Source organism: Emydura macquarii, unplaced genomic scaffold (assembly GCF_026122565.2).
Source record: "Emydura macquarii macquarii isolate MOO-44397 ecotype Brisbane River unplaced genomic scaffold, CSIRO-AGI_Emac_v2 contig_1483, whole genome shotgun sequence".
Classification (NCBI taxonomy): Eukaryota; Metazoa; Chordata; order Testudines; family Chelidae; genus Emydura; species Emydura macquarii.
Window position 1 is genome coordinate 12,059,155 of NW_027131620.1, and position 144,179 is coordinate 12,203,333.

At 40.1% G+C, this 144,179-nt stretch overlaps 1 protein-coding gene across 6 annotated transcripts; it reads left to right on the forward strand.

Moving 5' to 3' along the window:
- Positions 1-47,056: 47,056 nt before the first annotated feature.
- BCAS1 (brain enriched myelin associated protein 1) lies at positions 47,057-117,491 on the forward strand. 6 transcript variants are annotated; one of them, XM_067554206.1, is made up of 12 exons: positions 47,057-47,138; positions 47,720-47,807; positions 62,248-62,837; positions 73,587-73,730; positions 74,561-74,605; positions 80,789-80,929; positions 84,503-84,538; positions 84,879-85,097; positions 96,872-97,039; positions 106,531-106,596; positions 110,256-110,507; positions 116,520-117,491. In XM_067554206.1, the coding sequence occupies exons 1-12, from the start codon at positions 47,067-47,069 to the stop codon at positions 116,592-116,594; spliced, it is 1,896 nt and encodes a 631-aa protein (XP_067410307.1). In that variant the 5' UTR covers positions 47,057-47,066; the 3' UTR covers positions 116,595-117,491. The 6 variants fall into 6 exon arrangements, with proteins under 6 accessions (XP_067410307.1, XP_067410308.1, XP_067410309.1 ...); XM_067554207.1 differs by lacking the exon at positions 106,531-106,596; XM_067554208.1 differs by lacking the exon at positions 96,872-97,039.
- Positions 117,492-144,179: the final 26,688 nt, after the last annotated feature.

Below are 144,179 nucleotides of genomic sequence, written 5' to 3' on the forward strand. Positions count from 1 at the left end.
TTAAATCATTATTGGCAGCCTCAAGAGCAGCCTCTCCCGGATAATTAATTTACAAGTGGTTGGAATGTCACTGGGATATTTGTAATCGTTAAAGGCTAAACCAAAGAGCATCCTGGATTTTCCACCCAATTGAAAAACGTTGCACAACTTGCAAAATTGTGAAATCTCTGATTGCCTTCAAAGAATGCAAAAAAGCACATTTCTTTTTAATAGCCAGCATTAGCAGACCAAACATGTTATTTAACTCCTTTGCACATCTACTGTATGTGAAGCACCATTAAAGGGCATGTGTGTTTTACTGGTGCTAACTATAAGTTCTAACTTTGAAAAAGGAGCAGATGTTTTCTTCTTTAAAAATAGAAGGTGACAGATGTTCAGTGCGAATTCTTGCTTTTGGATTTTGATATGATTCACTCGGACTCTGTCTACACTTACCTCCGAGATTCGGTGGCAGTCGACAGGAGTTACGCAAGCTACACAAAAAACTTGAGTAACTCCCGTCGACTTCTCTGCTCCTCTTCTGCGCGCCATCTTCACTGCACTGCGCCACTTGTGAAGATGGTCTTAATACGTCAATTTCTGGATCGACTGAGCAGGTCTTCACTGACCACTCAGTTGATCCAGAGAAATCGATCTGATGGTGGCGACTGTGCCGCTGTCAGTGTAGCTGTACCCTGAGTCAGTGAAGAATGAGATTTTTCATAATATGCTAAATAAATTAAGTAGATTTTTTGCAGGAGACATACAGGAGAAGTTTTCATTTGAATGGAAAAAAAATGCATGGAAAAACCTTGGAGTTGCAAGTTGTTAAACTAGAATCATTGTCGGGTTGATGATTTAAGATTTAAAAAAAAAAAAAAAAAGCACACTCAGCAGTCTTAGAGATAAGAGGTAATATCTTTTTCTGTTGGTGAGAGGGAAAAGCTCTTCAACCCAAATAAGTGTTGTTATTGGTTTGAAAGTTTGACCCTCTCACCAACAGAAGTTATAAAAGATATAAGCTCACCTACCTGGTCTCTAATATTTCAGGAGTTCAAAAGTATACTTCCTTGAAGAAAAGCCTTAAGCTAAACATCTGATTTTTATAATAGAAAAAATATATAGAAAATGCAAATCTTCCCTGAATAAATTACTGCCAGTGTGTCAGAGAAGGGAATTTTGTACTATTTGATAACAAAATCCCAGGTGTATCCTAAAGGGCAAGCAACCCAATTATATATGGGGCTTGCAGTGAAAAAAGTCATGAAAGCTGATATGATTCTTATTCAACTCTGTAGTCGCTAAAAGAATGAGAAAAAGAGAAGAGAACTTGACTGAGAATATCAGCCCTGTTTTTCTCAGACATTTTAGCAAGGAGAGAAGTGGAAAGGTGTCGTGTGCTTGTTTGTTTGCCACTGCCATCCCCTTTCCCCTATAATAGAAGCGCACTCAGGGGGAATTTGGCCCCTGCTCAGTTTGCAATTCTCCAGGAGAACTGAACCTTTCAAAGTTCAAGTTGTGTTTAAGTGTTATCTCTTGAAGGCTGTGTAAGAGCTGATATGAGGGGGAGCTAGAGGAAGCTGTTGGCAGTGCAGAGCATGCTTTTTATTGGTTCTAATAAATCCAGGGACTATGCTACACATTCAGGGGTGTCATCTACTTCCACCTCATCTATTAAACACACACACACCTCATGTAACAAAAGCTTTCTGAGGGGGCGAGAGTTTAAGAGGGAAGAAAAATACTTAGGCCCAGATGTTTCAAGGTACTTAAGCATTGCTGAGCTCAGCATTGAAATGACTGACTGACTTAGAAGCCTAAATCTCAGTTTCAAAAGATGGGATTTAGGCACTTAAGAGGCTAAATTCCATCAACTGTGAATGGTCTAAATGCCTTTTGGAAAATGAGATTTTGAGTTTTAAATCTGTTAAAGCGTTGCAATGCCGAGCACAGCAATGCTTAAATACTTTTAAAAAGCTAGGACTTAGTCTCCTAAATCCCATTGACTTCTGGAATTTAGCCACCTAAGTTACTTAGATTGTTTTGCAATACTGAATGTAGCAACACCTAAATACCTTTCAATATCCTGGCCATAGATTGTATTAGATGGACTCAGCAGTTCAAGAAGAGACCAAAACAGTGGAGAGAAGGATAGGCAAGTGGTAGGGCATTAGAAGCTTTGTGGTCTAGAGAGATCAAATACTGAGATGATATTTTGTCTTCAGGAGCAAAGATGGATGGTGGTGAAGACTGCAAAAGCAGAAAGTGTGAAAGCTTCACACATCTACAGACAGAGGGTGGTGCCAGAAGCTCAGATGGATGGGTAAAGGTCCTGGGGGTAGCAAGTGAGAGAAGAGAAAATGGGAGGGGGGAAGAGGACAAAGGGAAGGGAAGGGACATGGGCTGGGAAGCCAAGATTGACCTCCCTCACCTTTTCATGCCACACAAGCCATTTGACTAACCAACCCTTTCATGCCCTTACCTTACTCTCTGCCTAGGCCTTTTTTCATGTGGCCTCCGACACCTGGGCCTTCTCCCTTTCCTGGTTATTAATGCTTCCATTATCCCTTCCTTCAAGTACCTGCATATAGCCTATGAACCCTAGACTTCTTATCAAATAAGTGTGAGCTAAACAGTGAAAACACTAATGAAAACTATCCCCCGAATTCCATAAAAGAAATATACAGAAACATCTAATGTGCTGATCTCATGCTAATCCCTTGCTTTCTGTTTCTGTTTTGCCTTTATATGTTATGAACGAAGCAGCTGTCTTGCACTGTGCCCTTTGTAAATAATAAATATGCTAGTATTTGTACAGGGCTTTGAAGACATGAATAGCAGCAATAGCACTGGTAGAAGAATTCAGATTTCCCAGGAAGCAGCCTACTCCCACAGACCTTCTCTCCTGATCAGGAGACTCAGTGGCCCAGTTACTCTTCAAGAAGTGCTAAAGCATCTTTTTTTAAAGTCTCCCACACAACCTCAGTATCATGTCATCCTTATCAGACACAATTCAGCAACACCACAAAGTTGTTCTGACAGTGGTAACTGTCCAGGAAAACTGTTCATTCCTCCATTAAAACACTCCCTTCATTCTTAAGACTTGAAACCCACTCATTTACTCCTTCTTAATTAATGCTCACTGAAAACACTATCTTACAGAAATCTTACAGCTGCTTGGTTAAAAGATACTAATAACATGTCTCAGTTTGAAAAGCCCTAATGACTTACACATCTAAAACACAGTAACCTCCTAGATCTATTTAATGCCTCCTACAGCAAACTTTTGATTGACCTAATTAGCTATCTTGCCCAGCAAGACTACTTTGTCAATGTAACTTAGATGTGAATTAGAACCTTATTTAGTACAGACTTGATCATGGAAGGGGACATTTTTATAGCTTTCCCTGATTTAGTATCTAAATTTAGGATTTACAAAGATATATAAAAATAAAATATCAGGCACACTATTCCTACACATGTATGGTCTGATCCTAAATCCACTGCAGACCATACAAAGATGTCCAATGACTTTGGGCTGGACTTACAGCCCCAGAGAGGGCCTTAAACTGGATTTCTATCTAGAGTTATATCTTGCATCAATAGATAGACATCTGAAGCCTCAGAAAAGACAGCTCTCTCCCCCCTCCTCTCTCTCTCTCTCTCTCTCTCTCTCTCACACACACACACACACACACACACACACAGCATGTAACCAAGGGCCTTGTCCTGCAGTCCTCAGCCATATGAGCAGTTCTTACTAATATGAGTGGTGGAGGATTTGTGTAGGTTTGCAGAATCAGACCTCAGTTGTATAGTGTCATTCATGGAGGAAAACGTGCTTTCTTGAGCCATGTTTAGTTGGAAACCAGCTGTATGAGTATGATGACAGCCCTTGTATAGAAGCTACAAATATTATTAATGGTTATTAAAGCTGGGAGTCCTTTTTAAAATCCAGCAACAGCATTTGACTCTACGTTGCAAAAAGAAGCATTTTCTTTTATGAGCTATGAATGTATTGCCCTTTCATTTCATGGTGTCCTCTTGCTATCATTTTAGGTGAAAATCAAGGATTGATTACTTCTTACTACAATTCTTAGTTGTTCTCAGTCAATCAAGTTCCTTCTAGCTCTTCTCCTTTCCATGCTAAATAATCCAAGTCTTTGCTATGCTTTCAGAGAGCACATGCCAATCCAGCCACAGCCCTACCCATGTTTGCCATCACTCTCTGGATCTTTTCAGTCTCTGCCATAAAAAAATGTCATGATGTGAGGTGAGCAAAATTGGAGAGAGTAATCAAGATGGGACAAGCACTGCATGTATACAGGCACACAGCTGAATTGTCACATTGTGACTATAATGCCTAGGTTTGTGCAAAGGTGTACAGCCCAGTGTGCGGGAAGGTGAGGGACATACGTGAACCTCTTACCCACAGCGCACTGCAGGTTAGGAATCATACAGGAGGAAACATGCCAAGTCTCCTGAATCTTCCTCAAGGAGCTACTTAACAAGCACTATGCCTTGTGTGTCTAGACAAAATGATGATTCATGACCCCTGCAACTGCTTGCCGCTGCAGCTAGCAGGGGAAAGGTGGTATATAGTCACTAATGCCTGTGCTCTCCAAAGTACTTTCTGCTCTTCATTTATTCATCCCTGCTTTTTCTCCAGGAGATAATGGGGAGAAGTTAGCAAAACATCCATTCTGAAGTATCTGGATCAGTGCTTAGATGTGATGCTTGTGAAGCAACCAGAGTACATCTAGTTCAACACAGTCTTGGAGACAGAAGCTCTGGTTTCTTTACTGCATTAAACTTATCTGCAGTTTAATGATAAGAGATAAGAATGAAGAGAACTAGAAAAGTCATGGCATATTGTCATGGCATAAATTACTTGTGACTATTCTTTATCACAGCTATAGTTAAACAGCTTGGCTTACATTAGACTGTACACAGAGACTGTACGTGTATCTGAGCATTGAAAGAAGATATTTTGGTTGGCCTCTGATTAAACAAACACAAAAGGTGCTGTAGTGAGATTAAATAAGAACATAAGAACAACCATATTAGATGAGACCAATGGTCCATCTAGCCCAGTATCCTGTCTTCTGACATTGGCCAATGCCAGGTGCTTCAGAGGGAACAAATAGAACAGGTAATCATCAAGTAATCTATCCTGTCATCTATTCCCAGACTCTGGCAAACAGGAATCCCTGCCTATTCTGGCTAATAGTTATTGATGTACCTATCCTGCATGAACTTATCTAGTTCTTTTTTGAACCCCGTTATAGTCTTGGCCTTCACAACATCCTCTGGCAAGGAGTTCCACAGGTTGACTGTACGTTGTGTGAAGAAATACTTCCTTTTGTTTGTTTTAAACCTGCTGCCTATTAATTTCATTTGGTGACCCCTAGTTTTTGTGTTATGAGGAGTAAATAACACTTCCTTATTTACTTTCTCCACACCAGTCATGATTTTATAGACCTCTATCATATCCCCCTTAGTCGTCTCTTTAAACTTAAAGTCCCAGTCTTACTAATATCTCCTTATATGGAAACTTTTCCATACTTTTAATCATTTTAATTGCCTTTTTCTGTACCTTTTCCAATTCCAAGAGACTTTCTTTGAGATGGGGTGATCAGATCTGCATGCAGTATTCAAGATGTGGGCATACCATGGATTTATAAAGACACAATATGATATTTTCTGTCTTATTATCTATTCCTTTCCTAAAGATTCCCAACATTCCAAATAGATGGGTGAAAGTCTCCTTAACTATCATAATCTTTATAGAGATAAGCACTGACAGTAAGAGATAGCTCATGACCGTTTCATCTCAGTTGCATAGGAAATATATGAGGCTTTACACTGTGATATCAACTTTATTTTAATTTCAGCCTTACTCTTCTTTTAGTGCTGGTTATAGACACAAGAGATCACTCTGACACTGAAAGGTTTAGTGGGTTCACAGACTTGTCAATAACATAGGGTCGGATATCCTACGTCCCCTTCTGCACAAGTAGTTCCTGGAGCACATGAGGTAATGTTCTAGACACATTTAATATAACTGTTTCTTCAATCTGGTTTGACTTTGTAAAAAGTAACTGAGTGAGTATAACCTGAATGTATCCTCCAAAAGTGTCACCTGCAGAGTTTTCTTGCAGTTGTTTCAATGCCCATTGTAGTCAATCCTAACGGAAAACCCTGAGGTAGCTATTGTATTTGTGGAACATCCATCACTGTAATTTTATCGGCAGTTGTCCTGTGTTCCACAGAGACTGATTTCATGATTTCACCATCCTTCGACCTTATTCTTTGCCACTAACCCTATGCATTTGACTCCTACAGCTCATTCATGTCTGATGTCACACCCCTCTGCATCTCTGGATATCAGTTTTCCACACTTGGCAAAGATCTTGCTGTTGCTCAAAGAATTTGTATACTTAAGAGCTCGATCCTGCATGCCCAAAACACTCAATTTCACGGGGAGTTTGAAGTGTGCAGGGAATGCAAGTCTAGGTTTTCAATGGGCAATTTCTAACTGGACAGCAGAAAATATATTGGGCTGGATTTTGATCTCAGCTACTCTGGCATATCTCTATAGGACATCCATTGACACCCCTGGACTAACAAAGCTGTAGCTGAGATCAGAATCTGCTTTAATGAACATTTTTTATCCTAGTTTTGACTAAATGGAAAGTCAGTTGCATTGAAATATTCACTACTCATATATTTAATCACATCAAAATCTTGTGACCCTGTTCTTAAGCCACATATCAGTCCACTGGCAAAAATACTAAAACTTCACAGTAGAAGAACTGTAGCAAACAAGTCACATGTTAAGCTATTTTGGTTTGGGGAAAAACACCAAAAGAAAGGCTAAAAACAGAAAAGAATGCACCAAAAATAATCATAATTTATTCCGCAGTTTAAAAAGGGAGCTGAAGTGTGAATCGCCTTGAGCAAAGCTTTTTAGCATGGCAGAGTTATATAGTTAGTATAGTACATATTATTAACTCAGAAACTAAAGTTCTACCAGGACTGGACTTTAGTCGTTCTATTTTTATCTCATTTTAATAGAAAATGACACAAGGTGAATTTGCACGCTTGACAGTGTAATGCTGTTTTACTATTAATAGAAAAAGTCTTTAATGAGTGACCAGGATCACAGAACATGATAAAACACAAACCCATTTCTTCACAACATCTTTTTGTGAACTTTATGACTTGGTAACTAGTTTTAAAAAAAATAGACAGTTCTGCTTTGATCCTTAAGCATGAAGCAATAGGTGGTTGCACTGCCCCGGCGGTGACTGGAAGGCAGACCGGGACTCTGAGACACAGTCAGTTTACCTCGTTCCCCTTCGCTCTGCGGGGAAGTACCTTTTTCTAGGCTTATAGCTGGCATAGCTTACGTTCCTAGGTGTGGTAGCTACCATACCCTTCGTGTTGCAGGGTGTGCATCCAAAGCTCTGCTCACTCCCTGCCCCCTCCCGTCTGCTTATGTGAAAGGAAGGGGTGGAACATAGCACTTTGTGGAAGCTACTATTGTCCCTACACTGTTTCCTGTGATCCAGGCTGTGCCATGACCAGAGGAACTGGAATTAGCAGGCCACTGTTGCCTGGAGTGGAAGGTCTCCTACTGAGTCCATGTTAGTGGAACAGGGAATATGGGGAGTTAGGCCGGAAGCAATTCAACCACATGGACAACAAAGCACAGGGCTTAATGAAGTTTCATTTTTTCAACTTAAATTGCTTTTTGGCTTCACACGTCTATAAAGTTAACAGGGTAGCAGCGTTTGAGCTGTGAATTCTCTGCATTGCAGTAGCTAGCACTGTGAGCCATGGAAATCGATCTGAAATCCTGCCCCCCACCAGAGCCTTGAATTTTGCAGGCACAAACCTAGCCCAGGGATAGACCTGGTGGAGAGAAGAGTTCAAGCTATACACAGACCTGGTCATGCAGGAAGACAGCAAATGCCAGGAAAGTAAAACTATTATTTGACCTTGGTGGGGAACAAGACTGGGAGATCTGGAGCACTCCAAAGTTCCCCACTGCCTCAAGCCTCACAGCAATCCCAGGAGCCCTGGGGAACTGTTGCTCCCCAAAGCAGAATGAAACTGTGGAGTGACACACAGAGACCAATCTGAAGCATAGGGACTAGCCCCCCATGTTACTGCCTTATACACTTTGGCTGCTTCATGCAATTTTGGAGGACTTGTCAAGACTCCATGATTTGGGACAAGGATAATCTGCAGCACTTTGGATCACCCCCTTTTGGAATGGCTGCTCCCATTATTGTGAGAATTGACAATTCACATTAGACAGATTCTCAGACATGGGGTGTGTACTGGAAACCTCAAGAGAAAGGGTGAAAGCCCTAGGAGGCACAGCTGCCCTAGAAGTACGTCCCATGAGACAACAGGAAAGAGCAGGTAGCCAGGGTTCCCTACCCATAATGAGATGCATGTACTATGTGAGAAAGCATGAGTGGGTAAAGGAGAAGTGCCCTGCACTAGGACAGCATTGCAAGGAATGTGGCAGTGTGTGCAAAAGCAGAGGAAGGTCTCAGAAAGATTCAGTCAGACATATATAAAAGGAGGAGGCCATATCAGACAGCAGTGATGACATCTTCATTCTCACCTCGAGTCCAAGAGCATATCAGGTTCAGGCTCTCAGGACAGGAAAGCAACAATGGACAATACCAACCTCTGTGTATGCAACAGTGTTAATAGGGAAATCACCCTGTGCAATTTCTGCTGGATAGCAGGGCCTCTTGCAATAAGATTCCTTGGGGAGAATTGGACTTGAATGCACCCATTACAAAGACCAGCACTATCTAAGGCTGCACTAGTTGAATCCATACATCAGCTCACAAGGTAGGATGTTGAGGGGTACTGGGCAGGACCCCAACAGCAAGCATTTGACACTCCGAAACAAACAACAGGTACCCCTGTCCTGAAGTAATATGAGGTAGGAGAGCAATTGACACTCTGGCCCAATGAATCAGAGAAAGGATTGGGTGTAGCTCTTTTGCCGGAGCAGTCAGTCGCGTGTGCCAGCAGAATCCTGTCAGAGACTGAACAGGGATACACCCAAATAGTAAAAGAGCTTCTGGCTTTGTTATTTGGAGTGGAGCAAATCCATCAGTATACCTCTGGTCACCCAGTAACAGTGTGATCAGACCTCAACCCCGAGAGACAGTCATGGTAGTCCTTAGTGCTCCAGAGTCTTCCACCCACATTGATATACCTCCAGCACTACCAGGCAGCACTGAGATATTGTCCAGGACAATAATTGGTGTTAACTGATACTGGATATATGTGCCCTGCTCAAGGTATCAGTGAGTTAAGGGAAGGGGTCAGGAGCCTGAATCTATTAACACCATCTCCCAGATTCAACAATGAAGCTGATGGAAATCAAGGAGGCTATGGAAAAGGACATCCAACCACAGGCTGTCAAGAAAGCAATGCTAGCAGGATGCTCAAAAGACAACAAGCCAGGAGGAGCAGAATCATATCTTCAAATTAAAGATGAGCTGAATATGCAGGAAGGAATCATATGTCGACGACAGATAAATGCTGATTATGCTTCATGACATCCTTAGGTAATGCACCAAAACAAAAAACAAAACAAAACCACAAACATGCCTCTTCCCTGGCATGCAACATTGACAGCTGCCTTAGGTGGGCTCAGGAATGTGTTTACTGGCCAGGAATGAATACACAACTCTACTTCTTGAGAAAAGAGTGTGGCACCTGCCAGTCACGTGATAACCACCAGCACAAAGATTCTTACCATGTGAGTTGCCAACCTGACCGTGGCAAAAGATGGGAGTAGACTTATTTATTTTCAAGGAAAAGCAGTACTTGATTACACAGAAATACTATTTGAATTTTGGGAGGTCGATGCCCTGCCTGATATCAAAAGCAAATCAGTGAATTACAGACCAAAGGTTCACTGCAAGATGTAACATTCCAGATACTGCATTCACCAACAACAAACCCGTTTGCCTTGGAAGAATTCAAGGTATTTGCATGCAAATAGGCATTTACACCACTTCACCACCACCCCACAGAGTAGAATCAGCTGTGGAAATAGCTAAGAGACTGTTACACAAGGCTGTTTCTTCTGGTTCAGACCCCTTGTTAGCAATTTTGAAATACAGGAATACTCCATCATAGGGGGTGCCAGAATTATTCCATCAATTTCTTTGGTTGACTGAGGACCAAAACCCTGCTACCAATGAGAGGACTCCCGTTGCAGCCAGAATGATGGCGTCATTGCTGAGAGAAGATGGCCAGTCATCAGAGAAAGCAGGCACTAAAGTACAAGAGATCAGTCAAGTACCTACCAGCCCTGGAGACAGGCACTCCAGTGAGGATCCCACCATTAGAGAGACATCAGAAAGGAGGAGTGGCCTTATGAGAGATTCAGTGGCACCCAGTTCATATGAGGTGACGTCTCAAAAGGGACAAGTGAGACAAAGGAATGGGTGGCACTTTTGAGCCAGCAGACAACATGCAGCCTGAGATCACCACAGAATAGAGAGGCAGAGGACAGGGAGGGAGGAGACCTGACAGAGAGATAGTTTGCTAGACTCAAAGATGAAACAGGGAGAGAAAGAAAAGGGGAAGAGAGGTCATCCCAGGTGTAGTCACCTGTTGAGATCTAACTACCTCAAAGGACTACATAACCAGCTGGGTCTGTGGTAAAGATGAAACTCCAACTCAGCTGTGTGTTAACAACCTCTGGCCAAAGGGATACAGGTTGGAGGCATAGATGTCAATTATTTGTTTTAATGTTTATATTAAAATGTTCGTAAAATAGGGAAGATGTATCATGGTCAGTGAAACTGGAGGCAGAGTGCCAATGTTTCCTGGAGGGACTGATATTGAGGGGACACCAGTGGAACAGGGAAGGGAACATGGGAAGTTAAAGCTAGGAGCAACTCAGACGTATGGACAGACAGTCCACAGGGCTTAATAAAGTTCCACTTATTGCACTTACCCTGCATTCCGCTTCAGGATTTTTGTTTCAGTTTGCAGGCCAAAGCAGTGATAGGTGACCTCTTATTTCCTTGAGCAGGCTACCTGAGTTTCATTCACAATCTGGCCTAGAGTGGCTACACAAACATTATAGAGATAATAATCCAACATAGATCTATTTAAAAAAAAATAGAAATAGGCCCAAATTGCATAGCTGGGATCTAGTTCTGTACTTTCCTGCAATTCGGGTTTTTGATTTGGGTCCTTGGGGCCCAGTGCATCTGGGAAGTCGGGAAGGACAGTGATTCAATAAGCAAGCAATAAATAAGATGCCAGTCATTTAAAAGCAGCTTGTCCTAGATCCATCTGTTGTTTTAGTGTTCCACAACGATGACATGGTTAGTGTAATAAACAAGAATGCCACTATTCACCATGCAAGCAGCCTGCAGTGGGCATAGTCCCTGTCTGGATAAACAGCACATGCCAGCCATCCTAAACCATAGGAAATGAGCTGAACAGTAGCTCTATGTGGTACGAGACAGTGAGGAAAAATTAGGATAAGAGAACAGGAAAATATGTATAAAAGGCTGCATGTTTGATTGACATGTTTACTTCAAAAGTGAAATGAGAAAAAAGCAAATGAGGATTTGCCTCATGATCCATTTCCAAAGGTAAAGTTCTGACCTGATTCAGCAAGTCTGGTCATTCTACTTTAATTAATAATTTGTAGGACAGTTTTTCTACATCTCTGCTGTGCCTCTGCTTTCACTTATGCTAGCTTTACACAGGTGTAACTCCTTTGATGGGAATGGAGTTATTCCTGAATTATGCTGATATGGGGACAGAATCACATATCTGTGAAAGCTTTTCCAAACTGGACTGAGACACAGGTCATAAGTAGCTAAATGGGGGAAAGGCATTGCCTGCTCTAACAAATTAAACACCTTTTCCCATTATTAGGAAAATATAGGCCAATGCTTGTTCCCACTACACTGAGAATTTCCCCAATGAGCTTTACACCACCCCCTTGAGGTCCTCCACATAGGAAGCATGGCTTTGGCAAAGGGCCATGCAACAACTATCATAGCTGACATCATGTGCTCTTGAGGGATATGGTAGCTTGCTCAAGTGGCTCTCTTGACTAACTAAGATGTAGAGGAGCGTTATTACAATGTGTTAGCTAATGCAGTATCAAACGTCAGTGTAGATTTTACCATGTACTAAGATGGTTGAAGTGAAGCCCAAGGCTTGTGCATGTTGGAACACGTTAGCTAACTCCACACCTTAAACTGTAGTCAAGACAAATCCACAAAGCTGGCTTCGAGCCACCTTTCCCCTCCCTCACCCCGAGGTATAATTTGCCATAAGAAAACACTGAACCCTAGAGTCTTGAATCCTTCTATCTTTGCATGTTCAATTTTTCTATCAATTTCACCTAAAGTTCGCTGAGATAGTTACCTGAGGATTCTTTCATTATGGCAGCACACAGCTTGCAGAGTACTACTACTACTCCACCCCCCTGATGTAGGTGACCTGGCAGAGGGAAAGAAGGGAGGCTCACAACATCATTGTGCTCTGGCAATTCCTGGCTGATGGAATGGGGCTTTGGGGCTATAAGGAGCCATATGCAGATTACAGTAGCCCACATGGGAGATGAAGTTTCGTGGGCAGCCCAGCCTATAGAGGAGAATGGGGACAAGACGTAGGTGAACAACAACTCACAAGAGGCACATGTGCAGTATTTACAAATGGAAATATTTTAGGTTTTGGCCAAAATACTTCAATTTATGGGTGTGAAATTTTTTTGATGAAAAATCGATAAAATGAAGTTTGTTCTTGAAAATTGTCTGCTTCCTGTGGAAAATTTCAAAGCTCCAATCTTCTGAAAAACAGTTTCGACAAAATTTTTGACCAGCCCTATTTAAGCAAAAACCTGTGCTCCCTTCACCCCCAAATATAATCCTAGTAGAGAGAGCAAAATTATCTTTTTATACACACATGCACGTGCACACACACAGGCATGCACCTTTAACTCGTTTTATTTATTTTTGTAGTAACACTTGTGGAAAACCACTTACTAGAATTATTTGCAAACTGGCTCCAAATTGTGACTAACAAACTTCCAGGCTAGGTACTCAACTAAAAGGTCACATTGTCCAAACAGAAAACTCAAGTGTCACTCAATGATTGTCACTACACTCTATTGCCCAAAAGTTTCATTACATAGTCACCTGGTTTACATACTGCACAAACAAGTGGTGTATTTATTCCAGGGGTCCCCAAACTTTCAGCTGCCAGGGTCAGATTCCTCTCTCTTGCTTATGGTGGGCTGGAGCGCTGGACCCAGGTCACATGAGAGAGGGGCGGGGCCGGGAGGTGGGATTGGCCGCCATGGGGCACTGCTTGGGGCTGGGAGTGGTGCGCTGGGCCCACGTGGGAGAGGGGCAGGACCAGGAGGGGGGAGTGGGCGGGTCAAAATGGGTCGGCTGGCTGGATGCAGCCAGCAGGCTGTAGTTTGGGGACCCCTGATGTATTTGCTTTCCACTGGTGGTTGTTTCCTAGGAAGCAGGCAGCTATAAATAACTCCTGAAAGGTCAGGAAAATACAAGACCAATGTTCCAGAATGTATTACTATACAATAGCAAGACCCATTAATGCTTGCATGCTAAAGGAGCTGTCTGTATTTCCAGCCTAGACTTGACTGCAAACATTCAGCCCCCAACTGAAGTGTGGCCGAATTACTCTCTCACATATAACAAGGAACTGCATTTGTATGCAACTATGTTTAGGCTATTACTAATGTTTGCTAAGGAAGTCTCCCTAAGATGTTAATGGTTACCTCCAAGTCATTACAGCTTCTTTACCCACACTGCCCACACATTGCCTGTCCCTGTGGGATAGCTCTTATGACTCAGAATTGCTACCTCACTTTTCTCTATAAACCAGAAACCCAGCAGTCACTCACACTAACAAGTTGGCAGGGGTAGTGTTCTGTGGGAGAGAGTGTCCTGCATAACCTGTACGGGGTGTGAATTCTGGACTGCAAGTTTTTGGTGGTTTCTTAAACAAATTTGCTTTTTTAATGGCAAGAAAAAAATAAAAGTGTTACATATCTAGCAGCAACATTCAGCAGCCTCTGTCCATCTGAGGGCTCTAGTCCATGATCTTACTTACAAAAACAAGAAAGGAAAATACTATTTAAGGCATTCTATAAAATACAAATGACTTCAGTGGAACTATTTGTACTGTCTGTCTCTTCTTGTCAGCATAGGTCTGATATTAGGTATTAGGCAGGCTTCTTCACATGCAAAATGTGTATATAGTTCTATGATATTCTTATTTAAAATGGCTACACTTCTGCATGCAGAGTAAAGGCCTTTTTCCAAAGTTCACTGAAGTCAATGGGATGCTTTCTATTGATTTCAAAGGAGGTAGGATCAGGCCTAAAATGGTTCCATCATTTGCACTTGGTGACACTTGTCCTATGGTACACAGGCCCATTCTCTTATCATTCATTACACACACTCTCCCTCTGGTTGAAGTCATTTTAACTATAAATACAGTAATTACTCTGCCCTCTTTAAACCGAGGCTACAAACTAGAGTATACAGGGCAATGCAGTATTTTTCTGATAAGTGATATCTAATCATTTTACACAATTGGCAACAACAGTCAATACAATTAGAAAAGATACTATGAAAAATGCACTGCTTCTCTTTTCAACCTTTTTTTGTACACCGTTCTAATGCACTGATAAGAAGCTTGTGTGAGTCATCTGTCAGAACCGCTATGACATTGCGATGAGTTAACACTGACATATGAGTCGTATTAAATAATTAACCCCAGCTGAGAACTCCAGCATGCACCGTATGACCCCATAGCTGGAACTCCTAGAAAACAAGTTTTAACAGCAATAAACTTTTTTTTGTTTTTAAAGGCAGCTTATCATCAAATGAGTCTTGTTAAAAGAGTAACTTTCTGGTGCACAAGACCAAATCTTACTACTAAAACAACAATGATAAAAAGGGGGTCAGCTTCTGATCTTGTATACATTGGTGTAGTTCTACTAAAGTTAATGGAGTGGCACCACTTTACACCAAGTCAAGATCTGGTCCTTTATCTGTAGTAAAAAATTACAGCCAAGATTCTATAGTGTGTGGTGACTATTGCCAGGGGATCAGTTTAACTGGCAAGGGAAGAATTCCCCCAGCAAAGGGGAATAACTAGCTGTATGCCTCCATTCCCTAACTCTTTAACTGTTTAACATAAAATAGTTAAGAATGTACCTAATAGAAGTAGAAGTTGGCATGAAGCTGCCTTCAAGCTAAAAAAAGTATTTAATAAGGTGACCGTTTGTCCATAGCCTGAAAACTACTAAACAACAAAAATGCCACTTTTGATTTGATTTTTCTATTTGTAGCACGTTTTACTATCTCCCCCCCACACACACACACACAATTTCGTTTTTCAGCTTAGACAGCACAGTTGTTCCTAGTTGAACCCAGCTAAAGGAACAGAAAACTCTTTACCAAGAGGGCTGAAGACATCCTTGGAGTGATCTGAGAACATACTCAGTGGCTAGCTATGGAGAGTATTCCATTTCCAATGACAAGAAAGCTAAAAATAAGGCCTCTTACTTACTGCAGGCTGCCCCAGGTGAGAAAAGGCCCAAATATTTTTGTAGTAGGGTAGAGGCTTGCTTGTTGTCTGGTAATGGTGGCTGTAGGATAGGAATGTTAGAAATAGAATTGTATGCCACTTGTCCTGAGCCTCAAATCCTTGCCTGCTTCTTGGATTCTTTACAAGCCTAAATTAGGGCCAGGTTAGATGAGCTTCAGGTGAGTGTAGGCCGAGTGTCAAGTGAGCATAGGCCAAGCTTCCAGGTAACACCAGCCAATTTTCCAGAAGCTCTGGATTGTGTTTCAGGCAACCTGGGGCCAAGTGTGAAGCCAGCCTGCAGATGACTGATGGCTTCAGGTAGAAAACTATGCAAAACTCTGTGGTTTTGGACTGATTCCAGGAAGAACTCAGCAGTTTTGGCTGAATTTCATTTGAGGTTATGAGTTCTTTCTAATCTGAAATTCATAAGCTAACTCTCCAAAAAATTATACAAAGGTCAACATAGTGAATTCCTGCAAATGAGACTAAACATGTTTTTGATGGCTCTTTGAAAAAGCCTTTCCTGTGGGGTCAGATGCATTGGCCAACTACAGGTGGAAAGTTCATATGCACAGAATAAAGTCAGTTTACTCCACTGTTTGCAGTTTAACGGGTTTATAGTTACTAAAACTGAGTGAATAGTAAAAAATAAAACAGATTCCAAAGTGAGAGAATAGCATTTTCTCTGGATACTATGCTATACATTCAATGGAAATACGGTGGAAGCAAATTTGGAATGTTAATGTGTCCCTTTGTCTGTCAATATCTGGAATGTTCTTCCAGGTCAATAATCAAGGATGCAGCCTGAATTCTCAGAACAACCAAAACATGGGAACATAAGTATTACCATAGTGATCTGACCTGTGGTTTGTCTAGTCCAGAGTCTGTCAGAAATAGATTCTTCAGAGGAAGGTTCAAGAAACCTTGCATTAGGCAGACATGGGATAATGTGCTCCCCACATTGTCTCCTCTTAGTCCCCAGCTGAAAATTGTTGTAAACTCTGAAGCATGAGGTTTAATAGCCATTCCAAAATTTGTTAACAAGAATATCCAGAGTTCTAATAGTTCGTTATCCACGTAGATGTCCAATGCCTATTGGAATATTGCTAAATTATTGGCCTCAATGACATCATGGTCCAGACTATGTTTGTGTCATGGGTGCCATCTTGACCAATGGGGTTTGAACCAGGAAACCTCTAGAACTAAAAGCAGTTTGAGCTAAAACACCCTAACAGACCATATGGGGCCATAACAGACCGACAGCATCTATGGATTGGGCACTCCCTGACCAGTGGGTTACACTGGCTTTAAATGTGATTGCAGGTTAGGTAGACATATCTGCACTAGCTGCACCCATGACTAAGATGCAGCAGTGTGGGCTTTGGTATGGGCTATACAAGCCAATTGGGGACCCTGGGTATGTATGAGTGTTGCCAGCTTGTGCTGAAACCTATGCCTCCCCTTCTATTTTTAGCAGCTGGCATAGGCAAATCTACCCATATTGCAGTCACACCTTGTATTGCAAAGAAGACATACACTTTGTCAAAACTTATAACATGGCACTTCATTTGGTCTGTACCACAAAGTTGTTTCCTTAATTCTACTGCTATGTTTTCTCCATACACAAAGAGCAAACGTTTTCAGTCCAACCTATTTTTTTGGTTGATTTGTTGATTAAGGGAAGCAACAAAATAAAGCGGCTGAGGGGGTGGGGGGCATAGTCTCAGTAAGAGCATGGTATATCTCCTTTGTAAATATGCCACTTCAGCACTGCCTCACAAAATGGCAGCTGCCTTTGCAGATTGGCAGATTCCTTAGAAAAGTAAAGGTGTGGTGCTGAGAAAACAAACTGATAGCGACAGACACCTAAAGTGCTGCTCCAACTTCTTTAATCCAAAGACCTCAGAGCAGTTCACAAACATTAGTTATGAAGCCTCACATATTACTAAATCCAGTTTACATATGGAAAGCAAGGAGCAGGAAGAATAATAATTGACTTGCCCAGAATCATACACTGAGTCAGCGCTAGAAGACGGAATAGTCCCAAGAAATCTAGATTCATCGTTATGTTCCTCTTGCCAGTAGACACACACACTTCCTTAAAATCATTGTTAATGGAAGTCAGGCATAACTTGCTCTTTACACTCTTTGTCAACAGCTCTGACTTGCCTTCACCTTTATGTTTACAAAAAACAAATACAGAAGAGTCAGACTGTAGCTGAGAATTGCAGTTAGCCCATGGGGACTCCTTCTGAGTCTGTATCTATGATACTTAGTTAAAGCTAAGATAGAGTTTTCTCTTTCTAGCCATCTACGCCATTTATTTTGTTGCCAATGAGGCAGACATTTTCCCAGTTCCATCTGCAGAATTCTCAGTAGTGACTGTTAATAAAGGGGCTGCCAAATGAAAGGCCTCTGTGATTTATTAGTGCACTTACTATAAGTATGAACAAATGCAAGAGATATGGGAAAATGTTATCACAAAAATGGTATATCTGGAAGAAGGGCCCTTGTGGTCATATACAAGGTGTCCCCTCCTCCCTCAAAATGTTTGCTTAGCATCTGTGTTGTAGGGCATGGACCCAGCCACGAATATGAGCAGAAACAGCTAAGATTATATGTGTATATACACAGAGCGTAAGTGTCCTGTTACTGTGTCCAAACAGCACTCCATCCTGAGCCTGTGTGCCTGAAGCCTGGGGGAGGGACTGGGGAACATGTACACACTATCATTAACCTAGTTTCAGTGAAATTTTCAAAAAACGGAGAACACCTTACTTGGATGCATGTGGAAGATTGTCTCTATTCATAGATGGGGAAACTGAGATGCTGAGTGTTTAAGTGACTTGACAAAGGTCCCATAGTGAGTGTCTCAGAGCTGTAAAAGAATCCAGGGTTCCTGATGGTCCTTATCTACTGGACCATGATGCTTGAGGACATGTTGTGCATCTTCTAGAACTAGGAGATATAGCTGACTTTCCAAAGAAGTAGACAGGGACCTGAGCTCCCAAATTCAGACATATATTGGGGTTTGAATTCTGAACCCCATAGTTAACGGGTGTTTGGATCAGTGGTTTAGGTACAACCCATTATACAGATCGGGGGCAGCACTGAAATTCAAATTTGAGTTCAGACACCAACCTTCCTAAGTGTCAGGGTGTTCAAATCCAGAGTTTCAGTTCAGGCCTGTCTCTACAACACTATTTTTGCTTCAGAAATTCTTACTGTGCTAGCAGTGCACATAAGATTAATGGTTCAGCACTGCCATCTACTGACTGATTGCATGGTGACAACAATTCTGAATGCTCTCCTGTGACACAGAACAATAATCAGCTCACTAGAATCTCCTTTGCTTCACTATCTTCTCTCACAATCATATTAAAGAAGAACATTTCCACTGGGGTGCTTCAGTCCCCATTTTCACTTCTTAAGTGGTAAGGCTTGAAACTCTTATTTAACTCACTCATATTTTTTTCAGATTCGTGGTCACTTATTCATTCACTTACTTAAAATACTACAAAGGTGCAGCAGATCCAGATATAACTTTTGATTATAGGCCTTCCAAATAAAACCTATTGGGTTAACTAACCTTTGTCTACAAGCTCAAAAATGGCTGTAGTTACAGAAACATGATCTCTATTTTCACCATCTAATCACAAGGATGCTCCTCAAATCTATTTTTAAAAATGCTGTTTATAATTTGTAATGAACTAGTGCCTAAATGGACAGGACTCATGGTGTTAGGCACTGTACAAACAGAACCAAAGCACTGTCTTTGCTCCAAAGAGTTTATAATCCAGGTATAAAACAAAAGACAGGTGGATGTGATAGACAGGGAAGCACAAGGTATCAACGTGACCATAGGTATGCTGTCAATATAGAATATGACACATATAGGTGTAACAGGATGTATCAATCTTGTGAAGTGGTTAGTAGTGAGAAGGTTAACATTCTCATTATTGCTGTCCCTAAATGGAAGTATTGCTAGAGTACAGAGTGCTTAGTGAAATGGAGTTGGATGCAGCTCAACTGAGCTACCTAACACCTTAATGAGGTAGATGTTCTTGAGTGTTTGGTAGCTAACATGTTCTTTTCTAGAAGCTAAAATCTCCATAGTAATAGAGACTGTATTTCTTCTGGCCTATTTGTTAGGGTGAATTTTGGATGAAGGGAGTTCTTCCTGGGACATATTTAACTGTGTAAAGTTTCCCTGAGACTTCAATTAGGGCATTGGTACAAGAAGCCTATTTTCTATTAATTGATCATGATAAGACTGGAGGAAGCCTGGTTCTATTACTAATTCTGTTCTCTGTGTTATTATCCACCTGGTACTGACTCACCTGAGGTCTCTTTGGTTTCCTGGGGCAATTGAAAAAGCTAACGGTAAACTTAAATGTAATTGAACTAACAGGGGAAAGTGTGAAAACAAGGCTCAGAATAGTGGCTACTGTACCATCTGCACTGCTGCAAATAGACCATAGAGAAATGGTTTAGAGGATGGACGAATAATACATGTTAGAAATAATAAGCCTCAACATGGAAAAAAAAACAAAACAAGCTCAGTTATAAAGTCTTAGTGAGAGAAAGAAAGTTGGATAACAGTAATGCTGAAACTGACCTAAGGGTAGTAACATCTAACAAATTAGACATGAATTCACAATGCAAATATGGCTTTTAACATATATTCTGGGCTTCATTAGCAAAGATGCTGCAGCACAAAGCAGGGAGATAACAGGGCTGTACTTCAGGACTGGATGACTGAGGTTTTGTGGCCTGCCATGCACAGGAGGTCAAACTAGATGATCACGATGATCCCTTCTGAACTTAAAGTCTATGAGTAAGACTCTGTCTGTTTAGATGTCCTGAGATGTTGTATTTAGTCTGGATGCTTGTTTCCAGAAAGATATTGACAAATTGGTGAGGTCAGAGAAGAGCAATCAGAGTGAAGAGGGGTTCATGAAAGTTTATGAGGAAAGATTAAAGGAACTCAGCATGTAGCTTGACTATGGGAGGAAAGGTTAGGATAGCCTGAAGGATGATAACAAACTGAGGAGTGAGTGGCATTATTTGGGGTCAAAAACAGAGGCATTACTAGGAGTAATGGGATGTAATTATGAGGGATAACTTCAAATAAATGTACCAAAAAAAAATTCTTACAAGTCTGTTAGGCTGTGAAATAGCCTCCCAGAGGAAGTGGTAGAAGCCCCATTACTGGGATATTTAAGTCTAGAGTTGGTAAATCAGGTAATATTATTACTAGAGGTCCTATGAGTAATGAAAGATCCACTGTGCTGAATGCTGTACATCAGAAAAGAGGCAGTCCCTGCCCCCCAAGAAGGACTCTGAGTGTATCTAACAATAGGAGGGAAGATGAGAATAATGGTAATAAGATTAAACCACATCACGTTGTGATAGTTAGGTGTGATTTACTTTTCTACTGAGGTACAGAAGTTAGATGACCTTTTCAAGGCCATGCAGGGAGTCAGTGGCGGAGGTAGGTTAGAACTCAGACTCCTCATTCCCAGTGTTGATCCCAACCCTACAAACATTTATGCATGGGAGCAGTCTCATTGACTTCAGTGGGAATACTCTAATGTTAAAACACAGTCAGACATTTTCGTATGATTGGGGCCATTGTCCTCAGTTTTCCTCCAGCACATGCTGACTGAAATGTGTCTGGTATTTTAGAATGTCCATCATGGTATCATTACTCTTGTACTGAAGTTTGCTGGAATAGGGTGTCTGACTATAACACTGAGGCCATCCCATAACAAGGGGTAAAATCCTTGCCCCACTGATGTCAGTGGAGATAGAATTTTACCCAAGATGTAAATCTTCAGGGTCAGAAGTTTAAACTAAAAGTGGAGGTGCAAAACCTGCCTAATTACATTCAGAAAATGGTAACAGAAAAATTATCTTCCTCTAAGCAAGTAGTTATAAAGATAAAAGAAACTTTTTTTCCTTTTAAAAAATGAACAATATTATTGTTTCTAAGCAGTTAAATCTTTGCCTGTCCTCAATTTACTGATACAAGCATTGAAGGTCAGGTTGTGATCTACATGCCCACCAGTGAGTGGAGGGATATGCACTCCTAAACATAACCTTGCTGATTCATTAGCTTTTCTAGAATAAATGGTGTTTGCTGGTCCAGGTATTCAAGCCACTTCCTATTATTATAAGGGTCTATTACCAAGGGAGCTTGGATTTGGGTGGATCTCATTACAATATTTATAAACCTGTTTCACGCTTGTAACCTTTATGTGAATGTAACAGTGTGCCTCATTTTCAATCTAATGCAGCCAATGTGTGTCTAGAAGGAAGTAGCTGTGACTTCTTTGCAAATGGTTTTCTATAATTTGGGATCTGTCAGTGTTTCAGTTACACCTAATTGCTGCGGTTTAAATTCACTTGGTACTAAAATATTTGGGGGTATCTACAGAACCCTCTCATGATTGCAATTAGCTGTGTAATGTGCTTTTCCACCTCCAGGCAGTGATTCCATAATGCACTCAGTTTGTGGCATTCCTGAAGGCAGAATGCACCTAAGAAGGCTAATGTGAGCCCATAACTCACATGTCCTCTGCTCTTTACCCAGTCCACATTTGCTTCTGTGTGCTATTCAAGGTGTTGATTACCTAGCTGGTTTGCAACCCAGTTTTTGCTAAAAGCACCTCTCCTAGGCTCTAGCTCAGCAGGCATAATCAGCTGGATTGCTTTTGCTATATGTCCCCAAAGTTGAACTCTTGGGGAAATCTGCAGCACTGGGATGTGTGTCAGTTTTGGGGCTGGGCCTCAGGGTCTGGGAGCTGTACTACACTGAGCAGGGCTCTGGCATGGGAGAGAATTTTGCTCTTAATCTCTCAGCTAGATTTTCAAAGGTATTTAGGAACCTAACAATTGATTTCCCTATGGATGAAAATCCCACTAGGCATCTATCTGCATCTTTAGGTGCCTACATACCTTTAAAAATCTGGCCCTCATTTCCTCAATAGTAGATAACAGTGCTCCTTTCTCCCACCCTTTTCTATTCATGTTGTTCTTAGCAGACAGATTCTTTCTTACTACGTGCATGTACAGGTCCTAGTACATGGGGGGAAGGGTTGATACTGAATCATTTCTGTAGATGCCACGGTAACACAGACAGTTTTGCTGAAATGGGAAAGTGTACGTCTCTCTCCAGCACCCATGTCTTTAGCGGAGGACAGCGTTGCAGCAGGCCCTTGTTACGGCACTGGCAACACACTATTGAGGTAGATGGTGAGGAAAAAATGACTGGGGCCCGGCTCCTCAAAGGCACTTTGGTGTTGCTCTGCTCAGTGTTGCCTGCCCCTTAGCGGAATCCTCAGGCCTAAGCTAGATATATATATCCTCATATAATTCATGGGGAGAGTCAGATGCCAGCAAGCTGAGTGGGAAGTCACCTAAGCAAGCCAGGAATGAACAAGCTGAGCACAGGGGCTTAGGTGCCTAAGCTGCTGAACTGGTGTGCCTAGCTGATGGGCCAGAGATAGGCACCTCTTGCTACTGAGGCTCCTCAGCCACAAACCTCCCTTCCCTCCCCCGGGTGGTGGCTCACAGTAACCCTCCACCCCCACCCCCCAAATATGTACCCAGCAGGTTGGGAGGGTTTGTACTTAGATGGCTACCTGAGCCGCCACCAATGCTGCCATGGCCACACGGCTATTTTGAGTGCGAGAGCTCAAGCCGAGCTGGTACACCTGTGCTGGCAAGCACGGGCCCAGCTGCTGTGTCGATAGACCCTGTCTCCTGCTCACGCTCAATACCTCTCTCACCCTTGGCCTATGTTTCTTTCTGCCCCTGGCTGTCTTTTGGACAGGTGCTGTGGCCTGCATCCAGCCCTCCTGCTGGGGGGCGGGGGGGAGGGGAGAGAGTCTGACAGCTATCAGGACTTAAGCACGTTTGGAGCAGGTCTACCAGGTCATGCTCAGCTGGCAAGATCACATTCCCCGATCGAGGCTGAGAATTCCACTATAGGGCCACCCACGCTTTGGTTTGAGCTACAGCTCTGAGTTGCTTGTTAGCTGAGGGGTGGTGTCAGGGCTTAGGTGCTATGCACATACCTGCAAACAGAAATATAGGCACCTAAGGGACTTGGGTGCCTACAGGGCGAGGTGGCCCCTGACCTGAGAGCTAGTTTTGAAAATGTTAGTGGTGCCTAAATGGTGGACATAAGGGCCTAGAGAGACCCCCTTATAGATAGGCACCTAAATACCTTTGGAGATCTAGGCTTGAATCTCTGAGGCATATCATCAGCCCATGGGTGGGGCTTGAACAAAATTTATCTTTACTTCAGCTATGATTCATCCAGTTGGTTTTGTGGGAGTGGAAGGAAAGTTTTGCTGTCAGTAAAGAAGAGGCTTTTCAGGTGAGATGTTACCTCCCTTAATACTATCTAGCCTACAAGGAAATGGGACTGGAGGCTCTTCCTGTGCTAGTTTAAGTAAAAGGATCCAGGATATAATAGTAGATGGTAATAGGTGGGATCTAAGTGGGTTTAGGAGCCTCTTGGGTTGTGAAGATTTCTTGCTGTTAGTGTTGCTGCTTCAACACAATCACCACAAGAAATAGGCACAAAACATATGGAATCTAAGGTAATTCCCTCTCACTCAGGCTTCAGTTCAATACATGAAAAGGTCAGGCTCCTACAGACAGGTTGCCAAAAGGATAATGAATAAAATGAAAAATTAAATTAGCTCCTTTTCAAATCAGAAACCTCAGCTGCTCATTTGTGGCATAGTAACCCAGTAAGTACAGAGAAGCTGAGGTTCAGACAATCCCGGCAAAATGAAGGAAAGGGAAAAGCTATGAGGTTCTTAGTTTTCAGAAAATACTACTGGCTGTGCTGCATTAGAAAAGATTTTGTGAACAGCATTGCAGCCTCAAATCCAGTAGCAAGTCTCCCTTGGACTATATTGAGATTCAATCCGCATTTGAATTCAAACAACTGCTTTTATGCTATAGGAGGTTGGTGAATAGGGCAAGAAGGAATTGCACATTGTTTAAACTAGGGGAAACTCAGGGGGATTGTGGGGAATGGGCTTCCAGCCATCAGTCTGAGGGCTATCCCTGACATCTAAAGCTCTTGCTTTGATCAGAGAATCAGATGCTTGTACATGAGGTAGGAAACAGGAATGACAGCAGCTTGGCTCTGTCTTAGTATGCACATCATACAATTTTCAGCTGAAGAAAACCTTCCCTGTTTGCAGGTTAAACTGTGAGGGGCAAAGGATTGAAATAGCCGTATGAGAATGAACAGCCAACAATGTTTACAGACTGCATATTTGAAGTAGAAAAGGAACAGAGTTATTTTCTCCTTCTCTATCACCCCCATTCTACCCGTGCCAGAGCCTACAAGATATCTTGAGCATCTCCTAGTACCCTCAACTGCCCTTTATGTCCAAAAGCAAAGAGTTGAGCGCACTCAGCACCATTGGACTCTATCTGGATACCATTCCAATAGGATGAGTGCCTCAAAGTATTCGTGGTTTTATGCTCACCTTACCCTGTGAGGTAGGGAAATATTATTATTCCTGGTTTTCAAATGGGAAACTGAAGCATAGAGAGATGAAGAGGCTTGATCAGGGTCACGCAGGAAGTCTGCAGCAGAGCAAGAAACTGAAACCAGATTTCCAGAGGCTCCATCACACAAGACCATCCTTATTCTAGCAGTACAGTTATCTTGTCTTGGGTGTTGAATACCATGGTGTGGTTGATTAGCCATTTTTTGGAGACCTCTATTTAAATGAGATGTGACCCCCCTAGTCAAAAAGTTGATCAAATTTAGTTTAGATATGTAAATAAATATTTAAATATCAAAAAACAAGCCCCTTTCTCAATGAAAAAGGGTCATTCTGAGTGAGATTCAGCTTTGAAGCACATTTAATACTTGACTTTTCACCTCAATGAAAAAAGTCATTTCACTGAATTTCATGTAAAAGTTAAATCTGTAGGCCAGAAGACTCTCCATTTTTTTGTTTTTGTTTTGTTTTTCTGCTAGCTTTGCAAAACTCTAGTTCAAATGTCAGTTTAGGTCACAAGTGAAAATTGGTTTAGTAGCTTTTCTCTCTTCCCCTACTGGAAATTGGTCCATATTGCATGACTATCAGTGCACTATTTAGCACAGCTCTGAGTACTTAGGGCACAGAAATGCTGCACTGGCAGATTAGAGCTGAGCTGTAACTGTCAGCGCTATATATGTGAAGCCATGCCAGAACGGTCTCTATTATACCTGGCAGTAGCCAATGTTATTACCTCACAGCCTTAAATACTAAACTCATGTATAAAATGTACATTAAAAAGCAATTGTATCCCCTATGAAAATGACATTTATGTCAAATGCTGGTGAATGTATAGTAAACTATTGCCCTTCTGCTCTTAATTGCAGTATAATCTTGGATTAATGTGATGTGAGAATCTTATGGTTCCTTTTTATGTCACTTTTCTACATTGGCAAGCTTTCCCCTCTCCTTTTTAATTTTTTTTTTTTTTTTTTTTTTTAGTTAGAAAACTTTAGAGCTAAAAAACTAAATACAAATGTATCTATGATGCATTTAAAACCTCAGAAGGGTAGAATAAGCCCAGCCAACTACATGTATCCTGGATTTCATACAATACTTGTGTTATGTCCCTTTGGGTGTGAAAGCAACAGTTTCTGGAACTGGGAAGACTTTACCAGAAAACTCTCTCATCCCAGCTGTAACTCCTTTCTTGTTACTCCCAGTTCACTATTTATGATATCTAAATGTTGGGTCAAATCCTCAGATGGAATAATTCCATATCGCTCCGTTAACATCAAAGGGGTGGTAGAAATAGACAAACCAAAATCCCAGATCCTAACAATAATAGTAAAATAACGTTAGTACTTATAAAGCACTTTGTATTCATTAACTGAAAAAATATTCAAATAATCAGTAATAAAGCTTTCATCTGGCCAATGCACTACAACTACCAGTGTCTGTTTTGTATATACGGTGTTGTATTTTTCTTTATCTTTAACTTACTAAACCAAAATGTTTGAAGGGAAAAAATGGTTCCAGCAGCCCTAGCCCTGCAGTGACTTAGTGGAAGAGAGACCCATTAATTCAGTAGCTATAGTATCATTTCACTGTATTTCACTTTGCTCACTCTCCAAAGTTTTCTGTGATAGTTTGTGCACACTGCTTTCATGGAGATTTTCAAAGCCTTTTGTAAGGATGAACCATTCCTCACTAGATCTTTCAGAGGCAGGTAAGTATTATCCCTTTGTGTAAAATGGGGATAATGTTACAGAAGGGGAAACAAACTGACCTGCTGAAAGCCATTTAAGGAGTTGGTAACAAAGCCCAGGTTAGAAGTCAGGACCTTGATGCTGATAGTCTAGTGATACCTATATGCATAGAGTTCTCTTAGGCATGATATGCTCATAGGGAGAAGACCCAAGTTGAGGATTTGAGAAAATAATGTTGCACCAGTGACACCGTACTTCTACAGTCTTGTACATCCCATGCTGTACCTACACACCCTAAACTTCACAGACTAAACTTCTCAATGTTTCTTTAGTGCCTGTGCACATGATCCATGCGCACCTACACAGTCATGCTCTTTATAATGACTCACCCCTCATGTTAATATTGCTGCTGAACTGCAAGTAGGAACTGTTTGCCAACAAGCTAGTTTCTCAGCAACGTGCAGATTGATATACTGCAGCCTAGACATGAGTAAGCCATTTTTGGGAAATCAGGTCTTTCATGTGTCAAGCATGATATTAAGATATTAAAGAGAACTCTGTAACCGTGAAGCCTCAAAAGCACTGACAGCTGGTGAAAATAATAATTTGGGCTTTCCAGAAGCTGTTTTAATGAAGTGAAATATTTAACATAGTATTGTTATCGTCAGTGCATATTTGGTGGCAACATAAAATGTTCATACAGGAGAATGATTGTGGATACAAATGCCTGTTCCACCCACTAAGCAACTGTACATACAATAACTCTCTGTTTCGGTTCTGACACAGTAACCTTTTATCTGTTCTGGAAGCTCCCACATGAAGAAATAGCTGGTTTATATTTTGTAACGCTCTTTTAAAGACAGAAGAAACCTTTTTCTCCTGGGGAGGAAAGGAAAAACAACCTATTTCCCTTTCTACATTCACAATGTGAATCAGAAACCACTTGGAGAGACTATAAATTATTATATGAATTTGTAACATCACATTCCAAACTGTCTATTAAAGAACATTAGCAAATGCTTTTTATTTTCAGCCATGTTTCAACTGAAATATCTAGGCCAAATTCTGCTCTTACCTCAGGGTAGACCTGGAAGAACTTCCTTGCGGTCTTGGGAGTCACTCCAGATCTAAGCAGAGTCTGGCTCTCAGTTCCCACAGGGAAATATTGGCAGTATAGCAATAATTACTGATGATTCTGCTTTCCTAGAGCTTCCTGTGCTGAAGCAAAAACAACGAGAGTCCTGTAGCACTTTAAACAACTCTCGGTTTTTTGTATACAGACTAACACAGCTACCCCTCTGGAACTTTTCACCATGGAATGTGCTGAAGCAATTATTCTCTGTTTTTCATTACCTATTTAAATGGCAGCAGCCAAATATAATACAGCATTAGCAATTATTATGGACTCTATTAAAAAAAATCAGCTGATTGCTGAAAGTTTAATTCCTCCAGTTATCAGGAATCACTAAGCATAAAAGCTGTAGGAATTTCATCCATTGCATTTCATTTGGGTATCTACAAAACTATCCCATGGTGGATTAAATAAAAAGCAAGTGACTTATGTTCAACTGACAAAATTGTCTGAACCTGAGAGTTCCCAGTCTCACTCTTCTAGAAACAACGTTACAGCTGGAGGGGGAAAGACAGGCCATAGTTTCTTATAATGTAATTTATAGGGCTTTATCAAGTCTAGCTTTAAATGTAAGCAAAGAAAGAACCTTTACCATTTCCACTGCAAGACTAGGCAACATACTTCAAAGTGAAAGTGTTTTTTCTGATGTTCATTATAAAATCTCCTAGCTTTCTTAATCCTATTGGGCCAAATCCTAATGGCAAAATAAAATGCTCATACAGGAGAATGATTGTGGTTACAAATACCTGTTCCACCCATTAAGACATGGTGGACTTAGTGAGACACTCAAATATCTTGCTGTTAAATGTGGTGTAGAAAGGTTACAGAGAAGTCAGTGGGATGTTGCTGAGTGAGTTCTACAAGCTTTAGCTCATTATCACTAATGACACCTGCTTATTTACCCCTTGCTTTCCTACAGCCTACCCTCCCTTCAAAAACTTGTAGATAGCTATATGGACCACAGGAATCACCTAATATGTAACTAAACTACTCAGGAATTTTTTGATGTTTTTTTTGATGTTTTTGGAAAATGCAGATTTGTCAAGACCAAAACTTAACGAAACATATGTTTCCAAGAAAAGATTTCTCAGGTTCAAGATAGAATTTCTGGTCTGAGAGAGTGACCCACTCCCAGAATAAACAAGAGCCCAGTGGCTAGGGTATTCAACTGAAACCTGACTCTCCCACATCCCAGCCCTGTGTGCTAATCACTGGACCAGAGAGTCACTCTCTGTATAAATAATTGAATATTCCGTGGTCCAGGGAGACTGGCTTCATATCTCTGTGGTTAGGGCACTCACCTGGGAAGTAGGATATCCAGCTTCAAGTTGAGTGCTCTAACCACAGGGCTATTAATTATTCCGGGGGAGTCTTTTGCATGTCTTCTCATGGTAAAATTCCAAAAGGTCTTGGTTTCATTCCAATAGGAAAGAGAACAAATTTTGAAACCTCAACTTTTTGCATAACAGAATTCTTGATTTCTTGCCAGCCTATTTGTAACTATATCAGATTCATCCCAGTTAAGTTATTCAGTGAATTTTAACTGGTTTTCTAGAGATGCACCTGAAGGTGTCAGAAATGCACTCAGGCATGTTGGGTGATAATGCCCTTGAACTCAGTTAAGCTAGAATTTTTTATTGTGGAAGATATTTTAAAATGGCCATTAGTAATTGTGAATTACACAACCACCAGTAGGCAGTTAACTCAGACTTCACAGCTGAACTCATGAGTTATGCCCTAATGAACTTAAAGACCTATTAAGGGGCCAATGAATGTTGACTCTTCTCTCACTGCATGGTCAATGACTTTGTTTAGAGAAGATCAAAGGCTTTAGGCACTCAGGATCCTCTCCTTTGCAGTCCTTGTGCAGGCTGGAAATCACAAGGACTGATTCAGTTTTAGCTCTATTAAGGGGGAGGAAATGAGATGCTCTGCCAATTGGATTGAAGGAGGAAGGACAATTTATAGCCTGTGTTGTGTTTTGGATGAAATAAACAATCACTATCAATCCCTAGGATTATACTGAATCACAGCCCCATCTTTTTTTTCTCCACCATTCTCCCCTAGATTCCCTACTTAGCTCCCTCTAGTGTTGGTATGTATGTATTGTTACCTACTTACTCCTGTTCCTTTCAATCAGTTTTAAATAACAATTAACAATCTCTACCCCCCCAAAGCAAATCAATGGGTTAGAGGATTGCGGATAATTCAGGGGACAAAATGGGTGTGGAAATGAACTAACTTTTTAAATGTCTCTTCAATTGTAATTTGAGTTGTGCTGGCATCAGTTTTGGACATTAATAAATGAAAATGATTAGCCAGTTAATTAATGGTCCAGAGCCCTTTACTAATTTAACAGGGAGGCTTATGAAACTCTCAGATGCACAAGTTTGAGCTGCTCCGGAAAGCACCTCTTGGACAAGATTTCCATAGTGACAGTCTCATTAAAAATTCTTCATAAAAAAAGCAGCATTTTTGGTTGCTGGGAAATAATTGAAGCCATTAAGCCAGGACAGCACCTAGTTTGCTTTCCTTGAGGAGGAATTCTCCCTGGCACCCACATCTCCCCCCTCAACCTCCATGGTGGGTAAATAACTACACAATTAGGATCATTGTGCAGGAGTTACTATCAAAGCCAGGAGTCTAGGCTAGATGGGCCATTGGTCTGTGCTGGATGTCAGCTCCTATCTCTTTCCAGTGTATAGATATTTGGAATGTCTTTGAATAGGATGCAAAAGGGACAATTAAAGCAGAACTGAAATATTTCTCAGAAGAAACTATGGTCTGGCACTTAGTAATTGTACATAAAGAATAGGCTGTGAAAAATAAAATCCTTTTAACAGGAATAAGACCAGGCTCTACTCTCCATTATGCTAGTATGAATTCCACTAATTTTAGCGAAATTGCCTTGAATGTACACCAGTGTAATGGAAAAATGAATTTGGGCCCTCGATAAGGCAGATTCATTCCTCATGTAACTAACACTGACTTCAGTGTATATAGAACTACAATGGATTATTTTTACTGTCACAAATATTTCTTACCAAATCAGGTAAGAGAAAATGAGTTATAAAGGGAGTGGGGGGTTTTGACTTCAGACTCCTATTGAGCTACAAGGGAACTCAGGGTCCTCAGCACCTTGTAGTATCAGCCTATTTGTGAACATGCTGGGAATCTGAGGGCTGGTCTACATTACCAATTTTTGTCAACCAAGTCAGCTTTTTGCATTAAAACAGGGGTGGAATACACTCTGCAATCCCACCCACTCCACTGACCCAAATCCCCTGATTTGGTGACAAAATAAAATTACCTCAACAAGAGGCATAAAGCTTTTTGCACCAAACTTTTAGTGAAAAAGTGTCAGTGTAGACACTGCGCTTGGTTATGTCATGGTAAATGGCCTACAGAAGTGTCCCACAGTGCCCATCTTGACTGCTCTGGCCATCAGTTTGAACTCTTTTGTACTGCAGCCATCTGCCCCTTACCCTTTAAAGTCCCAGGAATTTTTTAAATTCTACTTCCTGCTTGGTTGGCGTGGAGAGCTCACATCTCATCTTACCAGCTGACCATGGCAGCTCTACACACCAAATGCTCTCCTCCTTGGAGCACAGAAGAGCTTCTGGATCTGATCAGCATTTGGGGAGAGAAGGCTGTGCAGTCCCAGTTCTGCTCCAGCTGAAGGAACTTTGATACTTATGGTCAGACTTCTCATGGCATGGCAGAGAAGGGCTATGAATGAGACCCACTGCAGTGCCATGCGAAAATCAAAGAGCTGCGGCAGGGGTACCAAAAGGCTAGGGAGTCAAACCATTGCAAACTATTGCAGAGCCAAAGACCTGCTGCTTCTATAAGGAGCTGGAAGACATCCTGGGTGGTGACCCCACCTCCACTGCCAAGAGACCCTTGGATAGTGGACACCAGACTCAACGCTGATGAAGAAGTTGTGGATGAGGCAGTCAAATTGGAGGACAATGCGGAGCTGGGAACTTGGTCATTTGGTGATGGTGGGGGGTCAGGACCTCTTCTCAACCCCAAAGGGTTCAAGCCAGTCCCAGCCCTCCAGCTCTGGTGTGCAGGATGCAGTAGAGGGGAGCTCTGGTAAGTGGGGTTTTTTTTTTTTTTTTGAGGTGATGCTGCTCAGTTACATGAGGTACAGCTGTCCTTTGCTTTGTTACATTATATAGCTGGTGGAAGGGATAGAAATGCATAAGAGTAGCTGTGTTTGCATGTGCTTCCCATTCTCCTGTTCAGCTAGGCAGATCAGCAGAAAAGTGTTTTAATGCACACCGAGATTGCACGGGAATCCTCCAGAGAGATCTCTAGGAAACTTTCCTGGTATTCATCAAACCTTTGCCAGAGATTCCTCAGCAGAGCTGCTTTGTTTCTTCCCCCATTGTAGGAAACTTGCCCATGCCAATCAGCAATCACTTGTGCAGGGATGAAAGCTGCACATAGGCGAGCAGCAGAGACCCGTTCTGAAAATGCTTGCATGGAGAAGATGCATCCTAGCATCCCTGCTTACTCTCAGGAGTGAGATATTGGCTTCTATGGCCCCCATCTGTGGAAAATGGTGGCACAATCTGAAATTTTGTCCCTATCTACCTGCATCAATACCCCCAAACAATCACCCAGAACCCTTTTCCCAGCTTGAGTGCCCCCTCTACCTGGCCACTACTTACCATGCCCTGGGTGATCACTGAGCTGTGCACTTGCCAGGGGACAGTGAAAAAGAGGTGTATTTTACATTAATGAATCAATGCTGTTAGTGCACTGGCAATCATGCTTCTGTTCATTATTTATTATGCATCTACAGATGTGTCCTTGATGGGAAACCCACTCACACACACCTGCCGAGTGCCTGCAGCTGATAATAAAATGATCACGGAGAAGCAAAGAGGAGCTGTTCCAAGAACTCTTCCAGTCCTCTGGGGTGGGGGGGAAAAAAAAAGAAAAAAGGGTATAGAAACACAGTGTGACTGAAAATCAAAAAATGGATAGGCAGAAGAGGAGGGAAAGCAAGGAGCAAGTGATAGCGGTTCACAAGCACATGATAAAATCTATAAAGGAGCAAACGGAGCTGCTAAAGTCACTCAAACGCTGCAGACTGAATTCATGCATTCTCTACCCTCTTCCCCATCCCCACCCCCACCCTTGCAGCCAATATAGAACTGCTTTCCATTCCCTCCTCAGATGCCACCCACACTTTCCTACCAAACTCCTGGCCCATCATAGTACCCTGTTCACTCCACCCCTTCAGCCAGCTTTCAGAATAACTGGACTTACACCCAGCTGTCATAGCTAACACTGCCCCTCACTGCTTTCTCCCCTCCCAGCCCAGCTATTTGTGTGTGTTGTGAACAATTGTTACTTAATAAAGACATACTGTGTGAAGGATAAGCAATCTTTATTTGTCTCTTGCACACGATGGTTGCAGCTTACATGGACACACAGTGCAAACTGGCTAGTAGTCATAGCATGGCACTGTACTGTTCACAAAAATACCTTATTGGTGCTCAAAATGGTTCTTCAAGGCCTCCCTGATTTGCATGTCCCCCTGTTGTGCCCATCCAACAGTCCTGACATCTGGTTGTTCATAGTCATCCACAAGGCAATCCACCTCTGTATTCCACCTAGGGGGAAACTTTTCACCCTTAGCTTCACAAATATTATGGAGCACACAGTAGGCATCTATAACTATGGGAATATTTTCCTAATTTAGATCTAACCTGACATAAAGGCATCACCAACGAGCTTTTAATCTGCCAAACGCACATGCAACCTTCATTCAGCACCTGCTCAACCAGTTATTGAAGCACTCCTTGCTGCTATCCAGGTTGCCCATATAAGGCTTCGTGAGTCATGGCAGTAAGGAGTAGGCTGGGTCTCCCAGGATCACTAGGGACATTTCAACATCCCCCATTGGAATCTTTTGGTCTGGAAAAAAAGTCCCTGCTTGCAGCTTTCTGTATAGGCCAGTGCTCCTGAAGGTGCGTGCATCGTGCAACATCCCTGACCAACCCACACTGATATCAGTGAAATGCCCATGGTGATCCACAAGCACTTGCAGTACCATAGAGAAGTACCCCTTTCTATTGATGTACTTCATCACAAGGTGGTCTGGGGCCAAAATTGGGACATGCGTGCCATCTATTGCACTGGCATAGTTAGGGAATCCCATCACCACAAAGCCATCCACCATTTCAAACACATTTCCAAGACTCACAGTCCTTTGTAGCAGAATGTGATCAATGGCCCTGAACACTTGTGATACACAGCGGCAACAGTGGACTTCCCGACTCCAGACTGATTAGTGACCAACCATTAGCAGTCTGGTGTTGCCAGCTTCCATAAAGCATTCACCACGCACTTCTCCACCAAGAGAGCAGCTCTCATTCTGGTGTCCTTGCACCGCAGGGTAGAGAGAGGCAAGCCCTGCAGAGTTCCATGAAGGTGACTTTGTGCATCTGAAAGTTCTGCAGCCACTACTCATCATCCCAGACCTGTATAATGATGAAATCTCACCACTCAGTGCTTGTTTCACGCACTCAAAACTGACGGTGCACCGTGTGCAGATGCTCCATGAATGCAAACAGTAATCTGGCACTGTTTGTTTGCATGGCACACAGCAGGTCAGGCGCCTTGGATTCCTGTTCCTATTGGGAGCTCATGATATACTGCATGAGCAGCCATGATGTGTTCAGAACACTGACAACATCACTGGAGAGCGGTGCCTTCAGCTAGAGATGGCAGGTGCACAAGAAACTGGGTCCATTGAAAAATGCCATGAAACGCAGTTGGAAACCCATGGAATGATGGGATAGAAATCACTGCATCATGGGACATTGCACCTGCCCGCATGTACTGTGATCCTCTCCACCTTCCCACAACTCCTAGCCACACAAGGTGGCAAGTTGCACAGGGGTATAGCTGCCCACAATGCACTGCTCTCACTGTTGATGCTAGAGCACCAACTGTGAATGCGCTTCAGCGATAAAATGAGTGCTGTGTGAATAGACACAAGCGTAATTATACTGCTTTTTGATCATCGCTGTAGCTTGCATCAACAACACTGTCTAGTGTGGACAAGGCCTGAGAGAGATCCAGACCTGTCTTTTGCTTCCATGGTGGGAGAAATTGGAATTAGTTTGCTAAGGGAAGCAGATTTAACTCTGCCTCATGCCACTAATATCTGAAGAGAAGCAGAAAGTGAACAAACATTTAGATTAAGTGAGTTCCATCCAGATCAAACCAAATCCAGTGACACAGTGAAGGAAAAATGCCTGGGTAAGTAATGGTGAAAAGAAAATCTTTTGATAAATAAAAGAAAGCAAACAGTGTACAGTATAAATGCCAAGGGTTAGAGGCTGAATACTAAGAATGTTCTGCTTATGTACAGAGAGACAGCGACTGGTTTTGTTTCAGTGTCATCATGATGGTGATGAAGATGACAGTCAACATTATTTTCTGGATAATGTATAGCGAATTCTGAAAAGGACTGGGGAGTAGAAATCCAGGGTTCTTGCTCTGCTTCACCTCAGTCCTTACTCAGACAATCTATTAACTCTGACTGAGAGCCTCAAGGAAAATAAGGCTATTGAGAAGAAACTAAATAAATTTTTGCATCAGTCTTCACAGCTGAGGATGTGAGGGAGATTCCCAAACCTGAGCCATTCTTTTTAGGTGACAAATCTGAGGAACTGTCCCAGATTGAGGTGTCATTAGAGAAGGTTTTGGAACAAACTGATAAATTAAACAGTAATATGCCACCAGGACCAAATGGTATCCGCTCAAGAGTTCTGAAGAAATTCAAATGTGAAATTGCAGAACTACTAACTGTGCTATGTAACCTATCATTTAAATCAGCTCTCTACCATTTTACTGGAGGATAGCTAATGTGACGCTGATTTTTTAAAAAGGCTTCAGAGGTGATCCTGGCAACTACAGGCCAGTAAGCCTAACTTCAGTACCAGGCAAATTGGGTGAAACTATAGTAAATAATAGAATTATCAGATGTTTGAAGCCCAGTACAATTTGAGTTGCTTGACCACTGTCCTACAGGCCTAGCATAGCTTCAGTTGCTTGCTTGGCTATTCTGACCCCTGTAGCATGACATCTTCCAGTTGGCAGAGATGAATAGGACTACTGAGTAAGCTTGCAGATGTCTCAGCTTCTGCATAGCACAGCACATAACAAGACAAAATACACAACATGTATGCTTCCAGCTGCACATAGATAACAGTGATGGGAACAAGAAGTTATCCTTGAACGTCTGGGGGTACACTGTTTCATTGCCAAAGGACATATTTTTACACTGCCCCTCTTATCACCAGATGTTGTTTTGACAACCCCAATTATCATGGTGAGAATGGAATGTAGTTAAGGGTGAAAACCTAATACAGGTAATTAGCATATATGATAATGAGTAGAGAGGTAATTAGGTGAAAGCTGTTTATGGAAGGGTAGAAGAAGTCACTACTTAGACAAAGGGGCGTGCTCCATCAACACCTGACTCCGCGGGAGGTGCTTCCGGTCAGACCAGAGGCCACTGACTCCCTGGTTGGGGTCCCTGAAGAAAGCTGTTCCTGTATACAGCCTTCTGAGTAGCGGTTTAGCTCTCTAGGCTTAGTGAGTACGATATATTGTAGTTAATTTTAGGTTTTGTATTAAACTAGTATATCTATAGAAAACCTTGCACTTCAAATCTTATTGATCTGAAAATTGGGCGTACCGCGTCTCACTGGTATTCACACTGATCACTAAGTGTCCAGTATCAACATCAGACAGATAGATGAATACAATTTGTTGGTTTTTGCAACGGGATATCATGCCTCATCAATCTATTAGAATTCTTTGAGGGGGTCAACAAGCATGTGGACAAAGGTGATCCAGTGGATATGGTGTACTTAGATTTTCAAAAAGCCTTTGACAAAGTTCCCCACCAAAGGCTCTTAAGCAAAGTAAGTGGTCATGGGATAAGAGGGAAGGTCCTCTCCTGAATCAGTAACTGCTTAAAAGATAGGAAACAAAGAGTAGGAATATATGGTCAGTTTTCATAATGGAGAGAGGTAAACAGTGATGTTCCCCAGGGGCCTGTACTGAGACCATTATTATTCAACATATTCATAAATGAGCTGGAAAAAGGGGTAAACAGTGAGGTGGCAAAATTTGCAGATGATACAAAAGTACTCAAAATAGTTAAGTCCAAAGCAGACTGTAAAGAGTTACAAAGGAAAACTGGGTGACTAGGCAATAAAATGGCAGATGAAATTCAATGTTGATAAATGCAACGTAATGCACATTGGAAAACATAATCCCAACAATACATATAAAATGATGGGTTCTAAATTAGCAGTTATCAGTCAAGAAAGAGATTTTGGAGTCATTGTGGATAGTTCTGTGAAAACATCCACTCAACGTGCAGCAGCAGACAAAAAAGCTAACAGAATGTTGGGACTCATTAGGAAACGGATATATAATAAGACAGAAAATATCATATTGCCTCTTTATAAATCCATGGTATGGCCACATCTTGAATACTGTATGCAGATCTGGTCATCCCTTCTCAAAAAAGATCTATTGGAATTGGAAAAGGTACAGAAAAGGGCAACTAAAATGATTAGGGGTATGGAAAAGCTTCCATATGAGGAGAGATTAATAAAACTGGGACTTTTCATCTTAAAAAAGAGATGACTAAGGGGGGATATGATAAAGGTCTATACAATCATGACTGGTGTGGACAAAGTAAATAAGGAAGTGTTATTTACTCCTTCTCATAACACAAGAATAAGGGTCATCAAATGAAATTAATAGGCAGCAAGTTTAAAACAAACGAAAGGAAGTATTTCTTCACACAATGCATGGTCAACCTGTGGAACTCCTTGACAGAGGATGTTGTGAAGGCCAAGACTATAACGGGGTTCAAAAAAGAACTAGATAAGCAGGGATTGCTGTTTGCCAGAGGTTGGAAATGGGTGACAGGATGGATCACTTGACAATTACTTGTTCTATTTATTCCCTCTGAAGCATTGGACACTGTCAGGAGACAGGATACTGGGCTAGATGGACCATTGGTCTGACCCAGTATGGCTTGACTTATGTTCTTATGAAGATGGAGTAAAAAATAGATTTAAATACTAAGAAAATTATTTCAAGGTATGACCCTAGATTTGAAATCGGAGAATAAATGCTAGTGCTGCTGAGAAATCCTGATGAAACATTTTTCTATCAAACTGCCAATTTGTCAAAAGCAAAACACTTTATAGAAATGTGTCAATTTTGATGTGTGTCTCTCCCAATTTTGGAAAAAATCATGAAGTGTTTTAATGTCAAAACATTCAGTTAACACTTTTGGAACAGAAGCTTTGTTTTTCATTTCCAAACAGCTTTTCATTTCAAAATTTTATATTATAAAAATGACAAATGTCAAAGTGGAGCAAAGCGTTTTTATTTTATTGGAAGAAAACATTTCAGTTTTGTTCCCAGAATTGTTTTATGGGAAATGTCGAATTGTTTGTCTTCATTTTGTTTCAGAACAAGGAAAACAACTCCAACTTGTGAAATTGCCCCTAGAATGGAAAATCCACTTCCTGCCCAAGTTAATAAATTTTAAGCTATACCTAGTGGCTCTTTAATAACCTTTGGCAAGTACCGTGGGCTGTACACAGGGCTGCCAACAGGAATTCCAGGCCCCAGGAAAGAACAGTCCCAGCCTGGTCCTTCGGCCCAGGCCTCATGCCCCAATCTGCCCCAGGCCCTGCCCCTTCTCCACCCGCTTGCCACCACATCCCTCCCCTCCCATCGCTGGGTCCCTCTCCTCTCTTCCACACTCCACCTTCTCCCAAGCAGTGAATGAGAGCAGGAGGGGCTGAGCAGGGAGATGGGAGGAAGGACGCATAACGCGGGGTGGGGAGGGGGGGGGCTGAGCAGATAAGGGGGATGCAGCTGCAGGGAGGCCAAGAGGAGAAAGAAGAGCGTGGAAGAGAGGAGGGAGACCAAGTAGGGAGAGAGGCTGGTGGGGAGGGACGCAGCAACGAGCGCGGTCTGGGGTGGAGCAGGGGTGGACTATGGGCAGGGGCCACCGGCGAAAGAGGCAGGATGGGGAGGTTTAGCCTCCCTGAGGGGAAGTTTTCACCCTGCCACCTATGGCCAGGCCACTTTTAAGATTGCCAGGCCCCCTTAAAATCGCCAGGCCCCTGGGTAATTGTCCCCTTTGCTTTCCCCCTTCCCCCCATCGGCAGGCCTGGCCATACAGCACATGCTAACTGACATTTTTCAGTTGATCCCTACTAGTTCTAGGTTTCATAAATAGCCAGGTTCCTGGGGCTACTGGCCATCCCGCCGAAACCAACAAAGACCAAGGAAAGCAAACAGAGACTGAGAGGTTCTAATGAAGGCTAGTAGAATTTGGCACTTAGTTTACACTGTAACTCTGTATTCAATTTACTATTCACCACTGCATAAGCAGTTTTCCAAATTGCTGTCCAGCGAAAACCTCTCTTTTGACAGTTGGCTGTGGCTACTGCAATCAAAGTTTGCTCCCTGTGAGCTCAGAATGTACAGTGTTATTTGGGGAAATAGCTTAGTAAAGTTATCAAAGGCTAAAAAGATTGTTGTTTTTGGACAAAAACAGGACCTTAAATGACATTAACTAGGGAGAAATGACAAGGGCTATCAATCCTCATGCGTCAGGGTATAAGCTGATCATCACCAGGGATCAGATTATGCCCCTATCTATTCCAATAGACCGGGACCAATGGTATATTACAGAGTTATGTGGGGGTTTTTATTTGTGTGCTTGTATGGTGGCTGAAGCCTCTGACATTGTTGGGCTGTTTGACATGCCAGTTAAACTATTGGTCTGTTCCCACCTCAGGAATAATGATAAAAGGCACCAACCAAAGGGAAATGAGAGGACGGGATGTGGAAAGAAATGAATGGAATGCATCAGCTTTCTAATTTAGCTGAGTTCTGAGAGCAGGTATTGCACAGATAATGCAGTGCTAGAAGCAAACTGATTAACAAAGTTAATCTGTCAATTTCAAGTGTTCACCTGTACCACCCTGACAGGGCTGCAGAGGAAGTATGGGAGAGAACCTCTGGGAACCCTCCCACAGGACACTATTGTAATAATTCAAGATCATTTTCACACTGTACATCACACCACTACAGCTTGAAGAAGGATGCTGCTGTTACACTGTTGCTTAAGGGGAGCGGCATGGTCTAATGGTTTGTGTGTGGGGCCGAGAAACTGAAACTTCTGAGTTCTAATCCAAGCTCTGAAGCTATTTTGCTTGAGTCTGTGTGTGAATCTTTTCACTCCTCCGTGCTCCGCCTTCCCCATCTGTAAAACAGGAAATACTTATTTTTGTATTGTGGTTGCATTGTGCATGCCCCAGTCATGCCCCTGGACCCCATTGTGCACGGCCCTGTACAAACGGAACAAAAAGGCAGTCTCTGCCCCAGAGAGTTTACAGTCTATATATACCTACAGTAATACCTATGTAAGAGCATCATGAGGATTAAATAGTTAATATGTTACAATGCTCTGGAAATAGAAATTGCTAACTATGATTGTGCTTTCCAGATGGTAATTTTAGATCCATTGTACACTGAACAAAAAACCACTGAATGATTTTCACTGAGTCTATTTTGCCAATGTGGAGAATTGTGCTTTTTAAACAGTGTTCAGCAAACAGTTGTCCTTCCCAGGAAGATAGAGAACTTATTGGTGTTGGAACAGCCTCATGTAAGAACGCACCAGGAAAGAAAACGAAGCAAATGGATGTAACTGAACAGGTTTGAGTGGCCCTAGAGTCCAGGAACAGAACATAGTTTGATAGGGCTGGTAGAGTAGCACACTCCACCCCTCTGTATATATGCAACTAGGGCTAGTGAGTGTTCTGACAGCAGATTACTGAAGGCATAACAAGCCACAGCAGGTAGCTGTTTGGTAAGGGACTGCAGCATCTTTGCTTAAACAGCTCCAGGTTGGTTCAGTGGTCCTGGGAATCTTTGGCGAGAGCCTCTACGAGGTAACTTACACTGTTATAATTTCTCCTGTATCTTGGGCTGTGCTGTTGTTTTAATTGTGTGCTATTTCTATTGCACAATTCAGCCTAGATCTGTGTGTTCTCCTGTGAACTTCTGCCAAGTACGCAGCTGCAAAGCCGTATGTTGGTTTGTTTATCCTTCAGCATGGCTGGTGTATGTTGTCTCTTGCTGTGCATCAGCATTTTCTACCCGATTCTTAATACAAATTAACAGAAAGACAAAAGGAAACAGACTTTCCAAGAGAGAATCTTACCAAATTGTGCAGGATTATTAAAGCCTTCTTGGTACTTGTTGAACTGTCATTTCTCTGGTAAGATTTCCCAGGAGAGCTTGGGTTGTGACTGTAAATGCTAGTCTTAGCTGGTTTACCCTTTCCATTTGATTAATGTACGTCTTGCAATACAATCACGTCTTGCAAAGATTTAATGTGAAACCTTAAGGACTTTAATTTTGCATTTTCTGAATGGGTAGTCACAGCTTTGTTACTGTTTGAATTGTTCTAGGGTGGTTCTTGTTTGCTCAGAGTGAGTAATTTCACTCCTCCCTTTTCCCTTCCCTTCCGTTTAAGGTGGATAAACTCTCCTTCCTTAGCTGAAGTTTGAGTCCCATTTCTCATCCCTCCCCCTTCCAATTTCTTAGAGTCCAACTCCTGTCCCAGCTATCTTCTGCAAAGGGTGACTGAGCGCTGGATGGACTTCTGTGAAGGTAGGAAAGGGATTTTCTGAAGGCCCAGCCCTAATCCTTTCTTGGTTGCGTATGAGTCAAATCAAAAGCTTCTTGCTCAAGCTGGATATTTACTTAGTGACAGGTCCTCCTACACAGCTGTTCTGCATTTATTTTATTTTCTTCACTACAGCAGCATATAAAGCAGATCCAATGGGATGTACTTATGGGTTTAGGATGCACTCCTAGTCCCACTGAAATCAACAGCGAAGCTCCCTTTTCCTTAGGTCTGGAACATAGTGAGACGAGAACTAAGCCTGATTGATTGTAAAGGGACTTTAAGGAAAGCATATGGGATGCTTCAGTGCTGAATTAAGTGAATGCCTGAGCTCCATGTGTATTTCCTTGTATTACTGAATGTTATATGACACAGCTTGCTGTAACAATCTTAGACTGGTCAATAAATAGCATTTAAAATATCCATTTCAGTCTGGTTTCATACAGCATGGGGAAGAGATTACTTTTTATTTATTACTCTCCCAGTTAGTCTTTACTCTGCAAAACCATTTAGACACACAGTGGAACCAAATCTATTATTTTTGAGGGGTGGCAGAGGGGAGGATGAAATTCACTCTTGTATTTCTATCTTGTAGATAATGCTATGATTCCAAAAACAAACAAAAAAACCCCAGGAAGTTGGAAAAAGATGCCATCTCTTTTGGTGTTTCTTTTCTCAATTCACAACAGAAGAGGTGAAACATAGTTAGGAAGAAGAACTGTTCATGGGTTGTGCCTGACTTAGATGTTAGTAGCATGCTTTCCTTTTAAATCCAGTTAACCTACATTCCTATCTTCTAGGGCTAGTACATGGTGCTTAGCTGACAGGCTGGGCCTGTCACACTAGAAGGAAGGAGGAATTCATAATGCTGTACAGTGGCTCATGATGCCCGTTGTGAGGTTTTTCCTCCTGGGCACACGTCAAATCATGTGACCATATTCATGCCTCTATTTGCAGACGTTTACTGAAACTGCATGCACAAATGACTGCTTGGACCGCTTACCAGCCAAGTAGGCCATCATAGTCATGGTTTGCTTGTGCACACATTGTGCACTCACATTTGTTAATGGAGCTGAACTTCAGCTCTTTTTGCTAAGCAGCTTTACAAATGAGAGGGGCTGCCTTTGTCATCTCAGCTGGAATAGCCTACTGGAAAGAGGTTATCATTTACTCTGACTAGATGTGTGCAAAAAGATTCTGCTAAACAAGAGCTTTCCTTGGGAAATAGCTTAGGAGAATTGAAATGGTCCCAAAATAGAGCCCTGATCCTGATCACCCTGCACTTGAGAAATTCAGCTCTGGTTTAAATTGGATAGCTGGCCCTTAGCTATTGCATGCAATAATAGACCTAACCAACCCCCTGGAGGTAACCTACCCTGGAAATATTCGGATATTTGAAAAATACAGCAGCACTTTGTGAAACCTTGAATTTGACGGCATGCATCTCAGGGCTGTGGCATCTTCTGGAACTGGCAGCTTAGTGGTGCCCCGCTGTTTGGCAATCTAGAGTGAAGTTAGTGCGTAGCGTGTATGCTTGAAAAGGCTTTGAAGGCAGAGAAGTGGGTTTATTACTATGAACAAGAGTCCTCCACCCAATGGGAGCTGCTGGATACTGAGCACTTCTGAAGGGGGGCCTTGGCCATTTCATTTAAGTGCCTAAATAAGAGCTCAGCCCTTTTGAAAATTTGACTCCAAATGTGGGTGTTGAAAATTTGTCATGACAATCTTTGCTACAGTGATACCTAAACATAATGGCAGGAGTAAAGGAGAGAGGCAACCACAAGTCTGTACCAGCCTGTTGTGGCAGATGAAAGTGACACTGGTTTAGCATAGTTATGTGCATATGTGTCGTTAATATCATTTGTGCTGATGCTTAGATTTGTCTAGAGATGGCATTGACCTTTCACTTTTTTCTTGAAGATCAGCAACATGTATGTATTTAAAAAAAAAAAAAAAAAAGCAATATTAGAGAATAAGAATCATGACTTGACTCCTGGCAAAGTCATCTTGTACCCAAATAGTAAGGGCAAGAGACTTGTTACTTAATTCTTTTCAGTAACCGCATTTCCCTTTATTTTGTGGGGCAGCCAGCAGATATCCCTAGACCATTTCTTGCATCAGATGGTCACAGAGGTCGGGACATCTGGGGCAGAGCTGGAGCAGCTGCCAGCCAGCAATGCAGCACACAACTGATCAGCTGTTAGGCTGCTGGGCAAGGTTCAATAGCTGATCAGCTGTTAAGCAGGGGGGCGGGGCTGATCAAATGTAAGGGAGGGGCAGTTAGGAGGACTCATCAACTATTAGGGTCTGGCAGGGCTGAACAGCTGATCAGCTGTTTGGGATGGCAGGGGCTCAACAGCTGATGGAGAGCTGCTGGCTCCAAAACAGCTGATGTGGGGATGCAGATAAATGCAAAAAAGAGGGAGGGTGGATTGCTGGTTTGGTAAAAGTTTCTTCTTGTGGATGCGGATCCACATAGTTGTACCCACCCAGGCTCTAGAGATAAGTCTGAATGGATAATATCGCAAACACTCACATGATAGCATTTTCTCTGGCTTTTTGTGAGTATTTTCAACATTATCCAAGCCACTGAGGTAATGAGTTAACCCAGCCTTTTATCAAAAGCAGTTTTCAAATTAGCTTTTATCTCTTTTGGGATTCCATGAGATAGGCAGCTCTGACGATGGAGGATTTCTTGAATTTCAGTTTAAATGTTATTTTGAATGTCTGCTATTCTGTACGGTGCCTGCCACAGCAGGCCTCATCTTTGGTTCACCCTGAGGCACTATAGTAATAAACATGATTAATAACAATACATGTTTTATTTCAGATGGAATTACATTTTTTCAATCTAATTTATAAATGTAATTCTGTGTAGGAATGTAAAGCTTGGACCAGATTCTGATCTCGGTAATACACCACTCAGATACAATTGACATCATTAGAGTTGTACTGATATCAAACTGGTGCAAATGAGATTAGTCAGGCCCCAAATCCTTGTGGAAATAACTAAATACGGTGCTCTTTTTCTTTCAAATTCACATATATTACATCTCATGCATAAGGGAAGAGTGAAGGAAATTGTTTGCAAAGATTGCATACACTGTGTAAGTTGTATAGTCTGCTTGTGTAAGCAGGTAAACCTGATTATATTGTGCATGGAAAACAAAAATTAATTCTCCAGATTCAACTAGACACTGAATTTCCCCATTGAGACAAAGCAGTAGGATTTGAACTCCTTTTTTTATCTCCAAATAGGATGACACTTAATGTTGCTAGGCAACAGAACTACCCACCAAGGACAAGAGGCCATTATACATCCATGGGGAAATGTTGGCTGTTTTCCACAATAAGTCAAAAGTTCTGAAGTACAGTGGAAATATCAGCTGAAAAAATAAATCTCTTGTAAAACTTCTTTGCAGTCTGAAGTCAGGGCTCAATTCTACACTCTGTACTCTCACAGGTTCTCTTATTGAGGTCAATATATCAGCTGTGTTTCTGTACTGAAGTCAATGGCATTATTTCAATGTTCACATCCGTCCAGTATCAGACCCTTAACAGAGCACAGTAATCAAGGGTGCTAAAGAGGGCCCCAGCTATGATCTCACCAAATCTGGGAGTTTGCATGCAACAGGAACTATCCCTGTAGAAAAGGGGGTAGGAGGGGGGAACTACTTGATGAGGTTTAGCAAAACTACCCCAGGTTTTGGCCCATATAAGCAGAATTTGGGCCCTACCTGTAACTGATTATTTAAACCTCCAACCTTGGCGGCTTCAGCTACAGGGAGACATTGTTCTGAACAAGTTTTGCAGAACCAAAGTCTGACCAAGGAGGTTTAAGAACCCTTGGATTTCCTCCATCTCCAATATTTAAGGGCTGTCTAATTAAATCACTTAGAAAAAAACCTCTGCTCTGAGCTACATCTGTGCAACATGACCGGGGCCACATGGGTTTAAGTGAGAGCACAACTTGGTACTTACTGCCTAACTAAAATAATGACCTGGATCCCACATTTTCAAAGAAGGAAACACAAAATTGCCTACACTATTTGACAAATTGGACCTAAGATTACTTTGTTTATTTGTGTGTGGCATGCAGACGCCATCATTTAAATGGCGGAACAGGATGAAGTAGAATGAACTACTAAGTTGGCTAATGACTGTAGAACTAATATTTAAGAGTTTTCTGTTTTAAGGTCAGGTTCAGGCTCTTCTCTTTTTACTATTGTTTATTTAGCCATAACAGTATATAGGCCTTCATCCCAAACCCATGAAAGTTAATAGGAACCTTTCTATAGACTTCAGTGGGCTTTGCATGAGTCCCATTGTGCTAAGCAAGCTGCAGTTCCTTGCCCTGAATAGCTTACAGTCTAAAGGCCTGGAGAGTTCAGGTGATACAATGCAGTCAATTTACCTTACTGATTAACTAAAACTTATTGGCTATGCGTAACCCAGTCACATGAGGCCTGAACTATAGCCCAATGAAGTCAATAGGAATCTCTTCATTGACTTCCATAGGTATTGGATCAGGTCCTTAATGAATTAAGAGTTAGGTAATAACTAAAATATCCCACTTGGACATGGCCTCTCCCCATATCTGAGCTGTAACTGGATCTACACTGCACTTGTGCCAGGACAACTCTCTCCCTGACAGTTTCTGATATCTGTATGCTTTCTATATGCCACTGGCAAGGCATGCGAGGATGTTGGGGAGGAATGGGAGAAGAATGTCTCCTATAGGATTTGCCATACCGCACACGCCATTCCTGACAAGAGCCAGATTTTCAAAAGGCGTAGGTGCACACTTTTTTCCTTGTGATTGCCCTTTGTGTGAAACCTGATGGGATAATCCTTCCTCCCTCCTCCCAGGTTGTTTCACTACTAGTGTATTCATGGTGTTTTGCCTCCCATCTTAATAGTGGGCAATTCCCTGCATACCCTATGCCTTTTTTCCAGCACAGAGCCAGGGTCTGCTAGCTCGTTTCACACATCTTAACAGTTCAGACAGTCTTCACAAGCAACCCATGTGTCTGCTGCAACTCAACTTCTTGAAGAAGCCAGAAACGTTTCTGAAACTGCATCTTTTTTGGTGAGCAGTTGTCAATAGGTGAGGCTGTATCCAAGTAATGAGGGTTGTAGTATCAAAGAGACAGTGATCTAATAAGAAGTAACTTTCTGCAAAGCAGATGGGACTTTCCTGGAATTCTAAGGTGCCTGTCAAAACCTGTGGCCATTTGCTTTCTCAATTTGATCTATTCCTTCTACAGCCATGCATTAACTCTGTAACTGTTTTTCTCCATAGCACAGCAAATATGGGAAATAACCTGACTGTTCAAGAAGAAGCTGAAGACCAAGATAATATGTGCACAACTGAGAACTATCAGGTAACCAAGAAATCTTCATTCTAATGTTCCTTGGCTACTGTTACATTAATAAGAATGGATAAGAAGCTGGGTGCCTAACTCCCTTGGATGCTTTGGAAAATCCAACCCTTATTGTATATAATCTTCCTATGTTAAGGGCTTGATTGTGGATTCCCTGTCCCAATGTGCATAGTATGGGAGGAAAGGGTACACAGACCCTATAATCTTGATGACAAAGGGGAAACTCCAATTGACTTCATTGGGGGCCAGAATTTCACTCTTGTCTCCTCTGATGGGAACAATAAAGCAATAAATTCCATTGATTTTTAGGTGCCTAAATGCCTGTGAAGTTCTGGGCCTCAGGCATGTAAACCCAGATTTCTAAAGATATTTAGGCATTGCTCCACTCAGCATTGCCCTGACCAAGCTGACCCATTGACTTAGGTTTCCAAGTCATTTTTTGAAAAAGGGACTTACTCTTCTAAGTCACTTAAGCACTTTTAAAATCTTTACCAGATATCTTCTGCTACACTGGTGTGTGCAAATTCATGCACGTGTATTCTAAGGCATGCAGCTGAACAATATAATATTTGATGTTTCAGGTTGTGTCTGAACCTGCTGCCAGTGCTAAAAATGGACCTGTCACAATTCAGGTTGCACCGATGGTTTCTTCTGAAAAGAACGATAAAGGTATGTATTGGAAAGGAAGAATGTCATATCCCCCCCTGCTTTTGCTAGCAGCCAGGAAGATACAAGGTTAAAGCTGAAGCAATAAGAACAATGTTCAGTGTCAGATGAGAGGATTAGCTCATGTGTCAACTCAGACTTGTGAATCAGCTCTTGTGGTTTTCAAAGCTTAGGCCTTTCGAGAAGATAAGACAGCAAAGCGAGCAGTTAATATAAAGACTCACATTAAACTGTTTGTTTAATCAGATTAGGTATTTGCTGCTGCAATTTGCACCTGAACTATAAAGAGTTATACAGTACACCGACAATTTAGGGCCTGATTCATCATTATCCCAAGCTGGCACTAAGGGGTTGTAGCACAGGTGTAGACCTGGCACAGGGATCCTCTATGCCTCTGCACCAGCCTCAGCTGCAGGGGCTGTTCTGAGGTGGACTGTGGATGGAATAGAGTTGGTGTAGAGGGACCAAAGAAGGAAGGCATTGATTTAAAGGTGGGAAGGAGTGTGGCTGTGACATCTTACTTCCCAACTTACAACTCACCGCTGGGATGCCTCCTTGTGGCTCATCTGGGGACTAGTTCTCAAAAAGTCTGATGCCTCCTCCTCCTTTGGTTGTTCATCAGCTGGTCTCTCCCTCCCTCTTTCCAGACTAGAGGGTTGCTCCCTCTTCATGGCTTGGCCCTCCTGCCAGGTCATTATAGTTCTCCCCTTCAAGGATATCAACGTCCCACTGGATAACTGGCAGTCTTCTGCTCCACTTCCTAGACTGTGCCACTTCCCCAGTGGCTGATAGGGGAACCTGGGCCCATCCTCTACTCCTGGTTCCAGCCAGGGACCTATGTCTAGCAACCATAATCTGCACACTCTCACACCCTGGTACTGTTTCCTTGGGCTCCTTTCTATCTTTCTTTGCTATCTTCTTCCCTCTTGGGCTACTATTGGAGCTTTCTCTGTTCCCTGTGGCTAGTCCACCCCCTCTCAGGTTTTTGCTAGAGAATCTGCATTCCCAGTCAGGATCCCAGGGTTTACATCCTCTAGGACTCCTTCTTCTCTCTTTCCAACTCCCTTCTTCTCTAGGGAGCATCTGTAGAGTTCCTCCCTGCAGCCCCTTCTTACCACCAACTTCCTCTCTTTATACTTAATCCAGCTCCTCCCCAGATAGGCTTCATCAGTCCTTAGAATGGGGATTACATGGGTTGGAAACATGTTAGGGTTTTTTAAAAGCTCCTATCCCACTGTTTCTAAGAGACTCAGACCTACAGGAAATACGTTTGCCTAAACTGTGTCCCTGTGCCACTCTGCCAAAAGTATTCTTCAGTGGAAGCTGCAGGTGCTCAGGACTGCTCAAGAATTGGCTGATCGGACATTTACGGTCATTGTAACATACATATACACGTATTATACGCATGTTACAATGACTGTAAATGTATGATGAGCCAATTCTTTTTTATAAATAAAAAAACAGGCCAATAAAATGCTCTGAATTTAAAAGTTTATTCTTAAATTGCCTGATTAACTCTAATGGTAGTATCAACATAGTCGTTTCAGAATCATGCAATGCTTTGAAAGCTAGGATGTACCTGACATTGACAGAGGATGGAAGCCAGTGAAATGAGCTGAAAAAATATTGCAGGCCTGTGATAGTATTGAGTTGTTTGCTAATGAGATACACAGGTTATTTATTTTGATCTTCAGTAAGTGTGTATATAAGATCACAGCATGGAAATCAGATTGGGGAGGGGGGAAGTTTCAGGCTAGATCTTCAGCTGGTATAAATCAACCTAGCTTCAATTATCTGGACCTTATTCTGCTCAGACTGGCTATATTCTGGTCTACCAAAATCCACTCAAATTGTTAGTTTCAGGATTTAAGACAGATTTCTGATTGCTAACAAGACTGGGTTGTAAGAGAGAGCAATGTGGATAATGTTGGACATTTAACCAAATAAATGAGGTTACTAGTATATAAATAATTTAAACCCCAAAATAAAGCAGTGTTAAATGAGAGAAGGGTTTAGAAACCAAATGTATTTTCCTTAGCGATTTCAATAAAAAACATGTACATGTACCACTTCATCATTTTGTCAACCTTTTGTCAACCCCTTCATCAACCTTTTGTCTAAAATCAAGTACAATCTCTCATGTTGGATGTTTTCTGTCTGAAACACAAAAGTCAGGGCTCCAAAAGCCAATACAAGTTTTACTTAATTGGAGAAAAAAATCAGCACACTGATTGCAAAAAAAATCGCCTCTAAACCTGAGCTTGCACCTTCCCACCTCCTGTATTTTAGAGTCAGCAAGTAATCCACTCCTGCATTTTTATTAATCTATATCTCTGGCTTGACTCGTAACAATTTTAGTAAGTGTCATGGTAAGAATGTTGCATATGCTCATATCCTACTAAACAGTCATGACTCATTTTCTAATTCCTGATTATGTTCTTGGCTAATATTGGGATATTGTTTTGACTAGAAAAATCATTAAATAGTTATTTGTGAAAAAAGACTATTAGAACATCCTTTCTTTTACACTTTGTATATAGTACAAGTCATAGGTTGAGGCAAGATGTTTACGAGTCCTAACACTTCTAAGACAGGAAATGTTAGGGGGTAAAAGGCCTGTCTACTCTGGAAGACCAAAGCCTGTTTTATCTGTCTGTGGAATGACCATAATGTAATTCAGCCCTCTGACCTGTTTGATTGTAATACTCTGAACTGGATTTTTGTTTACTGTTTTGTGTATAACTACAGTACATAGGTGGATCCTTGTCTTTTTGTACATACATCAAATTCAAGGTATGTCAATATCATGTATAAACTATGGGTGTTAGCTCAATACTTGAATGATTAATACTATTTGATTTGGTTCAGCTCACAGATAGCTGCCTTTTTCTTCCTGTTTTCCAAACTACACTGTCAGGAAAAGTAAGACATGCATGTGTGGGGAAGGGGGACCCACTGGTTATATGCATTCATGTCCAGTCCACAGAGACCAGGGTGACCAAATAGCAAGTGTGAAAAATCAGGACGGAGGTAGGGGTAATAGGCACCTATATAAGACAAAACCCTGACGATCAGGACCATCCCTATAAAATCAAGACATCTAGTCACCCTAACGGAGTCTCCTGTCCATGGGGCTCAGCAGTAGAGCAGAAGCAAAGAGCCATCTGCCTGTATGATCTTGTCTCCTACGTGTTTCCTGAAGCTTTCAGGTCAAGTGAGCGAAACTCTTCGCTCACTCCACAGAGGGGCAAATCCCAGTGCAAGGATGTTAGAAACTTGGTTGGTTCCCTCTCCCTTATGTGAGTTATTGCCTTTCATGGAAGAATGGAGCTTGGATTAGTTACTGACACATGCATTGTCAGTTTTCAAGGTTGCATCTCTCTCTCTCTTTTGCTAAGTTAGATCCCCTCTGGTATAAATATGAATCTACTTACTTCATGGCTCTCTCTCTACCTCCTATTGTTACCAATATGCAGCATTTCTCCAAATATGTCTGTGTGGTAAGCTGGCAGGCAGTTAGTTAAGGTATTAGCCAAAAGCCTGGTGAAATTTACGAAGCAGGGAATTGTACGCAGAATCAGTTTATTTTTCCAGAGCCAGGAAGAATGCTCCATGACTGAGTTTCATGATTTCCTATATACACATAAAAAAACCTTTTGCCCTGAGCCTTTTTGATGTTTTGTGTCAGCTCTACACTCTCATAAACTGGCTCTTATTTAGGTGCCTAAATGGGAGCAGATCTTGTTTGAAAGTTTGGCCCTGAGCTGTTTTGAAAATTTGGCCACAAGCGTTCAGGCACAGGTATTCCATGCTGCCGACCACCGTTTTTAAATGTCTCTTTGCTTTCCTTTTGGAAACTCTTTAATTTCTCTTCCCAGCTGTTATTTTTGAAGCCTTGTCAAGCATTGTGCTACGTGCTGAGAAAGCACTGGTTTGTAGCATTATTGTTTCAATTCACAACTATACAGACACAGCAGAGTGAATGTTACTAGTGTTTCTTCTGCACTGGACATTTTCCATTTCTCACTGCTATTAAATGTCGTTTCCAATCTTATGTAGAATTTTATTATTAAGTGAAGCTGGCCTTTGATTTTTTTTCTGGGACAGTAAGAAAATCTTTAGCTGTATTATGGCGTAGAGTCTCAATTCTGTTTATCTGTAATAAATCTTAAATAGCCTGTTAAGGCTAAATATATAGATATGGCTCTATGCTCAACTGGTAGAAGTCAGCACAGCTCTGAAGTAAATGAAGCTATGATGATTTACACCAGGATATAGCATAACATATATGCAAATTTAAATTAACAATCTGACATTTGACTTAGAGTAATAAGAATAGTTCCTATGAAAATTCTTATTTCCTATGGGGAAAACGAATGAACTAATCAAAGAGGTATTTATTAAGAAGGCAAAGATCAAGGAATGTCTTTGACTCAACAGATCTGAGGCCAAAGAGTGTGTGGCACATCTTTATACTTTATGATGCCCAGTCCCAGAGGTGATCTGGAAAGGGAGAGTCATGTGGGGTCACATGCCCCACCCCCAGATTTCTGCCAGGGTTTACATGCCTTGCTCTGAATCCCGCTGCATACCCCCAGAACCAGTACATTGTGCTCCCTCCCCCCCTCCCCCACTATCCACAATTATGTCGTCTCTGCCCAGTCCCAATCTTTATCTTAATTTCTTACTGTGCTTTCCAACAACGCCCTTACCATGTGAGTGTTGTTTGTACTTAACAGTATATTTGGTAAATAGGTGGAAGTCACACACCCATCTGCTAATATAACTAAAGTAATTCTGATAATTAAACTACTCCTGTGATAAAACCAGAGTGAGTAACATTATTTGGAAGGCCCAATTGCCATCTGCTACTCATCGTGTGGGCGGATTGATTGGTGGCTGTCTCCCTAGCTATGCTGCTTTTGTAGCTGGAGGCAGAGGTAAAATTAATGTACAGTTATACTGGATTGTAAAGCTTTTCTGCATGAACATATTGATCTAGCTGCTGGAAAAACAAACAGGAATAACACAATGGCTCTTGATAAACAACCTCCCAACAAATATTTTGGGGGAAATTGCAGGTCAGTGGCCTACATCCAGGCTTCAATCCAAAATTACACAGCTGTTTTGCCAAGTCTAGGAACCTAGAGAACAAAGGGATATTAAACAGTTAAGTGACTTGACTCCTGGGTGGGGTGATCAAAAGACTGAGCAGCTTTAAAGACACTCTCACTTAGGTAGACTGAATTAACTGGTATGCAATTTAAGGGAACTGATTATACTGCCCAGACCTAAGCAGTCTGGGAGGTCGAGGTGGGAGGAAGAAGAGGGTGTCTATGGAAATCTTAGGCTTACCAGTATCCCCCTCTGGAAGAAGGATAAACATCTGGTAAGCTAGACATGTGTCTAGTCTGTTCAATGTTTTAAAATCTTTGAAGAGCTTTTGTTCTAAATACTTGGTTTTAGGAAGGCTGCCTTGTGACCATCATTACTACTGGAGAGAACAAAACTGCAGGTACTGAACCTAATTCAGATCTGCTGATGTAATCAGAGTTGATATACAGGGCACTGCCACCCAAGGACTGGTCTGAGAGTAGGAGAATCACACAATTCTTCCCTCTCTCTCCCTACCTAACAAGTAACAGCTCAAGGCCTGACACCTGACGGGGGTCCATTCAAAAAAATAAAATAAAATAAAAAACTAAGAGGGGTCAGAAGTGCAATTAGCTTGATAACGATAACAATGGCATTATTCCTGTAAAATGCTGTTGCTGAGTGGTCAAATAGTTCTGACACTGCAACCCAAAAATGGTTTGCAAAAGCAGTGCTGTTTTCATCTGGTTGCATATAGTCTGTAAAGAGCACTACATTTTTGGAGGAAATGAAAGCAGCTCATTTGTTAATTTCCTTCTTTTCATTAATTTAAGTAAAACTCAGGTGTACAGTGTAAAGGAGTATATGTTGATCTGGCTAGTTAATTCTAAAGTAACAGTCATGGAACAAAGTCATCCAGCTACCACCAGTTTGAAACTTTGTCCCATGATATTATTTCCACATAGATTTCTTAAGTGAGAATAATTTTTTAAAGAATATTAGCTTAAAAGAGGAAAAAACAAATGTACCGTGCTCATAAGTGAGGTTCTAATATCTTTGAAAATGGATTAACTTTCAGTCAGCTCATAACATCTTTTTGCAAACCTGCCATGTAAATACATGCAAGGTGGGGGAGATTATATCTTTTATTGGACCAATTTCTGTTGGTGAGAAAGAAATTTACAGGCTTACACCGAGCTCTTCTTCAGGTCTGTGTGAGCTCGGTGTAAGTTTGAAAGTTTGTCTCTCACCAAGAGAAATTGGTCCAATAAAAGGTATTTCTTCACCCATCTGGTGTCTCTAATATCCTGGGACCAACAAGACTACAAGAACTCTGCATCTGTAAATACATACAGATGTGGGGGGCTCTTAAATGTACAGCAATTTTAGCAATACAATAACAATGGCATTTTAAATATCTTTGAAGAAATTCATGCACACTGATTATGTACACTGAAAATTAAACTGAAAAGGTGAAAATTTAAAGTAGAAAAATTCATTTTTATATTACATATTTAGAATCCTTTAAAATGTAGATTATTCACCAGAAACACTGCAGTGGCTCATTCAGGGCTATTACAGTCCATCATGCTAGTCAACACTGAAGGACTTTTAAGATGTAGAATGTTTCCTGGAGTCCATAATGGCCTCATCACAGCCATTAAAATCTGTTGCCTCTATGATCGTCAGTGGACTCCTAGGAATAAAATAATGCAACTGCCATGCTGTAATTGCATTTTTGAACAAAATGTCTAACCTGCTGATCATGTGTTTGTATCCAAGATAGCCACACACAAAAAAAATTCATATTTTGAATTAAATATTCAAAACACATTTTGGGCTGACATGCTAGATTTAGTTTCAGAAAATAAGGATGTTTTTGAATTGCAGTAAAGCTATGATATCTGAAAAAATGAACTTTTTATCCTACCATCATTGGTGTGTTTTGCAACCAAGTAAGAGAGGCAAGGTGAGTGAGGTAATATCTTTTAGTGGACCAGCTTCTGTTGGTGAAAGAGACAAGCTTTCAAGCTACACAGCTATTTTTCAGGCCACGTAGAAAGACTAGATCTCTGTGCTGATAAGTTCACCACCTAAGGGTATGGTTCCCTTGTGGTGTGAATAGTCATATTGAAGTCCGTGGAGAAATTGTGTGAATGGGGATGCCACACTAGAGTAAGGCTTTTCAAGCCTGAATTTTAGACAAGACAGATACCACAGATAAATGTCAGTCATGGGGGCATGTAGAGCTCACCAGACCAGAGATGATCAATTAGAGGTTTAAAAAAAAAAAGTGAGTGTTAAAGAGGGATCTAAAGAAGGTAGCTTGAGAGATGGACAGTGGGAGAGGTAAGTATGGGAATGAGAAATAGACAGAGAACGCATTACACTCCACTAACAAAACGGGGCCAAATTGTTTGCTCTGTTTAACAAGTGACACTGGTTGGTTGGTTAATTAAAAGCAGGCCATGGACTGAAAATTAAGATTTGACCAAAATTCTGGCCTCAGCTACACTGCTTTAATCCAACATGTGTTTCCAGTCAGAGAATTTGTATACCAATTTATTTTTGGCAGACCATTATTGTTTATGACTGAGTTATAAAACCCATAAATTGGCATATGTCAGAGAAACACTAGTGCCTGACTCCACGGGAGCACTCTGCACAGCTCCTACTTCCACCAGTTGAATTGGCATGTAACATTCCTGGCAAAGGGCATATACACCTTTAGTTTTGCTGTGGCTCTAAAATGCTCCCTATGAAGGATAACTGTCACAGGGCCCACTCACCACTAGGCTGCCTTCTCCTGGCAGCTCCAGGAATCAGCTCCTTCCAGGTGCTGGGCCCTCCTCGGACAGTCTCTCTACCCATCTCTGCAACTCCCAGTGCTCCTTCTTTGTGACTATGAATGTTTCCCCCTTCCAGTGTATCAAAGTCTCTCAGGGCAAACTGTCCCAGGCCATCCACTCTCCACTACCTGCTCTGTGCCACTTTCCCAGTGGCTAGTAATGGAACCCAGGCTCACCCTCTGCTCCAGGTTTCAGCTCAGGGGCCTCTTCATTAGCATCCATGCTCTGCCCTAGCCTATACCTTGCTGTTTTTCCCCTGAGCCTTTCCAGCTCTCTCCCCTCTCTGAGTTTGCCAGCCCGAACTCTGTCCTCCCAGGGAATGACTGTAAGCTGCTTGCCTCTACAGCCCCAAACACACCTCCCTTCTCTCAGGAAGTAGCTGCAGACCACTTCCCTATAGGCCCTGCTGCTCTCAACTATTGGGCTTTATGCAGGCCCCTCCTGCTCCTGTCCACCTGAGCCTCATCATTAATCCCTGTTCCCAGGCTCCTCCTCTAGGTGCAGCCTGGGCTGTTAATTGGCTCAGCTAGCCAGTTTACTCCCTCTAGGGCTTGTGTGAGGTGGATACCCCGTTACATACACCACTAAAAAAAACCCTCTAAAAGCTTATCATGCACTGGCTTCCTCAACAGCCAGCCCTATCTTTTGATGCCTGTTTAAGAATCTTCCTCCCAGCATTGCTGCTGAAAATAGGGGTGTGTCATAAGTCCCGTATGTTGTCTTCATTTTCTCTGTGTATGCTGGGCTCTATTTATATAAGTGACAAGATGTCATTTTAGAGCTGGATTCAGTAACTCTTACTTATGTTGCCAAACAAATATTCATATGGGGAAGTATATGCTACACTGAGTGCTACTCAATCTGAGATCTGCAGGATCTGTCCCTTAACATTTCTTCCTTCCCATGGGTTCAGTGGCCACACTGCTTCACGTGACTGTGCAAGAAGTCATTCATTACAGGAGTTTCAAGAATATAGTCCAGTTAGGGTGACCGGATAGCAAGTGTGAAAAATTGGGACATGGGGTGAGGGGTAACAGGCACCTATATAAGACAAAGCTCCAAATAATGGGACTGTCCCTATGAAATCGGGTCATCTGGTCACCCTAAATCCAATCCCAGATTTAATGTCCATGTTGATCAGAAAATATGCCTAAATCTCATTTTCAAAAGTGACTCAAGCACTTAGGTGCTTACATTTCATGAAAGTTAATGAGTTAGGCTCCTAAGTCACTTAGGTGCCTTTGAAAATTTTGCTCACAATCTAACAGTTGTAATTGAAAGCTCTTCACACAGAAAATGTAGTTTATCTACCACTCAAGGATATGAAGCACTGAAGTGACTCTTCTTGAGTTCCTAGGTTGTCTAAGTTTGTCAAATCAGTCCACTAAGTTACGCTGTATTGTATTTTATTTAGTCTTGTGTAATGTCAACTTATTTGCTGAGTCCTTCAGTGATTTCATGTCATGCATTTTCCATTCATCACAAGAGACAAAGACAACCTGAAGCTATTTTTCCTGTGCTTCTCCCTCTCTCCCCCGCCACCTTCAATTGAAGGAGATCATTTTTTCTGTAATTCCATCTGCAGCAGACAGAAAAACACTGGGGCCAGGATTCTTTTCCACCAATCCCCTAATGGAGCCTCTTCCTGAAAGGGAGCAGTTCAGATCACACAGCTTTTTTTAAAGCTTTATCTGGCAGCTGTGAACTGAGTCATACCTGACTTGGTCGATCACAGCAATGATAAATCAGAAGACACTTTTTAATTGTGTGTATTCTTAAAAAAAAAAATAGATGAAATGAAAACGGAATAGAGAGGATTTTTTTTTTCCATTTATGACTTTGTTAGAACTCTAGTCTGGGTGGACAGTATTGCTAAGAAATGAAATCAGGGACCAGATCCTCAACTGGTTTAAAAGGTACTCACTGAAGTCAATGGAGATATGCCAATATATACCAGGTGAGGATTTAATGAAAATGGAAATTCAGGCTACATTGATGAAGATTGTCTCTAATTTTGTGACCATATGTGGGTGTAAATGCTAATATTTATACATTCCACTACTTGATTGCACTCAGAAATGAGGTAATTAAATGTAAAAATCCTATCATTTGTTCCCATAGTCAATTTTGTATCCTTACTTCACATTTCATTGCAAAGTAAAGTTAAGGACCCTTTAAAAAACAAAATAAAAACCAACAAAAAACCCCATAGTCTGTATGTAGAGATAGTCAGAAAGCAGTTCTTCTGAGAGTCACACTAAGTGTGGAGGGGGATGCTAGGACCCTGAACATCTATTCCTGTGTGTAAATATAATTTATTTGACATTTGCTTCTTGGATACAGTATTATTCCATTGCTGTTAGTGACCAGCATAATGTAGCTCATTATAATGCAGCCCCTGAAGGTGTATCAAGTGCTTCAATAATCAGACAAGATCGCTCTCCTGAGGAGTTTACGTGTCCTGATTAGCATGCATTGCTGATCATTGACTATGAAACCTTGCATGGGTTCTCCAATCACTTTATGGCTATTATGTCACAGAGAGCTGGCTGGAAACCAAAACTTCCATTCTGTGGAAAATGAAGACATTTACAAAACATTCATTCAGAATAAGAACAAAAAGCCAAACTCTTGAAATTTCCAATGGAACAAAAATGTCAATTTGTTTTTTATTTGAAACCATTGCAATGTTTCATTTTGATAACATTTAGTCATCTCATTTAGACTTTTTAAAATGTTAATTTTAAAATGTGTTATATGTAATATTATCATATAATGTACACATTGAAACAATATTAATCAAAATGATAAAGTACAAATGATACATTGACGTTATTGAAACAAACAAGAAAGTTGAAACTAAACTTTTCATTGTGAAATCGACACAGTTCCCCTCAAATACCTGGATGTCAACAAATCTGCATTTTGTGACGGAAACTATTCCATCTAAAGTTCGCCCAGCGCGAGTCATGTACTTGCTTTAGTTCGCAATTCACCTAGTCTGTTTACCAGAATTAACTACTATACATTCATAGTCACTTGTCAAAGAAAGTTCATTTGTGATCATCTCTTAGTCTAAGTCCTGGATGACCCAAATAATCAGAGGCTATTAAAGAGTAGAAGATTCGGTTCTGAATGTCTTTGATTTTATGGATTTGAACTAGACTCATTATGTTGATTGGATGGCTTAAGACTGGGCTATGTGGCTGTTCTCCAACTTTCCATTCAAGACATGAGTAAAACTCCAAGCTCACCCAGTGCAACTGCTCTTCTTTTTTGGTGACATGACCTGCTTTTGCCTGGTGAATGAGCAGAATTTTCTTGACACTAAATTTGATACAAAGTGCATGATACTTTCCAGGCCTTTCATTCCTTCCATGGTAATTAAAGACATAAGTACTTTCATGGCTTCACAAGCCGTGTTTTAAAAAACAAGAATTTAACAAAATTATTTTTCTATTTTAGTACTAAAATATATATTCTTTTTTTCTAAAAAGAGCTTGTCTATTACACATAACAGAAACACAGCATCTTTTTTTCTTGTCTTTGTTATTAACTTAAAGGAAGAGAATGTCAACTTACTTTTTTATTCTTTTTTTCTGGGTTTTCTTCCACATCCCTCTCTGAGTTTTAAAATTCCTTTCCAAGTTTTCTTTCTATAAATTACTAAGTGAAGGCCAGAGATCGCAGTCCCTTCTCAGGCAAAACTCCTAAGGAAGTTCAGAACTATGCCAGGCATTTAAAAATCTCCCTACGTGCCTATTTGCATCTTTAGGTGCCTAAATACCTTTAGCAATCTGGCCCTGTGTGCTTAGAGAGAGCTATCAATAGTTAGTGGACCTTAATGGATCAGGAGTGTAACTATTGAATAATTGTGTGCAAACTTCTCTTTGCATGCACAGATGCTCAATCAGATTCACACTAAATATTGCAGAAGCAATTAGATAATATTGTTTTACTAAAGACTTACAAAATTGTTGCTGGAGTAAGTTATTTTCTTACAAAAGCAGTAACAGGGAGTGTATAAAATGTGCAATAATTTGTTCTTTAAAGTACAGACAATGGAAAAGGAAAATCTGTTTATTGACAAACTATAAAACATAAGATATTGAAACACTCACACACACACAACAGGAAGGAGGAGGAAAAAGCCAGAATGAAAGTGGTAAAAGTAGAGAAATTAAATGAACTGGCCCTTTTGGCATCTGGTAAGATCCTGGCCTTGGTGGTGAATCTCATTGTCACAGCCTCCTTTTTCATCAGCTGTTTCCTTCCCTACTGGCAAGCCTTTCAGTAAATTCAATTTACATTCACCCTGGCACATCAACTGACTGCTAAAGCTCTGTCTTTCTCTTGTCACTCCAGTTTATGGAAGGTTGCCACCTGCTGTTTGTTGGTAGGCAGCAGTGGACTAGAGACAGCAGCGTCAGGAGTTTAACCTAGTCAGCCAAAGAGTTAATTTTATGAGGAGAGTGTAAATTTGATTTAAGTGATGTGTCTGGACATACGGACCCTCTTTTTTTTCTGTGTTTGTACATCACCAAGCACAATGGGGTATCTTCCATGATTGATCTCTTAAGCACTACCGCAATATAAATAATAAAACAATAATATATTCATTTTAGCTACACTCTGTATGCTGCTGTAGGCAGGGTTTCTCTTGTGCACTAGCAAGAAAAATCCCAGCAGAGCCATCCTGTTGCTCATCAAGAACTATAGTGTCCTTACTGTTCTCAGGCAATGGGATATGATCAAAATGAAATATTCTAGGCCGCATGTCTGTGACGTTCAAATTGTCATCTGCTGAACTAAGCCAACAGCTCAGCCGCGTCACTCGATGTGAACTGCTTCTTTATGCTGCTGCTTCTTTGGTGATACCTTCTAGTACTGTTGTTGCTCACGAATTTCACTTGAAGTGTACAAAAACTTAAAGGCAAAAAGGTGAAATTTGAGGATTTTTTTCACAGTTCACTACCAGCTAAAAATTAAAAATTGGTTGGTTTTTTTTGGCTAAAAAAAATGGATGCTTTCTCCAAGAATGAGCCCATTTCAAAACAAAAATAGGCCCATTGTAAGTGTCAATTTTAAAATTTGAAGTTTGAATGGGACTTTCAACATTGGAATTCTTTTTAATGTTTCTCTGTTAAAATAGCCATTTTAGCAAGTTTTACAGAAAAGCATGGATGTGTTTGCACAGCACCTACTACAATGGGATCCAGTTCTGACTGGGATCTTTGGTGTGGGCACTGCCACAATATAAATATATCAGATGACAAAATAAAGCAAAATGTAGAAGGCATACAATTGGCCATAATGAAATGACAACAATTTTCATTTGAAATTGTGTAGAAAAATTGTCACCGGTTTTGTGTTGTTTTAAATTAAATAGATCTAAATCATGCTTGAATACTGTGATGATGGTTGTCTCATAGATTAGGTTATATATATTTCACCCATACTGTGGGGAGTAAGGCTACGGCTACACGGGCGGCGACAAAGTCACCACCATCAGATCGATTGCTCTGGATCGACTGAGCGGTCAGTGAAGACCCACTCAGTCGATCCAGAAATCGACTTACTAAGACCACCTTCACAAGTGGCATAGCGCTGCATCGATGGGAATGAGGTTCCCATCGGTGCAGTGCAGTGAAGACGGTGCGCAGAAGAGGAGCCCAGAAGTCGACGGGAGTTACACACGTTTTTTGCGTAGTTTGCGTAACTCCCGTCGACTGCTGCCAAAACCCGGAGGTAAGTGTAGACAGGGTCATAGTGTGAATAAATAAATCTTCTCCGTAAGGGAAAATGAAAGGAGCACCATTTGTGCAGGACTTTTCCAGTACATGAATGTTCAAGTCTCTCTTTATCTTAGATATTACTGGTAGGAGGGTCACAGAAGTATCTAAGCTCCTATCAATCTGTAATGCATCTATCTTCACACATTCCTGTGAGACAGGGCAATGCTGTTATTCCCAGTTTACAGATTAAATGAGGCACAGAGAGGCTAAGTGATTTTCCCAAGGTCACATAGGAAGTCTGTGGCAGAATAGGGAATTGAAGCTGAATCTCCCAAGTTCTAGGCTAGTGCCCTAATAAGTGGGCCATCCTTCCTCACCCATTTCACTGTGCCTCAGTTTCCCATCTGTAAACTGGAGATAGAAATACTTCCTCACCCCTCCCCTTGTTTGTCTTTTTTCTATAAAGTATAAGTCTGAGAAAAGAAATAATAGGCTTGACCCTGGGTTAGTGCTGAGCATCACAATTCCCATTGACTTTAATGAGAACAAAGGACATCAGAAACTCAGAGAATCAGGCCCAAAGCTAAGCAGAAGCTCACATTTTGTACAAGAGAATACCACATTTATTTAACATATTGCATTAAATATTGTCTTCTCTAAGGCATTGCATTTTAGAATGAGTTTATTAAAGTTCTAGCTGCCATAATTAACAGTATAACTTCCTTGCTTTGTTGGATAATTGCTGTTTTATGTTTCTATTTGCAGTGGATGCAAGGACAAGTGTTGAACAGAATAATGTGGCCGTTTCTTCCCAGAAGACAATGGAGATAAGCTCCACTTCTGATGCAAACGGAAAGAATCTTGGGAATGGGGCCAAGAAACCCATGCCAGCTGCTAAATCTCATTTCAGCTTTACTTTTTCACGGCCTGTACCAGGGCGTACTGAAGAGCAAGCTACAGACTCATCAGTTGGATCAACTAAGCTTGATGTCAGCTCAGAAATGCCTGAAGTGAACAAAGCATCAAGTGAGAATGTTGAGCTTCTTGCAACAGCTGTGCTGGAGGAAGGCTCAGATAAAAACCTAAACCAGACGCCTTCTGCAGCAAAACTTAGTGAAACTGAAGTAACAACATCAGCAACACCTGAGGCAGAGGATGCGGCCTTGCCCAAGTCAAAACAAGTAACCTTCTTTGACAGACTCTTCAAACTGGAAAAGGGAAAGGAGAAAGAAAAGAGTAAGAGACAAGCTGAAACCCAAGAGGAAAGCCAGACTACGGAAATTCTTGACGCAAGCATCACAGCGGAAGAGGCTGCTGGATTACAGAGCACACCAAATAATGTCCCACAGGGGAAGGCAAGTGTTTGAATGGGAATATCAATTTCTTCCTTAATGAAATCTCTTAGGAATATTACTGATGCAAGATAGCTTCATGTTCTGATAGTTCTGTGTGAATCAGGCAGCAAATACTCTTGCTTTGTAGTGTGAGGAAACCAGGGAAATCTAAATCTCTGCAAGACTAATAAAAGTTATGGCATCTGTTTCCTGACAAAATTGGTGGTGTCTGACCTACAACTCAAGTTCATTTATATTTTTACCAAAGACTTAGGCAAGATAGCTATATTCATGCTACATTAGTCTAGATGATGAACACCAGCTGGCTGCAAATGTAAAAAATGTACTTGGAAGCACAAGTGACTTCCATGCTTTAGGAACTCTGTGTCTGATATTGGATGGTTTTAGGAAATTCTTTGGGCATATTTCATATGAAGCTTATAAAATACTAACTCACTCTTCATGTGCAATAGCTGCCTATTGTGTATTGTACATACTAGGTCACAATCTTTAAGGAAGAACAGAATACAGTAGTAACTCTTTGCACTTTTATGTATAGAGCTCTTCATCCAAGGAATGATACTTCTTTAGAATGGTTAAGGAATGAATTTTACAGACAGGGAAAATGAAGCATTAAGAAGTTAAGTGACTTGCCCATGGTCATATGTTAGTCAATGGCAGAGCTGGAAATAGACCTTGACTCTCTTGTGTGCCTTGATAAAAGATCTCAGCATATGAAATAAGCAATTATTTTTTATCTGTAGCATTTTATAGATACCTGAGTTGCTTTAGACCTATCTCAAATGTGATGGTTTTTTTTACTCTTCCTGTAGAATAATGGGCAGTAATGATGAGAACATGTGGTGGTTTATTATTAATTTTATTTTTTTATATTTTATTTATGAAGTGCCGTCAGCACGCTGAAGTAGAATCAGTGGAATGTGGAAAGAAATGTAATCTGAGTTCTTTCTGGCCTTAAATTATTATTAATAATTAAGATTTAATATAATTCATTCAATTATTAATTTAATAATAAATATTAAATGTAATTGAATGGGACAAATCAACATAGCTTCATTTACTTCAATAGAGTGATGTTGCTTTCACCAGTTGAGCATCCAGCCCAAGTTTTTTCCAAAGGATGAGTAAATCTGTAAATGTTTATACCAGCAAAAGTACTAGAGATTGATTTTGCATACCACAGCACTTCAAGCATGTAGCTCAAAAGGTCAGGTCCTCAACAGGTGTAAAGGGGTGTAGCTCCACTATTGGTTTTAGTGGTGCTGTGACAATTTGCATCAGCTGAGGATCTAGCACAAATATTTTTATGACCTCTGGAGAAGAAGACTGATTATAAAAACTGGACAGCTGTTTATCAGACCCTATGGAGGAAAAAGCAATTTTAAGAGTAATTATTATTTTGATGCACCTAGCATAACTCCTCTAATTACAATAGTGGTGGAATATCACTAACTGCTACCTGGAGCAGTGTTGGTCATCTCTCTGAAGGAGGTCTGTTTGCCTTCTGAATATATTGTTGCAGTGTTGTTTTTAAAATAAGTCTCTCTTTTTCTACTCTGAAACGCATTTCCCCCCTTCCCACCCCCGAGGTTTGGTATCCCAGTTTTGGTCTCAAACTGGAGGATCTCAGCCCTAGAATAAATCTATTAATCAATTTGATTTTTTTTTTTTTTAAGGATTGGCAATTTGTTTTAAAATAAGAGTATGAAAGAATAGAAGTTTACTGATAACAATTGTGTTTTTGTTCCTGTCCTTCAAAAATGGTGCACATCACTAGGTATCTCAGACAGCTGATTTATAAAATATGGGTTATAGGGCTATACACACTGGTGTATATGTGTTCTCACTTGGAGTAATGGAATCTAAAATCACCCACTGTTTAGCACAGAGCTGAATGCATAATCCACAATGAATAATGTGTCTTGGCCTACAGTAGATTAGAACAGTTACCTTTACAGTTAAATATAAAATTCACAATTCATGCTTTGTTTGTTACTTCCATTAAACCTGGCCAATGCCATCTGACTTTACTGGAACGGTTTGCTTGGAGGCAAAACCCCTGAGTAGAGGCACAGCTTATATCAGAAAAAGAGTGTTTTTAGAGCTACAGTTTATACCTGTTTTCCAAACAAAATAATCTATATCAGCAAAAGAACATTACTGCAGGTATAACTGTATCTACACTAGGGCTTTTTGCTCGTATAAAAATGTTGTAAAAAATCACACCCCTAGCTGACTGGCAAACACTTCTAGTTGGCCTACGCATCTCTTTCTCAATGTGAAGACTTAAGCAACCACAATGTACAAATTTCAAATGGCATATTTAATTGTAAAATGTGCAATTTACAGTTCACACTATGTTGGTTGGTGCGAACAATGAAATGTGAAGCACACATTGTACACTGCAATACATCATCTAAAAGGAGCTTTTCACTAGGAATCTGAGCTAAACATTTGCTTGTTATAAACAAATGCTCATGTCTGTAAACCCCAAGTACGTGAGTGTTTATGAAACTTTTCCTACTCAAACAATTATATGTTAGAAATGTTTCTGCTATTCACACAGCTCTAGATTGGATACGTCAGTATTCCTGGACATCTGCTATCCATACTCATGTTAGACCCCAATCCTGCAAACACCTAGGCATGTGAAATCAATGGGACTACTTGGTAGCAAAGTTAACATATGTGTTTGCAGGATTGGGGCCTTAGTTTACATGTAATCCCTTTGGAATTCAGTGGAATTGCTTGTGGACTAAGTCCCTGATTCGATAAATCCTTTTGACTTTAAGCATGTAAGTGGTCCCAGTGAAGTCACAAATGTGCATAAGTGCTTGGAGGGTAAAGGCCTCAGTTGGCACTCAATGTGAGAGTGAAACTTCAGTCTTAGCCTTGAATTTCCCTGCATTTATTAGTATATTTGAGACACCAAACACAAAAAAAGTGGTGGGTGGGAGAGCCTGAGACCTTTTATGATGAGCCAGGAATGACTATTTTATAGCTACATTAAAAGATGTGATAGAAATGGTGTCAAATTTATAATTATTCTTGAGTTGCCGAGTTTTGCTTTAATTCCATATTATTAACTGAAAGCCTTGTCTCTGTCTTCACATGCACACATACTACATTTCCTGTAAAACTGGTTACTTTGTTAAGATTTAAAATTACACTAAAAACCTCCCAAACAGCTGCTAATTTAACTTCATTGTGTTCTGCACAATGTTACATGATTTAAAAAAAATCAAGATATTGCTGTTGGCATGTAATCCTTTTTGGTGGATTGTGACTTGTAGCCTATATAAGAGCCTGTTCAAGTCAAAGTAACACTGCTGGTAAGCAAAGGATAGACTGTAGAGTTTTTGCTTAGGAGCTGCACAAGCGTTCAGTGTTTGACAAACCAGTCTTTATTTTTGTGGTCCACAAAACTACATTCACACCGCAGCATAATTAAAACAAGGGCAGAATTCATGAATTGATGAAGAATTTACTATTTAAGCCAAAGAAAAGATAAATTATTTGCCTGCAATGTTTCACTGATTCATACAGACAAAAGTGTTGGCAGGAATACATTCTTTTGATACGTTTTTTCTAGTGACTGGACTAAGACTATAATATAAGCCCTTAATTACTCAAAAGCTTGGCTCCTCACAGAAATGCATTTACACAGGAACATTTACCCAGAAACATTTAACTCCTAATGCTGACTTTCCTCCTATGCTATTTCCAGAGGTTTCTTTCATTAGCATTTGTCTTTGTAGAGCACATTATGGAATGAGCCGATGCAAAGATTTTTGTGGTTATTTAAATATGACGCTAAAATGTGACACTGTGAGGTTCTATATTTACTATCTCCTGCTGACTTGCGTAGTAAGGGCCTGATGCTGGATTCCTTACTAAAATTCCTGTTGAAGATAGCAATGGCTCACTTTTAAAGCCCCAGATCAAGGTCTAGGTTTGGGTCTGAGTTTGCAGCTTGAATGTGGATGGGGGCTAATAGTTGAGGGAGCTCCTCATACAAAATGGGTGATTATAGTGTAAAGAGGAAACTGTGTGTGCAACTGCCCATTGTCCATAGGAAAAGGAGTCTTGTGAGTGCAATTTGCTTGTTTGCTCTATATGCCCCCAGTTTGCCTGTGTATGAAAACAGGACCTTAACTATGCAACGTGTGTGTGTCTGTTGGGGGAAAAGAAAGAGCGATAGAGGATTTAGGTGTGCCTTGTGCCATGTTGGGTTTTGAGTTGACTCTGGGTAGCATGGTGCCTCAGGCTCTTTACATCCTCCACTTCTCTGCACACTGTGTAATCTGGCTTTCATAGGAGTGTGTTTCAGGTCAGCAATGAGATGCATTGGAATGGCTGCATCTACTGATATTTGCCCAATAATGGTCACTAGCCAGTGTTTTTGTGTGTGTCTCTCTCTCTCTGTCATTTATCTCTGTGTGTGTGAGAGAGAGAGAGAGAGAGAAACCCAGTCACTAAACAATTCTTACTAAAATTAGTTCTTCTGCTGATGTCACCAGTTTCAAGCACTCTGTTGAGGTTAATTTTGCTTAATAATGTATATTCTGCATCCTGTTTCTTTGATCTGGTGCCTCAGACTTTTACTTGTCCTTTTCACATCTGAAGTAGAGCTAGCTTTTATCATGTCCAGCAGAGGTGTAGCTAGAACTGATTTTTTGGCAGGGCCTCTAGTTGACACGGGTGTGCACAAACCTTGTGTCACAAGCAAAACAGAAGCTGATAAAAATGTGGGATGAATTGCTTAGAATCTGATTGGGTGGGCCTGCTTTCAAAGTGAGTGGGCCATGGCCCACCGATACCCACCCGTAGCTACGCCACTGATGTTCAGTACCACTATAGAGGGCATCTTTGGAAGAATGGCCTCCGAAATTGGCACAGATTACATATATTTTGCATGGGACACACTGTTCTTTGAAAGGCTTTGACCTGTAATTGGCAGCTGTACAAACTATTGTATGAGGCCCTTGCAAGAAACTTCTAAATAGTCTATTTAAAGGTTGTGAGCACTGTGATGAATATCTTTCTGTGGTAGATTTGCAAAATGGGGGGTGGAGATTTAAGCAGGTAAAATCCTGTTGTTGCCAAAAACCTGTGTACTTAACTCCTTGCACACTGGTCTAAGCATGTACCCAACTCTGTGCACAGAATGGCAAAGAAGCCATCTATTAAAGTCTTTTAATTACCTTCATGATTTCACATACTGAGAATTCCACCCACACCCTTCCCCACCCCACCACTTGCCCATACAAATATATGTTCATTTGTAAATCATATGTAAAAAGTTCTTTTAAAATTCTATGGTACAAGGGAAGAAAATCTCAGAAACGTGACGGAAAGGAATATTTCTTTGAAAAAGTGGAGACTGATAAAAATGCCTAATGGCAGGTTGATAGAAACCTCCTTTGTGTCTTTATAACTCCAGCTAGTCCTTTCTCTCAAAGTATTTCAGGTACCACCTACTGAAGACAGATTGGCAACTTTTTTTTCAATTCTGTCCCCCCCCAAGAAAGTGAGAACTTCATCTCCTAATGGCTATTACTACTTCTTGTGTCATAGTTTTCTCTGCCTCTGGTAAATCCATGTTGCAGTCTCAAGAAAATATACTGGATTATTATCAATTGTTGTTATTTGCATTAAAGTAATGCTTAGAGGCCTCCATCATAAAACAAAGCAAGGTTGGAGAAATGTACTACTAATGTCATCCCCACTTTATAGATGAGGAATTAGAAAGATTAAGGGCCAGATTTACAAAGGTATATAGCTGTCTAAAGATGCAGATAGGTGCCTAGTAAGATTAGGTGCCTAATTCTCAATGACTTCCAATAGGAGTTAGGTGCCTAATCTCCATGGGAGCTTTTGTAACTACAACTAGACACCTCTGCATCTTTAGGTGTCTAAATATAAATCTGGCCCTATGTGATTTGTCAGGGTGACACAAGAAGCCTATAGCAGAGCTGGGAAACATACCTTTATCTCCTGAGTCTAGTGCCTATACCACTACTCAGAGATTGGTGGCGATAGGATTTGCATGAGTGTCTCTTCTCATCTAGTCCCTCAGAGCTGTGCAAGGGGTGTAGACACCCTCTGTATCGGTACTTGAGTGTTGCTAGAATGTTCCGGAAAGGCGTTCTGGTATTTCCGATGGGGTGCAATTAAGGGGGGAGCACAATGAAGGGGGCCAGAAGGCACAACAAAGAGAGATAGGGGAGTCAGGCCCTGCCCCCCAGCCAGCTCTGAGTCCCCAGAAACCATTGCATTTCCTCATGGGGATGCCCAAGACAGTGGGGTGTGGCAGCTCCAAGGCCAGGGATCAGCTGCCTGCACAAGAGGTCACTGGCTGGGACGCCCCCACCACCACCCAATGGGGAGCCCAGGCTGGCATTCCGGGATTGGGAATTGGTGGGCTGGGATTGGAGGCCCCAGCAGCAGGGAGGAGGGCTGCAGCCCACATGTCAGGGCTTTCCGCGAGGAGCAGGGGTCGTGGGGAGCCACAGGGCTGCATGGAACTTCCCCCTGTGCCCTCCGGGCTCCACCCTGCCCTGGCATCAGCGGCCAAGCTCAGCTCATAAGTGCTGGGATGTGCCAAGCTTATGTAGGATGTCTAGAGACTAGGCTGAATTCGAGCCCCGTGCTCTCTGAGTGCAAAAACCCCCTCCTCCCTATTCACTGGGGAGGTGCTCGCTACCAAGGCAGTGGCAAGGAGAAGATGGGGCCAGGCCCCCAATGCCCTCTGCACCAGCCCATCAAGTAAAATTGGAACACACCAGGGATCAGGTTCTACCTATGGCTGGGGAGCTCCTGTATGCGCCCCGTGACAGGCAGCTTGATCTAACCATAAGTAAATCAATCAATATAAGATCCAATGTATGTGTCTGCATTGTACTGCACTCATCAGTATAGCCACCCAGACACTACAGTAACTCATGTCTTCTCAAAATGCCAATATTTATGACCCGGAGTGGAGGTAAACTCTGTTGAGGGAGTGAAAAGGCCTGTATGTCCCTCGTGCATTTATAAATGCACTTGAATTTTAGTTTATTTAGCTCATTTGTGAATATATGTCACTAAATAGTACAGAAATATTTCTCTTTCTGCTGGCTACTTTCCTATCTTTGCTGTGGTATCTGCACTGCTGATGGGTGTGGAACAGAGGGTAAAAAAAAACTAGTGACTTAGATCTTAGGCCCCAAATCAACAAAGCATTGAAGCAGTGCTGAATCAGGACATCAGTGAACTGCATACAGGAACGGGCCACACTTACAGTATAATGCTGCATGCATCATTCCTGCATGAAATCTGTTCTCTGGCCACGGTTTAGCACTGCAGATTATAATTAGAGCTGATCGAAAAATGTTCAAAATTTGCAAAAAGTTTTTGATTTTTTTTTTTAATAAAAAAATCATATGGCTGATCAAAAAGTTTGACATTTCCAAGAAAAATATTTGAAATTTTTTTGCAAGAGTTTCTAATTTTGTCTGTTGTTATGTTCAATAATGGAGCCATGTTTCTGAAATGTAAACAAAAATGAAAGAAAGCTCCTCCCCCCCCCCCCCCAACCCATTTAAAAAAAAACCCAACAACTTACAAACTTTAAACGCCCCAGGTTCCATGTAGGTTATCTGATCTATAAATAGATTTTGCATAGGGTTGTCAGTCCTTCAGCATGACAAACTGGAGTCATTTGACCTGGAGTTTGATGAGGAGGCTACTCATGCTCATGAGGTTATAGTGTAGCCCTAGCTGCACTCTTGCTTCCAGCAGAAATACCAGTTTTCCACATGAATGGCTACTCAGCACCTCATCTCCACAGTGTGGATAACAGCTTAGCACCGTTGCCTCTCCATTAGGTCATTCCACCATGAAGAAGAGCAGAGTGTGCATCTCAGCAAAGACTTGATTCTGTATCTATTGAAGTTGATGGTAATGCCTGCCATTGACTTCAATTGTGCAGAATCAAGTGCCCTATGTAAATCTCATCTCTGCTCTCTATCAGCATCAAGCAAGATCTTGGAACAACAAGAAGCCCAAAGTATGAGAATAACTTCATGTACAGAACAACCAGAGCTGATTGGACAATGGAATTGCTATCCCACAGGAAGTTTTGACATTTCAAAAATTGTTTTCCCCAAGAAAAGAGGGTACATGGAAAAACTTAAAAATTAATTGACACGTTCACTTTTTGAAATGCTACCTGAAGGGTGAAAGAGAGAGACTTGTTTTTGTACTTCTGCCTCATACAATGAAAGTTATGTGGTTCAGTTCCACATATACTGATAAGTGGCTAGTCAAGAGACTTAACTTAGTAACTTAGTAAATGGATGGATGGTGGTGTGTAGCTGAATTAACTTTTAATTAATTCCTGCTATTTTATCATAAGTAACATGTCATAGTAAAACCTATATTTTTTCAATTTGTGCCTCTCTTTGATGGATTAATATCTCAAATAAGGCAAAGCTATTGCAAACATTAGAGCAGAGCCTAGTATTACTAGGTTCAATTCACAAAGTCAATATGTAACTAGCTATGTGGCTTTATTCCATGAAGGAACACGCTTTCCAACTATCAGACATTAAAACAGGGACAACTTAGGTCCAAATTTTCCAAATTGTGCGTGTGCAAAAATGCACAGAAGTGAATGCCTACTTTGTAAATGCCACTATTGCCATAGTGCAAATGAATGGCCAACGCAACATGATAACTTGCACATCGAGGGTGGCTGAGGATGCAAGTGTCTACATACAAAGACTAAAATGTGTGACACTTTAAAGAAAAAAAGACAGAACAAGCTATATAGTTGTGCGGTGTTTAAAAAAAAATAAGTTCAAAGGATGATTAACTGATTAATTACTGATTAATTTTTAAAAAGAATAAGTTCAAGGGATGATTAACCTGAGGGTTCAAAAGCCAGACTCATCTAGTGATGGCAGCATTGACTTTCACTGTGCAAGTCTTATCTGTTTAGAAAGGAGCATTTCTGAGTCCTTAATCAAAGATGTTTGATACACATGAAATGTACATAAACTATCTGGATTAACATCATAAGGGGCCCAATTTTCAGTGGAACCTCAGCCCATCCTCAGCTTCACTTCTTTTGCACACCTTGTCAGTTGTTATCGTTCTGAGCAGACAAACACGAGCTGAGCACTCCCCCATGCCAGTAATTTTCAACTGACGAATTATGGCCAGATTCTTATGCCATCACAGCAGTGTGGAGAGGTTAGAACAGGGGAAAGAACCTGGCTTGTTGTTTGTTGATTCAGAAACTCTAACTCCTAAAATCGTGATTCATGTGAGCAGTCCTACTTACTTCAACAGAACCGCTCACAGAAGTAGGATTTGCAGTAGCAAGCCCAAAATATAGATTATTAATGGAGAAAGAGAACCTGAGCGTTAATAAAGGGGGAAAGAAGAATATCCCCAATCCTTGTAGAAAGAGTCATTTACACATAAAACACTATAAACTGAAATTGAATTAACTCATTTTCATGTGTATAAATCCATGCAGTGGTGATCAACTGAGCTATTAGTCTCTTTAGTGCTAACAATTACAAATTTATCTAGTAGGAGCAGAGATCCCCAGCTGGCCTGTTAGCACTTTGCTAATCGCACTGTTGTTTGTTAGTTACAATGAGATCTACTGCATTTGAATAGTCTGCTAACTGAGCCCTTAAAGCTCAGAGCTCAATCCTGCAAGGTGTTCAGTGCCCCAACATCCACAGACTTTAGTGAAGATGGGAGTGGTCAGTACCTCTCAAGAGGCATGTAGGATATTGCAAGATCAAGCCCTAAAGATGTGTGAGGACTCATGCTTTTATCTTATTTCTTTTAGGTATTCATGTAAAAGGTATTTGGAAAAAAAGGGGGTGAATTTCTTGCACTGCTCTGTAGGTAGTTTCTGAGTCATCAGTGGGGCCAAGATTATAAATGATGGACACACTCTAAGGGTCAGATTTTCTAAGAGTCCCAGATTTTTACACCAGAGTCCCATCCAGATAGTCAGAAAAGCACAACACGTTGAATATTGTGCTCTTTTGAAAATCAGATTGTAAATGTCCTAAGGGCAGCTACTGAGCACTTCTGAAAATCTGGCCCTCATTCGTTGCCTAGATGGGAAGTGAGCTCCTTGGAAAATAAATTCCCAGTTGTGAGTGCTGAGCACAGGAAGAACAGATCCGATGGTACTGTTTGGAAAATCTGGCCCCACCTACATGAGAGACAACTCTGTGCAGCTTAAAAAGTTAGAGTTATTTTTGATGTTCATTGGTTCTTTGAGGGTGTTTTTTAACACTGTTTGTGTTTACTAGATAAAAATATTTCTGGAAATTGCAGTATATTGAGTAGAAGAAGCTTCTTTATGTTATAATCAGGCACTGAGGCTTCAAAGGCCAAAATCTCAGCCATTTGTTACTATTTACAAGTGCTAAGCCATGTTAGTAGAAAAGGGGGTTTGTTTTGGATGCTATATGCAACTTTACTTGCTGTGTGTGTTATACTCTGTAGCTCAGAACAGTGTTCCTCTAGCCAACTGCAAATGCTTACTACATTAGAGGAGGGAGGCAAAAAGATTTGTATAAATGCTCGATTGTTCTGAATATGTAGGTTGGAGAGGTATGGCTGGAATTGGGGTTGTGACTCTGAAAGCAGCAGGATGCAAATCACAAATGTTACTTTTACATTCCACTGGAAGTTAAACAAGCTGGGACTGACGAAACTGTGCTCCCTTTTTAGGACATAGATGACTGCAACCAAAAAGCCGTGCAGCAGGACTCAGCAGGTGTCAATCCTGACGAGGCAGCGGTAAAACAAGAGAACCCCAAGGCAGTTGTTGCAACAGACTACAATAATTCTGTCATGAGTTTCTTTAAAACACTGGTAAGTCTTTGCCTACAGTTTTTCTCGATAGCGTACACCTAAAAACAATGACTGCTTATGAAAATCCAATCTATATGCATATATGTATGTATAATGTGTTTATTGTCAATTGTCATTAAATTGTCATTTAATATTGTAAAATTGAACTGATGCCTTAGAGAATACTTAGATTGATAGGTAGAGAGAGACTGTGCAATAGGTACTTAATGGTATTGATTAGGAAAGCTTTCTCTACTCTTCTAGACTCTTCTAGAACCCATCATTCAATTCTGTTAAAAATATTATCTGTGAGTTAAAACTTCCTTTGAAAATGTCTAAATATACTAACAAAACAATCATCAGTTACTGACAGCACAAAGGTAAGTTAAGGAAGAGACAGAAAAACCATTAAGTACAATGAAGAACAATAGCTGTTAATGAGAAAGGAAGCTGTGTAGTGAAAATACTAAATTAGCAATGCAAAAGTATAGGGAATGCCATAAGTTATAATTCAGGAGGATCAGAATTCATGATTGAATGCACATTTAGGGAATAATAGAACCTGCAGGTTTGTCTAATGAATTTTCTTTCCAGACACTGTCTCAAAATTACATTCAGGAAATGTATTCACCTCATTTTAATATGCAATAAGTCTTTCCCATTTGGAAAGCAAAATATAGTTTGATGTTTGTAATTTGCATGTGTATTCTTTTTCTTATTGTCAGAGATAAGCCTGCTAGGTTCTTGCTAACTGATGAAATTTCAGATCCTTCCTATTGAAGGAAGGAAGAAGCTAAATTTGGACATATTTCTTTCACTATTACAGTATTTTGTTTTCTCACATATTTAAGGTTTCACCAAGCAAATCAGAAGCCAAAAGTGACTCTGAGGATAAGGTAGGCAGTTTGCTTGATGTTTTTTCTCTCTGTCATTACCATTTCAGTGTGCTCAGATGGGCTTTAACACTATCCTTTCTTTTCCTGTGCTTTCCCTTCATCCATACATAAGGTTACTGTTTGCTGTAATGATCTGAAATCTTTTCAGAAATAAAATACAAAAGAAGAAGGATGACCATAGATTAGTCTATTTTTTTCATTCAGTTTCAAATATTGTACTGAATGTATTACTCAATTCACTTCCCGTGTTAGACGTTTGAAGCTGAAGTAGTAGTATTGTTATATTGGAAGTTATTTAGAATCTCAAAATAGATGAGTTTGGGGTTTCTGGATGAAATTCTGGCCCCACTGAATTTAATTGCAAAACACCCATTAATGTCTATAGGTCTGGGATTTCACCCTGTATTTATGAATGATTTTGTTTATATAGCTGTGCAAAGCTGCCAGTTCTCACTTCCTATTACTTAAATGTGAATATAGATATTTTTCTTGAGTCTTTGCATAGAGGGTGACAGTTTCACTTGTTTGCACAGAGGGCCACAAAAGTCCTTCAATACAGGTGTTCTGTGCAGGGTGTGGCCAGCTGTGGAACAGGTGCATTGAAAGGTAACAGCACACCCTGCTCCTGCTGGAGCCAAAACTACAGGCCTTTGGTGGGGACATGCCCAGAAGGGATCTGGCCTAACTCCCATTTTAGTCAGAAGAAAGACTGTGTGTGACTTCAGTGGGATCAGACCTTGACACCTTAGTTGTGTGTCTCTAATGGTCACAAGCATCCACCCTGTGAGCGTGCTGTAGCTAGAGGCGCCGTCCTAATCTTGCTAAGGTGCAGAAACATGCACCCTGATCCTGGTTTGTGGGGTAAATTCTGTCCTCCTCCCACCTCTGTATAATTGCCTCATTTTTAGAGGACATCGGAATGTGAGAGTCAGTTTCTTCATGATGATTTTAAAATGGGGTAGAAAGAATGTCCAAACTCTTCTAATGTAATGCAGTGTGCAGCCTGCAATCCCTTCTATAGTGAAACTGCCTCCCCACCCCTTACCAGCTCGTGAAAATCACCATAAACTTCGTAGGCATAGAGTTTATCGGAGATACACTCATTTATACTAGTCGAGGATATGGCCCGTTGTGCCATTTTCTACCTGCTGTTACATCAACGTAAATCTAGAGTCTTTCTGCTGAAGGTAGAAGAGTTATTACAGATTTACACTGGTGTAACAGAGCAAAAATTGGCCCATCAAATGTGTGAGCTTCAGAAATCACTATTAATGTAGCTCTGTGAAGCATGTTATTGTAATAGTCTTCTTACTGTGCATATCTGAAATCTGACATAGTCCAAAGTGTATACATCTAATTTGTGAAGATTGCACATATTCTGGAAAACGTTTTTAAACCCACAAATCATTCTAATAGAAACAAGTATGCCTTTAATGACTGTTTCTAATCCTTTTTTGAAGTCAGTGTCGAAAAGCGTAATGGCTTCAACAGCAGCAGAATTGGGCCATTCAGAGTATATAATGTAGTTTAACAATGTAATGTTACAGTAGCCTACAGAAAAACTTTTGACAGTGTGAATCATATTCCAGGAATTTCAGGTGAACCTGGTAATCAATTCATATGGCTATAATTAAATAACCTCCTAGATTATTTACATTAATTAGATTTTATCAAGTGTATTCAGAGAAATAGCATAAAGAGAATAAAAACACTTTTGAAAAGTAGCATCAGAATTCTGTATATTCAGTAATAAAAAAATAATGTTTTCTGCTTTTATACCATATGCTGCTATTCCTTATGCCCCTTTAATTCTTAAAAACCAATAACAAAAAAAAAGATCCAAGTCAAATGTTGACAGTTTGGACATGTAATAGGTCATGCACAACTAACTTGTCCACGCAATTCTGGCAGCTGCCCCTAACCATCAAGGATGAAATTTTCAAAGGAGCCAATAGGAGTAAGGCACCCAAATCCCATTGAATTTCAATGACATTTGGCAACTTAGCTGTCTCAGGAGCCTCTGAAAACCCCCAGCCTACATGTATAGTTGCATGCAACATATGACTGTAGATATAAGCACACTCTAGTTTGGAAACAAACATACTGTTTGGGTTTGGTTTGCTAACACACCTGTAAAAGTAAACATGCCTGGGTGCCTCCAGCAGGATATGTAAATCACTCTTTGTGCACAATCTACAGAGATTGCTGGGCGTGCTTTCTACAAAGCACTTCTACAAAGCACATTTCTACTTCCAATAATCCTTTTTCCAGAATTAACACCACAACTAGGCATTTATGTTTGCAAGGAAAATAATCTTCACTCCTGGTGAAAAAAAAATCACATTTTCACTCAATTGAACAAAAAATAAAATAAAAAAAAGTAACCTTTTGTGGGTTTTGTTTCATTTTGGACTAAATTTTATTTTTCCCCTACCCCATTTCAAAATCAGTTTGGCAGGAAAAAAGTGAGGAATAAATAATACATTTATCATAGGGGTAAATTCATAATCGATACATTTGCTCAGAACAGGAATTTTGCCACTTTCACCATGTTAAAACCCCTGTTAGCAAATGGAAGTAGTAAAATTTTACTCTAATTCCATTTAGGGCTTGGTCCTCCCCTTAATGAAATCAGTAGGAATTTTACCATCAACTTCAATGGGAGCAGGATCAGGCTGTTCTTCATCAGTAAAACAGGGAATGCTTTTTATAGCGTAATCACTTTGTCCACAGAATAAGTCCTTTCTGAGGCTTTGTCTACACTAGCACTTCTGTAGGTCAGGGGTGGGGAAAAAAACACCCCTGACCCACATAAGTTTCACCAGCAAAAGTGCCTGTGTGGACAGCATTATGTCAGTGAGAGATGCTTTCCTGACAACCTAGCTACTGCTGCTCATTGGGCGTGGTTTAATTATGCCAGAGGCAGAGCTCTCTCCCATCGCCATAAAGTAGCTACACAGGATACCTTACAGCAGAGCAGCTGCAGTTTTACAGCTGTGCCACTGTAAGGTCTGTAGTGTAGACATAGCCTAAGTGTGTGTCTTCACTGCAGAGTTAGTGTCTACTCTTACCTGCCTGTTGCCCCTAACTCTGCGCCTGTCCACACACAAAACCCTTTCACCCAAGTTTGTTGGTGCTTTCAACCCAAGCTAGCTGGCACAGATGGTGGTGTGGGTTAGAGTCCCGGTTCCGTTTCAACTCGGGTTGGTAACCCACCCACTTTGCAGTCTAAATCATTCGACTTCTGATAGTCCTCTAGGGTCTCCCATAATTGCTCCCAGGACAGATAGACTTTCCCAAAATTCTCTTGGAAAGAAAGCACAAGAACCATGAGATATGCCCCCCAAAGTCCTAGTGATACACAGCTTCATGCAGCACCAGTGATGACACAGTAATTTGGATAGGCCAGTGCAATGTGGCTGCTCACACCTGGACCAGGCTAAACTGAGTGCTGATGACATGTGTTAACTCTGCAGTTAAGACATACCCTTAGATCTGTCCAAAGAACTTAGGAAAATCCTCACCTTCATGCCTGCAAAGAACAACAAACTACTTTAGAGTTGAATCTGGCATCTTAAAGCAAACCAATGTGCTGTTAATAGATATACCTATGGATGTAATCAATTATTTAGAGAGAGAGAGACATGCTCTCAGTAATATGGGTGCAACCTCATTGATGTCATTGGAGTTTCACCCATGTAAATAGAAGCAGAGTTTGGCCCATACAATAAAGAATACTGACTGGTAAATCTGTATTTCTTCTACTGAGCTGAGTCACACTATCATAGGATTAGCTGATTCTTTACAAATTGTTATTGGCCAAAGAAGTTATCCACTTGACTGGAACAAATTTGCCTTCAACTGAACGTCCCTCTATTCAACCCTTTGCAGTACTCTCGAACTTGTCCCACTATGTTCAACCCTTTAGCAGAATGGTGGGAATATCTGGAGCACTGCAGAACAGAAGAGGGGAAAGAAGAATTGGCCATTGTTAATCTTAGTAACTAACTCAACTATCATATAATAAAAGATCCAGAAGATAGGATGTGACAGAGTTATGGGCAACTACATGTCAAGGGAAGATTAGGTGTCAGGATGACATGTAATTCTATGTCAGCATCAGAGCTTCCTGCAAAATATTCCATGTTATCCTGCACCATCCAGTTAGTCTTTAATTTAGTTGATGACACTGTAGACCAAACAATATTTATTGCTTTGGGACTTGGATCATTCAGTGTTTTTGTGGTTTCTGTAAATCTGTCATCTCTGACTGGTCAAAGCTTGCAATAACCTGTGATCAATTGGTTGCTTTCATTTTGGATTTGATTAATCTAATCTGGCATATTCATGCTTTTGAATGTATTAGGCCTGATTTTAATTCATTCATGTCAATATAAATATAAATATAAATCAGGAGTACCTTGTTTGAAATAAATGGAGTTACAGTGGTGTAAGAGATCAGAATCAAGCCCATGACATTTGTAAGTAGCGAATAAAACAAATGTAGTATGATTCTACCATCCCACCTAAAATTAGATTATCACAGTGGTCCCTTCTGTCTTTATATCTATAAACTAAGGTGCACGTATAATACACTGCATGTATTTATTAACAACCATTTAATTTTCGTACTTTATAGAACAGGCTGAATTTTTTTAAGAGGTGGATAAAATAGAACTCTTAACTGGTGTTATCTGTGAACTCATGAGGTTTTCTCTATAGAATATTGGCACTAATGACATTCCATTATGGGGTTAGTTTGGTTCAGAAATAGAGTTGGGCAAAAGTAGTACGCATGGTTCACAAAAAATGATATTCTCAATTTTTAATGAATAAATTCAATCATATTTTTAATGAAAAAAACAAAAAACCTGAAAAATTTGGTCTGACAGGGTGTTTCCCCACTCTCTCTCTCTCCCTCTCTCATCCCCACTTCTTACTATTTTGTCACTGAGAAAGACAAGGAAGGGGAATTGAAAACTTGGAAAAAATCACAAACTTTGGGTTGGTTGGGTTTTTTTCCCTTTAAAAATATGAAAATTTCAACAACATCCAAAATACTGAAGAAAGTTTTCAGTTTTGAAAAAAGCCATTTTTTTCATCTAAAAGTTCCAAATGAAAACTTTTAAACAGCTCCACTCAAGGGGCTTTTCAGAGACTTCCAGACAGGTCAGCTATTTTAACAGACCAGCCTTCCTCAGAAAGTAAGTGGTTTTGCTCTGGAAATTCCAGCCGTTGGAAGCCATACTTCTAGCTGTGATATAAGAGAGTAAAATACACCTGATTCATGCTCAGGCTGGAAGATCATTCCCAGAAGCAGTGCCTTCTTCAGGGAATATATAATGGAGTGACTTTAAGACATTTACTTCCTGAATTAAGAATGTTAGTACCTGCCCATTTCCTAATATTTCTCTGATGTTTTTTAACATGGTGGTGGCATAAGTGTTTTACACATTTCTATATATCTCAGAATGTTTTGGACATGCATTTTAGATTAATGCAAGATTAATACATTTTTATAATTTATACATGTTATTCAGAAACCATTTTTATATAATCAGCAGTACAGTATTAGAAAAATCCTGAATAATAAAGATAAACTCTGACCCTGCAAAGATTTACACAACCATTTAATTTTAAGCACATGAATAATCCATCTGAACTCAATGGGACTATTCATGTGCTTAAAGTTAAGTACATGATTTAATCTTTGTACAACTGGGGCCTTAGACAGGATAATGATGAATTTGGGGCCAAATTCTGATCTCATTTATACCAGTTTAATCTGGACTGAAGTTAATCTTTGATTTAACTGGTGTAAATTAATTCAGATTTTGGCTCACTGGACTCAGATTAAACATTCACATCAAATTCTTCTCTCACTTGTAACTCTGTTCAAATCACCTGAATTCCACCGAGGTAAAATAAAGCGGTTTTGCCAAGTGATAATGGTCAAACTTTTGCTGCTGTTCACATAAAACAAAGTCCATGGGAACTGAGAGACAACTATTAAACAAAAAATATAACATTCTTGTGGCAAGTTATCATCTAGGATGAAATGAACTGTTTGGCTTTAATATACCACATGTAAGTGTTTTATTATGTATCAATTAATAATTAATTATGTATAATTAATAATGCATGAAAGGAAAGTAATAGACTATGAATACTGTTGCACAAAAGGAATCCAAAGTGGAAAAGGGCCATGGTGGGCATCCTGCTCAGAAGACAGCAGCAGAATCCCAAGATAAAGGAGCCAAGAAAAAGAAGACAGAGAGTCCCAAGTTAGGACACAAAACATTTAGCAAAATCTTTAGGCATAAGGTCTGTATATGCAAAAGTGGAACCCTGAACAGTAACAGATGGCTCTTGTCGCAGGAAGAAGTAGTAAAATGATTGGATTTAATATGGTGCAACTCAGCTCAGAATCTGGTCAACACTTAAATAATCTGAAAAATAATGACATGAGCATTTACCTAAAACCTGTGGGAGAAAAATGTTTGTAGCATGGAAAAAATTCCCTCATATACCATCTGTGAATTCAGGATTCTGAAAGAAATTCCTCTAATCCCCAAAAATCTATGTTCTGTCATTATTATAATAAGTCATTAACACTAACTACATTTACAGTGGTCATAACAAGAATACATAGATGATTGACACTGACAAACAATGAATTATGGAAAAAAAGTCTCCTTCAATGGGATGCCAACTCTAAGGGCCCAATCCAGCTCCCACTGAAGACAATGAAAAGATTCCCATTGACTTAACTGGACTATTTACTTGCTTAATGTTAGGCAAGCGCATAAGTACCTAGCTGGTTGGAAAATGAGACATTTTTCCACAGGAATTTTTGACTTTTCATTGTAAAACAAACATTTTTGGCTGAAAACTGAATTTTGGTTTTAGTTGAAAAATCTTTTTTTTCCCCCAATGAAAAATTGAGGAAAGCAGACACTTTCCATGAAAAATATCTTGTAGCTGGAAAATCCACTTTTCCAAAGGAAAAAGAAGTGTTGACAGAAAAATTTCAACCAGCCCTAGTATTCAGGGTGCTAGATCTTAATAAAATGTTTTGTCTAATGAGGACGATCAAGATTTATGTTGTGATGCACTGTGGCTGGAAGGCAAAGAACAGCAGCATTATATTACAAAGAATGTAGAGTCAGAGACCCTTTCATTGAGGGAGGAAAATAATATTAATTGCATGCAAAAATTCCATTCAGACACCCACTTGGAATTTTTTGGGAGTAGGGGACTTTTATAATAGGTAACTATATTGGGGTTGAAGGTGGGGGGTGGACCCAGTTAAAACTAAAAAGAACATTTTATTCTTCACTATTCACAAAAAGTTTGATGTTCCTTCATTTTTTTCTAGATTGGAAATGTTCGGTTTCATTAACATCTCTTGGAAGGGACAACAGCCTTTCTGATGCAGTTAAAACTGTTGGGCCCTGTCTAAACTAGGAAAATAGATCATGTGTTGAAAACATGACAACTAGCATGTTTTAACTAACACATTTTTAAATAGTGTAGAGCATTTAATGCATTTAAAATAAGTTAGCTAGTCACAGTCTACCTCTAGGTCCCACACTAGTGTCAAAAATGACTAGCTAATACGTTTTTAAAAGGTATTTTAAAATGCATACTTTTATGTTGAATCTCTCTCCTCCTTCTATGGAGATTTTTTTTCTTTGTTTTTGAAGTGTGTGGATGTGTTGTACTGTCTTTAAATATATAAGAAATTACCATACTATAAAACAGGTGTAAGTAATATTAGGACTACAGAAATTGACACTCTCCAGTGGAAAGGTAGAAAGTTCAAAGTTGAGGCTGAGACGCTACCCCTTTACTTGGCTGTTTGGATTAGTTGTGGCAGAGGTCTCAAATCAGGGTACTACCCTTTGTGCCACTAGAGATAATATCACTCCTTTGTGTTGGTTTGTTTCAAAATCTTAAATTACTGACTTTAGTAACTTAACAGTGAATTTCCTCATGTCTTAATTTTTGGTCCTGTGATATGACAAGCTCTGTAATTCAAGCATGACACATCTTCTTAGGCAGTTAGATGAAGAATTAATGTAATTTAAATGATGATGGTTAATTGGATTAACAAAACTTAACTGTGAACACTTCCTTTTGAGACTCCTTGGCTACCCTAAGAGTTTTTTGTGTTTCATAGCCGTTTTAGCTTCAGTAATCGTCCTGAAGTATCAATCATAGCTGAAGGATTGAAGCAATGATTTTGAGATTTTTTTTAAAAAATCCATTGTTTTGCAGTTCTGCCACTTACATAAAATACTAACTTCTAGTCCAAATAAGCATATTAATAACAAATTTCAAATGTTGTTTGTGAGCAATAACATGGACCCTCATAACTGGATAGACCATGGTAAACCTGGTGCCCTGGGATTTTGTTAGCTTTGATGGGATTCTCTTAGCTGGATCTCCATGCATCATGCTGTTCATATCATGAGTGGATGTCACTTTATGCTCAGATGTTGTTTTTAAATATAACTTTATTGATTTATGGAATTCCATCTGGGGAGGAGAGGAGTTAATTAATTAATTTTCAGGTGTTATTGCTGAAGTCAGATTATGGCATTCACACTGGAGTTCTGTAAATTACTCTGGATCTTTTTCATTAGAGCTAACCACAAAAGGGGAAGTTCTTGTCTCCAGCAGAACACTCACACTTGTTCTTTCAAGAAATCTCCCAACAGTATGGCAGAGTGCCTAGAATTGGAGAAACAGGAAGAGCATTTTCTCTTCCTTTTACAGAACCTAGCTACTCATTTCCTAATACAAGCTGCACTATAATTTGGGTGTGAGCAGCTCAAGCATCATGATAACTGGTTCAGATCATTTTCTGAAAATTAGTTCAGTAAAGTTTGGATTTGCTTGGATGTGCTGTGGGGCTAAACAGAAACTGAAAACGAACATTACGTGGCCCTATATAGTCCAAAATCCACCCTAGACAATTCTATACATCACCTGCACCTAGCATAGTCAGATCCAGCTACATAAAAAGGCCTGATTAAGCAATTGTTGCAGCACTATTTGCAATATTTTATCTGCGTTTTGCTACAAAATATAGGCTGTATTAATGCATTTATCAATCAACATTTCATATCCCGGAAATTAAAACCCAGATTTTCAAAGACACCCTTTTGTAAACAGTCCCCATACACAACCATAAGCCAGGGTTTGTACACATTCATTGAGGTTTGTACATGTCTATGTGCATACGCGTGCGCACATAAACAGATGGGTGTCTTTGAAAAGCTATGTCTGCTTTTTTTTTTTTTTTTTTTTTAATTTGTTATTTCTTATACTAGGAAATGAGTTGAAGATTTTTTTTCTTGAAAGTTCAAGTCTGAAAATAAATGCACAAGAAGTGGACAGAAAGCAACTTGACATGAAACTTCAGTGTTTCTAAAGATATAAATGGTTGGGTGGGAAAAGGACACAAAATGCATCAAATAAAGTAAAGTACTAGTAGGTATGAGTTTGAGTTTGGTGATTTCCATAAATTACTGGTAAGTATGAAAGCCCAACACCTTTTATGATGATTTAGTTTAACTAGCCAGCTCTACTCCAGTAAGATCCAGGACTAAGCTGATGCAACATGTATCATTCTCTATTAAAGGGAAATTCCTCTAGGTCAAGCAGGATTTATTGCTGGAGCTGCTCAAACTACAGCTGCCTTGATTCTGAAAAAAGGCTTCAGTGGAGGCAGGGCAGCTCAGTTCAGTTTACAAGGTGGCTGGAGTCTGGACTTTCACACAAACACACACACCCCTATATTCACTGAAAATAAAATGATTTGAGATACAATAAGTGTGAGAAATGGTATTGTTAGAAACAAACTTGCCTTTGTGCTTTGTTTCCTTTTAGTCCACAAAAAAGGCCCAACAGACAACTAATGCCAAAGTGAGTAGGATAACTTGAAGTCATCCATATGGATGATGCAGTCATTTTGTAACTAATATCACGACCACATCCTGTCTGACACAGTGTATGACTGTAACAGTTAACAACCTTTGCAATGGATGGATTTCTACTTAATTTACATCTTGCCACGTGTTCATGGCATTATTTAACTCTGCAGTGTATGGCAATGCAATTTGTATGAATGACCCTGTACAAGTTATGCTGTACTGGTGGTGCATTTTTGTGGTTTGTTGTGTCATCATAGCGCTTGTCATCAGTGATGCTTAAATGCTTAACAACATTTTAATGATGCTGTAATGACTTGTGTGTATGTCTCCAGGGTGCTGAAGAACAGCCTGTCATCTCTGCCAATGTAAAATTAGAAAAAAATGCCCCTACCTCACAAGAGCCAGAGACAACAAAGCAGAATGCAAAATCCCCTGAACCCTCACCTCAGCAACAGATAGCAGCAGCAACAGCTACTGAAGCACCCAAAGACATGACTAAGGAGAGATCTGCACCTACTCCTTCACCACTGAGCAAACTCTTTTGGAAAAAGGTACGTCTGAATTTCAGAATCGTTTCCTCCGCTCCCCGCCTCCTCAGTTTTAGAGGATAATGTAAAATGGATTCCTGATGAAGGAACCAAAGCCAAGAAGTCAAGCAGAGTCACATTTCTAAACAAGTTAGGTGGGTGTGAATGTGTGTCCAGTTACCACCATTGTGCATGTGCAAATGGTTGTTAATGGTAATTGGCATGTATATTTTCTTTATTTGCGTATTTACTTTATCTGTGTATTTGATAGAAGCTAGCAGGAATTATGACAATGAAGATCCAGTTTCTATGGTTCTTTCTATGGTTCTATGGCTGGACCCTTTCTAATTTTATTTACCAGAGGAACCACATTAAATATATTGAATCGTACTTTGCATAGCTGCCTTTCTAAGCTCCTGTTCAGATTTAGATCCCAAAAATGAAATGCTTCCAAATAATGAGATACTGATTAAATGACTATCCCATGAGCTTCTTTTGTCTATATCTTCTCTTCTGGACAGAGGCATTGGAAACAGTCTGAGTATGTCACTTATGCTGAAAATTTATGGTGTTTACTAGTTCACAGATGAAGCAAGCATTATTTGATTGTTTCATTTCACATCCAAGACTGTTCAAAACAGGTGTCTAGGATTTACTATTTTCCTATGGAACTGGATGAAACAGGTATTTGTAATGAAAGAAAGCCTGTAAAGTGGGGAAAGAGATAACTGAGAACTTTCATATTGTTACCATTGTTACAGAAACTATATCCACTTTCTGAATATTTCTGGCTCAACTGAGATGCAGAGTAGGATGCATACTGAGCGTCAGGATGGGATAAAAAGAGTAACAGCTGAAGACAAAGGGATAAATCCATTATGATGTAAATCCATTGAGGTCAATGGGAGTTATACCGGAAATTCACTTAGTCCAAGTTGTCACATTTTTAATAAATAAGTAACCTAGTCTACTGTGTAAGAGGAAAAGAAGGGAAATATAGATCTGTGCCCGAACTTTAACTCTCATTGAAGATTTATGGATCAAAATTCCATTAGGAATAAGAGGTGAAATTCTGCCCACTACAGAGGTCCAAAACAAAGCCTGTGCACTAGGGAAGTCCCACTAAAGTCTTCTCTTGAGGGCTTCAGTTGGACTCAAGTAGTGCAGAGGAACTCACAGTGGTGAGTTCCATCCAGCATGAATATCAGCTGCCCTCACACATCACAACCCCCACCCAAATATGTTAGGCCCAGGCAACTCCCTCCCTCAATCTGAAGGGAGATTGGAGGGGTATGATGACATCTCAAGGTCCCTTCTGGCATGTGGGACCTCCATAAGCACCCTAAATGTTCTTACCAATGTTCTTCCTACCAAATGTTCCTTGTGGCCCTCAACATTTGGAATGAAAATAAACACTATTACTGTTTGAGAAGTGCCCCACAGGTGCTCTGGCTCCATCCCCCCTCCAGCCTTGGGTTTATTTCATTCCCGACCATCCAAATGGTGTTAAAGGTGATCAAGGTGGAAATTTGCCTCAGTGGTTGGATACGGACTGTAGAGAGCTCTCCATATCTCTGTGCAGATCTTACATACGCTGTAGCAGATATGGGTGACACGCAGAACTTTCTGAGTATAGATGGGTATCCACCAACACCTGGATCTAAACAACCCTGAACTTCTGAGGTCTTTGAAACCTGGACCCAAATTTTGCTGCATGTGCCCATCTTTTCCTAGTTTTGAACTATCCAAACTTATTGGTTCTGCAGACTTTGGCTGGATCTCTTATGAGAACAAGATTTATTGGTTAGAAATATGAAGGAACAATGAAAAATAACAGACATTGGGGAAATTGCCCACATTTTTTTAAAGCTCAGAAAAAATTTCTTTTGAATGTTATCTGAAAGCCTTGTTTCTTATTTAATCTGAACCGGTGTTTGTCAAGCTTTAGAAGTCTCTTGAATTTTCTTTTGAGAAGTTGAAAAATATTTGCATTGTTAGCATTAAATAAGAAACAAGACAGGGCTTTCAAACAAAATATTTGCATTGTTAGCTGAACAGGTGTTTTTAAATGTTTTGTTTTCTCAGTAGGGAACAAGGCAATTACTTCATAATAAAATCCCTGGTTTGGCTTTAATGATTGAAATAATGCATTGCACCAGTCTTCAACTCCCTGCAGGGTGTTCATGTTCATTTATGTTCGCTCACTCTCTCTCACTGTAATGTCGTTCATTTAAAAAAACATGAAAATGTATCTTTTGTCTCTATTAATGAACTAGAAGTTGTCAAAGGAAGGTTGATTGTCATGGAAGAATTATTTTATCTTATCTCATACTTGGCAGGCACAGTCAAAATTAGACTAATTAAATATATGAGCAAGATCTTCAGCTGGTGTGAATTAGTATAGCACTTCATTGATTCCAGTGGAACTGTGCTAAATTACACCACTTGAACTTCTGGCCCTATATTCTGTTACTTTCAAATAATTTTTGGACCCAGTTCTCTCACATACACTGTTTTACCGTCATTGAAGTTTATCTTGTAAACCAAAGGCAAATTAGGCCCTTTACCTTTTCAAGATCTCACTCTTCTCTCTGTTTGAGAAATGGAGACTGTAAGCAAATCCAAACCTTATATTGGTGCAAACTCCAAAACAACTCCATTAGCTTGACCAGGGAGAACTGAATTCATTGGAGTTACTACAGATTTACACAGGGGTAGCTGAGAACAGAATTTGGCCCTCTATCTTTAGATGTTTAAAAAAAATTACCTGTTTTGTTTGGATGATGAGCCCTTACCAGCAAAAGATTTGTGTCACTTCCTTGGTTGTTGTTTTTTTTTTTTTTTTTTTTGATAGAGCAGGATATTATGTTTCATTTAACCAGGACATTGGTGACCTAATCAGCTGAGGCCAAAGAAATGCATAAATGCACAAAATGATTTTCCCCCTATAGGTTAACCTGAAACTCAAATTGCTTTGGAGATATTGCTTGTTGGTTTTTATTTTTTACTTACTTAATCTATTGCTCCCTTTCCTTCGTTGTTAGAGATAAGAAGCTGGTAGCAACTCAAATAAGTGTGTGTAATTCACACCAATGTGCAGTTTTCCTTTTGAACTAACAAACAGAAACTACCACCATCAGATCCAGCTACTTCTCTCCTTCCAGCAGGACTCCCTGAAGTCTAAAATGCTTGTCACTAGAAGGAGCTTTCAATTCAAAACATAACTAATGAAGTGACTGTCAACAGACTGTAGTTAGTGCTAATGCTTTAACTAGAGCTGAGTAAACAGTGCAAAATAATATCTATGAATGCTTGTTTAAATTTCCAAATTAATTCCCTTCAGCTGTGATAGGTCCCATTTTGTGTTTATTTTCCAGGAATATTCTCACAAATGGCTAGAATGATTGCCAAAGTAGCCTTTTTGTTTTTTAAGCAAATGTTGAATATTAACAGAAAGCAAATTTTGCATTAGTAATCACAAGAATTTGCACTGGAAACCTGATTCCAGGACTTGAAGATATCTACCCAGGATATAAAAATATGCCATGTGACTACGTGACCAATCAAAACATTTTGAATATAGAATAATTACAAACAAGGTGCAGCCTAAGAAGTATTTAGGGAAATTGGTCAGTGAATAATATCAAATAATGGATACATATGGGAGCATCACGATTTGAAGCTATTCCAGTTTTGATGTCATAGAGATATCCGCAAAAGACCTGCATCTGTTATTGAGAAGGGAGGATTTATCTACTGACAGTACAGCCAGCAACCCAGGTGTCAAGACAGTATGATAAGCACGTACCAAACAGCAACCTTCAGCACCCAGTCATTAGCATGCAATTTGCAGAGCAAACAGTTGCTGAAGGGTGGATGTCATAGAGAAGGGAATTTAATATTTGGGTGGACAAAGTGGCTATAATGTATTAAGTCTCTTACCAAGTCCCTGAAGTGCTTTGTCAACATCTACTACAGAATGCACTACTGACAAAGTTGCATGGGAGTAGGCCGTGAGGGTATCATCTGTACTCTGGTCCTTTTATCCTGACTAAGGGGCCAAAGCAACTTAAAGAGGCTTTAAAAGGGAATTTTCCTTGTGCAGGGACTGGGGAAGACAGGCCCTGGCTGATTTCCGAGGAGCCCTTTGCATGCCCTAATGTAGTGGGTGTGCAAGAGTGGACTAGGGATGGGAAGGATGTATCAAGGGCTGGGCCATAGCACGTAGCTATAGGGATTCTGGATAGCACCACGCCCCATAAGCAGGCAGGGACAGACTGCAGTAACTTAAACAGACCCTGTCTAAGTTACACGGGGGCCACCCAAAATCAGGAGGGCACAAAGGCGGCTTAAAGCCATTTTAATCCTCCTACTGGGCTGTGAATTCTGCCATGTGCCTCTAAGCAACAGAGATCAAAATCACACCCAGTTGCATTTTTTTAATTAAAAAATTGCAAAAGGGAAACTCATATGAATTAATATTTATATATTAAAAGAAAATACAGTTTGTTTTGTTACCTAGTGAAGGTATGGCCCTAGAAAAACAGAGGCTTCTGCAGAGTGCGGATCAGACTCAGAGAGGGAGCACCACACTGAAGCTGCCATGTGAGAGCAATACAGAAGGCAAGGTATAGGGTTTACTTTAAACGTAAGGAAGGATGCCCAGTAAATAAAACAAAGGCTTATAGTCAGCTCATTAGACCAGGCACCAAACTAAATTACATTTTCACTTTCACTGCATTTTGTATAGTACTAACATAAAAGAAAACACTGAACTGAAAACTCCTAGGTACTGGTGCAAAACCAATAACTGAATTGTACAAAGGTTTGAAAGTCTTGTACATCAGAGGAAGGGTTTAGATGATAACTTATATACATACCACCACCGCCACCACCACTTTAACTAAGTTTCTATAGGAAAAGAAACAGGGAAAGGTATCTTACAGGAGGTGAAATAGTACTTTCCAACTACCAAAGAAGCAAAAAAGCCAGTAAAATACTGTTATAAACCACAACAGAGGCAGAGAAAATTATTATTTTAAATAATAAAAATACATTGGTAGCTCTGTAATGATGATAGTGGGTGGATTTCATTTTATTTCTTCAAACAAGGTATTTTCTTTGAAATACTGTTCTAAGGTTTGTACTTGCTTTCTGCAAAGTATGTTTTTCCTTTTTTTTTTTTTTTTTTTTTTTTAAAGTAATTTCAGCTTTGTCACATTGGTGCAAATCAAGAATAACTCTTGAGTTTGGTGAAGTTAATTCCAATTTACTTCATGTGTAAACTGACAGCAGAATTTGTACTTATAGATCCAGAAAGCTCAGCCAATGTAATTTACGGATATAGGAATATCACTGTGTATTCAAGAAAAGTAGGGTTAATAGAATTGTGCTCTGTATAATGTATTATTACACAAATTGTAGATTCCTCCTTATAAAACTAATCACAGAACATAGTGCCATTTTTTATTTTTATTATTGCTGTGTTGAGTAAAGCAGAAGACTGGCCAACACCCTACAGGAGAATTTAAGTTCATGTAAAATCATTCAAAGTTTGACCATTCATCTTTGTTAGGCTCTTCCCATTAAATGTCAGCTGCTGTCAAGAGCATCTCTCAAGATCTTTGGAATGGTAAATGGGAACATTTCTTCTGGCCTTCCATGAGAAGCAGGGAGTTAAAAGTATGGCACAAAAACTTCGTCATTTAGAATGTTATTTTCCCTTTGGGAGACTGTTCACAGCCCTCTCTGAAATTAAGAGGAATTATGTTCATACACTGAAAAGAGACTAGATCACTTTATATCCTATCTGTAATGTGCTGTCAGCCTCCAGGAATCTGCAAAATGTAAGACAACTTGGCCTCTCTTACATTACAGAGATTTTGTGGCACCTCTAAAAGTTTCCCTTCATAATGCCAGGCTTGCATATCTGGCTCTGACTGTGCGCAAAGCCAAGCTTCTTCACAAACTGATTTCTAATGTACTCAGCACTATGTAAGAACATCCATTAGCAAGACAGCCTAATTAGAGATCATCTCTCTTTAGGAAACCATGATCACTCCAGCATTTTCAATTGTAGTTTTATAAATACACTGAAAAGTGTAGCTAGCCATTACTATGCTACTTGTGGTTTCACAAATAGCCTCATAAACCCATTAGGACCCTTCACAATGTTCCAGAGTCTAAAAATATATCGGTTTTGAACATTTTGCCTATTTTACTGACAGTTGAAGAGCTCCACAGCATTGACTGGAATAGCTATGCTGGCATAGCCCCCTAGTGGAGACACAACGTAAGCCATCAGAAGTTCTTCTGCAGGCATAGCCACACCACCTCTATCCAAACAACGTTAGCCAAGCTGACAAAAACATTCTTCTGTTGGCATAGTTGCATGTACACCGGAGGTTTTGCCAGCATAGCTATGTCAACTGTGTAGCTCAAAGTTTAACCAATTGCTTGACCATTGCAATTTGATATTAAAAATATTACAGAGACAAAATAACCGAACAGCCAATGTATTGTCTAAGGACAAAGCGGTACAGTACAGGAAAGAAAGAGTTAGTACATCACCTATCCTTCCAGTTTACTGCAGTGTGTTCAGCTCACCTACACAGAAGGTTTGCTCCCAAAGCGCACCTCCAAAACTACCTCTATTTATACCAGATCTGTTTACAAATTACAGCTTTCCATACGTCACTGAGTTCTAACCCACCAGTCCATAGCAGTTCTGTCCCTTTTATTATCTCTTGTTTTGAACAGTATATCCCAGGTGCCGATGGGCATTGAGGCACCTCCCAAACCTGTACCATGACAGAATATTCATGTATCTTGACTTTGATAGGTTTCCTAGCTGCCTATGTCAAATGCTGAATTGTACTGTTACAAGGTATTGAGGGATATATATACACCTAAGCATAAGTGAGTAAGTTTAAGTATAATACAATTTAGCACAACTTCCCAACACTCATATTCATATTAATACCAAGTGCAATGTACCCATAATAGCCAATGAGCCAATAGCTCATATCATTCAAAGAGGTGGTGTTCCTACACCAACAGAAAAACCTCTTCTGCATCCAGCATAGCTATGCCAATATGGGTTTCTGTAGCATACATGTGTTCTGAGACTGTGCGTTTGTGTGTGTGATTAGTAAGGTAGGCTGAGGGGTTTTAGAAAATAGGTATATGACAAAAGCACATACAATTGTGCATCTAATTTGTACATACACATCTAGTAATAGCACTCAAAATGGCTATAGGTATTTCATCTATCAGTGACTGGTTAATTGCAGGGGGTGTAATCCTGGCCCTGTTGAAGGCAGGGGAACACTCATTGATTTCAGGAGGGACAGAATTTCACCCAGGATGGTCAGTTAGCACAAAAGCTCTGAGAATTGTAGTAGAGGATTGTGCAAATTAGGCACACAAATGTACAACCTACAAAGTGCACACAATGTTCTGACAGAATAGTAAATAAACATGTATGTAATGCAGAAGTATGAACAGGGTAACATCTACATTTGTAAAACAATTCACAGATCTGACCTGAGTTCCAAAGCCAGCAAATGTCTAGCACTTAAAAACTATTAGATTTGATGTAAATTTGTAAGTATAAAGAAACCCAGAGGTGATAACTAGACACAAAGTTTCATCTCAAAGGAAATATTCCAGGCCAAGTTAATGGTAATATTGGAAAGACTTTAAAAACTGTAAAGCGAGTTCTAGTATATGTACACACCCATATGCAATTGTACAGGATTCTGGTGATAATTAATACTGAATTATTATAAAAATGTAATTCCTAATAGCAGGCTCAGAATTGCAAACAAGGCACCGTATAATTTCTTCAGGAACATTGTGGGATGCCTAATTAAAATGAGTATTAGCAACACTGCCCAGGTAAAATGGGTGATTTCATATGTAGTTGTCATCATTGAAATGATGTGCATTTGGTGCATGCCTACTTTTAAATAAAGCTGGCCCTGTCATTGCATTTATAAAGTAGGTTTGATATTATTTTTAAATTGGAAGTTTTATTTAATTTTCCTAAAGCTTTCAGATTCAATTTCCTACTCTTAAATTGTATAGTTTAGTGACCAATGAACAAAAGTACCTCACTTCCATAAGCACAGTGTTGTTAGGCATGGAATATTCAACAAATTAATCCCTCTGAATGGCTGATTATCTCTTAATACTTTCTAACAGACAGAACTTCTTTCTTTCTTCCTTCCAATACTTGGCATTTCCTCCCAGGGTGCAATTGTTATCACTAGAAAAACTAAACCCCCTGCATAGAAAGAGCTCAAGAGAAACTCATTTGGGCTGCAGCTGTAACAGCAGTAGCAGTAATACAATCCCAAATGCTATCTTTGAAAGATGAGCTCCTAAAAGCTAAGTCGCTGCCTTCTTGAGCCGCTCTTCCAGCTCGTGCAATGAACCATTTCCTTCAAGCAATGAAATGGTAAATTGATTATGGGTATTCATAAAGCAGATCAAATAGAAATACAGATTAAAATTACAATAGATTAACTGTTTCATGAGCTTTCATAAATTTAATTTCTGTTCATAGTAATTTTTAAACATATTTTAGGTGCATGCAGTAAGTACCATAAATTTAACACTGGAAAATGATACAATTCTGAACATCTCACTTTGATTCCTATCAAAATACTATTCATCCCAATGAAAAGGGAAAAAAAAAAACAGGAAAAGAATAGACCTGACAAACCTGTGTTTAGTAATACAGTGGTTCTCACCCAGGGGTATATGTGCTCTGGGAGTACACAGAGGTCTTCCAGGGGATACATCAACTCATCTAAATATCTGCCTAGTTTTAGAAGAGGCTATATAAAAAGCACTAGCAAAATCAGTACAAACTAAAATTTCATACAAACCATTACTGGTTTATACTGCTCTATATACTATACTCTGAAATGTAAGTACAATATTTATATTCCAATTGATTTATTTTATGATTATATGGTAAAAATGAAAAAGTAAACAGTTTTTCAGTAATAGTGTGCTGTGACACTTTGGTATTTTCATGTCTGATTTTGTAAGCAAGTAGTTTTTAAGTGAGATGAAACTTGGGGGTAGGCAAGACAAATCAGACTCCTGAAAGGGGTACAGTCATCTGGAAAGGTTGAGAGCCACTGTAGTAATACCTCACAATCTGTTTCAATGCATGCTAGGAAATCTCCGCCCAATTTCTCTGTACTACTATATGGTCTGATCCTGCCGCACTTACAGTGAAGAGTACTGTTAGCGGTGTCATTGCAATCAATGGGATTACGTATGTGGTAAGGTCCAATGCAATGTGAATCAGGATGGCAGAACTGGATCCTTAGATACTTAGGGCACAGTTGTGAGCATAGCTTTGTGCCTGAGCAGGGGAGCAAGAAGGTCGATACACACATTACTAGTGGCAGCATGGGGTGGGGAAAGACAACTTCCACAGGGCCGCTACCCCCAACTTCCAGGCAGGTTGCCGGAGAATGGGTGGGCAAGGGCAGGATTCAAAGAGCCTTGTGTTCTGCCCCTTGAGTGTGCTTTCCAGAGCAGTGGGCTGGGGTGGCCAGGGAAGTTATCTGCTGATAGGTAATTTGAGGCAGCCCTATTTCTCCTGGAGCATGGGGAGAGCCAGTAACCAGACTGTGACTATCCCTGGTCCTGGGGCAGCATGACTATGCACTCGGGGGCCAAGCTGCAGTTGAGTCCTTAGTAGGTCCAAAGAATCAAAACAAATAGTAGGAAAGGGTGGTGTTTGGTAGTGGGGATGAACAATTCTAGAGATCCTGTGGTCCCTTCACATGCGCAGTGCAGAGAGCCTACAGCCACTTGCCAGTTATCAGCTGGAGAAACATTCATGGGGAAGGAGGGCTGTGCTGTAGATTCTTTGGGGTAGGTGGGGGAGAAGCATATCTTCCCCTCTACCCCTCCTCCCACCAGTCTCCATGCATTTCACCCACCAAAGGTTGAATTTCTTACTCTTTATGTGGCTGAGATGAATTTCATGCAGACAATCCGGATTATTCACTGCAGATTATTCATGCACTTCACCAACCCCATTTTCAAACATTCAAATGATGTGGTTTATATGTATACGCGTGTGTATGCATGTTACAGTTCCCCTCTGTGCCCAGGACAGAGAGAGGATAGCAGGTGTTACAGCTATCACAATAGAGCTGTGGTTCTTTAGTTCAAACTGTAGCAGTTCATGCTTTTTAAGGCCCCAATTCAATCCCCAGTGTGTAAGCCAAGAAAAGATAATCACATATGCACACACATTAAAAGTAACTCTATACAGTGTACATAAATATTGCATGCATGTCTATAAATTGATGTGACACATTTACAGCACTTGGTTTGTACAATAGTTTTAAGTTATATTCAAGCTGTTGACAATGTAAACAGCAGGTCATTTCTAAATTTCAATGTATAATTTAACTACTTGCATTTTAATTCAGTATTTCAGGTGCTGAATGCAATGTAAGATGCCTTTATGATGTTATGCATCATTCTGCATTTGGCTGTAAAATGCTTTAAAAAAAAAAAAAAAAAAGGCTGGGTTCAGGTCAAATTATTTGGGTTATTTCCATAAGAAAAGCTAGGTCTCTAAGATAAAAGGAAGATGCTTCTCTATGTGGTGACTGTGTTCCTAATTAATTAACATTTCATTAGTGCACAGGAAAAGGTCTTTTTATTGTCTACCTGGGCAGTTATAAAAGAGAGAACAGTCAGCCAAGGAAATGCATGTTTAGCCCGATGCCCAGCTGGGATCTGAAGCATCCATATATCAATGAGGGACCTGTGAACCTCCTGGTTGTGTTCTCCGTATTGTGCAGTTTGCATTGTTCACTTGAACACATTAAGCGAGGCGTTCAAGTGAATAATAGACACAATTTTTCATTAATTTTTTAGCGCTCATTTGGACCACATGCCTGCTAAATGCAGAGCACATTGTACAACTGCTGAGCATGTGTTAACTTCCATGAATTCCAGTGGAAGTTGAGGACACTCAGGAGATGTTCTGGACCCCATAGGATCAGGACCTTCATAAGACAATGGATGTGATTGTCCTTTACCTTGCATCTCTTGTACTTATTTACATTTGTGCAAAGTGGGGGTGGGGCGGAAACAGCACTGCTAATATGACAAAGTTGAGAATTCTGAGTCTGATATCTTTCATCCATCCCACGTTTCCTTTGCACAGGTGTAAGTGACTAATCAAAGTGAAACCAAGTGAAGAATCAGATTCACTCTTGTTTTAACAAGTTATTTAATCTTATTCCCTTTTCTGTTTACAATCCCCTGGGCCTGATCCTCCTCTCCCTCACGCCCATTTCATACAGGCATAAATGACTTCAATGAAATAACTCCCAATTTATACCACTGTAACTGTTCACATGTTTTTGTTGACTACATTTTGAGTAAAGGTGAATGATGGTACATGGGGACTAAGGCCCCAGTTCAAAAAAGCACTTTTATTCAGGAGAGTACTCAAACACATATCTAAAAAAGATTGTGCTTCAATCCCACTGATTTAAGCGTTTTCCTTAATAGTGAAGGACTTAAGTACATGTTTATGTCCTTTCCTGTTTGGGGGCCCTAAAAGATGTAATGCAATTGATAGAATAATTTTACATGATGTTCCTTCTTTCTGTATAGAATTACTGCATTTCTAACTCAGGGCATCATGGTTAATTCTAACATCATTAAAAAAAAATCTTACTGATTTAAAGAGGTTGATAGAGGAATGTTTTTTCTGCCTTCTTAATATTTGGCAAAAATAACCCTAGACTGCACCAGAAGACACAGAAGTTGTAAACAGTGAGAAAGTGGAAGCATCATTAGAAGCAGTGGCTCCTGATAAAGATGAAACTAAAAGCCCAGAAGCTGCAGAAGTGAAACCTAGAAGAGACGAAAATAAAAAACCCAAAACAAACCTGAGGAAGTTTTTTAAACTGGTAAGCCGGGTCTTTGACCAAAAGCATCTGAGGGTGACTTGTTCAAAACTTGTGGGTGGTAACTTTTTAAGCAATTGTCATCATGAGTTTACAATTCTCTTTGCATACATCAGTGAAAGCTACCAATCTAAATAATGGAGACAATCTTCATAACTGATCAGGTGCATGTAGTTGCTCTTGTAATTGCTATGAAAACATTTGTGTGCCTACTTTGCATATGAAATTACTGTTACTGCACATAAAATATCATTATTTATATTTCTGTAGAGCCCAAAATGTGCTAGGTGCTGTAGAAATGTCACCCACAGTTTATTTTGTGTTACACATCTCCCTCTAGTGGCTGCTCCACATATGTTTATGTGCCTGCTACAGCAAACAGCTCCTAGTTAGCAGAGAGCCATCCTGATCCAAAGCCCATTGAAGTCAAAGTGAGTCCTCCAACTAATTTCAGTGGGCTTTAGGTCAAGGGATTGAGGGTTATGCTTAGTGTACTGAAGGGATCCGGTTCAATCCCCCATGTCAGCCTAAGTGGAGTTAGCTATGTAGACACAGCCCTTATTTCAAAGATCTTACAATCAAAAAAGACAAAATCAAAATATAACCCTCAACTGCTGACAAAGTAAGGTTAAAAGGGAAACAACACCCCAGAAAAGTGGTCAAGGTAATAAGTGACCTGTGTTGTTTTATTTCCATGGACATCAACCGTTATCATGGTGAATGCATATGCAAGTGACAATGTAGTAATCTAACAGGCAATTGCACACTCATTTACTGAAATTGAGTTCATTTCCTCAAATGACCCCAAAGAAGCAGAAAAGAAAAACAGTCCTAATACAGAACTAACCCAGTGCTCTGATTAAAACAATAATCAGGTCTGTGACTTTCAATAGCATTTTATTTGTTTTGTCAAGGAGGCTCAAATGCTGTTTTATTGGTTAGGTAGTTACCTGATATGGAGTCATAGCTGCCTAGGTTTTAAAATGTATAGAACTTAGCTTTTATCTGACACCTTATAATAGCCCAGAATGGCATGTTTTCAAATATGTGCATGCACAATTGTGGTAACTGTATGCAAAAATTAGGTGGATGCAGTTTTTGTAATCTGAGTCATTATGTGGAGCAGCCTACAATTTTCAAACAAGCTAGGTGTACATTTGTGTGTACCACTGAACATCTAATTTGAAAATACCATTGCTATAAGTGAATTCACAAAATATTTTTCAGCACATAGGTGGATAATTGTGTCTGCTCCAGTTGCTCAAAGCAGCTAGAAAGCTGATTTAACCAATTCTCTGAGGTTTTATAAGGGACACCCAGGGGGTATAGTGCTGACAGAGCAACTCTGCACAACCTCCTAGACTTCTATGCAGTAGGGATTTCTGGAAGAAAGAAAATGGTTTGGACATCCTTATACCTCTGAGATCCCCAGCTTTTGCTTGGGGCCATGGGCAGCCACATATAAGTTAGAGTAGATCTGAAGATTGGAGAGAATTGTTTATAGTAGCACCTAAGGGTACCAATACAGAATCAGGCTCCATCATTCCAGGTGCAGTGCAGCCATGCAATAAAAAACAGCCCTCACCCCAAAGAAGTGGCCATTTTGGTTATGTGACATTATGAAACAAATGGCTGAAACAAACAAACGGGGGGAGGGAAGATGAGGGACAGTAAAGAGAGCATGTTTTCATACTGTTGACCCTTTTGGCCTGAGTGGTTAGTCAATACTTGGGGCTCTACAGGTTGTTTCCAGTAGGAGGATTTATTGATGATGGAGTCAGGTATTTCTTGAGTGCATTTCTTGTTTATGTACAAAGAATGTAAACAAAGTCCTGTTTGCCTGAACACAGCAGACTCACACTTCCAAGCCTCTTTCCAGTGAGCACTCTGCCCAAAAGCTCTCTCTCTCTCTCTCAGCTTCTTCCTAAGGCCATCCTAAAAATGCTTCTTTGGCTGTCTCCTGGCTTTTGTGCTAGCTTTCTGCTCTTTTCTGATCCACACAGGCACACTCAGTGCTGCAATCCAAATCAATATCCCTGTTTCCACTATTACTGAACAAAGAAAGATTTAATTGCTCTCGCATTTACACTGAATGGAAGGCATCCAGAACATACAATTAGGAGGAGGTGTCAGTCCACCACCTGCCCAGCATCCTTTTCCTCCTAACAGCCACCTCTGCCTCCCCCATAGTTGGGCTAAGCATATCTTGGTCACAATTGAGGATTTACCTTAGGATATTCTAAAGGATCTAAAGGAGTTACACACCAAACAGCCTCCATTTAATTTCAAAAGGAACTGGGCACTTAACTCATTCTTGGGTTTTTTTGAAAATCCCAGCCACAGCCCCAAATCTTTGTTTGCATATGAATGTTTAGTATTTGCACATATTTGTCACTCAATCAATCATGCAAGTTTCTGTATAAAGGCATGCTTAACTTGTTAGAAAAGCAGCCCTATGAGTCAGCAGCCATGTGCATTAAGCTTCAATTCTGAGGCAACCATGACTTCAAATCATGTCACCCTACCAAAACAAATAAAATAGCACTGGTTAAAAATTTGCATTAAAGATAATGTTTAAAAAAATGGTCAGGTACAGAGTTTAAACGGAAGAGTTCCTGGACATCCAGGCATAACGTACAGATTATCAGAGGGTACAGAGTTTGGTTGGCAGTCAGGGAGTGCAATGAAAGCATAATCTGTGGTATCCTGGATGAGGCGTAATAGGTTTGATGGTTAACAGTACAAGCGATCAGCAATTCGGGAACATCACTTATTGCAGGGGTTACATAGGATGCTCTGTTCCACACCCATCTTAGTCACCATGGCAAAACAAAAAAGGCTCAGTTAAAAAGTACTAGATGTAACACTGCTCTAATCAAAGCAGGAAGTTGGTCTTGGCTCAGCCTCCTCTGTTTTCTGCTTCTTTAAAAGAGGAAGCTGATATTTCATCCTCGTTGTTAAGGAATAAAAACAAGGAACTATCAAGAAGAGAAATTTCCCCTCAATGCTGGAAACAGAATTGTGCTAATTGCGTAATTGGATTCACAGCATTTTGAACAGTTTATTATTGATTTAGCCCATTTTGGTGTATCCAATCATTCCCAAACAGCTCCTGGTTTTCTTTGACTATATTATGTGCCAAATAGTTTGATTTTCAGATTATTGGATACTGGTCATGTGGTTGCCTAAAACACTAGATATTGAGTGGGCATACTATTTGATGTGTGATTGGTCACCTACATTGCATGGTGTTATTTCTGCTCCCTAACTGGATGACTGAAAGTTTTTAAAAACAGAAATGATGAATAACAAACTTTCATACATTTATTTCAACTAATGATCACATGTCGAAATATGCATGAAGTGTTTCGGATTCCCTCGCTGTTGTCTAGAGCTGTGTAATTATAGTTTCATGTCTCTCCACCTCATCCTGCTCCCCTGGCATGGTGCTGCACTCCAAGGGCACATGGAGGGAGAAGTCCCTGTGCTGCAGTTGTGCTTGCTACTGCACAGATGTGTGTGTTGGGAAATCTCTTTGCACAGAACAGCTGGCTACTACGGGGACCTGTGCTAGTCGCTGTTATTTCTACTCAAAGATTGCTCAATTTCATCTCTGTGTCTCCAGAGGAGGGACACTATCAGGTGTCTGACTGAACAATCTGGCCCAGAGTGCTTTCAGATTTTCACCACTGCCTATATGCCTCCAACTTGTGAGGGATGATGAGTTTAATCTTTAGTACCTGCTATCTACAGCTCCATAGCTAAAGCAATTACTTAAAATGTTTAGATCTCTTTTACAGAACTCCCTCTTACAAATAGGAGAAAACCCAAAATGTGCTTCCTGATCCGACACCTAAAGAGTCTTAACATGTAACACTGCGGCAAGGAGGCTACTAGAGCTGTGAAAAACGATTAAAAGAAATACCTTCTGCTGTACAAGATGTGCCACACACTTGACACAGGCCAGCCATTTATCTGACCTTTCCTTAGGAAACACCCATGTTCCCTCATCAAGGGTGGAGCAGGCTATAAATCCTTAAGATAGTATCTTAACAAACATTTAGTCAAGGCCTCGGATACCTAAATGATTATTGCAAAGGGAGTTTGTATCTGGGATGGAATTTTGCAGGGCCTCATGGACAAACCACAAGTTTGGGTGGTGGTTTACGCTCTAGCTTAGTTGTTGTTATAAGCCTTTAGGCAATAGATGAACCATTACAATTATTGACGTTGCTGAAGAAGTAACTCTCAATTTTTAATTATCTGGGTTTTTTTTTCCGTTTGCTTATGGAAGAGGATCCAAAAGGTTCTCACTTTCCCAATTGCTACAGATATAAGAGATGTCATCTACGCTGTGCTTCATTTGACACCTTCAGGTTAATCTGCTGAGTCAGGAAAGTAAAGGGATCCTTCACCTTTATTTCCAGAGGTAGGCGAGCAAGGGGACATGCAATGAAAATGAAAGGCAGTAAAATTAAGAATTATTCAAAGGAAAGACTGCTATGTATATATATGTATGTGTGTGTGTGTATACACACACACACACACACACAATGAATAATTAACCAGTAGAACTCTCTGCTACAAGATATTATCAGGGCCAAGAGTTTAGCATGATTCAAAACCAGATCATATGTTTATATGAACAATGAGAACATCCAAAATTATATGAGACAAAATAACAAAAGAATCAATCTTGAGGCTTAAGAGAAGGATGGTCTTGTATTTAAGGCTCTGGATTAGGATTCAGAATATCTAGGTTCATTTCTGCTCTGCCACCGATTTCTTATGTGAACTTAGATGAGTCAATCTCTCTGTGCCTTGGTTCTCTATCTGTAAAATAGGGAAATATTATCTCCATCTGGTGGGGTGCTGCAAGGTTTGTTCATAAGATGTTCAGATATGATGGTGATGGGGGCCCCTATACAGGCTTAGATATATACAGACTAACCATGGGTTATCTATGATGGGTTATTCCATAATAGGTCTTTACAGAGATTCTAATACCTTCTTCTGTTGGTAAAGTATGTTCCGTGTGGAGGAGAGATTTACCAGCTCCTCTTCCTCCATTAAAAGGGAGCAGGTTGCAGAGAATTATTAATTTTGAAAGAGAAATCAAAGATCCTGGATTCAACCAAGTGCCAGATAAATCTCCCTGCACCCAGGGAAGGAATCTCAGCAAGGGAGGGCAGGCAGTAAGTGGGGCGACCAGATGTCCTGATTTTATAGGGACAGTCCCGATATTCAGGGCTTTTTCTTATATAGGCGCCTATTACCCCCCAATTTTTCACATTCACTATCTGGTCACCCTAGCAGTAAGTATTGTCACTGTAGACTTCCAGGATTATAGGAAACCTGTTGGGAGAAGCTACTTCAAGGATATGGTGAATCAGTACCTGCCGTGCCTCCCTGAGCATGACCTCTTTCCGGTTTCTCTAATCTGCTTTTGGGCAGTGTGGGCCTCCTCATCAGAGTGGAGGTAGCAGTCACTATCTTCCTGGTGGAGTTTTCACCGGGGATGGAGGGTCTTGAGCCTGGAGCTCTTTGACAGGACAAGAACCAATGGCCATCCAAAGATTATTCAAAGTGAACCAGTTATATGCACAAACGGTAAAATTTGTCCTTTTTTCATAGGAGGCAAAAATCTAGTTTTGAGATGATATGAAGCTACAGCAGTTTTAGTGTTGCTTCTACTATATTGGCTGTTGCAGAAGAGGCACAAGAGATAAGTTAGAGCCTTGGGCTATTTGATGCAGATTTATGTAGATCATCTTTGGTTACCTGTGAAGGAAGGTATTTTTTTCATAATTCATAGATTAAAAGTCACCACCTCCACAGAGGAAATGAAACAAGCCATTATTGTGTGTGCCCATTGAGAAATGCTCTGGACCACATGTTCTGTCATCTATGGTCCACAGCATATTAGACAGTGGAAATATTCTTACATCCCCTCAGTGGAGGGTAGAGGATGATCAGGGCTAACCAACGCCTGAGTAGAAGAAAACGTTTTGGACTCCCTGGGTGGGCTGTTCCTCTTCCTACTAGACTAGACTCTTCCTGTCAGATTCCTTCTCTGGATGAAGTCTTGTCTTTCTTCTATTCCTGAGTTCTTGATTATTCTTTAATACAAGAGAGAACAGGCAGAACAACAAACAGCTCTGTGCCACCTGCTGTTCTGCTTTGACTGAGACAGGTTCCCCTGCAATCATATGATTCCAGTCCCAAGGAATCCATTCTCCCTTACTTCACCTGGCATGAGGAGAGTCCGAACAACAGGCAGGGGACAAAGTCAGGGAAAAAGTGGTGCTACTCTACACAAACTGTGCCAAGACCATAATCCTCACTCACAAGTCCATAGTAGTTGGGCTTTTCTGCTAAAATTATTAGCATCGGTACAGCTAATATTCTTGACGTTTAGAATTTAATCATTAGATTTCAGATTTAACAGCACTTATTCTGCAAGAGGCAGCTCACAGTTCACAAAGCTATTTTTTCGAGCCATTTACAGACTCGGTAAGGCAGCACTGCATCCATTCTCTTTTGGAAGGAATTACTTCCAATTGTAAAGGCTAGAAATAGGTTTGTTTTTTTAACACAGTACTGTCACACCGGGTGATTCATAATGTCATATGTAAAAAACAGCTGAAAATGGCTGGCAACTTAAAACTGGACAGTAAGAGACTGCAGTGATGATTGAACCTGGTGATATTCTGAATAAAAGAGCTCTCAGCCATGCTTCTTGCTGTTCCCTTTGCTTCACATTCACTCAACAGACATTCTAGGCTTCAGAGTGATGTTTGGGATTGTGTGTGCTGATTGTGGTGTTGTGTTGTGCTGGAAGAGTAATGTGGATTTGTGCAGGTAGTGGATGAGAGGTGTGTGCAGCCATGAGGGGCTATATGTGTTTGGGGTTATTGTGTTGCTGTATGACTAGTTGTGTTGATTTGTGTTCAGGAGCGGTTGTGCTGGTAGATTTATGTTCGTTTGTGTGCGTGGCCATTGGGCCCCCATCTGTGCTGTCTCCCTCGTACAACCAATGAAATTGTTCTATTGTTCTAGCTGTAGAGAAAGGGTGATATTTGGTTGAGTTACCTCTGATATCACAATGGTCTTGGACTCTTGGCATGGCATAGTTGTACATCAGAGCTGTACACCACATGGGTGTAGCTTGAGAAGTATAAATGTCTGAGAACTTAAACACTGAATAGGAACAGACCACGAAACCCAGTGATGATATTCTGAACAAAAAGAGCTCTCAGCCATGCTGTAGCTGCTTCCATCACTCCACACAGACTCATACATTTTAAGCTTCAGAGAGACGATCTTAAAATCTTGTTATGTAGAATAAACACAATACCACATTCTGGAGCCACCAGAGAAGTGCTGGTAAGACACACCACCAAGTATTGACCCAGTCCACCCTCCGATAACAATATTAAACAAAGAAATATTGCCATTATTTTGCCTGAGCTATAGGCCCACATCTGTAATCAAGCATGGATGCAAAATCCTGTCCTCCCATCCAGGCTTAGTTGAGCAAAACAAGTATGTGTTATATGCCATAAATATCTGCAAATATTATGGAGGAAATTTTTGAACATTATAAAATTTCTCTCCTTTCTCTGACCACAAGTGGAGCTATAAAGCTCAGGTCAATGGAAAAGCTAGGACTGAGTTTGTGTCTACATGAGGGAAATTGACTGGCATACTTAGTCCAGAAAAACTATTCTGCTATAGCTATTCTAGAATAATTCCCCCCTGTGGACGTTATTCTGAAATAAAAAAGTGATTTTATTCCAAGAATTATTACTCTGCTACAGAAACATAATTATTCCAGAATAAAGCCACTTTTTATTTCAGAATAGAGTGCCCACAGAGGGAGCCCTGACTAGCTGCTCCTCGCAGCCCCTCTCTAATTGGCTGCCTCTTTCCTAGCCTCCCTAGTGCTGTAATAATCCTTAGAAGCCAGTGCCCCATCACACTCCTATTGTGGTAAACTTACTTGTTAAAATTCATCTTAAACATATATGAATAAGAGTCACTGAAATAGAAATGCAAAGTTAAATGCATCATACATCATGGACTAGGCCTGTTATATAAAAAAGACCACACAGTGCTTCCTCGCCCCCATTTCTTCAACCTTTCACACAGATAGCAACCATCATGAATATAACCAGGTAACTGATCAACCAAGCCAAGACATGCTCCTAAGAGAATAATGCTTTCCCCAAATTTGGTTATACATAATAAATCACCTTTAAAGTCTTTAGCTTTTGAACAAACTCCTAGTTAATATTGACTTTCAACAGTCAGAGAAAAAAGAAAAGAACCATACACCAAAAGCAGACTTTGCAAAGAGATTGCACTCAGGATTGAGCTGATAATGTTGTATTGCAAGTGATAAATCTACACGCTACAGAAAACCACAAATCCGCTTGGTCTATCTTTAGAGCAAAAGTCACATCCTTTCATTGTTTTCATTGCACTTATGCAATGAAAAATGACATTCAGACTCAGGAACTTTGAAATACTGGGGTTTATTTTATGCTTTAATACTCCATGGCTAAACAACAGAATACCATATTATATTATCTGAAACAGAACCCACTCAGACACTTTGACGTATTTGTATATTGTTTTAGTAATTTTTAAATTATTAATTCTAACCCAAAACCTAACCCAAATTGTAATGAATCCTTTCATCAAATCCATCCATAAAACTAGATAGATAGCTGGATAGCTAGCTAGCTAGACAGACAGACATAGATAAACAAAAAATAAAGGCACATTGGATCATTCTTTTAAAATGTAATTCAGAGTCAAGGATTACTTTGAACAAGCTGCTTGTGCTACAGCCTCAGGATCTACTTTGATTGGTCTGGCCAAGAGCTGAGGTCAAGAAATGTTGTTGCCTAGATGCACACGCTCCTTTGAGAGTTAAGGTATAAAATAGAATAAGTAAGATGGGGAGGAAATGTAGAGCAATGGTGATTATCTGCAAGCCTCAGCAGTTTTTAATTGTCAACCAAAGCTTTAAGCACATATGTAGAAATAAAGTACAAGTACAACCCCTCAAGAGGATAGTCCTATAAGGGGGAGTCATCTCAGATCTGTAAACTAGGAACAATTTCTCTAGTTAATTCTGATGGCAGGGATTATAGCACCATCCATCTCACTTATCATACTGCACAATCATCAACACAGTGAGACACTGTTCATATTGTACAGCCCTCAAAAGGAAAATGGCCTTCCAAAAGACAATAGTTGAAATACCAATGCAAAAATCTACCTTGAAGATACAGACATGGAAGAGCACCCATTTCAATACTGTTTGCAGATAATTTGAGATGTGATGATGTTTTGTTTTGCATTTACGCTGGTAGGAATCATGTTCTTAAATTAAACCTTTGTTTTGTTTGAGTTCTGTGTTAATATTAAATCTATGCTCAAAGCAAGAGTCTGCTTGGAAGTCCTATATTCCTTTGTTATTTTAGTCAGTCAGAAGTGATGAAGGGGCAACCAGTTCAGAAGAGGTAAATGAGCCAGATCCCAGTCACCAAGTAAGTGTTTGGATTTATTCATCTCTTGGTGATGGGTTTCACTGTAGCTTATTTCCCACTTATATATATCCTTGGCTTTTTAGTACAAAAATCACTGATTGTAAAAAGATGATAATCATGTCCAGATCCTCAGATCCATTTAAGTCAATAGAGCTAAGTCAGCTGACACTAGCTAAGGATCTGGCTATATATGTTATATTATGTTTTTCTGTAACTCAGTAGCAAAACTAAAGCTGTGATGAAGTTCTGCCAGGTCCGTTTTCTTTCTTCATTCTCATTTTTATCATCAGGAAAACGTTTTTCTGTTGTGTAAAGTCCACTGATAATTTAAAATAATTGTAGCTGATTATTCCCTTAGAGAGATCACAGAAGACACAGGGTCTAATCCTGCAATCTTTACTCTTATAAGCTAATAATTCTTTACTTACAAAGAAGCTGCTAAATGACTAAAGGTTACAGCCCTGGGCTCATATTCTGTACTTTTTTCTTTCTTTTAATTTTCAGTAGCTACCAATCACTTCCCAAATTTCTAGGAAAAACATGTATGTGTAGGGCCTGATTCTCCTCTCACTAGCACTGATGTAAATTACTGGAGTTTCACTAGTGTAAAACAGTATGAGAGGAGAATCAGTCCATTGTTTTTTATTTTATTTTTTTATCTGTTGTTAACAGGTTATGCTATTGTATAAAACGACCAGGTTAAATTATCTCTTGTAGCTTTTCCTGGAATGCTCTGATTCCATTTCTCTTTTCATTACTGACATGTTGCATGAGAAAGAACTGCATTAAGGGACTGATCCAGCACCGGATGAAGTCAGTGGGCGTCTTTCCATTGACTTCAATATCTTTGGATCAAGCCCTAGTAGAACACGACAGGAAAAATATTATCCTGTTAATCTTTTTTACTACTTTTTTCCGTGGGAGTAAATTAACTCCAAAAGAGGTTATGCAGTTTGTCAGAAGCAGATCAGCCTTTAAAATGAGAAACATTACCATGGTTCATTATTCATAGGTTTCAGTTTGTATTTCCTGATGTCATACCCATCAATATTAAATGTGTCAATTTCCTGCCTTTCAAGATTAGTATGAAATACCTCAAAGAGATTATCTGATTTTTTTTCTGCTTTGTCTGAAAAAATATTACTGATATTGTTTAAGTTTTGTCTGAGTAACATCAAAGGCCAAAATCTGCTTGTTCCACTTATCAGCACAATCTCACTGAAGCCAGTTTGAATCTGGCCTGAAAACTACAATAATTATCAGGAATCCACACAATTGAATAAACATGATAGGGCATATTCTGCCCTAACTTTAGACTCTGTATGATCCCATTGATTTCCTAGGGTGTTAAGCAGATTAGACTCTGTCCTCACATCTTGGAACTTAGGCCTGGTCTACACTTAAAACTTAGGTCCACATAGCCACAGCGCTCAGGTGTGTGAAAGAATCCACACCACTGCACTTTTCCAACTTGTGCTGGGAGAAATCCTGCATTCCTTGTACCCTCAGAAACACCATCTATAAGTTTCAGGTGCCCACCGAACACAGCTCTTCACTACTTCACATGCAATTATTTACTAAATATACAGGTAATGTAGTGTCTCTGTAGATAAATCTGGCAGCTCCTGAATAGCTCCAAGTTTGCCTTAAGAATATTCCCTTTCCTTTGAAACTGTGGCACATAGCTGGCCTCACTATGGTAGTTTGAGCAACAGCACTATACACATTATAAACCCTATTATAGCTCCAAATATGATGTATTGTCTTATGTCCCGAAGCAGAATGAGGAAATTTCAAAGAAATTATATAGGTTTGATTTTCTATAGAGAAATCAATATACAAGCAAGCAATACATAGTCAGACATACTGCCTGCCCATAAGAAAAGGAAAAAGGCTCACAGTTAAAAATAAAGAAAATATTATAACTTAGTCAAGGAATTAAGTGGTTAAATGTTCAAGAGCAGGGGAATTGGCATGGATACAGAACCAAAGGTTCCCTCCTCACCTGTAAGATTTTGATGTGAGCAGTACATGTATAGAAAGGATGTAGAGAAACTGGAAAAGATCCAGAGGCGAGCAACAAAGTTGATCAAAGGGTCTTCAAATACTTGAAAGCCTGCCATAAAAAAGATGGAGAAAAGTTGTTCTTTCATGCCACAGAGGGCAGGACAAGAGACAATGGGTTCAAGCTACAGCATAGCAAATTTAGATTAAATCTCAGGGAAAATCTTCCCAACTGTAAGAACAGTAGGACAATGGAAGACTGCCTAGGGATGTTGTGGAAGTTCCTTCACAGGAGGTTTTCAAAAGGATTGTCATTTATCTTGGATGGTTTAGACACAACAAATCCTGCATCTTGGCAGGGGATTAGACTAAATAACCTTTGCAGTCCCTTCGAATCCTGTGATTCTATGATTAAAAGATGAAAAGGAAAGAGAGACTTTTGTGAAATGGACCCAGTTGTAATAGTGCCAACCCCAGGATTCAAAAATCACAAATCAGGCCCTCCAAAATTATTAGATAAACTCAAAAATCATGAGATATGGGTTTTTTTATTTGCCTTCTGATTTTTGAGTTTTTCGAGATTATACTTTGAAGTTTCTCTGCAACCGTGATCGCTAAAAACTTACTTACTTACTTACATGATCCCAGGAGCTGAAGCTTTAAGAAAAAACACCAGCTACTCTGAGACTCACAATGAAATCAGAAGACTTGGCAACACTGCAATTTGTTAAACCATGGGGCCATGTCCAGGCTGCAAAGCCAAATGTTCAGAGGGCTTAAACATATCTAATTTGTTGGCTCTGTTACCATGATTCTTTTTAACTGAATGAGTAAGTCAGTATAGTTTGACAAGTCTTATATAATGGGAAAAAAAGAAATTCCCATCTGCAAGCAAATGTTTTAGCACAAATGTAACCAGGAATCTACCACCACAGAAATACTGACAGACTCATGCTGTTTTATCTGTCCTTCAGGTCTGAATCTTGATTTGTGAACCTTGACCCTATCCATTTGTTTTCTCAGTTTGAATTCTTATTGGTCTGCTCTGTGATGTTGTTTGTCTTTTAAGGAATTCACAGTGTCTCTTTTTGCAATTCCATGCAGCATTTTCTGTGGCATTGGACTTCCATGGCCAAATCATGGCTTGTTAATCACCTGGTGGAGTATTGTAATTTTATAGAGGGGATATTTTTTCCTCCTCTTTATGTGCCCTGCTACCTGTCTTTATCCCATCTTCCCTTTCACTCTCAAGCGTCTATGGTGACTTTGCAGCTTGGGATGCAGAGACGGTTAGATCTTCGCACTGTGAAAGCATGCATATAACTCTATATATCTATAAATACATCATCTTTTTTTTCTTTTATCTCATGCTGTGGCCTGCTAAAGAAGCTTCACCATAGAAATATATAAAAATAAAGGCTGTGCAGAAAGGGCCTGATCCCCAGTCTTTACTCACATGAGTGATCTCAATCTCATTGGGGCTACTCTCGTAAGTAAAGGCTGCTGGAATCCAGCCCAAGCTCTGTACATTAAAACCTGTTGGAGAGTGGAAATTCCCCCCACAGGTGGCCTTTAATTTTTACTATATTTATGAATCTCCTGCCAAAATGTTTATATTTTCCACTAAAAATAACCCTTGTTTGAAACTGCTTTAGACATCAGGCTCCACAGAGAGGCCAGTCGCCCCAACTGAAAGTGAAGCCATGGGCCAGAAGAGCAAGGAGAGTTCAAAAGACGAAATGTCTACAGCAGAGCTGAGCAAACAGGAAACCAAAGATCAGCAAGACTCCAGAGGACAGCAAACCACGGCCACCGACTCAATCCAGAATGGAGGAGACACTGCAAAGGATAACCCCCTCAAGAGGACAGAGAAGAGACAGTCATTTGGAGGGTTTTTTAAGGGCTTAGTATGTTAATTTAATCTTTGCTTTAAAATCATGATTCAGCTGGTTTAAATGACGATCCTGCAAGCTGCCTTTTGTGGGCAGACCCCATCCCCTGCACCGGTACCCGCTATTAACGTCAATGGGGTGGCACTGGAGTCCACCTGCATGGAGCAGCTTGCAGGGTCAGGGCTTTACAGCAGCACATTTTCAGCCAGAGGCAGGGGGAAATGGGAACACAGTTGCCAATCAACAGTAGAGCAGATGGAAAATAGTTCGGGAACACATGCGTGGATTTTTCTTCACCAGTTTATTTTGTGGCATTTGACACCCCTGAAATTTAGATTTTTGGAATGTTGTAGATTGAAAATCTGAACTCTCATGAGCTTGGGGACTGCCAACACATCTAGTGCTTGTTCAGGGTATACAATGGGTATGGCTCCTTCTGCTTCCCTTCATTCATCCATCTAATGAGACATTGCTGAGCAAAGTTGTTGTAGTTGTGTTGGTGACAGGATATGAGAGAGACAAGGTGGGCAAGGTAATATCTTTTATTGAGTCCCCCAAACAACAACAATGTGGATAAAACCAGACAATCAGTAAGCTCTCAAATGAACTGACACAGAAAAAAATTATAAGACAAAAACACAATAGCACCTGTGGGTGAACACTTTTCACAGAATAATCACTCCATATCTGACCTCTCAGTCCTCATCCTCAAAGGAAACCTGTACAACAGCTTCAAAAGATCCACCTGGGTTTCATGAACTCAATAGAGACCCTGGTTTTATGTCTCATTACAACAATCTGTAACCCACTGAGGGCTTCTCTACACTCGTGCTTATGCCAGCAAAACTTTTGTCATTCAGGGGTGTGATAAAAACGCCGCACTGAGCAACACAAATTTTGCAGTATAAGCGTGAGAGTTCTCCCGCCAACATAGCACTGTCTACACTCACACTTATGCTGGCAAAACTTACGTCGCTCAGCAGGGTGTTTTTTTCACACCTCTGAGTGACATAAGTTTTGCCAGCATAAACTCAAGTGTAGACAAGCCCTAACCCTCCTTTGTCCTATGACTATGGAGGAGTTAATTGCCCACTTCATCGTGAATATTTTCTTGCAACATGTGTTAACTCCCTATGCTTATCAATCTGTCCCACTTTGTATTTAGCTGGAAGACTCTGATGAAATTTCCCAGACCTGAAGAAGAACTCTGGGTAGCTCAAAAGCTTCTCTCTTTCAGCAGCAGAAGTTGGTCCAATAAAAGATACTACCTCACCCACATTGTCTCTCTCATGGTGAGCAAGGCAAAAGTTGGTTCACAGATTAGCTACTTGCCCCTGTTAAGAATCTTTCTCTCTAAACATCCAATGCCATGAACATTGAAGTCGGGCATTTTCCAGTAGCTTTTTATAAATCAAATGGCAGGAAGCAACCTGCTCCTCTCTCCCTACCACAACAAAAAGGCTGACAGCAACATGCTATGGGATCACTCCTGATTTCAGGGCCTCCTCTCAGACTAGCCACATCCTTTGATAGCCCAAATGCAAAATGGATATTACCAAGAATACCCAGTGCTGTGAAGAATGTAAAATGATGAGACTATCTCAGCTGCCACGTATCTGGTTGTGATTATTTAAAACTTCTTTTTCCCCCTGGCTCTGTTCATAAAGTGATTAGGAAAGAAAATAAAACTGAGCCAACCATCACTGCCCAAAAGAGGAAAAAGCAAGTAGAACAGAATTTAAATTGACACTGATTTGAAAACTAGCCCTGTTAGAACATTAGGTTATAAAGTTAAGTCGTTGTTATATGACTCATTTTGTGGCAGATGTTTTTCCACATCATAAGGAGTGTTTGATTTACATGCATTTCACAGAATTGTAATATATCCTACACTGTGCAATTTGCATTACAGAAAATTTGTATATTTGCTGGGGAAGGAGAAGGAAGGAAACTTAACTCTTTATGCATGATCTCTTAAAAATAATGAAGCCACTTACATATATGTTAAATAGCTACGCACAAAAACAGTATGATTAAGAGGCTTTGGGTGAAATACTGGCCTTTTTAGAACCTGAGGGTATTTTGCCATTGAAATCAGCAGAGCCAGGATTTCACCCCTGATGTTCAGAGATGCTAAGCACTAACAGCTTCCACTGACTTCCGTTCATCTGCAGCTACCACTGAAGTCAAGGGGAGATCCTGTTGCTCAGAATCCCCTGGGAGAACAGGACCCTAGTTTATACCTACTGTTTTGTATCTTGTACAAACTGATCCCAGTTATCAGACGTGTTCCTGAGTGCCTGTGCGCTTTCCCACTCACCCAACTCTGTGTGCAAGTCCCCAACATGCACAAATATATAAATCTGTGTGCACGCTGTACGTGACTCACACACATACAATGCGCTCATGTGTCTGAAAACTTAGCTCGTGTTATGTGTACTTGAAACCAATCCCACTATGGCCAACAGTAGTCTCTGAATCTGGGACCTCCTGGTGTAAAACCATGAACTGCTCGCTATCGCTTGATCTAAAGGATCCAGCTGGCAGCTGTAGCAGTTTTGTTAACCTCTTATGTGAACTGGGTGAGGAGAAAAACTCACACTGTCCTCTGGGTTACAAAGTGACAGGACATATATTTTCTAGAGATGACAGAGAATTGCTTTCTTGGTTTGAATTCTGCAGAAATTAAATACTATGGGCCAAATACCAACATCCTTACTCAGTTAGAATTCTCACTGAATTTAATGAGTGAGAAAGGACTTCCATTTTTGTAGACAATTTTTCTTTATTTTTATTGTGTCATTCATATAAGCTGCATCCAGAAACCTTTCATGCAGTTAAATAGCTACAGAGCTAGAATAATTGCAAGGAAATTACGAGGCAAACAAGAAAATAGATTTTTAGATGAGATTCAATGAGGCTGGAGGATGTCTCAAATACAGAAGCGAGAAGGTTCTTGCACCAAGAGAGGTGAGATTGTGTGCAGGGAAAGAGAGGTGGACTCTGCTACAAGCAAGTAGAGTGAAAGGAGAATAGAAAGAGATTCTTTGAGATTTTTCTTTGCTGCTTTGTATTTCCCATGCCTAATATTAATTTGGTCATGCAGTGCATCATTTTCTCTTGCATTCACAGAAGTCTAACATACTCCGGTATCTTTCATGAACAGAGTAACTCACTTTTTTTTTCCTTTTTTTTTTTTTAAGCGTGCAAAGATTTTAGATTTACAAAATTATAGTTGACCGGGCCAGATGGCTATGGTGTTCACCTGGGAAAGACAACCCATTCCTATGGTGGTTACCAGATCTTCCTGGACAGAGGAGGTGGATGTTTTGACCGCTCCAACCAGGAAGAATATTCAGTATTTAAAACAGAAGGGTGCCCCAGATTGAAATATTTGACAGCATATTAACACTCCTTCATATATTTATGACTCAACTTTTTACCCATGCCTAACGAACTCAATCCCTAATCCTTCCAAAAACCAGCACTTTCCAATACAACGATTGTTCTGAGAAACCAAACCAAAATAAGTGGCAAAGTCCACACCACAAATTGTGATAGTTAACCTAAGAGTACTAGACTATACATAAGTCAATCATAGTATCCTCCATTCAAAGTATCAGTCCAGAAACCTGGTAACAGCTTCTCTGTTAAAGTTCTGAGCTCCAGACTGATAAAATGGGGAAGAAGATGTTTTAGCAGAAGTGGAAATTCTCTAGACTTTACTTGGCTTCAGATATAATTGTGCATTTTCATGGGCAAAGCCCACTAGACTTCCCCTGAATTCTGGTCAGCTGTTCTAAAACACTCTGCCCTGGACCCATTGATTCTTCTGGGAAAGGACATAGTGTAAAGATAAATGAATGTGCAGGGATGCACTAGATTAGACAATCCAGATCAGGTATCCTCCCAGCTACAAGGGGACCAGATTATACTATTAGACAAAATTACAACACTAATAGCATGGTTGTGTCAGAGGTCATTACCTACCTGAAGTTCATTGAGAGAAGCAATACAATTCTGTGGCTGTTACATAAGCAAGAGAGGAATTCACAACATAATACAATGCAAAGGAATGTACAGCAGAATGAGAATCAGGAAAATGCACATTTACAAAAGCTGGGGATTAATGGCCTGATTTTCAGAAATACAACAACTCAGAATGAAATAAATGGAAACTGTGGGTACTCCACACATCTGAAAACACTACTGTGAATTAACTGAATCAGGATCTACAGTGTACATTGAGGCAACACTTTTGCTGAATGCACTTTGAATCAGAACTGCCCTTCTACCACCACATTCCTGATCCTGCACTTAGAACTGATACAATCCAAATTCCAGTTTAGCCCTCAAAGGGGTTGCACGGGAGTAACTGCGAGCAGAGAGTTTGAACCAATGGGGGCCATGCACATGTATCTGAAGACAGAACTGGGACTTGCTAATTAAAACAGAGGTAGCAAACATAAACACAAGAGCCTTGAAAATTCTAGTTAATAAGAATCACACGCTAGCCTCCTTTATAGCTTCCAGTTTTGATCAGCAAGCCATTTTGAAAACAGGTGCAGCAAACAGCATGGATGAACTATCGGTGAACATTAATAAATGATGCTGTTTGGCAAATGTGCTAAGTGAGTCAAAATGGGGGTTATCTGAAATGAGTTCACTTCCAGCCTGCAGTATTTATAGGAAATAGGAAATAAGATGCTACTGTTTACCCTGAGTTAATATATTCATGCATTGCACAGACACAATTATGGTTGACAGACTTCAAGCTAACTGACTAATGTTGGGAAATCTTTTAACTGATGTGCAGACTCTTTTGGCTGGATAAATTTGGAATGACTGGTTTGTTTTTTATTGTTGATGTATAGTTATGGTCAGCTACAGATGTTGATGCCATTAAAAAGGAGTGGCTTGTGCTGTCTGCAGAGGATAACCATTTAGAAGCCATCCAGTTCCAGACACAGTGGTCTAAATTCAACCTTGGTGTAAGCGGGTGCAACTCAGTTACAATCAGTGAAGTTGCACCTGACTGCACCAGAGTCATGCTAGAGTGCACAGGATAAAACAGTGCACTCTTTTGCCCATTCTTGTGGTGGTGGTTGGGGTGGAGGGGTGTTATGGTGCAATTTTTTAGAACAAGAAAAATAAAATGGGCAGCAGCCAGCTGGTCATTAACATAGCTGTGCTGATTAATGTCAATGTATCTGCTATTGCTGCTCTAATGGGGGGAGGAAGTCAAGGGCCTGATTCATCATGGGATTGCACTGGCCTAGCACTGGAGTAATGCTGTACTAAATCAGGGCCCTAAAGTGTAAGGCACAGTAAAAATGGCAACTGAAATAACATTCCTCAGATTTGTGGCTCAGAGGACTATCCTGCTTGCTTGCTTGCTTATATATCCTTTCTAAAGGGTTGATTCTTTGTTTTATTATAATAGGTTTATAGATTTGTATTAAAGTATATTTGGCCATAACACAAGGAACCTACAGGCCACGTCCTGTATGTTGAGCTAAGGCAAGTTAGCATGCATATGTTCAGGCCCTTTAAGTGAGGATGTGTTAAAACAAGTTGGTATAGGTAGGGAGGCTACCTAAATTCATGCCCTCTATAAACGTAACAGGTACATCACAAAAAACATGGAAATAACCAGTTAGACCAGAAATAACAGAATAAGTGACCTTTCCGAAAAATGTGAACCCATTTGTTTTCCAACGCGGTAGAAACTCTGTGAGAGAATTGCACATCCATGTGGAGTCTGAAAACATGCTTTGGTTTGTGGTGGTGATGGAGAACTGCACACAATAGGTACAGTCATGGCTTGCAACATTTTGCTCCCATTGGGGTGAGTGGCTCATCCTCTCCTTAATATTACAAACTCATTAGAGGAGGAGAATTGAGGAGAGAAGAAAGATAACATCAGTGGAAATGTCTGTTTGCAAAGTTCTAAAACATAATTGCAGATTTAATTGTTCTTCAGCATTGTTCAACTATTCTTACATGTTTCTATACATTCTTCCTCAGGGGCCAAAACGGATGTCTGATGCTGAGGTGCAAACAGATCCAGTTTCTATTCTACCTGCTGGAAAATCCAAGTAATGAATGCACTTTGCTGCTGAAGAATCAGTCATTCTCTATGATCTCCCTTGCAGAGAAGCGGCCTCATTATTTTCCTTTATATGGCTATCAACAAAAGAGGGCTGTGCTGAAAGCTAAAACAACCATTTGTGTATATTTGAGGTGTATCATTTACAGAATTCGTCCATTAGATGTTAGTAAGTAACTGTAAATGTCATTGAGAAGTAATGTGTAATATTATAATTCAAGAAAGGTCATGTGGGTGATTTTTTAAGTCTGTGGGGGCGAGAGGATGTAAAGTGAGGTCAGAAAGAGGCCGTGAAAAAGATAAATAGCAGAGTAAGTGAACATGGGGGAAGGAATACAATTTTAGGGGCAAAGTAGTGGAGAAAGAATTGTCAGCTACTGAGCTTTAAAGTAGTCATGAAAAAATATTCATATTTTGATAAAATTTATATTTAAAAGTAAATACCAGCCAACGCGATGTAGTTTGCCACTATGCTGTAATTAGCAAGGTTTGCAATATAATAGAATCAATGGTTTTAAGGTTATGCTTCAGATTGGTCTGCACATTATTAATGTAAATTAAAAGGCTAAAATGCAAAGGCTTGAAATGATTTAAAGCACAATTTCTTCCTTGACTTGGTTAGGTGGAATAACAAATAAAAACACTTAAGATATTAATAAAGCACAAGGGGGCGCCAGTATCTCCACTATACTACTAATTTAGAGAGGATGTATCTACAATTTTATGTTGTTGTTTTTCAGATTTAGAAAAATAAAATAGTTGTTTTGTCAGCTACTGTCTCATTCATATCTGTAATTAACCCTAATAAAAACCAACCCTAAGACTGACCAAGATTCTCCCTGCTTCACAAAACTCCTGTAAAAATCAGGGTTAATAAATTTTACAAATAATTTCAGATTTCTGTGGTTTATTCAACCTTAGTACTGACTCAAACAGGGAATTGTGGGACTGACATATTAATGCATAAGCAGCATTTGAATTATAGATTATTAAATCATATATAAATCAATATATACAAACAAATACTTTTCTCTTTTAAAAAAAAATCATTTTCATCTTTAATCTTTAACTAAAGATCCTTATACCAGGACTCAAGTGGTCCCTGTTCCTTGATCATTGATATGGAAATAAGGATAAAGGACACATCCACACCATACTTGGCTGTGGAATAAATATCTGTCATCCTTCCGCAGGGCAACAATAGATTAGATCTGAAAATCAGGTTTCATCTCCGTCCTTTCCAGGTATCATCATTGTAGGCAGATGGATTCTGCAGCATCTGCAGAACTACATTTCTGAGGAGTATTCTGAAAGGAGAGGTGAAGAGCTCTAGCTTTCTCATTAGGATCCTCTGTAGGTAGACAATAATGCTTCTGTGGGCCTCTGCAAACCCATAGTCTTGTAACTGATGATCAAACCTAGCGCCAGTGTTATGTGCTCAGAGATCTACACCTGTCTTTTAATAACAGTAATTACAGCACTTGCTGTTCTTCTTCTAAGCACAATGGGCTTTTAATCTGATGTCATATACAGGGATATAAATCAAGAGTAATTGCCCAAAACCACTGTACGAATCTTGGACCTGATCCACATTTCACTGATTTTACACCTGTGTTATTCCATTAACTGCAATGAGTTAATCCTCATTTACGCTGGTGTAAATGAGAGGAGAATCAGTCCCGTTATATCCAGCTCTGGCAGATTTAAGTTAACTTCCCATTTTCCCACTGTTCCAGTCCACATAGGAAAGTTTAATGTGGCACAAAACCAGCACTAGGTCTAATCTACATTAGAGCATTGTACAGTTTGAACTATAGCAGTACAATCAAAGCAGTACAGCACTGCTAGTGTGGATGCAGTTACATGGGCATAAAGATGCCATATATCACTAAAGCTTTTATGCTCCTTCCTGTATGGGGTATTTATGTGATAGTTACATCTTTATACCAATATAACTGAATCCACAATATAGGTTGTACCAGAAAATACCACACCCCCTAAATTGACTTGTTATAGTGCTAAAAAGTCTGTGTGAAAGTCAGACCTCCTTAGAAGAGAAATTTATCTCTACAGTAGAATTAGGGAAATAGCTGTCACACTGAGCAGACTGAATAATGGATTTTTTGATTCACTGGCATTTCTGGGGAAAACAAATCATTTCAGGTCCTTTTATTATTTATTTATGTATTTATTTATTTACTTATTTTTGGCAAATCAAAAAGGTAAAAAAAAAAGTTTTGGATATTTTTGTTTCAACAGAATCTGAACATTTTATTTCAACGTCAACTTTTATTTTAATCAAATTAAAGGAAATTTTGAAACAAGTCATATTGAAACACTTTTTCAGTTCAAAATAGTCGAGAGTGATTGTGGATGATTTCATGCCACTGAGTGGCTAATACTGATGAAACAGTGGTTAGCACTGGGAGGGCCCTGTTACACAGGAACTACCCCTTTCATTTGATTCCTCTCTGATAACAGTGAGATTACAAGCTTTGAAGAAGCACAGTTAGCCAGCCTTCTCATAAAGCAGCACCACATGCAGACCTAAGAGAAAAAAAGTCTTAGGGGATGCATTCACTATTCAGTTGAGCTTCCTCATTCTCAGTGCCATGTTACTGAATCTAACTATTTCTTAGATGGTAGGTGTTCAGATCCAGTAAAGATTAAAAGCTTATTTGGGAAGCAAACCTTCGTTAAAGCTACTTCCAAAGACAAAGGGAAAGGTTGCTAATATTTCTTGATTCCCAGACCAAAATACTCCATACAGCCCTCACTTGTCAAGAAATCACGTGAAGAACTTTACTGAATCAGCTCTATCTTTATACTCAATATTTTGAATAGCAAACCATATTGCATCAGAATATTGCAAAATACCCAGTGATTTGAAGGTAGTGTTTTTAAAGAAATAATATTTTAAGCCAAAATGCTGTCTCAGGAGTAAGAAAACTTCCTAGGAAATGAGTTTAAATAAATAGCGGCCACTGGCATAGAAATGCCTCCCTCCAACTGACAGTGATTTATGGACTGCCCTCCATAAAAGAACTCATTCAACAGTTAAGTTGTTTTGAGCTCCAGCGCCATGTGTTCTGCTCGTTACAGGATTAGTTTTCTTTTAGCCAGGCTATGCACTGGAAATGCAGAAAAACAATTAGATTCTTGTGAAGTTTCGGGCTGCAGGTTTTTCAACCTGCAAACAAATTATCTCTCATGGAAATACACATTAGCTCAATTGTTCTCCTTTGGAAACTGGCCAGGTGCCCAACTTTGTTGAACTACAGGAGGCCAATAGTTGATATTTTCAAGGCTGGAACTCTCCTGAGTTGATTCAGTAGCAGATATCTACAGCTTGATCAAAACAATGTAATTTCCAGTGTCAAACAGTCTGATGTGGATCTTGTGCAGAAATAGAAGCTAAATATAAGACCAGCCAAAATATGGAATTTGATTTTAGTGGTTTATTTCTTTGCGCTACATATTGCCTAGAGACCCATATAAAAACAGAGCCCAATTATGTCCCTCATCTGCCTGGCTGTATGTACCGGTTATCTTTTGCCTTATACTTAGACTATAAGATCTTTCAGGCAGACTGCATCTTTTTGTTCTATGTTTGTACAGCACCTAGCACAGTGGGGTCCTGTTCCATAACTGGAACTCATAGGTACTACAGTAATGCAAATTGACAATTGTGCTAGGCACTGTACAGACACAGAAAAGCTCCTTGCCAAGGAGCTTAGACTCAGTTCCACAAATGTATTTAGGCTCTTGACTTCCATTGAAATCAATACTTTTGTGGATTTGGGCCATACAATCTAAACAGACAAAGAGTGGGGAAAAAGAAGTGTCATTATCCCCATTTTACAGATGGGAAACTGAGGCACAACAACATTCAGAGTGACGCCTTTTGAAAATCTGGCCCTATGTGACTTGGCCAGGGTCACTCAGGGAATCATCAGCGCAGCTGGGAACAGAACTCAGTTTAAATGGGTCCGCATTCAGGGCCTTACCAGCAAGTTCCTTCTCCTCCCCTGATTGATTGATTAATACTACTGGCATTACACTATTTTCTCTGGCTTTCTCTAAATGTGGGTTAAGAAGAGGAAGACTTATTTCTGGCTATTGATCCAGACCAAGAGCTGTAGATGCTTGTCTTTTTTTTTTAAATGCATGTTGTCCAGAATGCTATTGAGGTGAAATCAAAATGAAAGCAAAACCTCTCAGTAGATTAAATAAAGTAGATTAATTATGGAATCATTGTGGCAGCAATATTATTCCTATAACATTCTTATCTGATTAGTTATTTATTAAATCTTTTTCCCTAACTGAACTGTAGGCAGATTTAGAATTGTTCATGGTGTTTGCAGCTCCAAAGTGTGTCTGTATAGGTGGTGGGTCTGCTGAAGATTTACACCTTAGTGTAGCTTATCACTTGACAAAAGAAGTACTGGTTTTGTTGCTGTATTAAACAATGCAGTTCGTTGGAGTGGAGTCAGCTGAAAGGAATCTTGTGAACTTATCTAACATCTGTAGATTAGTGACCACATTGGACCAGGTTCTGGTCTGACTTGCACTTCACTTAATCAGAAGCATCCTTATGTGAGTCGGATCTGAATCCTATCAGATCAGAATCTTACCCATTGTGTGCAATGGCTTCTTTGCTTTAAGAGGTTAGGAGCCAGATTCAGATCGGATATCCCAGTCTAGCTCTGCAGGTGGGTAACGAAGCACCAGCCAGTGTGTGTAGATGAATTTCAAATTGCAACTTCAGTAAGATCACCAGTTTTTATGGCTAGGCTGCTGTCTGTTGTGTGCATGAAGTTCACAAGATTCCTTTCAGCTGACTCCACTCCAACAAACTCCATTGTTTAATACAGCAACAAAACCAGTACTTCTTTTGTGAAGTGATAAGCAGAAAATGCTTCTTGCGTCTACAGAGGGAACTGGCCCCATTTGTGGTGCTATATGTGGAACTGCTCTAACTTCCGTATGTGCATTTGAGAATATCAGTGAAGAGCCTGGAACGGGTACAGACTCCACCTCTTCTGGATAAACACCCTAGGTCTTTACTGGCAGTTTGAGCAGTTTAGCAGTTCTGACAAGCACAAAAACAGGAAATTCTGCACCAGCCCTGACTAAGGCTGAAGATGTGTATAAATCCCTTAGCATAAAGTGTGCATTCTTTGTTTGTTTGTTTGTTTTTAAAAAGTCACACCAATGAGCAGCCTTGGAAAAGAAGAAGTCCCTTATCAGGGCTCCTTATTTTACTTAATCATTTCTTATTAACTTTGTTGCCTAGTAAACCATTAAAAAAAATTCAAGCTACTTGAAAGGAATCATTAAGTATCTCTGTGTTCAAACCATTAAAAAACAGAGTTCAAACTTCTTCCTTATCTCACTTCACTGTGCACAGGTAATGCAGCAAATGAGATATTTGAGATTACTAACTTTCAGGGTAACTACTTATCTAAGGAATGTTTTTAACATGCAGAATTTCCTGAAAGGAGAGAAAGGCGCTTTCTGATTACCACAGTAGACTGCATATGTATTTAGTAGAGCAGCACAGAAGGCAGAATTCTAATATAAACAAACCACAAACCTTCGGCAAGTTCAGATCTAGATCTGAACATTATAGATCCACCCCAGTTAAAGTACTTAGAAAAATTTTAAAGAAATGGTAACCCTAGTAAATTCTTAATTGGAACTGGTTGGAAAATGGGGATGGGAGGATGAATTTGCAAAATTCTCACAAAAGTTAATTTAACTTTTTCCTTACGGAAAGTTTATTTTTGTGAATTTTTTTCCAACCTGCACTAGGGCCAGAGGCACATCACTTTACACCAGCTGCTGATCTGGCCCCTATTATTCATAGATCTCAGTCTTCAGGAACAAAAGTTGGGTCTAAGAACAAATGGAAAATCTAAACCATAATTAAGTGATGTTAACTGTGGATGATCTCTTATGCATGGTGGAATGATGCTTTCTATACCCAGGATGTAGTATTTCCAATCTAAACAATTGACAGTTATGAAAAGAGGAACTATGCCTTGAGAGTGCCAGAAGGAAAGCTCTGCTGGCTATTTAATATGATGGGTTCTGTTTGCAATACAAAGCTACTGTATGAATTGGCCCTTCTTTAGATCTGTGTCATGGAGTGCACAGAGTCCATGCTGTCACAGATGTGAAAAGGTTAACAGTGCCTCAGCTGGGGCTGATTGGTCCTCCTGCAAAAGCAAAAGCTGGGGAGATAAAAAGGCTGCAGGGCAGAAGGGAGATATGGCTGTCAAAGAGGCTGAGGAACCACTGAGAGCAGAGGTCTTCATCAGTGGACAAGTGGGAAGCTGTCCAGATAGCTGGACCTTCAAAAGAAGAGGATCACAGAATGCAAATCTGTGAAACAGCCTATAAAATAGGCATGATAGGAAGCAGTCAGGGACTGGGAGAAACTGGTTCCAACTGCTTCTCACAGGATCCCTTGACTGGAACCCAAAGAAATGGGCAGTCTGGGTTCCTCTACCAACTCTAGCAGAGGTGTTAGGAAAACCTGAAGAACAAAGGGTCAGACACACACTATTGACCTTTCACTAGGGTTATTGGTCTCCTGATCCACAAAACTCTTTACTGCCCTGAGAGGGTTCAGGCTATTAAAGATCTGGCTGGAGTCATAGTGAGTAACTACCAGACATGAGTCTAAATGGAGATTGGTCAAACAAAGGGGAAACTGAGGCAGAGTTGTCGTAACACCCTGCTGAACCATGGAGGGGGACACCAATGGCTGAAAGAAACCCCAACAGTTAGTCCATAAGACACACCAATTGTACACAGAGGCTTCCTTTTGGAAATGCATACTAAACAAAAAGAATTAAAATTAATATTCCTGTGCTGCCTAGAAATCATAGTTGCCCATAGGCCGCATGTTGCAATCTTATTTAGACCAGACAGTCTTTTAACTTCCAAGCAATTGCTTTGGTGCCAAATCCTACGCTCTTAACTCCTACGAATAGTTGATTAGACACATCAATAATGCTGCATTGCTTGGCCATCTGTGTCCATTTGACCAGAGACAAATTTACACAGTAAAAATGTCAGATATCAGTGAATGTAATATTTGTGGTGTCTTCTCTGAATGTTGACACATTGGGCCAAATTCTGCTTTGTTACATCACTGTAAGTCTAGAGAAACCCCATAGACTTCACCTGTGCTACTCCAGACGTGCACCACTGCAAGTGTAGTGTGCAGAATCTGTCCTGCTATGTTCAGAGATTGAATTCAGGGGAACCTTTCTATTTGCAGTTTGGATGGTTAGCTCTCTTTGGGTTCATAAGGAAGGAGAGGTGAATGGCTAATAGGGAAATTTGCATGTAAAATGACTTGTCTCAGAAGCAAATTTTAAACACTGTTTTGCACTGTTGCAAAAATGTGTGCTTACCACATCACCTACCTCCACACACTGTAGTTACATCAGTCTTTGATGTGTGGAAGATGGCTAGAAACACAGACAAGTCTGCTCAATGAAGGCAAAATCCTCCCACCTCACCTTGGCTCTGGAAAGCCCAATTCAAACCAGAACTGCCCTGGTCCTACTGCACCTCATGCAGTGGGATGGCCACGTAGGTGGGACGTTGCAGGAGCTCTCTTCAAGGGCATAAAGAGTGGGACTGTGAGCAGTCTGGAGGAGTGGTGGGGATTTTGCCAGCAGGTCAGTGACCTGCATGACTGCTGGCCTCAGCCTACACCTGTGTATGTTTATGAGGTGAGAGCTAGTGGGTGGCGTGCAACAGACCCTAATAATTACTACAAGTGCAGCAGCCATCTGAGCGCTGCAGCCTATTGGTGCAGATGTCCTGCAACCTGTCTCTTTCCTACATTGCTCCCCTTCCCAAAGCCCTTTCGCTCAGGCTTTCTGCAGGACACTATAACTTCCCTAAGAGCACATAGACTTGGGCCTATTCTACACTATCATCTCTGCATATACGAGGTGCTCAGATACTCTGGTGATCAGGGTCATACACTTACCTAGATAATGAATAGATATCTTAGATTAAATACAGATAGTCAAACAAAATGATTTCCTCAGGGTACCCCAGTTAACAAAAAGATGCTAGCTATACTTAAGCCACATTTAACTACACATATACAAACAACAGAACAAAGACCTTGTCTATACTAGGTAGTTGCATCAGTTTAACTAAACTACGTTGAAAATTGATCTAAGCAATCCAGGGCAAATCCCCAGTGTAGACACATAAGCTAAATCTATATGAGCAAAATATAAAGTGATTGAGTTGATAATTTAGGTCTTAGAAGAAATTTACTCATTATTTTTATGTATTTATTTATTGACCTACATATGCTAGAAATTGAATAGACACAGAAAATACAAGGTCCCTGACTTTAAAGGGTTTTCAATTTAAATTGATGATGTGTAGGCACAGAAAGAACATAACACATTGAATATCAAAGGCATACAAAGTTCTTCACAGACATCCTCCTATACAATCTAAGGCTGAGGGATAGGATGCAACAAAAAGCAGACAGCTGAGTGCTCATGTGTTAGCACTTTACAGAAATAACAGAACCTGGTGACTATTTTGAAAATCCCTTTTTTTTTTTTTTTACATTTAACTGTACCTGGACTCTCCAAGTCCTGCTTTGAATTATCAGACTGAATCTCCTGCTATGAAATATCAGTACGATGGCCGCTTCCACTGAGGTGGTTCACAGTTATGGAGATGGAGAAACAGACGGAGTTCTACTAACTGATTTGAAATGGAGTATCAATAAATCAAAGTTGGATACCTAAAATTAGACCCTGTCTAAACTAGAAAGTTGTGCCACCCTATGTCATTATTGTCACCTGCTGTGGATGCAGTTACATTAATATACAGGTGCTTCATGTTAGTAAGCTATTCTTGTAGGGGAATAGGAAATAACTCTAGCAGCATAAGGCACTTTCATACTGGTATAACTATATCCACACAGGAGCTTTTAAACTAAAACCACATCCCTCACTGAAACTGTTGTACCAGTAAAACTTTCAAGTATACACCAGGCCTTAGGTTCTCCTGAGTCTGTATTTAGGCACTCTGAAAAGGGAGGCCTGTTTCTTCAGAAGAGCTGAGCACCTGCAGTTCCCCTTAGAGCCGAAAGAAGCGACAGGTTCTTATTGCCTCTGAAAAGCATGCCGCTTTTATTTAGGTGCCAAAATATGGATTTAGGAGTTTAATTGTAGGCTTTTATGTTGGAACAACTTTTATCTCGGTCAATAATTATTTAAAGGTAAGCAACAATGCTAAAATGTAAATTGACTCAGGAATACATGAGAGCACACAGCACATAGTTTTTACATTGCCCCTCCCTGCAAATTCTCCTGACACTGTTTGATGCTCAAAAGACATTCCAGAACTACTCTGTGGCATCACACTGGCGGCATTAACGCACAGGCTTGCATTGGATATATTGACATGTTTGAAGTTGGAGTGAAGAATTCTGGAGTGTCTTTTTCATTAAGTGGCAGAGAATTTCCAAAGGGGTAACTTTTTTTTTTTTTTTTTTAAGGGAATGTTGAATTTTCAGTGGTGGCTGTTCTCTTCAATCTATTCTTTTATTTTAAAGTGGTGGCTTTTAGCACAGATTTCCAGCCTTACCTCACTGTTTATATTAGCACCGCAGTTCTTCTTTAACAAACACATTCGATACTGCAAACTTCCTTTTAAATTTATGGCATTCCTAATTAAAATGACTTTACAGGGAGTGACAAAAGGGACCTAAGGGAGAGATGCTGAGCCTGTGTGTTCGAAGCATGTCACTCAGAGTAGTGTGGAAGGGGTTAAGGAAAGTCTCAATGGATTCAAAGTCTTCATTCTTTCACTGACACTGACACGTGACAATCATTGTGGCGAACTCAAACTGAAGCACTTCACATATGGCACTTGGCAAAAGCGCATGCTTTAAGAGAGTTTATTTTATTTTAGTCCAAATTAAGTGTTCATTTTCATGTCTCCTGCAATGGGTGGTATTTTATCTTAGAGAGACTATGGATCTGTTTCAGCTACCAATAAATACACTTTATTCCATTTCCATCAAATCTCTGCTTTGTTTTTCCAGCTTTAGGAAAAAATCTTAATAACCACTGTAGGCATGACAAGCGTGGGCATTTACCATTCCTAGGCAATTACATAAGTTAGTTGCTTTTAACTGCTTGGACATGGACACTGCACTAAAATTACTACTGACTGCTGACAGAATTACTTGTAAATGTCTATATTCTAGGATAGAAGTAGTTCTTAGGGTTTTGAATAACGTATTTCTTAAGCTTTCTCGTTCACAAATATATCTTTATGTACACACATCTGCCAAGATTTGTGAGCTGACTATGATTTTGGACATGTCAATTTTGGGGTGCCTAATTTGAGGAACCTTAAAGGGAGCCAGTTTTCAGAAAATCTTGAGCACAGCCCTTTGAAAATCAGGCACCTTTAAGATTCCTTACATTGAGCATCCAAGAACTGGGATGTCCAAAATCAATAGTCACTTGCAATTATCTTACCCACTGTGGACCCAATCTCAGCTCAGCAGTAATTTTGCCTGATTAGCAGAATACAGGATTGGGCCCTGTATGTTTTAGAAAAATACGCTATGGGCCCAATCTTTATCTCAACTACACTGTAGTAATCCCAGTGAAGTTTTAACCTAGTATAACTCAGATGGAGTTGTTCCAGATTTACCTTATATTATCAGATCTGGTGCATTGATCCTAATCCTTCCCTCCACCCCACAACGCCAGTTGTTTGTTTTGCTCCACCCATTACACTGATCATGCTCACTTGTTTGGAGGAAGAAATATAAGCACAGAAACTAAAATTAATGAGTGAGATTTTTCAGGAGTGCCTCAGGAGCTTAAGCACCCAACTCTCATTCAAAGTCAATGAGAATAGGGAATGTAAATTTCCTAGGCGATTCTGAAAGTCTCACTGTACAGCCTTAAATTAATCCTTGTAACCAGTGGCAATAATTCATTATTAACATACACAACAGACCACCCCAGAGCTTCTAAATGAATTCTTCAGATATTATTGTGTAGCCAGCAAGAAAATTCTCCACTGGACTACAACGAAAGATCAGATTTTGCAAGCTAGGGTAATACCTACTTCCAAAAATGATTCCCCCATTTAGATAATATGATGGTATTCAATTCAGTGCAAATAACTGAAGCAAGTGATAGAAGTAGTACAGCTTCTTTTCACCAAAGCCAAAAAGTTGGGGTTTAGGTGTTTGTTTGTTTGTTTTTTAAAGAAACCTTCTGGAACCCACTGGAAGAGGGGAATTGGGGTCCAGTCAGATCATAGCAAAAACCCCAGCCCAGCTGGAGGAGGGAGCTAAAGCAGCTTTAAGATATCTTTGTGTCCTCCTAATCCTGGGCTGCTCATGGGACTGGAGAGACCCCTGCAATCCTGGGTTCTATCTAAGTTACAACAGCCTCCCAGGGCTGCCTTATGGACCGTTGGGCTGCTCCGAATGTCTGCAACACTATAGACTGCAGCACGGCCCTGATAAACCCTACACCCATGCTTGTGATGGGGGGTCCTTGTAGTAAAGTATGAGGTTCTTAGGGACTTTTTATGTCACTCTGCTGGCTTTTACCTGTCACAAGGGAGCCAGAACAGACATGAGGACCTTGTCCAGAATTTGCAACATAACCCTATGATTGTTCAACTACATTGCCTGAGTGAAACATTGTTCCATGTAAAATCAAGTCCTTTGTTCTGTTCAGGATGGCTGTAAGGAACAAATTAAACAATTTCTATACATGTTTCATCTCTTTGTGTATAGGCAAATTCTCTCAACACGTATTGTAATTCAGCCCTATTTCCAAAGGCAGTTCTGATAACAACTGACTCCCAGGAATAATATTTCAGGCTCATCCAAGTTATGATTCAAAGGAAGTGGGTGTTCTGGTTACATGCATCCAGTTAGCCACAGCTTAGTCAAAATAGCTTTTTCCATCTCAATTTTTCCCCTACTGCTTTTTAAAGAAACTCAGCTTTCAATATTAAAACTAATCTTGAGATGTTTAAGGTTTAATATCCAGCTCATGAGAAGCTTATGCATGAGCCAAATAATTAACATGATTTGAAGTCTAGGGTTGTTGTGTTCAGTATAAATGATTTCAGCACTGTGTGCTCCCGTAGTTCGGACAAGGCTGCTAATGTAGTTAAAGGGAGGTGCTGATGGAGAGATGAGCTACAAATAAACCACTACAGAGCCATATGTACTGACTATTCCCAGTAGTAAATTATTAAAGATGGAGATGATAAAAGCATCATTGATACTGAAAATAATTGTATTGTGTGTGTTTATATTAAAACCATAATCCTTTTTAATGAATGGACAGTGGGAGAAGTTAGATAGCAACATACATTTTATTCAGAAAGAGAGAGTTTCTTTAGCCTTTAGCTGAAGACACTTCAGTCAAAAGGCAGTACAAAATTTTAAGTCTTTAGGGCACGAATTGTCTCTTAACGACATATTTGTATAGATGCCTAGCATAGTGGGGCCATGTTCCTTGATCCAGATCTTGGAGTGCTACTGTAATATAAATGGATAAATAGTAAATGTAATAAATACTAGCCAAAACACAGTTCAAGAATCTTTGACTCTGCACAAGATTTTGATGCTGTTCTTTAGACACCGGTTAAAGTTATTTAGAAGGTTTGGATTGATTCTGATCTCCATTACATTGACATTAATGGCATTACAGCTGCATAAAAAACAGGTGTAAGTAGGATTGGAATCAGGCCCCCTGTACAGCTTACACAGTATCACAACATGGTAATTAGCCAAAATCTGTGTTAGAAATGCAGTTCTGTGCCTGGGTAGTTGAGTCACTACAAATGTTAAAGCCAAAAGATTAAACGATGACTGCAGGGATGTACAGTCTGTCTGCTTGTTTTCAAGTGAGTCATTGCAATATCATCCAGCTTCATTCAAGTTGTATCAGATCATAGTATCTTTTCCCCCCAGTCCAAAGGTAAGACTACAACTTTCCTAAGTAGCTTCCTCATCCTGCATTTGAACTCCATTCTTAGTCATTAGATGATGATTTGAAGTTGCGGCCCAGTTCTCCTGCTTTGCTGCTAACTTCCCCAATGTGTTTGTCTCCCTATAAATGCCTTATGACTTTGATGTGGTCTCTAAACTAAAGCAGAAGAAAAAACACCATTTAGTATAGCACTTAAAAGAATTTCCCCAGATTTAAAAAAAAAAAAAAATTATCCCTCGTATGTCTAGTTTTTCCTACTGTTTGGTCCCTGGCCTATTGGAGTTGATCCACAACAGTAGTTCAGTTTGTTTCTAACTTTTACTGAGGTTGTGAAGACCTCGCAGGGTATTGCATCCTATAAAGTCTGTGTGTGTTATTATAACTTTATATCACAAAGTATTATATATGATCTCCCAAGTTTAGTAAACCATGTTATGAACTTACAGCACAGACACACCACTTTGGGCAATAAAAACTCACAAAGGTATCTGCTGTTCCAACCGGGCAAGAGGTGACCTATATCATCCAGAGAGGCCTGCCTTTTTTAAACAGATTTTCTGTGAACAGCTTTTGTCAGTGCGTGTGTGTATGCTTGCTCTCTTACACACAAACCCACAGTCTCTAAGGTCTTTTGACTAAGTTCTCTAAAGCACATGTGAAATCATTTTTTCCAGACCTATCTTCATGTGGTACTGTTGTTGCACAACTCCTTTCCTTAGAGTAAATGTAGACATTAAACACTGAATAATCCCAATCCTAATTCTGTCTCTCTTACAAAATGAAATAATTAAAACAATTCCACAAAGCTACTGTGTTAAATGCTTTCTGGTACAGGAAAAATAATGACTTAAAACAGGTTTCAATTCCATTTTTCCTCAGACAACGCTGTTTCAACATCCTGGCTTGTTATTGGGTTCATACCAGCAACAGAGTACTCAGCATGTACTGTACATTACATTATTCATTGTTGGCAGGCTTTGTTGTTAGTCCTGCTATCTGAGTAGTTTTCGGGCCAGGCCCAGTTTATTAACACAGTTTCCTTCTACTATTGCTTAATTTCACTTCCTTCTTGTTCTTACTGCCTTTCCCCCACCCACGCTGTCATTCCAAATTTCTTTCCTCAGTGGCCAGTAGAGGGCAGTTGGATTTAATTTCTTTGGAGCTGCAGTCACTAAAACTATTCAGGCAGTTGCACTGCAGTCTTTTCCCTGGTAGTTCATTCTTGTAGAAACTGAGAGGTTCAGAAAGTGGGTGAGCCAAAAAGAATAAATAAAAGAAGATTTATATCTAGATCAGCAGGAGAGAGAAGTCCCTGAACTTCAGGTCCCTAAGTATCAGGTGTGTCTGTGATATCACTGCTTGGGAAGACAGTGGAAGACACCATTTTGGTAAACACTACGCTTTCTGGTTTCTCTTCAGAAAGAGAAGGCTCACAGAGAGGCTAATGAGGGGTTGGTGTACAAATGCATTCAGACCCTCACATATATGCAAGACGAGCAAGACGATCCCTTGCATTATTTTGCACAGGTTCTGTATAAGCATAACACTTCCACGGCCACAACAAAATGGTGGCACATCCTAAGAACTGGGGATGATGTGGAGCTGTAGCCCATCTCCACTCCTATTTCTCCTTCTCTTTGTCATTTGCTTTCCTTTGGCAAAAGGTACAGCTCATCCTATCTCTTGTCCCACATAATCACTGCACAGTGTGCTTGATGAGGGCTGTGCACACTTCCCCCAAGAGAAGGGGGATAGTATATATATTAGATAAATCTGTATGTGTTCTCCTCAGAAAGATTCAGCAAAGCACTTAAGTATGTGCGTATTCATGAGAGCACTTAAACACGTGCTTAATATTGAACATGTGCTTAAATCCCATTGACTTAAAGATAAGCACATGTTTAAGTGCTCTCCTGAATAGGGATGCTTTTTCTGAATCAGGGCATATAACTTTGGAGAGCAGTGGACAGATAAATGACAAGAAGGGCAGAGGAAGACGCTACAGAAGGGGACAAAGAAATACTGCAGCTGTCCCTCCCATTCTCCAAACATCACCTTGCAAAATCTGTAGTTGTGAAATTATTCAAAAATTACCACAATATTTTTCTCAAAGTTTGTGTATGCAGAGCATAAAAGGGACTCCAGCTAAGGTGAGCACTACAGAAATGCCTGTAATTATATGAAACAAAGAATTAAGTCTTTTTTTTTCAAAAAAGCCACTTAAGCTTTTTCAACCCCCAACTCCTCCTACCACCCCCGTTCAACCCCTCCCCCCACCCTTTTTTCCCTCCGAAAAAAGTGGGTCTAAAGCAGTAGTGGGACTACAGTATGCTGTATAGAAACAGGTTTGTGTTTCACTTTTTTCCTCCCCTTGTTCTAGTCTTGCTGGCCCATTTGTGCATAAAAAGTTTAAATAAACAAAATTTTAATAATAAATATGAAAAGATTGCACTCAAAACAAGAGATCAACTGCTGTTTGCAAGTGAGCAGGAAACTTAGCTGCAGTGAGCTCATTTACTTACCTGTGCGCTTCACCACATTGCTTTGAAAAATTGCGACACACACTTATCATATCCTTCCTGGAAAACAACTTGCATTCTTCTGTATCAGACCTGAGAAATATTTGTTACTGAAAAAACCTTTCTACCCACCACTGGCTTCCAAAGGAGAAAGCAATTTAATTAGCTATAACTAGCTGAAACTATGAATGCATGATGGGTGCAAAATGAATAGGCTCCGTGACTCTGAAGATTATAAGCAGTTAAGCAAAGACCTCCACAATGTGATTTTTCAGAACTACACGTCAAATGTATGCACAATTGCATGACTAGTTTGTGCTTGCAGTTATTGTGATGGAATGTGTAAATCAGGTAAGTGTCTAGATGGCTAGTAAGATGTATAACTATTTGCATGCAGAGGTAACCAATTTCCAGGTGCAATCATAGCAATTGCATGTGTAAATTAGGAACACAATTGTACGTGTTTGCTTGCACGTCACAACAATCAGTGAAAAGGCCTTACCTACACCAGGAGAACTAGGATCCATAATTTACCATCCATGTAGCCCCACAGGTGCTATCAACAGTGGAAGTAGTAGCTGTGACAGAGAACAGGTGTTTTTGCCCCTCTGACATCCATACCTTCCCCTAGCATACTCAGCCCCCACTCTAGCAAAATGTGCCTCATATGCCAATGTTTTCTATATTCTCCAAGTGCATTTGGGTTTAAAAAAAACCTCTAGAACAACCAGTGTAGAAAATGCTTTTACCAGTGGAATCCCTTTGTCACAATTGAAGTATGAAGATAAATATTTCTTTATAAGCTATTTCGGTTGGGGACTGCCTTTTTATTCTTTGTTTGGACAGCATCTAGCACACTCAGGTACAGATCTATGACAGGCTCCTGCACACTAATGCAAATACTTAATAACTGAGGAAGAGGAGAAGCTTATTTACATATAATAAACCCAAACATTTCTCAGTCAACCCTTAATCATGAAAAGCAAAGACCCTACATTTGTGTCACCATTATAACTTTTAAATAGAGTTGGGTCTTACAGAGCCATCTGCAAAGAGTCTAGACCCCTGTTCATGTCAACATCCACGATTCCAAATGTGCAGATTCAGTATTCTGGTTAGCCTATTACAGAGACAGAGAGAGCCATGAATCCAGTTCCAGAGCTTAAGAGGGCTGTGTGGACATGGCACCATACTTCAGCGTTTAAGACAGATGCATCTACTGCAGAAACCCATGTTCCGTTATGCAGAGGCAGTTACCACTAGCTGCTAAATAAAGGATTCTCTCTCTCTCGAGTGCTTTTGGGCTCAGAATGATTTTTGAACCCCACAGGTGAGATGCACTGTTTGGGTTCAAGGCATTTCAGTATGCTGGAACTGACCTGGACACAGTATGCTGGGGGCTCTTGGGTGATCGTGATAGATATATTCAATACAGGCCTGTTGTCCAGAGCAATGAGATCACTCAACCCATGTTTATTCACAAGACTGGGAAAGGGTGGGTGGAGTTATCTGGCTGTGAACAGGCACTTATGTAAAATGGAAAAAGAAAAACAAACCTGATGCTGGGCCTTTGTGGTTATAATTTCATTTTTAAGCCTTGGAAAGTTTGGTTGGACTCCATAGTTGTACCCATAGCTACCTGCGTAACAGAATCACATATCATAATATAGATAATAAAGTGTAAACCTGTTGGGAAAGCCTGTCACATTTCCACTCAAGCAGCACTTCTGGCAGTGCAGTTCACATACATAGGTCATAGTCTCACAGCAAGAAGGAGGGGGCAGAGAATGGAAAGTGCTGAACAAAGTCTAAGGGCACCGCTATATGAGACAGTTTGCAGCTGCATTGCTGGAAGCTCTTTAATGTAGCTGCTCTAAGCCAATGGAAGAGAGCTCTTCTTCTCTTTGCTTACCTACTCCAGACCCAGCGAGAGGCAGTAGCTATGTCGACATAGTGCTGTCCTCACCGGTGCTTATGTTGGTAAGGACATATCCAGAGTGCCAGTGCCTGCATGGCCAATCTATTTGGAAAGTGGATGCTTGAGTCAATCTCTGACTGTGCTCTGTGCTCCTCTAACAGAATCAAAACGAGTGCTGCTCTCCTTTTTTGGATGGCCTGATAATCTCTGCTTGCAGAGTCATGCTTAGGCCACATCTACATTACAGTTTATGTCTGCATAACGTATGTCAATTTTCTTCTGATGTGATTGGTCACATGATGTATTTCTGTTTCCTGATTGGATGACTGAAATAAAACACTTTTGTTCTGTTTTGGTTTTTTTCATCTGTAAATTGGCTATTAGGCAAATAATGAACAGGGATTTTCAGAATGGCCACAATAATACTTCTGGTAGAGAATGCTCTACCAAAGTATTTATTTGCACTGGGATTCGTGAAACTTCTGTATTCACTGAAATACTTGTTTGTAAAAACAGGCTCAGTTAAAAACAAGCAAATAAAGGGGTCAAACAATTAGAATACCAAACTAGTTAATATCAATATGTTCTCTCTACATATAGCATAGTCAAAACATTTTTTTACTGTATTGGCCTTCACTGATCTATGAATCTTTGCCCATTTTAGAACCTAAACCAAAACCTTAAAATTCTGGAAACACTGGTAACTTCTGGAGATCTGGCAAGCTGCTAAAGATGTAACTGTCCTTTCTTCATTTGCCTCTGAGACTCTGCTCCTAGGATTGTACACACAGATTGGGGAACTACATACCAAATGGCTATTAAGACATATTTGTGTGCATACACAATTAGAGTTTCAATTACTTATGTAGGTGCCACATACAGCGGCATGCCTAAACTGTATGAAAATCTGGCCTTTCATTGAAAATGAGAATATTGGTAGGAATCAATACACATCTCAAGCTGTTGTAGCATAGCAATGGAACAAAAAAATATGTATATATTTCAATCCTGCTGGAGTAATCTCTTTAGCATGAATAACTTCCTATAATCCTAGTTTCATGGTTCAACATTAGTTGTGTCAATAATGGACAGTAAGGAAAATGAGATACTGCAAGAACAGATGAGTGAAAAAGCAAATATATATCCTATGCCAAGCTACCTGTCTCCAAATAAGAGACATTTTGGAGGTATTTTAAAATGTTCAGATTTGGAACAAAGCCTAATTTTTAAATCTCGAAATTCTTTGCAAAATAGAACAGCTATACTCTGCACAGCTCTAATAGAAATATTTTCTAATTTTCAATTTCTAATGAAGCTCAATTCAAATACCACAGAAAAACAAACTGCCATCTATTGAAAAGCACAATTAATAAAACAAGTATTCCTAAAGCAGCGTAAGTTAACTTGATTGTGTATAAAAGCAATTTTATACACACATGTACATACATTTTAAAAAGTGTCAAGTTAATCCCTTATGTAACTTCATTGAATTCCATGCAGGGACATAAAATCTCAATTTGATGCAATAAGACAATGACAATAAGACAATTCTTATTAAATATTTCTTATATTAAATAATTCTTATTAAATATTTCCAAGTTGTCATTCATTCTGGGAGGATATCCCTTCTATCCCTGTGAAATCACTGATTGGTTTGTTCCAGATGTAGCTATTTTAGGCAAAAAAGGGATTTCCCATTTTTACAGAATCAGTTTTGTTTTTATGGATCCAAGTCTGAGTAATTATTTCTTTTCAGTCCACTCATTTAAGCGGAGAAGAATTCCCTAAAATATAGTATTTAAAAAATCACAAAGCACTAAAGCAAACAGAGTAGATAATGTATAATTTGTTGATCATGTTTAAAAAGTGTTCTGACGACTAAACCATTCTTAATTTTAACTAATAAGACTACTAGACAAGTTGCACCAGAATAACTAAATTGATTTTTAAATCAATCTTATGAAGCTGGTGTAACCTCCTAATGTAGATCCACTTAAACCTGCTTAAGCTTCATTTAAATAAGTTTAGCTTTAATTTGGGTTAATTAAATTTACACTAAATTTTCTGTCATAGACAAGTTCTTAGAACTAGCTATTAAAATGTGAGTTAATAAAAATCAGAAATTGGAGAGAGAAAATGTGATCGATTAGATCAACAACTATTGTTTATTTCCCTACCATTGCAGGATTATTCCATATATTACATATGGGCTTGTCTATATGGGGACATTGACCAAAATAGCTATTGCAGAATCGCACCCCAGATGGACACTCTTATTTAGCTTAATCTAATCTATTCTAGGGTTTTAAACAGCCACCCTTTACCATAGTATCTGAGCACCTTCCACCTAAAATAAATAGCAATAGTGAAGTCCCAAGTGGGCTTCACTGGGTCTCTGGTGAGTTCCTTTTTTTGGGATACAAACACTGCTTGGGGGAGGGCTTTTGACTGGGGTTGTTTTTTTTGGGGGGGGGGGGCGGTTTGGATGGAGGGGTTGTCAATGAGGTGAGTGTCAGTCTTATAGTAGAAAGGCTCTTTCAATGAGGAAGATTTTACAGAATTTCCTAAAGAACAGCAGGTTCTGAATGTGCCTGATCTCCTCTGGAAAAATATTTTGTAGCTGGATCCTCCTAATCGAGAATGCTTTGTCCGCAGCTCTCACATGCTTCATCCTGGATTCAGCAATCTACATTTCCCCAGAGGAGCACAGCTACCACAGCGTTTCATTGATTGAAACCCAGCCTTTGATGTAGCTGGGTCTTACTCCTTATAGTATATTCACCAGTTCCTCATCCAGTCTGGTTTTAAAATGACTCAAGCACCACTCCTGTTAACAAAATATTCCAGTCTAGAATATCTCATTGCTATTCAGCCTAATTTTTCCTTTGGTCAATTTCATTCTCAGCTTATACTATTCATCCCACTCTTTTCTGCTTACAATCTTCAAATATTTGTAGACAGTTATCATATCCTCCTTTAGTCACCACTTGACCATGTTACACATGTTTAGTTCTTTTAGTCTTTTCTTACAAAAAAAAAATCTCTCCAAAAATCTAGTTACTTTCGTTGCTGTTCTCCAAATTCTCTAGGAATTGTCAGTAGATCCCATATATATAAGGGAGACAACATTCTTTGTGATGGCCTCTTTCTTTTGGAATGCTCTTTGAGCCTAATCCAAAAAATCCCTAAAGCTACTCGCCTTCCAGGACTACTGCAGAGTCCATTTGTTTCAGTGGTCATTGGAACAGGTCTGTGGTAGTTGGGTGGAATTTCTGTCTAGTGCAAAAAGGGGGTTGGGCTAGGAATTTCAGTTAATATGGTCATCAACCAAATGCTGATTAGCATTAGATGTGATTTGGGGGTGGGGTGAAGGAGAAATGCTGCCACATTGATTCAGGGTCTGAATGAACAAGGTATTTAGACACGTGTTTATCTTTATAAGCCACAGGGCTCAAACCTGCAACAAGGCAAGCATGTTGATTTGAACCCAACAAAGCACTTGGTTTGATTTTAAGCAAATGTAATCTTGTTGACTTCAACTGAGCTACGCAAGTTTACTCCAGCTGTGGATAAGAGTCAGAATGAAATACATAAAAGAATATTCTGTGTAACATCATCCCTGTTTGTACACTGGGAGAGAGGTAACGTTTGAGTTAGTTTCACTTGAGGTTTCGTAAGTTTGGGTGTGTTCCTCCAACTCAGTATAGTAGGCAAAACAAGTCATGCTCTGTGTATTGCATGTGAGTTTATGAGGATTTGTCCAACCATCTGTTATGACAGCATGAAACTGAATAAAAAAACAAAACAAAACTTTCTAGATACAGTAAAGAAGACTCACCTGGAGTGACAGGTTTGTAAAGCCGAGAAAGGTTTGGCAAGAAATCTATTAGCTTTTGTTTCTCTTTTCGCCTCTCTACCTAACTCATTTGGGTTTCAGTGTGAAAGGTTTTCCATAGCCCTAATCATAACTAAATTAATGTGAAGCCTTTCAGAAGTTATCACCCTCTGCCCTCACTAATCAAAATATCCTACTGCTCATCAGATATGTATCTTCCATATGACAACCTACGGTGGTAGAGTATATATTAAGAAATCAAAAACTGATACTTTACCAGTTCTGAATCTCACCATGATACGCAACATGGGCAAAGGATATAGAATATGGACCAGCCAAGAGTGACCTATCAGGGACTTCTGAATTTATGTCCAGTGCTTCCCAGATTGATAGACAAAATAAGTTTGGCTCTGAGTGCTGGGAAAAGACAGGACTTTCTACTGCCATTATGTAACCTCCTCCATCTGACCCAAGACAGTGAAAGTCCAAAGTCCTAACCCTTTTTAGGGCTGGGAGAATATAAACAACTCATAACACATGCCCAGAGATCTCCCACTGGGATTCATAATGGTACATAAATTGTTTATAACAAAGGAGTTGCCCTGGGATTAGAGCTAGAAAACTAGTGCAGTTTTGAATGGCATTGAATCTGTTTACACCAGGTTTGGATTTGGCCCTACATTCCTATTCTGGATTCCTATTACAACAGAAAGATTGTTTGGCTTCAGTCACGTATGAAGCTTAGTAACAACATTTTTGGAAACCAAAACTGGAAAGGTTCCCTATTCTTTGTTCCTCATTACAGGACAGCACATTGGGTTTGTGACAATGACTCTGAGAGCACAACTGCCTGCTTGCTACTAGCATTTGAAGCCAACCCTAGCTGCCTTATTTATGTACAAAGCAATTGTTACAATAGCTAGGTGTGTGGGAGAATTCCAGCTGTTCTCTCTCTCTCTCCCTCCTGTCTCCCTCACTCTGCCAGTTACACACACAAAGACAATTTGCAAGTTGCAAGGGGTTGTGGGGAGTCAATCTTGCTCTTTTCTATTTCCTTTAACAGAAAAAGTTTTGGTTAAAACAGGAAACAAGAATGTACAACCCATTCCTATCTCAAACCCAGTATTTAGCTCCTAGTGGTCCTTTCTTTTCCTTTCAAAACATGAATAAGATCGAAAATAAAGAAATGTCAGTGTGCTAGTGTTTCAGTTTCTAATCAGTTCACAAATGGCAGGAAATTAGCTAGCTTTCCACGAACGTCTGTTCCACTTCTGGCTCCAAAGATTGGAGGCAAATGCTATCTGTCAAATGTAATAGTAAGCATCGGTAATAAATATACTTTTCAGTATTTCATACGGCTTCCCCATTGCCCCATTGCTCATTCGTCATATTACACTACAGCAGAATGCATCACATTCTCCCCCTCATAAAGAGTGATATCCGGTATTAATTAATAAGATGAGGAACTGCTTCAGGCTGAGGATCAGGAGACAATATCACAAGTCTAGAGGGGTAGTCGTGTTAGTCTGTATACAGCAAAAACAACGAGAGTTCTGTGGCACTTTAAAGACTAACAAATTTAATTTTTGTAGACATAAGCTTTCGTGAGACTCACCTCACTTCGTCAGATGCATTCTACCTCTGCATCTAACGAAGTGAGGTGTGTCTCACGAAAGCTTATGCCTACAAAAATTAAATTTGTTAGTCTTTAAAGTGCCACAGAACTCTCGTTGTTATCACAAGTCTGTATACTTGCTGAATACCTTGGAAGCTAGCACATTATAATGCTTAGTATTTTTCAGGTAACAAAAGCTCCTAAAGACTTCTGTTTCTAAGCCCCATTTTTTAAAGTGTCTTAGGCATTTAGCAAACACAACGAGAGTCCTGTAGCACCGTAAAGACTAACTAATTTCTGCGGGCATAAGCATTCGTGGGCTGCAACCCACTTCGTCAGAAGCACTTCGGCATCTTCTTATTGCAAGTCAATGGGAGTAAGGGCCAGATTTTCAAAGGTGTTTAGGCAGCTAGGAGAATTTACAAAAGCACCTACGTCTCAATGACTTTCAATGATAATTAAGTGGCAAACCTGCTTAGGCACTTTGGAAAATCCTAGGAGGCACGTATGTGCACCTTTAGATGCCTGAAGACCTTTTCAAATCTGGTCATGAGTCACTTTTGAAACTGGGACTTAAAAGCCTAAGTCACTTAAGAGCTTTAGAAAATGTTATCCTTCATCCCTAAATTAGCAAAGCTCTTTGAAAAGGTGAATAAGAATCATTATCCCCATTTGAGGAAACTGAGGCATAGAAGGGAATTGCCCATGATCCCACTGAGCTCACTGGCAGAACCAGAACTAAAACTCAGGTCTCCTGATTTAGAGCATGTGGTCCTACCCACTTGCCTACACTGCTGCTTGTAAGGCAATTTGAGCAAACACACACCAACACATTGCACATTCAATAAAAAGCAGCACTACCATGATGTGTAGTTTCTAATGGGGGCATAAAGCTGATCTAATGAAAGCAGAAGCAACATTGCCGGCTACTGAATAATCATACTGTGCTGCAAGCGCTGTGTGAGTGACTCCTATCGATAAACTTTAACGAAAAAGTAGACGAGCAAACAAAAAGCAAAAAACAAAAACAAACGATCTCACTGTTAGTAAACATTAGAGCATTAAAGAAGCCAACATTGCATCATTAACAAGAGTTTCATAATCCTTTGTCTCCTAGTAAAAGGCACTTCTCTAATCATTTCATTTCAAATACAGTACTTTTGGTGCCAGATTGCGAACCTTTATCTACTCAATAGGATTAGTCATGGGTCTGCCATCTTTGTTCACCTCAACTTGTACATTACTACTTGAGTGGTCCAGCAATTGGAATACTTGTGGAGTAAAGTAATACTCAGTGGGTGAAATGCACCCATGGACCAGCACAGGGCACATAAGGCCAGAAGTGAGACATAATAATATATGTTTTTTGCTATCTCTGCACAGAAGTGAATTTCATTCAGTGGGAGGAAGGGTGGCAGATTCACTATCTGGAGTAGCCTGTACAATTAAAACATATGACAGGATTAGATTATGCAAGAATTCCTGATGCTAGGGTAGCTCTATTGAGCTCAGTGTCAAAGTGATCACTAGAGTGAGTAAAGATTGCAAAATCTAGTCCAGAATTGCAAGATTTGAACTTGCACATATTTGATTTGCCATTACTTATCAAGATGGAATTTCTCACTCTGGAGGCTGGTATATTACATCATCAGCTCTTTTTACCCACTCTGCCTTTGTTTTCTGAGTCACAGAGGCCTAATCTTCCAACATGCAAGATAACGCCACAATAATCACCTCACACTAATAGCTTTTCTAGATGGGGAAAACCCGACCTATGAGAATTTGATTTTTGTTTTTGCTTTGGTTGCAGCACAGTATGAAGTAGCAGCGAGTTCTGCCACTAATAATTCTACCTCTCTCAGAAAATAACTTTAAAACATTGTAAGATGTTCAAGACAGGGACCATAGAGCCAAGTTTACAAAGGTATTTAGGTGCCTACAGATAGATGTCTAGTGGAATTTTTCAGAAGCATCTTAGCAGGTTAGGTGCCTCACTTTCATTGGGAGTTAGATACCTAACCTGCATAAGCACTTTTAAAAATTCCAATAGGCATCAATTGGCATCTTTAGGCACCTAAATACCTTTATAAAAATATGGTCCTATGTCTGCTTATGTGTTTGCGCATGGCACTGCACAATGGAATCCTAGGCCTGGTTGGGGCCTTTAAGTGTTACCACAATAAAAATAAATGTGTAGCTTCACTTTAATTTTGAAAGAAGCAGCCTAACAGCTAGATTTTGATACCCTTCGTCGCTTTGAGTAGTTGCTCCACTGCGATCAATCAGAATCAATATTGAGGAAGTTGCTACTTTATGTGCGGAATGGTGGTAATAACTGTCCTTAAATTATCCCAGTTATGATTTAATATTATCAAGCAAGATTCTGCCACCTTTATTCATGCTGAATAGTATCTTGCAACTTGAGTAGTCCCATTGAAATCAATGGTACAACTCAACGTGAGTAAGGGTGGTGGAATCTGGCTCTTACGAAATACTATAAATGTCCGCTGTGCTTTTAGCAAACAACCTTACCAACCAAATTCATTAAGCACAATTAGGGAGCTATGAATGTCACCTATTTATAGCCTTTGAAAAATTCTTATTAGAAGTTACCTTAAGTCAGAACTTGAAGAAAGACACATTTGTCTGGCTCGGTGTGTGGTTTTTAATAGGGTTCTAGATATTTTGCCTGTGTGTGTTTGTGTGTGTTTAATGGGATATAAACAGTGTCCACCATTCTACTGTAGATCTATTTCCACATCTCACACATATTTTTTGCATAATATTAGCGCTAACCTTTGAATCACCCACATCCTGGTATGCATCACCACATTTTCTTTATGAAACAGAAGAGAATCTTCACATACTCTTTGACACAGACAGTGATAAATTGCATTTTTTTCCCCCCCTGTTTCTTTGTGAAAAGGGGCCTGTGTGGGAAAATTCTGACACCAACTCCTCCTTACTCTTAGGAGGTATTGTCTATGGAACTGAAATGGATATGCCCTTCAAAAGCCATTTTAGTCTTTATGGTATGCAATTTACAATGCCTGCCTTTTAAAAAATAGACTGAACCTTGTCCCAGTTTTGTCTTTTCCTCACCGGGTGTAAATGTTGTAGAACTCTGTGGCTTTGCCTACACCTGGAAAATGACCTCTTTTATGCTACTATGCCCCTTCTGCACCAAGTTTGCAATGTTCACAACCTATAATTTTATCATGAAGCTTTCTATATTTGACGCATTTCTTAGTATTTATCTGGCGTATTACTTAAAGCCTCAGCTGCTGGAATCAAGAGATTACAAAGGAATCTCAGCTTCCATCAGTGCAACATACCGTGATACAATAACAACATCAACATACTAGGATTGAGAGAAAGGACAGTCCAATAGTAGGGCCTTAGTCGGGGACTTAAAAAACCTGGGTTCAATTCCCTGCTCTAACACAGACTTCCTGTATAACCTTAGCCATGTTACTTAGTGACCGATTTTTAAAGGCACATAAGTGCATCAAGATGAAGATGGGTGCCTAACTGGATTTTCAAAAATGCCTAGGTGCCTAACTTCCATTGATTCAATAGGAGTTAGGCACCTAGGTGGTTTGAAAAAATCTTACTGGGTATCTATTTGCCTTTGTGCACCTACCTTTAAAAATCTGGCCCTTAGTCTCTGAACTGGCTTGAGGTGCCTAAATACCTTTGAGAATCTGGGCCTCAGTTTCCCAGATATAAAATAGGGATAATAGCACTTATCTTACATAAACATCCCTTACATGGGGTGTTTATGGCACTCAGGCCTGCTCTACACCTAAAACATAGGTCCACTTAGCTCCATTGCTCAGTTAGGTTGACTGAACCCCTACAGTAGATGCCAGGGAAGAATTCTTCCTTTAGCCTAGCTATCATCTGTCAAGGAAGTGGATTACTTTTATTGACAGAAAAACCTTTTCCATCAGTGTAGGAAAGGTCTAAACTACAGTGTTACAGCCACTGTGTTGTAGGCATACCTCAGATGCTATGGCAATGGGGGCCGTCAAAGCACCTTGGATGGATGGATGGAGTAACACTAGTACGATTTTCCCTAATCTAGATTAACTGATTCAGTCTCTGAAAGAGTTTATCTCGAAATTCCTACTCAGGAAAAACTGCCACAAAATTTGTTATCAGGCGCTGTATTCCCGACAAATATGTACCTGACAGATGAGGAAAAAGCATGAAGTCAACTCTTTTTATCTTCATGTTCCAAATATTCATTACCTTTTACAGTAAGCAAACAAAAACAAAAACCCAGTTCCCCCACCCTCCCCCCCACACACACACAACACACGTATCCATGGCCTACGTATAAAAACTTTAATTACGAAAAAGCCTGCATTGTAGCCCATTAGTGCTTTGAAAAAGGAAGCTACAGTGATTTTTCTTACTAAATCCTATGTGTCTGGCCCCAAAATGGATACAGTAATGATCTGAACCAGCAACAAACATCCCATAAAAAAGGAACAAAGATAGTTAAATGAAGTCATACTGTCTAAGGGGATAGAACTGTAAGGATTCAGAAGAAGAAATCAACTGTCAGTTACAGCTCTTTCAGAAACTCTGAAGCCTACTGCCAGTAATTCAGTACATACCTGACAAAAAAAAAAGTTGTCCAACT

What these genes read in the sequence shown, in the direction of transcription:
- BCAS1 (XM_067554206.1), top strand. Translation starts at nt 47,067, where the DNA reads ATGGGAAATAACCTGACTGTTCAAGAAGAAGCTGAAGACCAAGATAAT. An exon ending in GCAAACTCTTTTGGAAAAAG is followed by an intron (nt 85,098 to 96,871) that starts GTACGTCTGAAT and finishes AAATAACCCTAG; the next exon opens with ACTGCACCAGAAGACACAGA. An exon ending in AGCCAGATCCCAGTCACCAA is followed by an intron (nt 106,597 to 110,255) that starts GTAAGTGTTTGG and finishes AAACTGCTTTAG; the next exon opens with ACATCAGGCTCCACAGAGAG.